Source organism: Haliotis rubra, unplaced genomic scaffold (genome assembly GCF_003918875.1).
Source record: "Haliotis rubra isolate DU_JTF1 unplaced genomic scaffold, ASM391887v1 Scf50, whole genome shotgun sequence".
Taxonomy (NCBI): Eukaryota; Metazoa; Mollusca; class Gastropoda; order Lepetellida; family Haliotidae; genus Haliotis; species Haliotis rubra.
In genome coordinates, this window is record NW_025767191.1 from 3,118,339 (window position 1) to 3,241,973 (window position 123,635).

Below are 123,635 nucleotides of genomic sequence, written 5' to 3' on the forward strand. Positions count from 1 at the left end.
CATCTGCGGTAGCATTAACTGTATCAGCAATGTCCTATTGACCTATCCAATGTTGTACATACTTCATACACTAATGTATATTTCAAGTGAGTTCCTTTCCTGGAGGTTTATGTGTGCTCTGAAGCCATTGTCTCCAGAAACGTCCATGTTAGGGACGAAGAAACTTAACGTCGATATTATCATCTGTTTCAACTGCTTGCCATCGGTAATGATGTTTCCTAATTCAAACCCCACGGGAACTAAAAGTGATCGTTCACTGGGGTTACATGAAAGAGCACTAAACGTTATGAAATATGAACTATTATTAGCGCATCCTTGGTTTAAAAACAAAGGTTTGTATCCTTGGTAGGGAACATCGAAATCGATAGCTATGAGGTTTGTCACGCATGTGTGCTCTTAACAGTAGCAGACTGTGACACCAAGATTGGAGTAAATGTAAGTCCTTTCCGAAAGAAAGTCTTAGCGTTCTTGTAAGGCATGAGTTACATCGTCTTATCATTATAGCCATATGTACGGAGTACTAGAACTGTATGAGTAAATGGATGTGTTATAAAGAATTGAGGGAGTGAGTGAGAGAGTTTGGTTTTACGCCGCTTTTAGCAATATTTCAGCAATATCACGGCGGGGGACACCAGAAATGGGCTTCACACATTGTACCCATGTGGGGAATCGAACCCGGGTCTTCGGCGTGACGAGCGAACGCTTTAACAACTAGGCTACCCCACCGCCCCTTTTAAAGAATTGAACAGTCACATACACGTATACAGCCTTGGGGCCTTTTTGTTATTAAATATATTTTTGTCTGATAGATTTTAGGAATTTGAGGAGAAAATGTACTCAATCTAAACACCTGTACCAATAATATTGCAAGAGATTTGAGGTATATAGTTTGTTTAGGTTAGGTTAAATTGAATGGACGTGTGAAAAGCTTTTTGGACGTAGAAAGTGAATGTGGATGCACTGAACGAGTTGTTGAACATTTAACGTCTCTTCAGTAATGTTCAGCCTTAACTTGATGATCAGTAATAATTAAGACTATATTTACTGCAGTAATAGGAAAAGAGACATTTTGTGCATAGTGTGTCTAGTCACAATGCCCTCAACATCCGCTATGAGCACAAAACAAAACCTTTACACCAGGTAGTAGTCAAATCCTGAGTGAATCTGTTTTATCGTCACGTAGTGAGCATGGTGCAAATCTCGGATTCGAACACAGGACGAATGAATTGTCGTGTTATGCTAGTTTGAATTACTATAGAGGGGAGACAGAAAATGTTCTTTAAGAATGCACAATGCCACCATGGTAGTTTGCTTATATTGAATACAATACATTCTAGGTCTCTGTGTTTCAGTTGTAGGATCATGGCCCATGCCCCTGTATGGCAGTTTGGAGTAACGTATCTCTGGCTAGTATACCACCATGTGATAAAGTGGACGAATTGGGCCCGAATCAATATCACTGTGGGATAAATTCTAGAAACGTGGCCTAAATTTCAACATTTCTTTATCATCACTTTAAATAAGGGGGGGGGGGGGAATGATCAAAATCAATATCACTGTATGATAAATTCTAGAAGCGTGGACTAAATTTCCATATTTCTTTATGATCACATAGAATAAGGGGGCATGCTTCTGGGTCGCATCTCCACATATGGTAACTGGACGAAACATGGCCAAAATCAATATCACTTTGGGATAAATTCTAGAAACGTGGCCTAAATTTCAACATTTCTTTATGATCACTTGAAATATGGGGGCATGCTTCTGAGTCGTATCTCCCTATCTGATAGCTTGAAGAAACATGGCCCAAGCCTATCCATATAACTGTGTAGGATGTCTTGTGAAAAAATGACCTAAATCCCCACGTCTCCATAGGATAACTTGGAATAACATGGCATGACACTGGATAGTATCTCCCTATATGATAACTTGGCGGAAAATGCTCCAAGCCGTTATCTCTCTCTATGATAACGTGCAGGAACACAGTTAAATTCTACATGACAACTCATTTATATAGAACAAGTATATATGGATGACAACTTCTTTTATTCTAGAGAAGGACGTTTCGATACAGGTTCTTATATCGTTTTCAAGTATGAAAACGTTCATTCATATGTGTCTATCTGACTTCCAATTCTAAAATGCCACTCAAAGAAGTAACTCATTTATATGTCTGAGTGATAACCTACAGGAACATGGCACAGACCCAATCTCTCTCTATGATAACATGCAGGAACATAACAAACTTCTATATGATAATGTATGCACCATTATCTCGAAGAACATGGCCCAAACCCCTATCTCCCTGAGGTTCCGTTTCACGAAGAGAACGTATTGCCTTCGTAACTCCAAATGCATAGGGCTGCTTCAGTCCAAGACTTTTATCTTGCAGGAACATTTCCCATGGTCCCAGAACGCCTTACCAAGTAACTGGGAGACACAATTTACTACGTTGTAGGGGACTGTGGTCACTTTCATCAAAGGTTGTGAGGCGTAAAGGCTGGTCCTATGTGTACTTTGCCCAGTCAACGAGCATAGCTAAATGGAGACCATAATATGTTATAGAAAGCAGAAGAAAATGATATCATTCACCACAAAGTTAAATGACATTTTCCTTTGATCGTCGCTATTTAAATTGATCGACGTTCTACAACCGTTAAAATCGGTGCATATTTGGAAGTCAGGCGTTAAACTTAGCCAGCTTTGAATCATTGACTAGATCTCGCTGCAGCCCTGGTTGTGTTATGTGTGATTTAGCACTTTCACCGATTTGTGTGTAGTTGCCGCGTTAATTTATTTCATAGTAATTATCAATGCTTGTACAAGTTTGGTCGAATATCCACACAGAGATAAAGCAAATAGCGTCGATTGAAATATCAATACCATTTATTCATGTATATACAACGCTTTACTCTACGTAATTACAAAGGTGCAAGTTAAATGATGCGAAAGCATGTATGTGCACATTAACCTGAAATGACGCAATGATTGGATATCGGTGATTAAATTGATTGGTGCAGAAAGATGTTGAGAAACATGACTACGTAGAAGTAGAATTATAAAATAAGTTATATGTCACACTATGAGCTGTTGTTCATATGTTGTGCAATGAATAATGAAAATTGCTTTTCTCTCCCTTTGCCCTTTGTTCCAAATCGACCACGAGTGTCGATGACAGTAGGTTGCAACGACAACATATATCTTTGTAGACTTAAGCCCAGATACACTATGCAGGTAGGATCATTTTGGCAATGTCGAGTGAGTGAGTGAGTTGAGTTTTACGCCGCTTTTAGCATTATTTCAGCAATATCACAGCGGGGTCACCAGAAATGGGCCTCACACATTGTACCCATGTGGAGAATCGAACCCGGGTCTTCGGCGTGACGAGCGAACGCTTTAACCACTAGGCTACCCCGCCGCCACCGAGTGACGAGAATGTTTAGTTATGATCATTATGTACCGTGGTCTAGTGGATGGAGTGTCCACCAGAAAGCTGAAGATCTTTGTTTGACCCCGAAAAAACTAAATTATAAAAAGCGTTTGAAGTTCATACTTGTTGTTACCCTGGCTGGCGTTCGGCATTAGGGGATAGAACATGGTTTGTCGCTGAGGAGTATGCTGTGGCTGAGTAGGATGTCTTTGTTGAAGAAGCAGAAACAGTTCTACTGTACCTGGAATATACAACGCCATGTGGAAGTATTGTCTGGGAGTATTCTTATCCAGTACCCCTACTTGGATAACGTAGGAATCCCGTCATATATCAAATATAATTATCTCCCATTATACCTGAACACGTCCTTTGAAAAACAGGTAAGGTATTATAGTCAATTATTATAGAGGTAAAATTTTGAAAACTACAATGCTGATATTTTCCTGGTGGGCATGAGATGACGATTGTCACCAAAAGGTTATCATCAAGAATACCATCTGATGGCAGATTTCTTGGGAGCGAATCCAGATTAGAAATTAACAAAATTTAACCACAAAACCGATCACCATATGGAAAATGCCCATTGCACAATTATACATAAATATTGATACAATGTATATGCCAATGAAGAAAAATACAAGGACACTCCAATCAATATTTGACAGTGGGTTCGAATACTAGTTCGAATTCGACCTAATCATGCTTCTAGAATTGTCTGTTCTCGTAGGCTTGACTGATCTATGCCTGTATTACTTCAGTGTTTTATCTAACATCGACTTGCAACATCTTCATATGAATGAAATACTATTCCAAGAGCTTTTAAACAAAAGCATTTCAGAACTTTTTGCAAGCGAACTAAACGCTCCTGATTTATGGTACGAATATCAGGAATCATACAATATCTCAAAGACATCAGAAGAACTGGGTTCATTAAATAAACATGCACATCATATGTTTTACATCACAACAGATGTTTATTGCGAAAGATATGATTGTGTTATTCCCAAAGATAAAAGAGTACATGTAAATTCCGGAGACGATAACCGGACGATAGACACGCGTTACCCTACATATTTACAAAAATCACGAGCATGTCTGAGTGTCTTGACAGTGTTCAGACTGTGATATTTGCGTCTGACTTTCGTAACTAGCGTTCCAACAAAAATATCCCCGTGTCTAGTGTCCTTCTGTCTCTGACTCCATCGTCCGGTCGCTCTCCACACGGTGTCTCGATCCGCGTCCAGAATCAGGCGTTCCACTGCATGATAGACATGTGATAATTCGCATTTACACCTGACATTTACGAGGCTTTTTCAAAATATTGTATCTCAAACAAGTACTAGATGGCTATTGACCGCCATGTTTTCTTTGCCGGCGCGGACCTGAGAGAAGCCAAGTCCTGCGGGCATTCTGATTGGATCCATAAACAAAATCCCGTGAACACTTGGTCGTTATCAGCGACTGCCCGCGGCCCCTGGGTCTTTGGTCAGTACGGATGGACATCACTCAGAGTTTCTTTACCAACACATATTGAATCAAGAATAGACCTGCGTCGCGACGGATTTTGCTGTTTTACGCGCTATACGCTCTTCAGACTTATTTTCTATGCACACTTTTTAATACGATTTTGCGTGACAAAAGGCGCTGTACAACATACAGTCTACAGCTGGCTTAGGATGTCTAAGCATACATTATCAGGGATTACTAAATTTACCATGTAATTCAGCGAAGGCTGTATCTCTGTACTCAACAATTAGTACCATCTCCTCTGTCAGCCGTTCGGGCCATTTTAGAAAGCTTTTTGCATTAACTAAGTCCTTGAGACCAAATTTAAGCATCTCACGGATTGCATTATATGTGTCCAAACCACAACGTAACCAGGTCCTTGTTTAGGACAAAATTGCGACAAAGCTCGGATGTTTTCTGAAAATGCAAGGATGTTTGATCGTAAGTGCCCAGCGATTGAGATCACACGTTGTACATCTCTCCGGCATTTCAAGTGATACACAAGTTAAAGTTCACTTTGAAACACGTCAGCTCTACATTTCTTTCAATACCATTAACAGGTCGTACACTATTTCGCCATAAATACTGTTAAAGTAAGACGACACTGTTCTAATGTTACTGCTGGATAATTTATCATTAAATGAACTTATGCATGCCTGTTATTACGGGCCCTGGAGGACAGTGACTGATTTGGGCATCCCATCTCGTCCCGGTGGATGTGTCCTTTTCATGCTGCAATCTCCGATATATAATTTTCTGGCTTAAAAAAATGCCTTAAACACTTTTTTTCGATGACTTTAAAAATGTCGCGACTCTTGAGGCTGCACGGCTACCGCCGTCGTGATTCTTGGTCAACGTAGATAAACTGCGTTTAAATCACTACAGTATTTGCAGAGCTCTGGGTAAACCGGCCGCGAGAAGTGATTCGTCATTGGAAACAAGCAATTGATTCTTAACGAAAATCAGCTATTGTTTTTTTGTAGACGACCGTTGCGGTACAAATACATCGTTGTTGCAACAGCTGTGGCTGTTACTATATCAGCATCGGTGACGCAAACACGAACTAAATCCACAACCTTGGTTTTGCTTCTTTCCGAAGCACACGAGGAAGGGAACTTCAATTGAAGGGAAGAACACTTCCTGACAATATAAGACCTGCGAAAGGTTGTGATCCTGTTCAATTGTCCACATCGTTAATAATCATCGTTTTTCTGGTATTTGTTTTATAGAAATTGAGTTTTATGTTCTAATTGCTGTTCGTTTGTTGTTTAGCTTATGTGTGTGTAAGGTTTTTAAATCCAAATGCGCTTTTTGGCCAAGATGGTGTATTATTTAGGAAATACAAACCCGCTTCTCTCCATTGCATGCATGACACACGTCTAATACAAACGGAACCATTTCCTCAGTACTCATCCAGAGTAACATATTCGTCTAAATGATAGTTTTATATCAAGTTTCTCCCTGAAAGAGGCTTTGTTTTACTAATACGTTCCACCCTAACGGAGTTACATTCCATTGCCTAAGACCAAGTATCAAACAAACTCGAAGTATTACCTTTGCTGCAAACATAATACGTGAGGTTAATGTCCTCGCTGACTTTCTGCGTTCCGTTCACATACATTTCCTCTCTTTTATGTGGAATCCATTTTGGTGGAAAGTCATGGCTGGCGGTTCCTAGTGTTTAAAGTTTTATGTGTAATATATAGTGCTAAAATGTTGAATTTTTAGGAGTAGCCATCAGGATTTTTAAAATGACCATGACTCAGAATGATTTTTTTATCATAAAAGAATAAAATACTGTAGATAACAAAAACTCCCAGATACATGATATGCCTATCCTCCAATTAGTTCCGCCGAGTGCCAAGATGAAACATGATATTATGACCTGTGTAACATTAAATCCATTTTCGTTATTGTCAATGTCATTTTTTTATTCCATTGGTACTGAACCAACATCTGTAACTACAGATGGCGATGGGGAACCGATAACACTGTGCGATCTGTCTGTATTCTAACGGATGGTTTTGTCCAAAGCAACCACTTGACTCAGATCCACCAGAGGAGACATGATATGCAAATAGGTGGCCAATATTGAAAACATGAACCCGAATTGTGGCCGTTTAATGATGGTATTCCTCCTCGGAGAAGTGATTGACCGATTATATTATGTGTTGCACGCTGTCAGTCACACTTATCGTTAGATGCGTATTGATTACATATCTTTCTTATGCCGTTGTGATATTCCCCCTCTGAGCTCTGGCGGTATTATTTGACAGTCAAAGATGCAGTAAACCATGATAAGCTTTGAACTCGTGTCAGTCGTGTTGGGCCCCTTTAAGAGAAGCAAGGATGAAGAAGGCGCACATCTTTGACTCCATTGGCCCTATGCATTGTTCATTAGATGGGATGTTTTGCCCCAGCAGAATCATTACAGCTTTTGTCGAAAACCCGTTTGTTATTTACTACATATAAAACGAAATATTAACTGTTGTGTGGAACTTACGATTTTCACGAAGTGTTGTGGTCCCTGGAACTTTACGATTTTGTCTCGAAGTGTATGAACTTGGTCCCTGTATGTGGTCTCTCGTTCTTTATTTATTTATGTCGGGTTCGGCTGTGTCGAACTGACTGATAGCTCGAAGCAATATTGTACGGCGGGGGACCCTCGTAATCTTTATTTATTCATAGGCTACCCCACCGCCCTCGGCTGTGTCGAACTTCGGATAGCTCGAAGTATTTACATAGGTCCATTCAACTTCGACACATCGACACATCGTATTATAAGTTCCCAGGATTTCGACTTGACGTTGTTTTACTCCTGTGAGAGTAAGTAGCGTACAAATGATTCTGTTCACGATTGACAATACTATCACAAACAAAGATGTGACAGTAGATGTGACAGTAAGAGGATCCTACAACGATTAAAAAATCAGCTGTGACGGTCCCTTTTATGAGAACAAAGGATGAAATGAAACAAAGAAGCAATTAACAAAGGCGCCAAACATGTGAGGATTAGCATACGATCCCCTCTAGTGTAAAGTAACCTAAATCTCATTTGACAAAATGGGGTAAGCATATTAATCATACAGTTGGCATCTTTCTACTACCACGACCTTAACGTTCCCACTATAAATTATAAGAAACAGAAAAAATATTACCTCATTGTGTACAAGTAGATACGTTAATTATACGACAGTTTTCTTTACCCACTGAGGCTGTTAGTGTTAGTGTTCAGACGTATATTCAATATAATTTGAATGGAATTGTATTAGTTCATCACGCATGTGATTTTCTTTGCTTCTGTTCGAACTGTTTGAAACAATCATGTATAATGTAATATGGAAATGGATGCCATTTCATTGTCATTTGCCCATTAATCACAGAGTTAATCTGTCGTTTCATTACCAAAGCCATAAATACAATAACGATGGCCCCTTTAAGAAGACAAAGGGAGCGAGACTGTTCACAGGTATAGCACCGCGGCTTATAAGTAAATCAGCCGACGCTCATTTGATATGTTCGGTGGAACCAATTCGGAACTGCCGCCGGCTAATGATACACATACACCAACAAAGCGTTTCGTCCACACACACAGGCCATTTGATCATGTTGGACGAGTGTTTGGGGGTTAATTTCCAGGTAGTGATGGTCAGGTGGGCACCACGTGTCGCAGATGCTGCAGGCGAGGCTGAAGTAGCTCACACAGGAAACATGGCCGGGGATAAGGAGGCGTGACAGCAGCACATTCTGGAGAGAAGGAAATGTGTCTAACAGTTAGCTTGATTCAAGGTGATGAATAAATCAGTGTTAGTTTAATGTAGCGGATATTAGTTCAATAGATACATGAAGAAAATTAATTTTGATTTAACTGAGTTGTGACCAAGTTATTCTGACATAAAACAGAGATTACCATTCCAGAATGTGTTTAGGCTTGTATGCTCTGGCGTAAGTTATAATCTGGACACATTCAAATATAGAGATTTGAATATGTGTACACATATACAGAGGCAAGGATGACTCTTTATGTCGCTGATCTTTCCAAGGAGCTTTTATGCGGTTTTATGCTTTTGCAATATTTATACAGGTTTTGACCGCGGATGTCTTCTTCAAAGGAATTTTAGATTAGCATAATAAAACGTTCAATACGAAAATGAGTTGATCTTATGTGTAAATCTACATTTGTAACGTGACTATGTTTCATGACAAAAAGAACAATTGTTTTTCCTGTTTCTGTAAACATGTTTAGTATCGTAACATTTGAAAGAGCGAGGATCTCACTGCATAGCTGCAACATCCCCAATATCTACCCGAAAGATCTCTTACCGCATATAACCCGTCTGGTTGTAACATTTAGAGATTAGGAACATGTGTAGACCAAAAACATATTTAGGTTTCAGATGCAGAGTCTAACATATTTATGACATTTAACACATTCAGACATTTAGGTGTGAGATAAGGTATATGTTTAGCTTTTTGTTATGGATAAGGGTTTTATAACTTTTGGTAAGGGTTACGGGCATAGCAATTCTCCTCACTGCATGGCGAATGTCAAATGGACATACAGTAGAAACCAGATTCTCCATGATAGCATATGTCCACTTTCACTTACATGAAAAAGAGTTATTTGCTCCATAGTTAAGGGCTTGTTTGACTTATTGTCATCTTATGTTACTTAAAGGGACCAGGTAGAACGGTTTTATATTGAGAGGATTCTTTGACTTTCACCTTAATATGTTACTTAAAGGGACCCGTTACAACGGTTTTCTTTGTAGGATTCTCTGACTTTCACCTTAATATGTTACTTAAAGGGGCCCGTTACAACGGTTCTATCTTTGTAGGATTCTCTGACTTTCACCTTTATATGTTACTTAAAGGGGCCCGTTACAACGGTTTTATCTTTATAGGATTCTTTGACTATCACCTTAAAATGTTACTTAAAGGGGCCCGTTACAACGGTTATATTTTTGTAGGATTCTTTGACATTCACCTTTATATGTTAATTAAAGGGGCCCGTTACAACGCGTTTTATCTTTATAGGATTCTTTGACTATCACCTTGATATGTTACTTAAAGGGGCCCGTTACAACGGTTTTATAGTATCCTTATAGGTTGCTTTGACAGTAGCCTAATTCAGAATTGAAATATGATTACTATGTCGATCTTTAAAAATAGAAAAGCTTTTACACTTCAAATAAATGTTTTCAACAGAAGACGATCAAAGGACGCTACTTAGCATAGCGGAATGCAGCACCTGGACAAGCGAGCCTGTCGCAATATGGCCAAGTTTAATATTTTCAGTATTTAGCATATACGGTTTCAGTTTTCTTCTAAAAGTTGCAAAAAATTGCAAAAACATATGCCGTCCCCTACCCATTGCAGTTCAATGATGTTCTTGAACATGTTCTATTTGAATTAATGATAAACTAGCTGGAGAAAATGTACAATTCATACATAGCGTTACTATTCGAGATCCGACCAGAGCAAGACTCATTCTATATCCATCAGAATATTGGATGGTAACATTTCATCAATTCTCTAAAACACTAGTAACGTTCTAAAGAAAATAAATATATAATGATATTATCACTAAGAAGCACATGACTCTCAACAGCAGACCGACATGCTGAAAGCATCTGCCATTATTATCCTACCAACATGTAAGTGTTCATAAGCAGTTGAATTCCCAGTTCCCCGAGGAGAATGTGACCCAAGCTGCTAGTTACATAGCTAGTTTACACTGTCAGTGTGAAAACAATGTATCTACAGAAGCCATGTAATAAAGCCTGGTTATTCTTGACATGTGTAAAAACAGTCTGAGTGTTGGAGCATTCCAATTACTGTTGCATAATGCGCTCCAAGACATGAGGTTTCAGAGGGAACATTACAAAGAACACGTAAAGTACTCTGAAGGACCAAGCAGATGCGTAATGAGCTTGATGATGTATCCTATATCTGTATCTCGCTGATGTTGTAATCGGCATTGTACTCATTGTAGATTTGTTTCTCAAATACAAACATGCATGTGCAAGGCGGAATTGGAATGCTCAACACCGTTTTATCAGAAGCAGCAGCTGCTGATAAGCTGGCGTGAATCAACATTCTGACATTAAAATGCGATACTGCACGTGACAATAACACGTTAATCATCATAAAATTCAAACTTGATGTGACAGCTAATACCCAGGATCCGGTATTTCTAAATCAAGCCATTATGTTTCATGATGATGTTGTTGTTGTTGTTGTGTATTGTATTTTGGGGGTTTGTTTGTGTGTTGTTTTGAGGGGGGAATTCTTTTTAATTTTTGTTCTTTTTTTTTTAGGTGGGGGGAGGGCGCGGACTTACAGGAAAGTTGAAAGGAGGTTGGTCAGGATTACCTTTTCGCAAACACCTGGTATCATCAAGATTTTAATAATGATTCACAAACACATGCCCATGATACAGACGGAATTGTATTGCCGACCAGCAATACATTTCGTATGCATGTGGAAAGGCTGCAATTGCATCAGTTTATATTTTTAGTACATTAAAAATATAAAAAAACAAGGTGCGTTTAAGAGGTTGGGTTCAGGCACACTGAACAATATTTCAGCCATACACGGCGTGTCTGGTATATGTGGGGTGAAATCCCGAAGTGACCCCGCTTTACAAGACACAAATCAGGAATTTGTATCCATCCCGCACAACGGAACAAAGGCGCCATTGTCCTGACTCCAATAAACAGCAGCTCCATGAATTGTCTGACAAAAGTTTCAAATTAATTATTTCATTTTCAAGTGCATGGATAATATAAACAGTGCCTGAATGCGTACTCGTTTTGCTATTCGACCTCAGCGTAAACCGGCCTCTACATTGTCAGACAAACAGAAACTGCAACAAATGTGTCAAATACATAATTTGATGTTTTGCAATGCAAGGTAACTGAATGAGAAATGCTGAAACGAAACATTGGTATTTTATACATCGAAAGCTCGTTGATCTGGTTCTGGCATCTGGAGTTTCACTGGATTCGAAACTTATTAAAAGTGCAATCAAGCTGTTTCTGTTCATCCCAATAACACAACCAACCTTACCCCAACATCTGTTCATGGCGTGAATTAACGTTTACCGGCCAACGTTCAAAGACGGAGAACAATTCATTTGATGTTCTATTAGTCTAGAATAATCAAACGGACATTATTAGTGAAATCAGACAGCTTGAACCTTTTGAAAATGATCATCGGCTAGACGCTGGTTGAAACCAGTGATTGGTGAGCACAGAACAGTCATTAACCTATGTCGATTCAGTGTATTATCCTTGACTTCAGTATCACAATGTTTATTCTTGTTTCAGATTCAACACTCTTAAAACGCTTGTCATTAGAACATGTTAATTATCAAGTGATAAAGGTAAACATGTATAATTATGAAACCATACTCGTGGTTGGTTTATTGGTTTGTTGTTTAAGGCCGCATTAGCAATACATTACAATGTATTACAGCTATATGGCAGCGGTCTGTAAATAATCCAATCTGGACCAAACAAACCAGAGATTAACATCATGAGTATCGATCTACGCAGTTGGGAACCGATGACATGTGTCAACCAAGTCAGCGAACCTGACCACCCGATGCCGTTAGTCGCCTCTTACGACAAACATGGGTTCGTGAAGACCAATTCTATCTTCACGGGTTACCACACTCGTGCAAGTACGCGGTACCATGAGTGCGTGTCGTTCTCTGGGTATTGTAGACTTAAGCGTTTTGTCTGATTCAGTTGACTAATGGAGATCAGGACAACGCTGTACTTGATCTCTTTCAGTAGGAGACTGTTGTACAAATCAAAACGGGTGTGTTTTTCCATGCTGGCGCAATTTAATCAATTTAGAAACTAATTTGAAAATCGCTGACTTTTGTCGTAAAATGGCCGTCGTAAAAATCGTAACGTAAATCAATTAGAGGCTGGTGAGCCTGTATTTCACTTACACGAATCCAATTCTTCCGTGACACCCAGTTACTCACATTTCACACAAACACATGTAATATCACCTATTTTGTCTTTAAAATTCTCCACCGCAGTATTTGCCTGACTTGAACTCCAGTGTATTATGTTTTCAGGAGAACCGAAAAACAACATCTGATAAGCCTTCTCCTGCAATCTGGACAATCTCGGGCATGTGAAGAATTTACAGGCGCGATGTACATGCACGCCGACAAACTATTAGAAGATAGTAGATGCACTCGACGTTCTAACGTGTCTTGTAAACGTCATTATCTCTCCTCCCAAATCTATTATGTCGTCTATGACATTTCACATCGTTCTTCAGTCAAATCTAATGTTGAATTCCGAGGAGTTTATACATACCTTTGTGGATATAACCAAGGTTTAATAACGTGTTAGATATTTGACCGCTTGTTATAGTCGGACTCTTCTCATTGTTACATGCTTAACGTTCTGCTCTTAACTCAGTATGTCTGCATTTCATTTTTAGTATCATTTTGCTGGGTTACTCTCAAGTTTAAATAACCGCAGATAACACAGCCTGCTACAGATCCGTGGGGATCCGGGTTAGAATTGATCTTCAGCAACCCATGCTTGTTTTGAGAGGCGACTAACGAGATTGGGTAGCCAGGCTCGCTGACCTTGTTGACACATCTCAGTTGTGTAGGTCGATGCTCATGATGTTGATCACTGGATTGATCGGTCGAGACTCGATTATTTACACACCGCTGCCATATAGCTGGAATATTGATGGGTGCGACATTAAACAACCAACCAACCAACCCTACCACACTATAAAAGACGCTAACATGCAACAGAGTGTATAGATAGCATGAGAACGCTTGCCGTTTTATGGTTCTTCTGAAAACAAAACACTCTGATGTTCCAGTCGGGCAATACTGTTTTCATGTCCTTTTAAAGTCAAAATAGGACATGTTCCACATGTTTGTGTGAAATACAGTTGTGCCCCGTTTATCCGGACATGTGTGGTTTTCTTGAAATTGTCCGGATAAACGAATTTCCGGATATCTGAACCACGGTCCATGTGTAAAAAGACATACAAAGAAACGAACATACTAGACCCCAGACGTAATCATTATTGATAAGACATCAACAATACATAAAATCACATCTTGTCAAATAAAGTAGTCAAGTCAGTAACACGTGCAAACATACCTGTACATGCATCTGTCTGTTAAATGCTAGCAACCAATCACGAAACTGATTTCCGGATAAGTGAGTAATTTACAACATTGTGAATTCGTTTTGAGGAATTTTCGTTCGGAAGGCGAGATTTCCGGATATCTGAGGTTCGGAAAAACGGGGCACGACTGTATAAGTAATTAGGTTAGTCTGAAACGCTTATTGTCCTGTACTTACTTTTGAATCTTCAAGTTGATATGAACATACCTGGTGTTTGTTTCTCTTGTGATAATGCTTAGCTCCTGGACCTGAGGACACCTTGTGCGTGTTCGTGAAAAGTTTACGTGAAGTTGTCTGTGTTGATATACAAACATATATAAAAATCACGTTTGTAAGTTATCCTTACCTGTACAAACACCTGCAAATAGCACCTGTCCATTTGGCAAAACCGGGCCACAAGTCAGAAGAGGCATTTGTACTAAGGACATCATTTTTTTATGTGTTTCACGTAGCATCAAATTTTGAACACTGGTCGGTCGTTAGGGGGGAAAAACTGTAAACAAAATGATAAAGACAAAATTATCCGAATAATGTTCTTGATTCTCATTTATTGTAATTCTTATTACTAGGACTTGTGGCAGCGACCGATTAACGCATTGTACCCTTACATATACAATTTGTGTTGACATAAGGCAGTACCAAAGACATATTGTATCATTACCAATAAGTGTGTACTTATTATAACTTAGCCCTGGAAACAAATTTTATCCGTACAAACATTGTTATAGGTCTCAAACTATGAGACATGCTATCATTTAATAAACCCTCGTTTGCATTCACAAGAACACGTCTGATGCTTTCATAATCCTGCATTTTCAGAAACGTTTTTCTCACGAATCTATTCACTTACATTTATTATTCGTCTTAACTTGGAATATGATCCTAGTATCTATGTGTGGTAAGCGTTGGCTATAGATTCTTCGGTCCTTATCAGCAGTTTATGTGCTCATTACTGTTATAGCATGTAAATGTCATGACGTTAAGATATGTCTTTATCACTTCTTTTATGACTTCACTGAAGCAATCACAGTATCAAAGTGTTCTATATCATGGCACTTGACGCAGTATAACAACACATACCTCAGCATATAAGGGTTTATTGATAACAATTTCGCGCCAAATATGCTGAAATGTTTAAAGTACCAATGTGACCATATCTTCCCAGTTATATAATGCTGTATAACATAAGATGAGGTTTCTAATGAACCTCTCGTGCAAGCTGTGCAACGAACTCCGTTTATCCGGACGGGAACAAATACTGTGAACTGTAGTGTACGGAATAGCGAATCGTGAATGCATAGTTGTTTTCATAGTCCAGGCTCATCGTCATTAATCGTCCATAGGGCCTTATTTTGAGGGTTCCGGGCTAAAAGGGTTCTGGTTTCCTAACCTTGACATGTCTAATACAATTTCGACAGCCACTGCACCACGCGAAGACCCTCCTTGTGTGTTATTTCAGTGGAATCACTTCTTCTCGTGCTCCAATTAGGCATCCCTCTGATCATTCCCTCTGATATGATCAGAACTGTGCAATCCGATTGTGTTTTCTCATTCTGGGAATAGGATTTCTCTTCACCTTACTCAGCTGAGCATGAAATAGACAATTACAAACTGGAAGTTTTGTAGTGATCCTTCTGCGATTCCAGCTGGGGTGGGCATTATGAACTCATATTGTTGGGAGGAGGTGTTGACTTTAGGAAAATTGCAGACTTCAACGAGAAGCATCGTGGATCGGGTTGTTGTTTTGACATAATGTTGTAATTCTCTTATTCTATGACAGGTTGCCGGATATGGTGCTGTGGTGTTGATTAAATTCGTATGTTGTTGTGTATAATGGTGTTTGTACTATGGATGATGAACGTTAATGATTGTTTCATTATAAGGTGAGGTGAAGTGGAATTTAACGTGTGTGCGTGGGTGTCCATGCGTGTCTATGTGTTTGTGACTCCGTGTTCTTGGATCGACGTATGGCGTCTGTAGTAGCCCGGTGAATAAGGGAATACATGAAAGTACAAGTGTTCCTTTATTCTTTTCAAGATTTCTTCCTAAAGTATGTATTTTCACTGTGAGTGAAATTCTGGAAACTCTTGTACTTTCATGTGTTTCCTTTTTCGTTTCTATGAGTATAACACGCCGCACGGAACAAACCTGACGTATACTGACTCCGAACCAGTCTAACCCCATCAGGCATTGACACAACAAGTACTATCTTTCAACCTTCTTATATACTAGGCACATAAAGAAACTGTGGATACAAAAATTTAAAATCTAAATTTATCACACCTGTGTAGACACATAAGGATTTAAACTCAGAGATTAGTGACATGTATCCAACATGCATGCACGTGCCACGTTCCGTGACGTCAGTCGGTTCGTCCTTGAGACGTGCAATACGTTGTTGCACGTGCATTCCGGGAAAGAAAAACAGAGCAAATGAATGCCACACAATACTGTCACTTTGGAAAGCCCAACCCCTGCCCTTGCGATCGTTCAAAAAATTAAACGGCTATTGAAACGCATAGCTTGCCAAGGCTCACGTCTGCACAACGTCATGAGGCCATTGGGATGGTCCGTGGGGGAATGTCTCAACGACAAGTGGCTGCACATTTCCACTGCCACCGGAACACCATTTCTGCACTGGTGAGACGCTACCAGAACACAAATGACGTCATCGATCGGCCACGTTCTGGACGTCCACGTGTAACAACGCCAAGACAGGACAGATGGATAAGGGTGACCCATCTTCGCCAGAGGTTTCAGACTGCAGTGATGAATGCCCGAACCATCCCAGGACTTCGCCGTACCCACCCCAACACAGTTCGACAACGTTTACGTCATCACGGGATCAGACCACGACGTCCCGCCATACGGCCTATCCTGACACAACGTCATCGACAATCTCGCCGAATGTGGTGCCGAAATCATGTTCGCAGACCCTTGTTTTGGTGGAGAAATGTTGTTTTTAAAGATGAGTCCAGGTTTAACATTTCCCATAGTGATGGACGTCAACGTGCCTATAGACGCGTGGGAGAACGTTATGCACAGGCCTGTGTCTTGGAGAGGAATTACTTTGGTGGTGGTTCCGTGATGATTTAGGATGGAATAACAGCACGCCAAAGAACTCCTTTGGTGATTGTTCAGGGCAACTTAACTGGTGTGGGCTACAGGGATCAGATTCTTCGACCTGTGGCAATTCCTTTTCTGAAACGTCATGGCCCTGGGTTAACATTCCAACAGGACAATGCCCGCCCTCATACGGCAAGGGCTGCTATGGATTTCTTGCAACACCACAACGTTTACTTACTGCCTTGGCCTGCCAATTCACCGGATCTCTCCTCGATAGAGCATGTTTGGGACGAGATGGATCGACGTCTACGCCGTCTTCCTCATCCGCCAGATAACGTCCTTGACCTTGCAACAGAACTTGAGAGAATCTGGCGTGACATCCCACAAGCCTTCCTTGCACGTTTGATAGGCTCTATGCGTCGTCGATGCACTGTTGTTCTCAATGCCGATGGTGGACATACCCGTTATTGAGCTTGTGACATGGTCGTTTGACCCCTGTCCCGCTTGTGGACTCGTGAGTCATTGTGATTGACTTTTCAATTGAAATTCTCCCGACTTTTTATGGTCTCATGATCCCTCCATTAAACTTTATATGTACCTTTGACATTGTTATCGTACTTATCAACTGGGATAATATTTTGACAATGCACAGTTTCTTTATGTGGCTAGTATATATGACGTGGCCTGGGGATCGAATCCATCCTATCTCTGGGCAAAGGTTCCATCCACTGGACCACTCAGGCGGTCTCATCTCACGGAGATGTATCAGTCAATCATTAAAGGTAACTCTCTTAAGTTGAAGTATGCTTGTCTCGAAGTAAAAGCCTGTGCCTGTGTATTCTTTCTTAAGTTATCATTTTGCTACTGTGTCGGACCACTGATAACTCTGTGTGTTACGGTAGATTAGGCGCAATGCTGTTTGACCGGGTAATGATTGGCAGTATAAAAAAGTTGAAATCGGGCATGAAGCAAATCACTTTTGATGACAGGCTTAAGTGAAACAGAAACAGAAATACCTGGTACATGAGAAATTCTATTTCTATACTATGTTCTTGATAATAGCAGGCTTGCCCAGTAGTACCTCAGTTGTATCAGGCTTGCCCAATAATACCTCAGTTGTATCAGGCTTGCCCAGTGGTACCTCCGTTGTATCAGGCTTGCCTAGTAGTACCTCAGTTGTATCAGGCTTGCCCAGTAGTACCTCCGTTGTATCAGGCTTGCCCAGTAGTACCTCCGTTGTATCAGGCTTGCCCAGTAGTACCTCAGTTGTATCAGGCTTGCCTAGTAGTACCTCAATTGTATCAAGACGTGTACTACCTTGGGATGGTGATGGCGGACCATGGACCATAATCGGGATGAATCCAGGATTCGAACGTACTTCGCGATGCTGTCAATGTAAGAACCGCAAACTTGCATTGTTAATTATATTGCCTCAGACATGTACAACTTGGCTACCTCTGACCCATTCTGGCAACGGAACTGCCTGGGAGAGTCACTCTTATGAATTTTGCCCACTGTCCTCAAAACCTAATCTACCGCACATCGTTCAAGGATCACGTTGTTCCAGTATGACGGAATAGGTTGAACGTTTTTCTTTATACAGAATGTTTAATGATTATGTCTTAATTTCACTTTCATATTTCATGAAGTGTCCTGTGATCTTTCACTCTGCTTTGCACTTGTGATCCGAACTGTATTTTTTAACGTCATCAAATTTGAACAGGAATGGCCATCATGGACCAGCAATGCATCAGTTCTGCCCGCTATGACAATCAGTTCGGTGATACATGGGCCTAACGGAACAACAGATGCCTCTGAAGGGAACCTGAATGCTGGTGATAACACTGTAACAACCTGGCTACACCACCTTCTGCATCAAACATCGACGAAGGTGTTATAGATCGTCATGCATGGCCTATAAGATGTCCGATTTAGAGTGTCGGTACAGCTGAAGGTGACTTTTAGAGACATTTTGACAGGGATACTCCTGTCAAAGGTCTTCCAAAGTTTCATCCATAAAGCTGTTGAATCTTGGCGTAATGAACGAACGTTTACTTTCCTTCAGAGTGCTCTGTTCGGTTAAGAGGATTAAGTTTATGTCGTTACTCATGCTGTTTATTATAAGTGTCATACATTGCAGCTGAACTATCCTGAGAAACGAATTGCCCCCGTGGTCTAGTGGATAGAGTGTCTGACAATCTGTGGTTTTACGAAGAGACGTTAAAAGATGGGACTTGTTGTTACCCTGTCTTGTGTTTAACATTAAGGAGATAAAACAGGATGGGATCAAAGTGTGAGTGGATCATCCATGTTAAATTGCGGCAGGGTATACAAATGAGCTTACAGTGAGGATCTGCACATAGTGCGGCGTAAAACTAAACTCACTCATTCACTCACTCTGTCATCATGACTATTACCATAACACTAATAAACACCATAACAATCTCCGTCACAATGTATTACCTCCACCGAAACCAAACATCAAGATGGCCCAGTGGATAAAGGCGCCGCAGTCGCTATTCAAAGTTATATACCTCAGCTTGCTTCAAGGATCCGTTGACAGTGTGCTACATCCAAGATTCGATCCGATTATGTCCCGACCCGTGAAGGTCCGGGTTTGAATATTTGATCTTCAGTAACCCATGCTTGCCGTAAGAGGCGACTAACAGGATCGGGTGGTCAGGATCGCTGAATTGGTTGACACATGTCATCGGTTGCCAATTGCGCAGATCGATGCTCATGCTGTTGATCACTGGATTGCCTGGTCCAGGCTCGATTATTTACAGACCGCCGCCATATAGCTGGAATATTGCTGAGTGCGGCGTAAAACTAAACTCACTCACTCCAATTATGTCCCTTGGTATGTCTGGCCGAGACATACGCGCCTGAATTTTACCGAGGACGTCAGCATCTTTTCCAAGCGGCACCGTCCTCTCTCCCCGTGATCAGCTGACACTCCGTGTTACAACTGAAATACCGAAACAGTTCAAAGCCGCATCAACACCAGCTCACTCAGACACTTTAGAGAAATTTCAACGAAAATTGATAGGTTACTGACGAATATTGATAAATTGAGAATCGTGATGAATAACATGTATGTCCTCCCTTGTCAACTAGCTCGTTCATTTCGTCGAAGCACGGCGGTACGAAATTTTTATTCATCCATTTGTCAGACATTTAATGAAAGGTTTTAGCTTTGCCGCTCTTAATATGTACATGTGTGTCGGAACCAATGACGTACTCCTATAAGGTCACATAGACCTTCTTTTCTAGTCTTGAAATTAACATATTAACATTCATTGCCATCTCTGAAATGAATGAAATGCGTAAAGAGGCCTGCAAAGACGTTTATATACAGGCAACCATTATATGTAGCATCCAGCACGTGTCTTACTCTTATCTAATGCAAGAACATCCAGGGATCAGAAATACCTTTCCTGCATTTTCCATTGTATTTGCATTTTTAAAATCTAAATATAGAAATATGGCTTGCTTGCACCGACTTCCTTGTCAAAACAACCTGACTTTATTGTTGAAACTTTACAATACTCCTGTCAGCAAAACCATGGTTTGTTTGCTTTACCTGACAGACAACTCTGCACAAAAATATGTTTTGAAATATATTCCTACCCTGGTTGAAAAACTTAAAACAAGGATGTTCTGACTTTTAGTATGAAATGTCGTTACCAGTGTAGGTATGATCCATTGAAAAAAAAACATTTAAAATACAGTAAAACAAAGTCAGGTGGCCATTTTGCTATGCGCCCACTCGAATTCCGTCCGGTCCGGGGCAGTGGGGTAGCCTAGCGGTTAAAGCGGGTTCGAATCCCCAAATGGGTACAATGTGTGAAGCCCATTTCTGGTGTCTCCCGCCGTGATACTGCGGGAATATTGCTATACCATACTCGCTCACTCGCTCACTCACTCACTCACTCACTCAACTTACACAACGCCATTACATTAATGCAAAAGACAAACAAGCACTGACTATCCTCGGAAACATGTCACGTGAGGCTTAGAGTGAAACACCAGTGAAATGTATATGATGACACCGGGTGTTCGGGAAACAAGTTAGCAAATCTCGCCCTACCAGTGGCAAACACCATTTACATCATCTTGGCAAGAAAAACTTTTCAAAGCAGTTAAACGAAACTCTTTTTAAACGAAACAAGTCAATTGCGTGCGCTCTATCCTACCCATATTCATGAGTGGGGCAGATGATTTAAACGATATTCCCCTGTTATGTAACGGCACATATTATTATTTCAGGAACAAGGACACTGCATGGACTTGTTTGCTACATTTCAAGACACGTGATTCGTATTTTTGTGTGAACAAGGCCTCTTTCACTACATATTGTTTAATAATATAAAACACAATATTGTCAAAGTTCACTTTCAGTAAAGGCTATCTTGTTAATAAAATGGACTTGCAACATAACACTGTTACTTCTGACAAATATGAACGTTGCACTCAGTAATTCCAGCTGTATGAAGTCTGTGTCTAAATAATCGAATCTTGATAAGACAACACAGGGACTGATGTCATGAACACCGCAATGTGTGTAATCGGGATACGATGAAATGCATCAAGCAAGTCAGCGAACCTGACCTCCAAATCGAAGTCGCCTCTTACGAACAGAATGGGTCGCAGAAGATCCCTTCTAACCCCGGTCTTCCCGCGGCTTCAAAGCGTGAAAACTAAAATCGGTCTTAATTTTTTGTCTTGAAATCATTAAGCGTAAAGTTGACTATTTACTTCCATGAAATCATTTATTGTGAAGTTGACCCTTTATTTCCAGTGATTGTTTTTAGTATTCTCCATGAGCAAAAGCAAATTTTTAGAGACCTTGGAAATCGATAACTTAAGCATTATTATACATAAAACCGTGCAAAACAAAAGCTTTTAGTTGGAAGTTTCGCTCAAATTAAATAAGTAAGCATTAATGGTATAAAATCAATATGAAGTGTAGCCGTTTTGAACATGGCCGCCGTAAAGGCGTACGAAAAAATAGAAAGTTTCGTGAACATTGCGGTGTAAAAGGTTGAAATAAAACGTCAAACTGGGACACGAAAGTAATGTCAGTTGAAAAACGTCACATTTTACCCTCTCCCATAAGAGTCAATTACAACATAAGAAATAAATGGTAAGTAAAATCGTAGACCCTTATGCAACAAACCACTCAAAGTAAGCGAATAAATGCTAAAAAATGTCTTCAGTTGTCATCACGTATGTGAGTGAGTGATTTTTGTTTTACGCCGCTTTTAGAAATGTTCCAGCAATATCCACCGGAATTGGGCTTCACACAATGTACCCATGTATGGAATCGAACCCGGTGTGACGAGCGAACGCTTTAACCACTCGGCTACTCCAACACCTCATGGTTCATGGAGCACTCCGGTTATAACAACTAGGGATGCCACGATACATCGATACATCGATACATCGATGCATCGATACATTTTCTAAGACGATACAATTATCGATACATTCAAAACTGTATCGATATTTAGTTTTGAAAGTAGCGGTTTAAATATGTTTGTGTATCGTTTACATTTTGCAATTGTATCATGTCTTTGATGTATGAGACTTATAAATGATTATTTTTCATGCACAGAAATTGGAAATTAGAACTTTTTAATCTCTGAGAATAAAAAATGTTGCTCTTTTCATAGACAATTATAAAATATGAAATATTAATGTTCAAAATGTAAGTAAAATTACGCTATAATGCCGCGAAAATAGGTATTGTGATACGTATCGAATCGTGAAACTTATGTATCGTGACCTCCCTAATAACAACAGCTAAAACAACACATTCATACATGGGAAAAGGTTTTATTGATTATCGAATTTAATCATATCAGGTACACCGTTCGGCATTCAACAAATTTGCACATTAATGAACTTTAAATCTCGAAATAAGCAACTTTAACAGCAGTTGGAGCTATTACAGGCATTAATGATATGGTCATATAATATTAAAATATATTCGTTAAATTATTAGTATTCCAACGTTCATCATTTTGACATAAAATGGACGTATCTAAACTGAATACATGGTATTATGATTTGCATATTTGATAGAATCAATTTTAATTACACGAACACATTAGAAATCCTTTCACAATTACGACAATTTGATTTCGACAGCTGCACTAATTGACTCTCTTTCAACAGACTGTGGTTATCGTAAATTCGTTGGAAAACAATTCTCGAGTATGAACGTACGTGATAATATGATTCTGCCTCCGCAGCAATCTGTCACGTGCGATTCCATCGTCCATTGGGCATTTATTATGCATCATGGTATTGTTGTTAATTATTAATATGTAGCGACCGTGGGTCCTTTCATCATCTCGGAGCTTCATTCAACTCTGTTACTAGGAAACAAAGGGGGTAATTTTCTCATGTTATTGCAATCTAAAATTAACTAATATAATTTCTGACTCATTATTATTATATAACCAGAATGACAGAGTACGACGGGTTTATCTGGTAGGCAGTGTTTCCAATAATGAAGTGTTTGTTCAGTCTATCTAAAACCCGCACGGGCTCTCGGCGCAAAACAACCTTTCATGTAAAACGTATTTATCACACCCTTGGAATTTGATATTTCCAATAGTCCGTGAACTATTTCATATTCAATCCACACAATCCAAAGCAATCCAAGATTTTCGACCGTATCTTAAATTTTTCTTGGACTGTTCTTAATTAGCAATGACTTTAAGCATGGATTGTATGTTCAATGTTTGTTTCAAGACCAGTCGCTTAAAGCGATTAAGATTGTCATAAACTTAAGCTGTGATATGCGAGTTGTTCTGCCTAATGCTACGACCGCTTTGGTGAACGGGTCCTGGAATGAAAGCTTTTTTCCAGTTCTAGGCTCCCTGCAGATGCTTCCTTTTATCTTTGGATCTATCCAGATTGAACACGGGAAGGAACATGTCAGTCGAGAAGTTGTATATTTTAGTTCGCAAGTAAATAGTTCAAATTGACTGTGCCCAATTGATTACACCGTCCCTTGGACCTTACACCTTTGCACATTGCAATTATAGCGCAAAAAACACCCACCCGTCCGTTCTTTACATAGACTTCCAATAGTCGTTGCTCATTGTACACATTCCCTTTGCACAGGTTGACTCAAGTTGTGTGTAACATTTGCTGTTATTCTTATGTGTTCTGAATGTTCTTTTATGCTTTTCGTATGACCTTCGACTGCACTGATCGTTCATTTAGCCTGTCTGGGAGACAATTTTTCCGGTTACCGTGGTCTGAAGCTAACGGCGAACGTAAAACACTAGCACCAACATGACACATCGATTTAGTCCTATGACTATAGACCGCCTCCGTGGTGTAGTGGTTAGAGCGTCCGCCCGGAGTGCGGAAGGTCGCAGGTTCGATCCCCGACCGCGTCATACCAAAAGACGTTAAAATATGGTACTTGTTGGTCCCTGCCTGGCGCTCGGCATTAATGGGTACAACAAGGACTGGTCGGCTCGGAGTCAGTATAATGTGTCTGAGTGGGGTATTCATGCTTCACTGCGGCATGGTATCTCAGTGGGCTAGCACTATAAAACCAGCTTCAGTCTGGGCTAGTACAAGCAGCCGCACATACACATACACACGCATGCACGTCGTCATATGAGCGAAATATTCTCATGCACGACGTTAAACCCAATTCCACCATCACCACCTATGACTATAGTGTATACATACGATGGAATGTGATAAACAACTGTACATGGCCACAGAGTATATGACAAAAGATCAAGAGAAATTATTCCTATTGATGGAGGTGATAGCATATTCCTGTATTAATCTCTGATGAAAGATATATACAAAGCTATGGGACTAATGATTATCTTCCCATATTGCCCAGCAATACTTTATTGATTCCATAAGATGACTGTGGCATCCTGGATGTAAGATAGCCCAGCTTATGAACACTGGCGAAAGGGCAGCATTGTGGACTATACGTTGATACTATAAATCTACATTGTTTGGAGACATTTGGTATCTTAGGCTCTACATCTCGAAGTCTACACATGGAATTGGCTCAAAATATTACGGACTGAAATATTCAACTCAAAGAAGTTAATGATCAGCCGATTCTTTTATGTTTCTGTAGTCTAGGACTTAAAAGGTTATGTGGGCGACTGATATAGTTTATCTGTGGTGTGCGGTCCTGAGCATAGAGCTCAGGTGACAAATCAGTTGAATTTGAGCAACGTTGGGCGCGGAGAGTCCTTGGATGGGTGACCGTGTTCGGCAGGGAGTTTCTAGTCCTGCCCCCACTACGAAGCACCTGTGACACATGTGGCCTCACCTTAACCTTCTAACGCCCCACAGGTAGCTTGGGTTATCCGCGGTAATAATTAACTGTGTTTGCATGCGCTTTGAGCAGGCACTTGGTGTATGGAATTTATCGCTAGAGAAGTGCACATTATTATTATTATTATTATTATTATTATTATTATTATCTGTCATGGCATGAGTTAGTGAGTGAGTTTAGTTTTACGCCGCACCCAGCAATGTTCCAGCTATATGGCGTCGGTCTGTAAGTAATCGAGTCTGGACCAGACAATCCAGTGATCAACAGCATGAGCATCGATCTGCGCAATTGGGAACCGATGACATGTGTCAACCAAGTCAGCAAGCCTGACCAGTCATGGTGTGAAGTTCAGAACGTCAGGTTGTTTCTTGTCATGACAGATTAACTATCGTTTTATGAAAGACAGTGTTCCTAAATTTCATTTGTGTAATGTATATAGAACCATCCTTAGTTTGAAACAGACGAGTGCCTGATTTAAGTACTCGACAATGTGCTGATAAACATTCTTCCGGGGCCATCAACTTGAACCATATGGAAGTTCGGTTTAGCGAGGTTTCCCTGAACAGGAATCTCTCCGGATGTGGCGAACCATCAGGTCGTAATAAAGCCGGTATCCGATCCGTTAGGTTTATTTATTTGTTGTTTGACGACACACTTGGCAATAGCCTTGGTATGGAAATAGCAAGGTCTGGAACAAGCAAGCCAGTGATTGACATCATGAGTGTCGAACCAGGCATTTGGGATACGAAGACCAACCAAGTTAACGAGCATGGGCTGACCAGATAAAGGAACAAACAGTCCTGTACAAGAGACTGGGATGGTACTCTAAAAGATGTCAGGAAAAAGAGTGAAAATGTAAAGTTACCGTTTGCATCTACAGAGAGAAGAAACACCCGAACATAACTGTTTTGCTGATTTGTTTATTTTTATGTACATATAATGCAACAAGATATATTTTGGTGTCAGTTTGCATTTACTTGATCGGAGACAAACATTACCTCGAGTTCTGTCATCTAACACAACTATAGCGTCCGAGTTTTATCGTTGTAAACTCAACTGACATGTCCATCATGTGGCCCAAAATCAAATGAATAACAAAGAAACATTCTAATGATAAACAGTATAAACATCAGATATCATATCTCAGTCACGAGACGTCATCGTTGACAACTATTCATGTATATCACCGGTTGCATCGTCTATGGCAACGAAACAAACAAATATAATCTGTAAGCAAGATATCGCCATTCATCGATCTCCTTGTTATCTAAATCACCCGAACAAATACTGCCCACTACTATTAGAAGACAGATGGTGTTAATTGAATAATGATTACTTAGATAAAGTCAAACTCGTCAATAATTAAAACCGAATAATTTACATGGCAATGCTAAGGCCATAGGTGTTGATGGATATGTTTGGACACTCCATCCGCGATAACTTCCATGGTTTATCATCGACATGTAAAAAGCCAGACTAGACAGTCCTAACTGATCCCATTGTGGGTTTATCTAATCTCAAAGACTATTAACAGCGCGTCGGACGGAAAAATTTCCACCTTTGCCTACCGCCAGAACAGAGGTCTGCTGGATGTCTGGGAAAAACAGGTATCACGGCTAACAGAGATATCGGAGCTTTCTTGTTGTCTCGAACTGACAGTAAGCCGACGATATGCGAATTAGTGTAAGTCAGGTGACGGTGGTAGGTGACTGATGATAAAGCCCCAATTAGCGAGTAGACTATGCATGTTGCTAGAGAACGCAAGGTGTCTGTCTTTCAAGAACAGTTAAAGTCTCGCAGGTCATCGTATGTTTCCAGTTATTTCAGAGAATTTCAGAATAGCTGCTTCTCTGAACGTAGATTGGGCTTGTAGTAATAACAAATTGTCACTCAAGTAGGTAAATTACAAAGTCATTTTAATTATACTTCATAAACTCATTCACTCATTCTAACGTCAGAGTCGGTACCCGCATTGCATGTTTGAAAGTGGACCATTGTTCATAGCCACAAGATAGCAGCATCTTCATCCCATTTATACTTTAGTCTTATCTCCAGCTACAATCACATGGCATTTCCATTGAATACGTTCAGCACTGAATAGAACCAGATTCAATGGACCCTCGAAACGTCTTTGCAATATCCGAAAGTTCTTGAATTACATTCGCTGTATATCCGATCTTGTTAAAAGCGAAGTCGACTAACATCCTTCTAACGCACCATCATAGTCTCTCAATTTAGGAAACAGTTCTGTCGGCCATCGTTGTAAGACGGTCAACAATTATAGAACACGCAAACGACCTGACACTTCATTATAGTCATCATGACAATTTCCAGCAAATACATGCAAGCGCTAGAGAGCCCATACCACAAGGGTTAGGTTTCCAGGATGTTCCATCCATCAAGAGCTTCCCTGATATGTAGTGTAGCTTGGGTGTCAGAACTCGGAGTATATCCATTGACATTTGCTTTTTGAAAGTCTAGGGCATGTGAACCGTTGTAAATTATTATATTCCATAATGCATATAGCGTGTTTGGTACACAGCTATTGTAGAAATGAAATCAAATTGTACTTTTTATGTCTCGTCGGTATTGTAATTTCGAATCTACTCTCTACCTACTTATTTTCCCGGGTGATATTTTCACACTGTCGAAACGTAGAGATATTTTATCGTTGCCATAGCGAGAAACATATGCTACCAAAATGTTCGTATGGTGCTTAAATATTACATTAGGGTTCTCTCGATCATTGTGAGATGGACAATCGGTGTCCAGCGCTCCCCAAACAGATACACACATACGCTTATCCATAGTGTCACTTTCCCATTTTCTGGAGATTAAATATTAATGCACTTAAATTCATTCTAACGTCGAATGAAAATACAAGGGAGTGATTAATTTACAGGCCGCGAGCCGTTATTGAATTTGGGGTGAATCTATTCAATGCTTGGGGCTTTCTCCAATCAATTGGAGCTAAACTTTTCATGTGGATGTTAGCATAGGAAAGACATTTACTACTCTTTCCGTGAAACAAATTTACAAACTTGTTGACGCATGAAAATTGGAATTTATTGCTTGTGTAAAGAACATGCTCTGGGCGAGAGTTTTGATTTTTCAATCTTGTTTATGTTTCTTTTATCATAGCTGTCCGAGTTGACGGGGATATATTGGAGTTTAATAGTTTATTTAATCAATTCCTTCGATCAACTTGTCTTTATCAAATAGAGACATAAATGCGTTCAATTCAAAATTAGTTTGTCTTCTAAATTCGACCGTTCAATGTTAAAGCTGCTCGGGTTTTCATAATAGAGAGTTTCACTGAAGGGTGTACCTTCAGTCAATGATTGCTTCTATTTTGTAATGATTATCTATACCATGGTGTTCATGGTGTTCATGATCTGACAATTACATCAGTGTAAAAACACAAACAATTATCACAGGTTTCAGCTTCCTAAGTGTGAATTAGTGAGCGAATTACGTTTTACGCCGCTTTTAGCAATATTCCAGCAATATCACCGCAGCGGACACCAGAAATGGGCTTCACACATTGAATCCATGTGGGGAATCGAACCCGGGTCTTCAGCGTGACGAGCAAACGCTAATACCAATAGGCTACCCCACCACCCGCTTCCAAGGACGTTCCGTTTTCATCAACTATGAACACTATATCATTAATGAGTTTCACAACAATTAATATAATGTTTAGTAAAACACATTGATAGTTGTGAAAATGTATACTCATGGGCAAGAGTTCTTAATATGCTGTTTAAACAATATCTTTTTTTTTTTGCTGCAATGTACTTTGAAACACGTTCTATCTATTAAGAAATTGTCAGTTTGAAACAGCATTACTACATTACTACCATGACGGTGGTCGCTTGGTGTTATGGTCATTGTCCTTTTACACATCAGTAAACACTAAAGCTGAAATTAACAACATGCGAGCGATATCATCCATGTCCGATCTCTCCTCATCAAGATTTCATTTCCTAAATTAAACGTCCACATGCTTTCGACATAGTTATAATTGGGCATATTATCACCCAAAGGGAGAAACCCACAGCCGTGGCCAGTTGTGTGGCTCTGAATGTCCTTTCAATTCATGGATGTGAACGCCAGATTAAATAACAACTGCGGCGAATTTAGTGGGCAGATGTGGATTATATAAATCACACTTCAGCCCGTCCCTAGGGAACCTACCCCCAGATTCCACTAGTTTCCCCTTCCTCTGCCCCTATCAATAACAAACTAGCGGGAGAGATACATACGCCACGCAGAGCCGCACAGCTCCGCCTCACGAATCGATCGCTTCCGCGGAACTTGACGGACGGGAGCCGGCGTTTGAAATAGATACAAGGCTAACGCGCGTGTAAGCGCGCAGACTTACTGTTGTGAGAGTTAAGGGGGCCACATGTTTGTCTTTCATTTTCTGTACGATATGCCAAAGACGTAGGAGGACTATTTACAAACTCGGCTTCGTCCTCTGTTAGCATATTGCTAACCGTGGAACTATTTTGTGAAGGAAACTTTTGTCTTAATCCCCTGAAGTTTACACGAGGCCGAGCAGACGATACTAAGATGCAGAGCGAATTGATGTGAAATTTGTGACGGATTACCCTAACACCTCTCGTTATTGAAGTTATGAACAAGTCAACAAGGCGAGGCTTGAAACATGAGGGAACTTTTCCTTTTCTCCGCTTTGCTGCAATTAGGTAAGTCAATAGACGGTTATTCAATAAACTATTACCGCTTTGCTTAACCCCTTAAACGCTAACTATGGCATTGATCGTTAACATTTGTGCAGCCTTCTCGTAAAATGAAATTATAATTAATCGTGAATCGTTTTGATTCTATGTTCATCATCAATAGTTTGCAATATTCTCACGTTATAGATCTCAACTCCTATTAGCTATTACTTAAAGTAGAAATTAAATGCATTAACATTTCATGATTTTCTCCGACATTTCCAAAGGCCATTAAATAACAATGTTAATTGACAGGTGAGGAGAATAAGGATATAAAAAATCCCATAAACGTCTTCATTTTTAACATCAATTTCATGATGTAAGATTATTCCGTACACTTCCTCCATATGCCTTTGTGTTTAAGTGATATAAGGTTTAATTCCGTAACCTTGAACTTAATGGCGTGGAATATCTTCCTGACAATAATCCTGAAGACAAGTGTTATAGATTTGGACATGTTGCCATTCATTAAACCTTTACAAAATCGATATATCATACTGAAGTCTTAATACAAATGACAATTGCCCGTGCGAATGCAACTGCCAAGGCTATTAGTTCTCAAGATTGATAATATTCATCACAATCATATGGTTTGAACATCGTGGAATCCAGAAAGACGTTTCAATGGGATATTTGGGAATTTTTTCTTACAACAGATAAGACTTACTATTGAAATATAATCCAAAACTACTGAGAAATGACTGAAAACATCTTGACTGTTCTTATCATCAGACGTTATTTTCATACACGGTTAATTAGAAATGCCGATAAGACAGATTCCTGATAAAATGAAATGGACACAGAAGTATATTAATATATTGATTGCTAAAGCATTAAATTAACCGAGTTCGCTCTCCTCATGAAATAGACGTGAATGACACGATATCCAAAGTACATAAACGAGACGATGCCCACGTGTATGAAGGTTGCTGGTGTATATAACATGTTAATGCCTCAGTTACTGCAATATACATGAAACATATGCTGACATATACGCCGAAACCTGTCATTCACATGACATGTACACATGCGCATTACAGAGTGACTGCTATGAACATGACACATAGCTGCATGTATCATTAATCTTATCATTTCCATGAAATAGACGGGTTGACTGCAACGCAAGGCTACGTGTGTTTATAACATCTTCTGTATGATCGACAACCAATAGATTTGTAGAAACGTCTTACATAGATATAACTCTGTATCGATTATCGATTAATGGCCGTGTTGATCTTTACGTATAGGTGGTTTGAGGTGAAGGATTTATTCTTGCTATGGACAATTATCACCTCATATACACGTCTATATGAGCAATGTATAGGCTTTAGCACTGCATTTGTCAAATATATTGAAATTTAATTGTCTCACAGGACATACATATATGCAATACACAAAACTTTGTCGACATAGCTAATGTGAAAAACTTGTGGGAAATGTGATTTTATATCTTAAAATAAGTAACTTTTTAATATAGCGTGTGAAGTCAATTATAATCAGAGACGCAAATCTGTTAATCTGGTGACATAGCGATAGATTTAGAGAATAAAAGCTATAATCTCTCTCTCTCTCTCTCTCTCTCTCTCTTTTTATCTCTCTCTCTCTCTCTCTCTCTCTCTCTCTCGGTCTTTATCTCTCTCTCTCTCTCTCTCTCTCTCTCTCTCTCTCTCTCTCTCTCTCTCTCTCTCTCTCTCTCTCTCTCTCTCTCTCTCTCTCTCTCTCATGATATATTATAATGTAACAGACTAGAGTGTTGTGTATATAGCTTGATGAAAGACATTTCACAGAGGAAATATAACCAAAATGCCTAATAAGACATAGTTAAGTCGGGCATCCATTTCAATAAAGCGGCAATATATCATCATTTAAGCAAGGAGCGTGTAGCGCTTTATCGGTCACGTCGCATATTGTATTTCTCTTTCAAGCGTCTGGACGATCTGTTACTGGCCAGTGGTCAGCCTGTGTTCGTGACATGTAATCCTTGCTGTATTTAGCAGTATTGTTGTCCTAAGTGGACGACGGATCTTCAATTAAGTTGTCGTGCACAAGCGTGAAAAGTTCTAGTCAGCTCCGAATATATGTAATCAACGTGTCATTCAGGAACTTCTAACTTCTATACGTACAATTTTGTTCTCAGAAAGACATCAAGAACCTTTTCAGGGAGAAACCTTCCACCATTGAACTTCTGTGAATGTATGAACTTTCTGTAATTGTGTTCACTGAATATAAGAATATATTGCCTTGTAATAAAACGCATTTTTACGCAGACAAATGAGTTGGAATTCAGTCATACTCAACAAAGATGTTGTCTTTATTGTATATATTCGTATATCAATTCAACCTCAAACTGCCAAACTGCCAAATCACTAACGTCAGATGGCATTAGTGATTAAAATAGAAAAATGAAAATATATTTGCCACATTTGTCATTCAGGGTACTGTGTCACGTGACTAATACATTCTATAATGGAACTGTTAATAGCTTTACCACAAAACCGGCGACAGATTTGCCAGTGCAAAATGTCCTGTTTGTCTTTTAATTACCTATGCGATTGATTTAAAGACATCAACGTCAATATTTCAGCAGTGATATCGTGTTTAAACGAACATCCCTATTCCGACAATGCTCTGATGCTCATTTGCGTGATGTACATGGGCTCATCAAAAGACACTTAAAGTCTGTTTACCACACTCAGCCCATACTAACAAGAGCACTATGACTATCAAACGGTGAAGGTGTTCCTATGTACATACTCCACAACGCGGGGTTTCCATACCTTTCAAAACCCGAGGACTCGTGCCTCAGCTTCCGGCCATGCGAAAACAAAGATCTTCTATCAGAGAATGTTTAAGGACGCTACCTCGAAGCTTGAAATGAGGTATCTGACCTTGCTATCTCAAAATTCCTCCACTGACACAAGAATGTTTAATCTTTCCCCAAGAAAGATGTGGAAAAAAGTAGCTTAAGAGTAATATCTCTTTGTCAGTTAGATAAACATTGCTTGCTTTCAATTTACACCAAATGTTCTTCACGTGTGAGATAACCATGAGGTAATGGAACTCTTAAATGAAGGACATAGCCGTTTATAGTTTATGTAACCTAATTACAAATAAATGTTATCACATATATTGAACAGTTATGGTCAATATGCCTGAGTATGGTCTGATCAATCATGTTGACAATTCTGTATTGATTGTCAGACATGTTCATTGGTCATTAATGTCACTGTGAAAACAGACAATCAATCAATGCTGATTATTATAAGCTTGGACTGCGACTGTTATTAGCGTGCAGTGATTGCAACAATACCTTCAGAAAGACACCCGCTCAATGTTCAACAAAAGGTGTCTGGGCCGGAATTGGCAATAAACCGTTTTATGGAAACACACATAGGCAAGCTCGCAGGGGATGTAGCCATTACTCAAGCCTTCTCAAACATACAGAATGATCGCGATAAGGCTGGCATAAAATATATACTTATTGCTGCAACGATTTTGATTTTTTTAGCTCCCTGTTTAGTTAATCTGAGACATTCCAGCGTTTTAGCTCTCATACGTAAGGTGATAATTCAAATAACTACTGTATCGGGCCAAAGATAAGGGATTTTTTCTTGGCACCGGATTGCCCCAAAGAAGCAGCTCGAACTATGAAGTCAAGGTAGTAGAAAAATGTGATATCCCGATTTAGGTTCTCACTTTTCTTGCAACAAAAACTGAGTACAGAAGAAACATCGACCCCATTGCTTCGTGTTGACGCCGCTCATGCTGCGAGATGAAGGTTCAGGCACAAACGTTGGAATTAAACCAACGTTAACCTTCTACAAGCTGGGGTGAGATTCTAGATGGTATTTCAAGCAAGATTATGAATAAATGCAATATCTGCCAACCGGGATCAAAACACCTGTCTTGTGAATGAGACCACTATCTTTGGATGGGAACATCATGTGGAAAAATGAGGTATTTTTAACCTACATTAGGCCGAGAATATTCGATATCCATCCCAACATCTGTGAAAAATATATTAAGGTTGAGACTACTGTCAAGTATTGTTTTGGATTTTCAAGGCAGTTAATGCGAGTGTGAATTATTCATCGACCTGTGGCGGGTTAATATTTGTGTTGCTTGGTTCAACCGCTGCTTTAGATGGCATCATTAGTGTGATATATAACGAAGCCCTTTGGTTTTATGGGTTGTAATATGAAATATTATTATGAATTCATTAAGCTTTGATGTTGGAAAACCACTTTGGCAATGTGTTTCGTGTTCCAGTGTAGTGTTGATACGGATTTCAATGATAATGGAATGTGAGAGGCTGTTATATGGGCGAGATGTATTTCTGTTTGGTATCACATTGCCTGAGTGCAAACAATGACATCGTGTCACATGACCAATACACCTACCACGTGTTTCCCGACACCATGATATGCCAGCCCGTTCGACAAAGATCATTGGTACCAGAGTGTATGACAATGTATGTAATTGTTTAAGTTGATCACGAAACACTCTCTTATCTAAAAGCAATATGTTTCAATCTTAAGAAGCATTATCGTTTTAACACAATTACGCACCTGTTGTTTGGGTAGAATTGTAGAAATGTGCTCCTGGTATTTCTAATGTTTTGCTCGTTAGCGTTAGACCAGATTGGTTCTCGTTTTGTTTTGACTGAGGCTGATGTGACTGATGGAGGCTGCTCCAGTGATGAATAGGTTTCATCAATAGCGAGATGCTCTGTAGACAGGCTTCATACTTCCTCGCATGCCGGTGAGGACTTCATACATTGGTATATTTGTACAAACGCATATCGGACGTCTCCTGAAACAAAGGGAAAGGATTAACCAAGGATGAGACCTCTCCCTCCCCTCTCTCTCTCTCTCTCTTTCTCTCTCTCTTTCGCACCTCTATCTTTATGTATCTCGCTCTATCTGTCTATCTCTCTCTCGCTCTCTCTTTCTCTCTCTCTCTCTCTCGATCGCTCGCTCTATCTCTTTCTCTCTCTCTCACTCTCTCGCTCTCTCACTATCTCTCTCTCTTTCTCTCTCTCTCTCTCTCTATCTGTCTGTCTCTTTCTCGCCGTTGTTTGCCCTTATCAATCAATCTATTCCCCGTCTAATTCCCACTTACATTTACAATATGTCATCCCCTCTTTGCACCAATTTCATCCACCATGTTCAGTGATAATGTCAACTAGACAACTAACTCCCAAGATATACACACACAGGGACAATAAGCTTGTATCACCCAGCCATCCCGACGTTAACGATCTCTAGAGGTGTACACTCAGTGTACGGGGACTCAGTGAGGTATATGCCTCCACAACGTACAACAACGAGACATAATAGGGGCACTGACTGTAACGGTACATAGCGTACCCACGTGGATGCTGTAACAAGTGAACGCTGAAGCCGATATGTCACACATCTACCTCTGAGACTTACCTCGTCAAATGAGTCTAGACTGCAATTGGTGTTATATGTCTGAGCATAGAAGCAGTCCTAGATGAAGGATGAGTAATGTTCAACAATGAGCACCAAACACTATAGGACTCTGATTGATGAGGTACAGAGAGCAGATATCTTATTACAGACGGAATATTGACAAAGCTACCTCTATACTATATATGAGTGAGTGCAGTTTTACGCCCCTTTTAGCAATATTCCAGCAATATCACAGCGGGGAAAACCAGAAATGGGCTTCTCACATTGAACCCATGCGAGGAATCGAACCCGGGTCTTCAGCGTCACGAGCGGATGCTTTAACCATGAGGCTACCCCATCCCCCCTGTACTATATGTGGACATGTTGTTAATTTATAATAAATGATAACGGTAAAAAACATTTTGTATTTTGCGTCTCCTTGACAAACCCATTCGGACATCTGTTAAAATGCTGACAAATGTATAGAAATGTGTTTCTTCCACAGCTGCTGAAACCACAGGCCCTCCCTTCAAAATTACGCAAGCACAATATGGATAATATTTACTTTTTTCATAACTTGGAACATCTTAAACATTTTATTGTTGACATCAAGTCGGAAGCAGCACGTTGCCAAAGAAATCTTCAACAAATAGCAAATACGTCCCCTGGTTCTTCAAAACAACTGACTGATGTCAAAGGCACACCTGCCAAGAGAGTTGTATGTTAATCTTTGATTGTGTTTGATGAGATCCCGGGACGAACATTCCTTCCTTGTTGTAATACATTCTCCAAACCGCCTCCCACAAAATTCACATCGCCACGTTTGCAGGAATGGAAACAGATTGATTTAAATTAGGCGTTTTAAACCTTGGCAACGATTACAAAATCGTATCTGTCTTGGCGTAATTACAAATCGACAACGTGCAATTGTTTCAGCATCATGTAGGTGTTCTTAAAGAGACGATGACGGAGAAAGTGTCCGAAAGAATTAGAAGTAATCGAAGCAACATTCTATGGGTTCAGGTTCCCCATGCAGTTCAAAGCTCGTATTACAGTAATGTGGGCAATAAAAACGCTCCCAAATAGCTGGCCTTTTTCCATTAGACGCCATTCCGCTCGCAGTCAAACCGCGTATTGTTTAAATGTTTAAGTACTTGAGAGCAGGTTTCTTACAATAAATATTGTCTTGTTTGGCTTGCTGTAGCGTCAGTCTAAAGGCACTTAATCTATGGATATTTCTGTTGAAACAATTTGTCCTCTTCTCAGCGTACGGACTTTAAACTCGGAACTACCTTTATGTTGGGCGACAGAGTATCGCCTGGTCACTTGACAAACCGTTTGTGTGGATAAACAGCTAGCTGGTACACACAGCGTTCAACAACTAAAGTCTATGTAAACTAGTTATTGGTCGTTAGTGTTCTAAGTGTTCTAGTCCGTCTCACAGTCCCTGAACCACATTATTTTCCCTACTGCCTAGCCCTCCCTGCAATACTAAAACCCTAAATGAAGCATGTCTAGATTCCCTCAGAATTTCCAATCTGACTCGGGTTCCTTTTCAATGTAAATGGGTTTATTTGTTATTATCAAAATTATATATATTCAGAGACTAAGAGTTAGTCTATAAGTGTTCCAACAAGCCACACAGATGGACTTACCCCTTCTGTATAAGTTAAAACCGTTACAAAATGAGTAAATGTCACGAGAAGTGATTAAACAGTATAAGCACAGTTTCGATATTTACAGAACGTCAATTGTAATGTCAATTACATTATATTGCAATACAATTATAAAATCATGTTCTCATGTTCTCGCTTTGAAGGATGTTGTTTTTCATTTTCTACATCTCCTAATGTTTAACGACGCTGAAAGTAAATAGTCGCCTCCATCATTCATTCGATGATAAGATCACCTGCCGTAAACCGGCGGTAAAGCGGTTTGTACCTCTGAGTCAACAAGCTGAGGTTTATGGCAAGCTCGCTGACATCTTCAACAGACGCTTAGCACAGACTTGCTTATGTATTTAGTAGTTAAATCCCAAACGTTTCGTTATACTACAAATGTCTTTTGATTGTTTAGGTGCCTTGGTATTGCATGTACGTGTTCCTTTCAGCTGTAGTCGATTTAGTTCGCCGTCGATTGCAGATGCTGACGTGTCGTGGAGTAGGTGTAGCATCAGTTAGAGCGGCCCAGAGATACAGAGGTAGGAAGACCTAGTAGTGCTACTGCTGCTGCTAAGACTATTAGTATACTTAGTGCCAGACTGGCAGTAGATTTATGTGCTAGTTGTTTAACGCTGCAATAAGCAATGTACCACGTATGTGACGGCAGACTGAAACTAATCGAGTCTGGACCAGACAATCAAGTGACTGACAACATAAGCATGGGTCTTCAAATTGGCATACAATGACATGCTTAATGAAGTCATCAAGCTTGACCTCACGATCCGGTATGACGCCTCTTACCACAAGTAATCGATGTTGAAGACCAATTCTAACATTAGTAGTAGTAGCAGCAGTAGTAGAAGCAGCAGCAGAAGTATATAGTAGTAGGGGTGATGGTGGTATTTGTAGCAGCATTAGCAGCAGTGTGGTAATAGTAGTAGTAGTAGTAGTAGTAGTTATAGTAGGATCGATGGTAGTAGTATCAGCAGTAGTAGTAGTAGTAGTAGCAGAAGTAGTAGTAGGGGTGACGGTAGTAGCAGTAGTAGTAGTAGTAGTAGTAGTAGTAGCAGTAGTGGTGGTGGTGGTGGTGTTATTTTTGTTGGAAGTAGTAGTACAATATACATGTATACCCCAGCTTCAAGTGTTGCTAATGTCACCATCATCAAAGACGTAATGTGTGTGTGTGGCTGTACCCGGTCCATATTAACTAGAGAAGTATTGTCGTTGGTCATTCAACAAAATAAAAAGAATACAAAACCCTCACCATGGTCTAAAGAAATCTCTTCACAAAGGAAGTCAAATTCCCGAGCCTGTATTACCCAAAATGTTCATAACGTGAAGTAACACGCACTTACACCTCCACCGAGGAAACCCAATATCCTAATATACCTTCCTGGAGTGATGTTGTTTGACAGGTCAAGATGTTAACAATTATCCCCCGTTTAAACCAATTGGGGAGGGAACCTGATGTCAAATGTAGCCGACAACTCTCACTGCTACGTTTGGTGGTAAATCATTTGTCTGTTTGGTACAATGAATGAACGCACATGGGTATTGTTTATTTGGAGATACTTCAAACGACATGGCTATCGCCGAGTAAACAAACTAAATGACATTAAAGGCCCATACAAATGAACCTAACCTTAACCGAACGAACGGATGTAGCTTGAAAGGTATCAACTCGTCTATCACGATGAATTTCAGCGAATAGTGTTTCTTCAACATGCTACATTTTATTCAAAGGGTAATATGGTTTGTTCATCTGTAACCTGCTTGTAAAACATATCAGTCTTTCCACCCCTTTAACTGAATATCAGTTATATGGACACATGTTCATTTGGTAGAATAACATGAAAATGCGTACAGATATCTTGTTAGCTTTTGTGCCTACTGGTACAAATGTCAGAATGATCAATTTGTTATATTGCCATATAATATTTGTTCTCTGCTTCAGGCAATGTCGCTTCATGGTGTTTGTGTTTGTATAAGCTTAAATAAATACTCTGTTCATACGATAAACCTGGTTGCGATCAGAGATCATTATTTTTCAATTAGATTAGCGGAAAATTGATTAAATGGTTAGGAATTACGTTGTTGTCTAAAGAGACTTTCCAAAGAAAACAATCAAAAGCATTTCTAAAAGTAATAACGCTTCTTCCCCGTTTCACGTCTTCCGCTGACTTTAGTATATTATTTCGATGTTCATATTGGCCTCAGTAGTTAGAAGAGCTTTGATAAAGTATTTTCATTTCGTTTTATAAAAAGTTAAAATGAACCTGTGATAATCCCAGTATAGCTCACATCTGGCACAATTCCCAGGAATGGGTTTACGTCATTCAGACAACGTATGGCGTTGAATTAACGCTCTAACGTTCCAACGATGCTTCCAAAATGGCCTTGGAAAGCATATGCATCGTGTTAAACAACACCAGCTCCATCCAATTTCATGTGTTGCAAGACTTTTTAGATAATGCTCCATATTATATTTATGCTTCTTTTCCGATATTACCTTGGTTAAATTGCACTCAGTAACGTGTAACTGCCGCATGTGGTTTGAAATCTGGTATACGCTGTGATGTCTACCATGCCGTCACCAGTTGTATGCAGGCTGTCTATAGCTCACCCAAGATGATATCAACACAGTGTACATGTCACCCCCTAGTGTTATACAGTGCTGTGCCTGTACTCCCTCCCAGCATGGGTGTCTCTACCATCACCAGTAGCAGATAAGCAGAGACGATGTCCATATCACCCAGTTTGACCATGTCCTTGGTACATTGCCGTCAATCAAAAGCCACCGTGGCGACTCACAGGGGGTTGATTGGAGACTAGGATCCCGTAATGAATGAAAATTAACTGCCATGTAGATTCGAATTGATTATTTTATTGGTTGATTGGATTAGATACTTGGAATTTGGAGTATTAAGCTTTCATGATGAAAGGGAATTTGGAATTAGCTCTGGGAAAGTTAGGGTACTTGTTGAAAGTTTGATAGAAAATGATAGACGCTGGCACAGTATCCCGTCTCCCGTAAATCATTAGGTAACCGCAAACAACCGACATATTCTTCTCTCAATTCAAAAGGAAAGATAAATACATTATTATTAACGAACCCTTTAAACTGTTGAAGATAAATGCGTTCATGAACCTAGAATGAATCACCGTGCATTTTGTATTACTGTTTAAATGTTAAAATATTAAAATGTATATTAATATTGAAGCGTCATATAACATATTCAACTGTAAAATCCCACTGATACAGTACAGTGCATTTGTATTGTCCTTATAAGACATTATTCCCTATTCTATATTACAACGTCCAAGTTATGGTCCTTATACTAAGCTATAGAGTCCACTGTAAATTCCCTATTTTACAGTATAGTGTCCTGTGTAAGGCCCTTATTCTAAGCTATAGTGTCCTCTGTAAATTCCCTATTTTACAGTATAGTGTCCTCTGTACGGCCCTTATACTAAGTGATAGTGTACTCGGTAAATTCCCTGTTTGACAATATAGTGTCCTACGTAAGGCCCTTATACTAAGTGATAGTGTCCTATTTAAATTCCCTATTTGACAGTATAGTGTCCTATGTAAGGTCCTTATTCTAAGCTATAGGGTCCTCTGAAAATTATATATGTTACAGTATAGTGTCATTCCAATGATCCTTCTCATAGATTCTGGCGTTCTCTGTAATCCCCGGTAATACAGTAGAGTGCGCTATAGATTTCTCTGTAAATTCCCTATGTAAGATCATAGTGACATTGTTCCTGTAACGCGAGGCAAAGGTGGCCCAGTGGTAAAGGTGACACATTTCGCTGTGTGGAGCTGCTTCCTCTGGGAGCGCCAGAGCCATGACTGGTTTGAGTCCCTCTTTCGCCCGGTATTTTTTCTAGTGTATCAGCTTCATAAAACTCTGAGAAATTTTGTTCAAAAGCAGCGTTAAACCCAAATCACTCACTCATTCACTCCCTTCAATACGTATAAGGTTCCAAGATGTCAAATGCACAACCCAACCTGAGGACCATTTCGACTTGTCCTTCTTTAACCTTTCAGAACGCAAGACCACCACGACCCACAAATAATATTATTTAGCCCGATTTCCTCCAGTTGAAAAGAAGACGTTTTCTGTCTAGAGAATCGGTGAATGGGCCAATCACTTTAGAATGACCTAATTTACGCCAATCTAATTGTGCAGTGACAGTGCTCTCCTAAAGCGTGATGAGCGCTTGTGACGGATCTCCACTGGCAACGTAACGATGTAGAAACGTTCACAGGGGTCACCCTCCCCATCACACTACTAGTCGAATAACGTTCCTAATTTTATCACACCCTGAGATTGTTTCTCATAGAGGCTTGATATACTACGTGTTATCTGCCATATTCCAACTCTGACTGATGCCATTACTAAATTTGCGCAGCCGCAACGTATAAGTGATAATTGCTGGGATTGCAGCCAAGTCCCAGTTTTCGAATTTGACACTAGAACGATTTCGAAAGCTCCGATAGACAAAACTGAAGATAAGATGGTGTACGGTAATGATCAAGGCCACAGACATGCCAAATTACTGCAGACACGTTGTACTCCTGCTGAAGTAGGCGTTGTATCATGTGACCAACGAATAGACTAAATTCACTCACATGACTCCGTTGGGAGGGGTTACGCAGGATGTTGAGCTAGAGCGAGAGACATAATTTAATTGAGATGGGATGTACGAGTAATATAATAGCCAAAGCTGGATAATCGTTATCTTAAACGTACAAAATATGTTCACGGTTGGGTACATTCCGATTGTTATCTCATTCGGAGCTTCCATAATGATCACCGTCATACTCGGGCCCGCTGAGGTCTGGCGTCAGTTATACTAGGCCATCGTATTTAAGTCAGATATAACACTTCCGGGTTGTTCATAATGACTGAAATGTGACTCTTCATCACCCTGGCTCCAGCGTAGGTGGCGTTATCAACATAAGTGACTGTTTCGATCTCACTTTCATTCCGCCATGTTTAAATATAAAATTTGGAATCGTACTATGGAACGAAACACAGGACTGACGATGAGAGATGAGATGAGAGACAGTTGGCTTTCATTTCCACTGCCAAACATTACAAGCAGCAGTTCTGGTCTCCATCTCCGAATGATTATTGATGGAAACCGTCTCATCCTCTCGCTCTTTGTAGTTACAGTACACATCAACGATGACGCCACATACAGTCTCAACTGTACTGGAGTAACGTCCCTTTAACCCGTCTCGTATATAATGCACCTCAACGGGGTTTCTATTCCTGACAGTAAAAGAACCATTTGGGAATGGTTCCAGGAACTGATGTAGTCAGTACTGACTGAATGCAACATATTTTCTATAATTCTTCAAGTTCAATATACCCGAAATCTATAAGCCAACTGCCTCATTGATATTACAGTATATTAATGCTACTTGAATTATTTTCAGGAACTGTTAATGATTTGTGTGAAAATATGATATAAGCGTTAACCTCGCTGCGATCAGAGGTTGAGGACGGTTCTGCTTGATGGCGATATTCCATTCAGGACAGAAGGACTGTTATAGTTATAGTCGCTTTGTGGTCTACCAATGTGTGATCAACCGGTTCTATTCACCACCGGTTGCAGATGCGTCTTAGAACTCGGGGAATACTTGTATCCTCGGATAAGGATGCATTGTGAAGACCAAAACCATATGGGAATTGCAGATTGGTTCACTTCATTATCAAATGTGCTCCAGATGTACTGACTTCATTAAGGCATGTTCTGGAAGCGGAAATTGGCGATTGTGCTTTAAATTCCGTGTTCTTTTGACTGGAAACAGGAATTGGGCCGCGAAACGGACATAAGGTGTTATCAAACAGTCGTGGCGTTCAGTTTAGTGAGAAACCTGCTGATACTGATTAAGATGTCTCTCATCTTACAAGCCTAACACACCTTATTCCACTCAAACGTTGGTCCATTCTACATAAGCTTATCATTCAATTTACCCAATATATTATTCAAGTGACTGCAATAGAAAAAATAAAGATCAAAGGCGACATAGATAATTGATGACAATCGTACATTTTCTCTTATTTGAAGAAAGCTGCAAGTAAACCGCTCACGTTCGGATCACCAAGTGGTACTAAGTACCGCGTTGCCCTTGTTGATTCAGTTGATGGGTCGACTGGACTTGGCTGGGTTTCGTCTGGCAGGGTCCTCAGACTCCATGTTACAATGTCCGAGTAGGTGAAGTGGTTTTACCTCTGTCTAGCGCAGTCTCTGTCATCCCACAAAGAAAGTGGAGTAAATTAAGTCGCGGACACTATCAATCTGAATCCAAGTTCATCAATTAGTCCATTGGCTTGCCATCACAACTCTGTCAGCCTTGTTTACATAGTCCGCAGTTTGTGCCACTTAATGAGCTTCCGGGTAGGCGATCTGATTTGTACGGGGATCGAGATCGATTGTTAAAATGGGAGCGAGCCGGTTTGATAATTTGTTTTCCGTGAGAGACGGGAGACCTCCGTGTTGAATCGTATTGACTTATCCTGTGCTTAAGACATCAGAGAGAATCCTACTTACACAAAGAACCACCAACCACGCTGCACGGCTCTGCTTACGGTAATGCACGTGCATTCGCGTCACGGAGATTATACATGTGACAAGTGACATCTTTTGAGAACTACGGGTCAACTGGAGTTGAAAGATGACGATGTTATTCATCTGGTGATGTTGGTTAGATCCGGAGGCTGAGGACGCCAAGATCAGTTTACATCAGTCGACATGCATGGTTGGTGGATAAACACATGTTCTATCTGCGGTTTGACATAAGGCTTTTCTGACCGGAAAGTATTGACACATGTTGGTTATGTCTGTTAAGGATGGAATTAAGTTGACGGGTTACTTCCGCATCTGCGATGACAAAGCCCGAACCCTCCAGCGTTCCGACTACAGAGGGAATCTGTCACATTTACATGTTATGTCAATAAACATTAAAAGAATTATTCGACGAGTTGATGGGATACATTTGTGCGTTGTACAGTAAATCTGATATCAAATGAATGCAAATATCCATCTTGCCCACAAGGCGAAAGTTTTTCAAGGACATTAATATATTATCTCTCACACAAACATATAGTCTCTGAAATATAGTTGTGTATTAAGTGGAATAATTCAATTCCATGACGGGACGCTTGAGTATTCAAGAACCCTTAAATATCTCTACTTCAGTAGCTGATAGGGGACGTAGAAAGGTTGCTAAAGCTGAGGAGATGTGAGTAGAATGGTGGGAATCTTATAAAATAATGTAAACTACGGTTTACCACTAACTTTAGTTCCTTATAACCGTGGGACGGTCGGGTAGCCCAGTGGTTAAAGCGTTCGCTCATCACGCCAAAGACCTAGGTACAATGTGTGGCCCATTTCTGGTGTCCCCCACCGTGATGGAATATTGCGAGTACCTAAGGGAGGCAACTGTGCACAGCGAATGTATATGTCTGGGCCACCCATTTCATGTGGCAAGACTATTGTACAACTTCCTCACAGGGGTGGTCGGGTAGCTTAGTGGTTAAAGCGTCCGCATGTCACGCTGAATACCGGGGTTCGATTCCCCACATGAGTACAATGCGTGAAGTCCATTTGTAGTGTCCCCCGTCGTGATATTGCTAAAAGCGGCGTAAAACCATACTCACTCACTCAACTTCCCCACAGTACAACGGGTCAGACTGAAATGAAAGTCACTGTGCACCAAAAAAGACTCAAATGAAACCCACTGACAAACTAACCAATACAATCTGGAGTTCGAACCGACGGTTACTGACACATCTACTTTATTGTGTAAATAAATACATTTGTTATATAGGCATAGTTTTTTTCTTTTCTTTTTTTACTTTCTTTTTTTTTTTTTTTTGGGGTGGCGGTTAATTAATGCAACACTGCATCTAATGGCGTCATGGAAAAAAAACTAGGTCTCTACTTCATAATAACAGCAACAGTGTTATAATAACAATAAAAACATTGATCACACAATTTGAAAAACTATTCTCGCGCTGGATGTATGTCATCACGACTAATGCCCTAAGCTATCCGTCTGCGCATGTCTGTGGCAAAGAGACCGCGACTGTCTCGCTGCATATCCTAGCTTCATAAACAGAAATATAACTTCACATATGGCTACCATGTCTTATTTAACAAGGGCGCAGATCAAAATCTGTTTATTCAATTTCTTAACTTGTTTTCATAATGTATAAATTCAGTTTGAACGAGATCGTAACAATTATGCCTTTATGAAAGAGGTCGTGTTTGTTATCAATGTTAAAATCTGTTGTTATGGACTGGTTTTGAAGTTGGGCGAGTTCTATTTGATATAGTGTCTTGTAATACCAATCAGTGACTCAGTATGGGTGTTTTCTTTTGTCAAACACAAACTCCGCCAGCTGGAGACAGAATTTCCGAGTCAACGGTTGGACACTGATCAGAGAAAGGTTTTGTTACTGAGACTCAAACAGTGTGCATAGTTTTATTTCCAGTTAGTTATCGAATCAGAAACAGTTATCGATTATTTAACTTAATTATCTCAGTGTCAACATTTGATAATCATGTTTGTTTTGTTAAAGTTTCGTTTATAGTGTCAAAATTCGATTACAAACAATCTATTTCCCATTAAAACTGGCAAGAGGCCATCAAGACAGAGATGACCTCACATATAGCTTTTTAATGCCACGCATCCTTCCAATCTATAGCGCTCAGTCTAGAAGATGTTGGCTGTAGAGGAAATAGTCTTTCAAAATCAGTAACAACACTTTGTTATTTGTAATATTTGACATTCATGTACTTTATGCTATGTGTTACTCAGAACAATCCGGCAACGCGAGTTTGTAACATCTGTAGTAATTTAATTTTAATTCTAAACCAACCAGATGGGATTGCTACGTACAATGTATGTTCAAATTACCATTTGAGAAAAACATCCTTGACAACACAGAAGAATATATTTTGCATTTTAAGATTTCACAGACTTCACATAGGTATTGAAACAAAAATTGAACTGAAACAAAACTGAATGTATATTACATATTCTCAAAGTATCACAATTTAAATAAACTTTGAATATATAACGTCAACGCCCGTGAAAAAGTAGCCTCTTTTATCTGCTGAAACATATCCCGTTGTTTATAAAAAGCAACATTGTGATTAAAATAGATGCACTTACATTTCAAACATTGAAATAAGAATGATGTATTGGCTAAATTACAAGATTCGACTATTGCCATCTTGCCGTGTTCTGAACGAAGAGATAGCTTTAGCCCTGAGTGCCCCTCCCCAGCACTTGAGTCGCACCCCCGGGGAGTCGCGGTGAGGGGCAGGGTCTCGCGTGGTATTTACTTTACTATGTCAGGGTGAACAGATGGGCCGTGTTATGACAAATATTAGGGACGTTTGATAAGAAAATATTTTGACAAAGTTGATAAACGCCCAGCAATATACACTTCAAAATGTCTGAGAATCTAATCAAATCTGACGAGTTTAAGGAGAAAGGTGTAATTGATATGAACACTTAAGAAAATAGACGGCTGACGAAGTACGTGATAATGTTTGCCTTAATGTAAAAGATAGCATGTAATTACACTACTATCTAGTTTACATTTTATATTTGTATTGGTTGAAAAAAACGTTTGTTTTAATGTAAGACCGCATCGCTGCAATATTCCAAATAGACTGAAACACACAGCTTTTTTGTAGAGTTACGACACACAGCGTAACTTTAGTGGAAAGAGGATTATTAAAATTGTGCCTGATTTTTTGTCATTTTTTTAATCAACATTCATTCTTCGCATAGTTAAGCAGGAATGTTATGTCTGATTGTAAAACTACAGGCTTATTCCTTTTATTAACACACGATAAGATAGGAAATAAACATATGTGTAAAATACCTACTGCATTATCACAGGGGGTGATTAGACATCTGCGGGGAAATACAAAGAGTGGGATTTGAAAATTAAGGCAGCCTTAAAGGAAAGCACTGGATGTTATTAAAGGAACATGTTCTCTGACTGGGGCAGGAAATGAGCTTGGCAAGCGTGACCTCTCTGCCTTGGATGTCTAATATGTTTATGCTAGCTTCAGCGTAAATGTTGTCTCAGCACATATTTGCTATTGGGTTAACGCCGATTTTTACACAAGATTAAAGTCAACCATATTGATTTTTAAAGTCACTCGGGAACAAATTAATTAAAAAGTGAACTTCGACAGAGGTAGCCCCCAGGCAACATCCACTAATTTCCGTATTTTCTTCATTCCAACTTTTAGTTGTTGGAATTCACCATTTCTGCATTCCACTTTCGGTGACTTGCACAGTCCGTATTTGTCATACGATACGCAGTCCGATACCGTCTGTCATGCCAATAGTTCCTCCGCCCATATTTCATGTACAAGTTTACGAACCGTCAAAATAAACTTTGAAATATTTAGCCTAATTTGTTATTCCAAGATGGCGTCAGGATATGACCTTGCACGACAGGTAGACGTATCAACCAAAGCGTCTAATTGTTGTTTATGGATAAATATTGTGAAGTTAGACTCCCAGCTAACCTAGCTCATTACAGTGTAACTTTATTCTTCTCGTTACATTGAAATGTAAACCTGTTCTGCGTTTGGGGGTTGGTTTATTTGTTGACAATTTGTTATCGAGGTTAAAGTTTACACAGGCATCTGTAGCCATGATTTAAGTGTTTAATCTTTCGAGAGTGAACTTCAAACTTGCCCCTATCCTTTGATACCTTGATACTGTAACATGCCACCTGAAAACAAATTCCGAATTCGTGTTAGGGTCTTGCACAAGCTTTTGATTCTACCCTACGTATTTGATATTCCGCTCGAACGATAAGGCAGATGCATAGTGTAGGAATATATTCCGGACAGTGAATTGATTTCCAACACCACAACGTGATACATCGGCTAGAAACTTTGAGATTAGATATATCATCTGACAAGTCATATGGGCATTTATTCATCATGGGAATTGCAAATTTCAGTGTTATTGAAAAAAATCCATCTTAATATCATTATAAATGGATTTTTCTATAAGAATGAACACATTTGTACAGCAATTTCGTCTAAATCAATCAAAGAATTCAACTGCAAACACGCTCACTGTCGCAACTAGAAGACGTTCACAACAAAGATGAAGTCGCCATCGTTAATCACAACGCTCATTGCCATTTAGAAGCGCGGGAGGGTGGAAGCCTGCCAAGGGAAGTAGAGGTCCACAATGGTCCTTGTGTGGCTTAAGAGGCGTGTCTCACCATGGCCCCTGGTCATTTGTCAACCGCACATCTCTCTAGGGTAAAGTCTCGATACTAGGAAACCAACAGGTCACTCACATATGTCATCCCTGGGGTCCCCCTTGGCATTTGTAGTTCTGTTCCCCTTCACATCATCCTCCGCCCCAGGGAGATGAGAGACTTGACTTAGACAAACCCTATCATTTCACTGAGAAATGTCCTTTCTTCACCTCTTAACGCTGCGTTGATTGTGAAACGGGCGTTATTTTGCGTGGCGTTTTTGAATGTTTTATGTTTTAAGCATTTCTGTTTTTCCCTGTTGAAATTTATATTATTTGATCTTCTCTTACGTCTCCCTGAAGGTTTCAATTCATTACCAATTATTATCAAGAAAACATTCTGGAGGATACACTTCACATCAGGTATCTGTTCAACACAAAAAACAACAACTTTTTTGGAAATTTGAAATAGCCTTCATGATTTTTTTTACTTTAGATGTGTGTTTTTCAAGCAGTACATTCAAGCTTATTAAGTTATGACTTGACGGCCAATCAATGAAAAATCTCCATGGAAATAAACTCGTCGAAATATGTTTTTTTTCCGTAAAACCTGCAATGGAAATCAAAAGATCAATTAACTACATGTACAAAAAGCTTGACATAACGTTGTGAATAAAAGAACTGTAAGTACCTTTTACCCTTAAAGTTTTTGCTATCATTTCTTTTGAGGCTCGGAATGAGCTGCGGACTGTGTATGCACTGTTTCATGTGTGTGCCCCGTTTCATGTGTGTGTCCTGTTTTATGTGTGTGCCCTGTTCTATGTGTGTGCCCTGTTTCATGTATCCATTATCCATATGAATATTTGGCAGTGCCTGATAATCTGGTTAAGACTGAGCCATAGAACCTCCCACCTGTACAGGGGTAGCCTAGTGGTTAAAGCGTTCGCTCGTCACGCCGAACAACCGGGTTCGATTCCCCACATGTGTACAATGTGCGATGCCCATTTCTGGTGTCCCCGCCGTGATATTCCTGGAATATTGCTAAAAGCGGCGTAAAACTAAACTCAGTCACTCACTCACTCTTACATCTACCTTTGCAACGCCCCTGTGGATGGAAGCTTACTATTAAGTAAGGATGACCATCTGGTCCTGAGTGTGGACACACTCTGAACCTGGGGAAATCTAAACTTGCTTCGTTTAGGGCTTTAGCATTGCAGGGAGTGCTGGGCATTTGGGGAAAATACTATGGGTTCAGGGACTGTGAGACAGACTAAGTTGACACAGGCCAATGTATTATAAATAAACTGGGAAAAAACAATCGGAAGCCTTTTCGGTATACGAGGAAGTATTTAAGCTTGCATCACAAACTTTTTGTGTTCCTTTCAAACTGATATAAATGGACCAGATATCTAATGGACAATGATAGGTACATGTATTGGCGCAATAGAGCTCCGATAGTTGTATAACACTTGATTGTTCCCGTTCAGATTTTCGATTTTACCTGATTTCTAACTGTAATTCAGGGATAATGTGTAAGTGTACAATGCCCAGTGTGCACCGGTGTTCTAAGGATCGGTGTAGAGGTACAACCCCTGTAGACAATACATGTCAGCACCAAATTTACAATAACCGAAAGGCTGTTAAAATTCACACTGCTTCGATGACAGAAACTCGTTTTCAAATATTTATCACTTTTAGCATTTGAGTTATTATTAAATAAAGTGAATATTTGTTTCATGGTAACATTAGCCTTTGCTTCCTGTGTTAATGGATAATTCCTGATCCAGTACATGAAAGAAAATCCGCCGATACATGTTTGGATAAGCTGACGGTGTCATCTAGAAGTTACATTTAATTTGACACTGCCCATATTTCACATTCTTTAATATTGCAATGTGTCACAGTGAATATTATACTGTTGTACATATGATGCTCATGGTTTAATCTTTCTCATCTATGTCGGTGCTGAATATTAAAGAAAAGTATTTTAGTCATTCATATTTCGGAATAGAGTAAGTGTCGGGTATACCACACGTATGTGCAGAGATAAACAACTTATATTGCTCAAATGACAAATATAGCCTCCGTATTTAACCTCAGAGATGTCCTTCTTACTTGTTTAAGAGATCCTTTTATTTTACTTCTACCTCACTTAAGACGCACTTTAACCGCACTTAAGAGGGCAGTTTGCCTTACTTAAGCTGTCCTTCTACTTTACTTAAGATGTGATTTTCCCTGAAGTATTTTCCCTTACTTATGATGCCCTACCGTACTTATGGTATCCTTCTACTTCAGCTGACAATAATACGTCTTTACTCGTATTCTAGAGAATTCTAGTTTAACCCTTACAGCAATGCGCAATATGAATCCTTAGATATAGATATAGTGACGTAAAAAGTCACCATTATCTCGCAGCTCCACATCATTTTATCCATAAAACGTGTCATGTATTCATGTTCGTCCAACTTCTAAATGCCTCTCAAGAACGACAACATAGGTCGTTTGACAACATAAATGTATCTGCGACAGAAAACAAAGAATGGTTCCAAGTATGCTGGAGAAAATATTTACCGAAGCAGTTTTGATTCTTCCGACACTTTAAACATCTACTCACTCAAGTTTAATCATCTCTATCCATCTAGCAGCAGGCTGTTATCCCGATTACATGGAGACAGTGTCTAAGTTACGCACAAAACACTGATTTGAGTGTCTACATCTAGAATGGCCATGAAGTGTTGTCCCACATATATTCACTCCGTCAAGTTATAACTCGTGTGGTGTTGATTGTGAATGTCACCTATCTTACTGTCCTGTCTGTTACCTGGGGGCGGTGGGGTATCCTAGTGGTTAAAGCGTTCGCCACTCACGCCGAAGACCCGGTTCGATTCCCCACATGGGTACAATGTGTGAAGCACATTCTTGGTTTCACCAGTCGTGATATTGCTGAAATATTGCTAAAAGCGGCTTAAAACTAAACTCACTCACTCATAATCCCATAATCTGCAGTTATAACTCTTCAGTTCTCCATAGTATACACCCAGGAAGCTGGGTTTACCCATTAAAAGGGTACCAAGCGCTTACGTTGTACTATAAAGTATTCTGCATAGTCTTGGGTTTGGTTAGACAAGAAACCAGACAACAGGGTCACGGGGCTCTTTTCCCTTTTCGAAGAGCAACGGCCCAGTCAAGACCTAGAAAACGGCAGCACTAGAAACCCATAAATCACGCTTCTGATGAATGTGCCTGTTGGTTGATAGGTGTATGTATGAAAATGGTATACATCCTGTTCCACCGTTCCCTCAACGCCGGTCAACATAGCGGCAACTCATTTACATGTCATCATCGCCGACCATGACCTCAACGTCTACGTTCACCGTGCCTTTCATTCCCACGCCTTGCGAGGACACTTAATGACCACCATGCGCTTTAAATCGTCTTTGCTGAAAACCTTGTAAATAGATGAAAACACGTGCCGAAAGATTAGAAGAAAAATCAGCCGAAGAACGGAACACTGCGTTATTACCGAGAGAGCCGTCTTGATGTTCCATTGTCACTTCATAAACGAAGCATAACATGCCTTCATTTTCTACTACAAACAGTGATGCGTTTGGTAGAAGATTTCAGAATCCTATTCTTCTTTAATGGGGCTTGAAGGGGTGAATCCGAACACAAATCCAGAAGTCGATGACTGATCGGATCGAAGATGTTTGTGAGTGTGAACAAACCTGTTTTATTTGACAAAAGGTGTGTTTGTGTAAGCGATAATGCAGCAGTGGTATATTTAGACTCCAAACATGAAAAGGAATACCATAACTACACAAGTTCAATTATTTAGCACAATTATCCCTTCACCTACGAAGAGGAGATCTAGCATCCCTTTCGGTGCTCAGATATCGATTTTATAAACCAGCAATTATTGTCTTTGCACGCAAACGTTTGGAAAAACGGCGCATATCGTTTCAATTGAGCCAAAGAAACTAAGAGAAATCTTCACATCAAAGCTGCCGTAATTATGCTAATTACTGAGGCTATCTGGGAGATTGGCTTGGATTGTCTTAAAATGCCCCAAGCTGCCCAAACCGACTGTTGCAATTACAGTGATTAGCGCTAGACAGAGTGCCAGAATCAGACAAACATTAGCCCGGAGTGGGGAGTTATTATGTGATGGGAGCGGCGGAGGTCTGGGGGTCGGGGAATGAGGGGGGTACCGCAAGATACGGGGTGATGTATTAACTTACACATGCCTATGGTATCGTTGGCAGGGTGAGGGTGTGTACCTGGACAGGTTATATATGTAGTTACTGATTGACTCGTGGAAAGTACGTGTCACCAGTGAATGAGTGAGTGAGTTTAGCTTTACGCCACTTTTAGCAATATTCCAGCAATATCACGGCTGTAAAAATCTTTATAAATGTTAATCGTGCTTGAGACTTAATGTCAACTCTATAATAATCAGTGTCAGATCTCTGGAACCATTTCCACAGGCCGAAATAGGCACCATCGGGATGGCAGCTATATGAATGGACATCACATGGGGAGGATCCACCCACTCAAAGACAGCAAAGTCCAGCACGTATTTGCTTACTGGCATTTTGTCATCAGTGATTTTCAAAGCTTCATTAATGTAATGTTCACCGCTCGTTTACCCTTTGGAGTGTGTTTCGATAGATAATCATGACTCTTAATCTCTGGCGCTAGTTTTTTATGTCCTGTCTCGTACAGCTGTTAGTGCCAAAGTAATCAAGGCTTCATCTAACTTATAGATAATATTGTTTTTTTTAAAACAACAACCGAATGTAATCATATCATTCAGAAGGCCTGAGGTCAGGTCCAATCGTGCCATGAAATGTTCATAAATATTGATTCACACAGGCCTAGTTACTACATATGTGCTGATTCCAAAACGATTTGTTGTAATAATTATACTTAATAGTTTCTGGGATCAATTAAAGATCTATCAATGTTCTACGGTAATCAGTACAGATGATTCCAATTGTTGAACCTGTCCAACGTCCAGACAACCGGCCTCCTTTGCTGTTTCAGACTATCTTAAGAGTCTTGACCATTGTCAATACCGTGACATGTACTCTATCAAAGTGGTTCAGCGTCGGTTATCTAAGATAATTGCACTATTTGTGAATTTCGTCTCAACAGAACCATCAGTTAAGACACATCAATCACGACTCCCATCACGCATTTTTCCAATGTAAATAATTCTGGTCCTAATTAAGAACACGAATTGGCCGGGTCTGTTGAATCCGGAAGCTATACTGGAAACATACATGTTCGTATTTAGATATATTGTATATATGTTCATGTTCTCATTTGAACGTCTTCACCATCGTATTGTTTCCCTAAACGCGAGTGAGTGAGTTTTAGTTTTACGCCGCTGTTAGCAATATTCCACCAATATCAAGGCGGGGAACACCAGAAATGGGCATCACACATTGTACCCATGTGGGGAATCGAACCTGGGTCTTCCGCGTGACGAACGAATGCTTGAACCACTAGGCTTCCTCGCCGCTCCCCTAAACAATTCAATTCACCAGTTACGTAATACTCAAAAGAAACTACCTACTCTCCTTGTTTATGACTACTCTACATACATTTCAAGCCATTGGGTATGTAGTTTGTTTGTTAAGTAGTATGTAAGGTAATCTATACTTTGGTATGAGAAGGACGTAACAAAAGACGGCCTTTCTGGATTCATAATGCTATACGAAAAATAAGAATTCTTGCAACGAGCAAGGTGAATAGTTCGATTTCGATTACTTCATGAGCTTTTGTTTATCAATCACTATTAAATGATAGCAGAAAATAATTACCCATCACGAACACACGCAAAGGCACGTCAACTTCTGTAATTGTAAGAAGGGATAGGTAACTGTAGTGAACACATGTCGACTGGTACGCGATGTTATGGCTCTTCAGCTATTGTACCATATGTCCATGGGCAGGGACACAGTACAAGTGGGGTCATACAGCCATCGCAATTGCATGGTGCAGTTATCTTGTGCACAATGAGAAATAGCATCTGTGACCCAGTCTTCCAAGGTATCCCATTTGCTCTGCATAGTGGCATCCCCCATGTAGTGTCAACATCATTTTGCGATCGTGGGTTCGGATTCGAGATCTGTCCTCACTCACGCACGCACTCACGCGCTCAAGGTGAGAGTTGCAAAACTTACTAGAATCTCAGAAAGAATGTCTACAAGCCTCCTGTATAAACATGTAATCTTGTACGTGTTTTATGCCGCGTTTGATCGACAGACGTTCGAACAATGGCAATGACTCAAGCTATTAAGTATTTACATCTTACGAAACGTCTTTCGGATTTTCACTTGAAAATGAGAAATGCTGTTTTTTTCAAAATATCTCATACGTCTCCATACGAACATACTTTAAACAAGATCATGATAAATTTTCCACCCTTTTGATCAAACTATCTATATTGTATCCAACGGCCACGCCATGATTTCTTTTTCCACTGGCTAACAATCTACAGCTTTTCTTCACAAAGGATTCTGATTGATGTTAAGAAGTTCTTAATCTTAACCAAGCCTAAATAAAGTCTTTATTATGATTTAATGCCCCATATGGCCAAAAGATCTCCAAGCAGTCCTGGCGTTTTTCAACTCAGACTAATGGCTCGTGAAGGACTTCTTGAATCCACGATGAATGGTAGGGAAATCTCCTGAACCGAACCGAAGAGGACTTCGTGCATTGATTTCATAATTTAATAGTCTGTTATCATTTCATAATCTGATATGGTGACTATTAGGGCGTCAATATGATTGAGAGAGTATGGGCTGACATTTTCTGGGTCGCCCGCCCTTGCTCGTCCAAGGCATAACGACAGTAATTGCTACCCAGATGCCGGGACGACCTACATAGGAACGCTTTGCTTTAATTAGAACTAATTGATTTGTTAGACAACGTTGCAAATTTCCTTTCGTTTTTGAGTAAACCCATATGACTCAAAATTAGAGGCATTATTGATGAAGAAATGATTTACTCTTTGCGATGTAATTTATTCAATTAATGGATCACCTAGGTGGAACTGCATGTAATTAGTTCGATTCAAGCATGCCACGGCTTTGATTTCATTACGAATGAAAATTATTTGAGTATTGATAAAACGGTGTTATGTTTGTCTGACTGTTTGCCTTACCAATTAACAATTAAAACATTTTACGCCGGGACACGTCTTTTCGTTCCCATGTTGGTGTTACAGCGCCGGCTAAAGTATTTTTAAGTACAATTTTGTCCATTATACATGATCTATAGGAAGACAACGACTGTCGGATAATAAACTCGTAATATTAAACGTCAGTTTCATGGAGTAATTATATTACACAGATGATACCCAATTATCTTTCAGATATTTAAAAAGCATCGTTAAGATTTGCGAAACACATAAAGATCTCGCATGGAAAAATTCCGCTACATTAATCAAATCAAAACCAAGTGTCTTCGATGATTTAAACAGTTCCCAATGCTTGGTCGACGGTTGCAAAGTTGTTACATTCGGCGCCGCTGGTCTCTGGCTTGCAACAGAAGAACCTCTATCTTCCACTAATTGTGGGATCCTTTCTCAAGGGAAATCACTTCCTCTGAGTTAGAATGGGGCAGGTGGCATCGAGTGAATTAATCATACAGACGGTCTTCAAGTCGAGGAGAGAGAAGGAAGGAGTAACGGGTGCTCCCATCGCTGGTCAGACGGGTGAGGTCGAGCCAGGACCTTGTCAGAGAAAGGGTTAACGCGGAAGTCTTTCGTGTCTGGAATGGAGTCTGTCACTCATGCGAGGAGGCTTTAGCTATGCATTGACCAGATGACAACTGAGTGATACACAGAAGACAAACAATTAATGGGAATAGCATGTACCATAGTGTTAAATACGTGTACTTGTCCGTCAAAGCTGACGTTGTACAACGTCCAAGGGATCCACGTTCGGAACCAGAGACATAGACTTTTTTACAACGAAATGGCTGCCTCCTACTTCAAAAGACATCATAACTGAGGACAATTATGTCTTGTCATTATATGCAGCCAGGAGGAAGATCATATGATATTAATGATTGTAAATCAATCGGGTTAATGTCTCAGATCAAAGGGTTGAACAGGAAATTCATCGCCTGTATCATGTATATGTTGAAATACACGGTGGTTTCCTTCTTGAACACAGGCTTAGTCATACAAGATATGATTCGACACTGTCTTCATAACAAACAGGGTCACCTTACTGTATGGTTCCGGGAACTCAGGCGGGGCACTAACAAAGGGAATGTGTGGAACAGATGAACCTTTAGAACTGTTTGCCATATAGTTCATGTTGACTTTGAACTTTCAGTGTTTGAAGTTCTGAGTTTTCATCATCCTTCTGTGGACCATATTGCACCTTAACAAACATGGTGCCTGGAGTGTTGACATTCGGTGCTAACATGCAGTTTTCTCTCGCAACGATATGGTTTTCGTCGTGACGGGGTGTCTGTTAAATACAATTTTGAGGATACGGCGGGGCGATGATAACTGGTTGGAGAGAGGAAGTGTTTTGAGGTTGTTTTAGATATGTGGCATTCGCTTCAGAATGTCATCGTTATTGTCGAAAGGTTTGAGTAAAAACACCTGCAACTTGTGTTGTCGTAAATGGATGTATGATGGACCCACTAACAGTTTTACTGATGTATTTTGCCAATACACCAACGGCACCTCTACCATCCCTACCTAACTCACCCCGCTCCACTCTCATCCCACTCGACCAATACCACCCTCACAATGATTAGACAATTTAAGGTATTAACACCGCGCCAAGCCATCAGTTTTGATGAGCGTCTTGAACAGTCTTAATGAGCGCATCCTTACTTCAAATGTTCTTAATCTTCTCTGGCACACTCCCGAACAAAGTCTTGGCTGAAAAAAAACACAACGTCGACATGATGGTCTGTTTATCAACAATTAGTTTTCGTACCATGTCGTTCCTTGCCATTTTGAAGCAGAGCACCCATCCCTTGGAAATATGAATGCGTGTTTGAAAAAAAACCTATAATGTTAGAACACTTGAGAGTCTCATTGACTGTCATCATAAACCCCCATGAATCCAACAGTTAACCTCATGTCCGTACGTCTCAGTACATCATTACAAGTATTCAACCAAACCCAAATTAAAGACATTATAAAGGCCCATGAATGGGTAATCGTACAGCTATGGCGCCGAATAGTAGGTAATTAGTAGAACAGGGTCGTCGTATGATTCGTCGCTTCTGTTTCAACATACATGCAATTATTACCCATAATGTATAATTGTATTCCCTGCACAGTCTTATTTCTAGAAGCATCTGTAACTGGCTACTGAATAACCCCTGCATTTGTCGCAATAAGATCATTACATTTCGATTATGCCAACAGCCAGCGCAGCGGGCGAGACAGCTTTAAGTAAATATGATTTCAAGTATCTCATCGGAGACAATCAAGACTCTCTGTTGCCGAAAGAAGGGACCCGTCTTTTTATAACAAACCAACATGGCAGCACCGGGCACGGACTTGTCGTCACGTGACTAAAAAATACGTTTACACTGGGAACAGAAAAAAGATTAATTAGATTTCTTCTCCCTCTGGCTTAATTTGAAATTGTATGCCCGGCGGGCCATCAATGGCTTATAGAAATAAATGTGATTTTTTAAATCTTGTAAGAAAGCCAAAGAAAAGATGCTTCCCAATATTCTGAACTGAATCGGATACATGGTAATATACATCGATAGAAATTAAATTCAAAGGTGAAAGTGGATGTTTGATGTGTAATTGAATTGTGAGTAATTATTACTATCAGTGTTACTGGGACCTTGTGTCAGTCGATGGTATCGGGAGAAACCAGCTTAAGTTGCAGTCTGTCTTGTAATTTGACCAGTTTCAGGCCTTTTTTACCTTGATTTCCATCCATTTGGGTTATAGGACACTGACTTATTAAACCAACCTTTCTTTCACCGATACGGAAATATTGTGAAAGACATGATGGTATATCGATCATGTTTTGAAGATGAGTTAAAAGAAAAGAACAGTAAAATCAATGGTTCTCTTCATCGCAAAAATACGCAAAGTCGTAAGGTTGTCATTAGTTTAGGAACTCAGCGATCGAGCATGCATACCAGCCACTCATGATAATATTGAAGGAGACTTGTGTGCCGTTGTACAAAGCAACCTTTAGCGCTACGCCAGTCGTAAGTCTATGTTATGGTATGGGAGTTACGATCACCTTAGCGCTGAGGTCGCATTGTACAACGGAGCCTTGGGGCTCCTTTCACGAAGCAACCTTTACTAAGGTTAACCTTAACTCCCATTCTTTAAAATTGCACTAAGGTTACCAAACCTAGCATTGAAGGAGGGTTCTGAAAGCATTCACCATCATGGCAGTTTTACCCAGCTCATTCCAATTGTTACCAGTTGATACGTCACAGAAACAGACATTGGACGACATATTGCATTTATTTATCTTTGGCCGACTTTTCGTGTTATATTAAAACGATTTGTACAAAGAAATCAGTAACGGTTTCAGTCCCCACAGATAACAGATGAATGAGTCCGAATTAGACCTCAGCACATGTTATCAGGTTATCTTCAACAACCAAAATAAAATCCAACGAATTTGACTCATCAATTATCTTCTGAAATTGACCTTCACCTTTGCACTTGTTAGCTTGACGCAACAGGTGTCGAAAGTCTCTAAGTGTGTGACGCTGCGATGAGGCCACGTGTGACCTCACCCCGCGGAATTAAGGTTGGTTCAAAGACTAACCAATTAGTCCGTCCTTTTTTAGGCAATCCTTGCGTCCAGTGTATGTATATTTAATAGTTTACCGTCTGTCGATACAGGCAAACGCTTGCCCAATAGACCCGCACATACGCCTTTTAACCATCGGACGTAACGGAGGCTTAGGCCTCTTTCTTGAAGTGGTGGTGTATTTGTGTGGCCCTGGTGTGATTTGATAATGCACTTGTACACGCTGGGGCAAGGAATTGTTATTAGGTGAGAATATTAACTGAGTATTCACTACATGAAGTACCTGTAGGCGACACAATCATGTCCGGCATCATGACTTCTGTCTCAGTTATAATTGCATCAGAAATAACTTCACGAACAGGAATCATCTCTATGTGAAACATTCATGAGAAGTCCACATGACATGTCTCTACGTTTGTTTGGGCAGGAAATAACTGTTAGAGGTTCAGTGGGCTTCAGTGAAGCCCTGTTAACTCGAAGCCATTGAAGCTACGGGGTTTTTTTAAGTTCGAGACACACGGAGCGATATCTCATTTGCGTTTGTGATTTCGACAGTACCATAAAGTTGAATGATAGGAATCGAGCTGATCAATTGTCATCTTTTGTAATTGCCATTAAAACGCCCCTCTTATAAGTGTTCAACTTTCTGATGCAGCTTTCTACTTGGTCAGGACATTTAATTTATGTTCTGGGTAGTTGGATGAAGGTTTATGGTTTCACACAAATATACGCCTGTTGGGGACAGTTCCCAAAGTATAATAAACATATTGTTTAGGACATTCTAAACTAAAACATAAAATGAATGCTTTGCATTTCACCTTTTCAGCAAGGGTTATGACAGCTATTTAAAAGGTCATGGGGAAGGTTAACCCAGTTTCTGATAAGCATTAGGGAAGATAGACATATTTCATCATCAAAAACCTTTGACCACCCTCTAATGAAACAAAAAACATCTATAACGCGAAGTAAATAATTTAACTCACTAATTCTTTTGAAACCTATCAAAGAGGACCGAGATAGTTCATGTGTCGTTTCTAGAGGTACCATCATCTTTGACTTCAACACGCAAGATGCTGGACAAACTATCATGAGTTTATACATCCAGGCAAAACAACATCAAAACACAGTTAAGCCAGTTGCCCGTAGCCAGTCTGCATCTTTATGCCGGGGATCCTTACAATATACTTATTTATGAGTACAGCATCGCTGGATGTCTTGAGGTTGTCTGCTGATATCTTCGTTTGCTCACTGTGCAACGCCAGCTGTTATTTATCGGACGGCCGTGTTTTGTATCAATCCCTTTGGTAACGAGCGATGCAGCTGAGAATCATAGAGTGATATTGTCAAAGATACTCTGTCTTATGCCAAATGATTTAATGGCAAGTTGCTCACTGATCATGGCACAGTTTATTAACCCTTAATGGCAATGGCAGTGGCATCAGTAAATTGTGTTCTCGTGTGACGTCATGGAAGTAACGCCATTCATCATCAATGAGTGGAATAGACAGTTACCTCCCTTTCAACTATAAAATAATGTATAGAAATTATTACATTTTCTTCAAAGGGAAGTATCAAAATGTTTTAATATACTTGATACTTAAATGTACTCATGGCGAATGGTTTATGAGAGTAACTAGCGCAAAAGGTAGTTTATGAGTTATGAGTTTATTTTCGTCACATCCTGTATCTGCTTCGTGTGGGCGGGGATCCCGGAGTATACATGTTTTAGATGTGTACCTCTTTGGTGAAACTCGCCCGCAGGTATGGTGTTGACAAACCTAGGAACATACTCTTGGCGAATCTGCTAGCGCAACAAACAGGAAACATGCTTTTTCGATGGTAGACTGACTTAAAGTTATATTTATACAACTATTCGTTTGTTTTTAAAAATATGGTTGGTCATTACACCCCAATGGTCGTCCACATCTGATAAATCTGTTTATCAGATTATCATCCTAGTGGAGTATTTCTGACGTTTTAGCTCAAATGCTTATGTATAAATTTGCCTGAGTCAGTATTTATAACGCAAATGTATACTTAGAAGGCCATCCTTCATGAATAGTGACTCCATAATGAGTGTGTTTTGGAGTGTTTCTTTCACGATCTCGCGCCTGTATTGTGCGTATCTCATTTCCATTTGGGACCAACCCGTCAAGGTCCAGGTTAGAATGAACCTTTAGAAGCCCATGCTTGTCGTAAGAGGCGACTAACAGGATCGGGTGGTCAGGCTCGCTGGCTTGGTTGACACATGTCATCGTATCCCAATTGCGCAGATCGATGCTCATGTTGTTGATCGCTGGTCCAGATCGCCGCCATATAGCTGGAATATTGCTGAGTACGGCACAAAACTACACTCACTCACTCACTCACTCACTCACTCACTCACTCACTCACTCACTCACTCACTCACTCACTCACTCACTCACACTCACTCACTCACTCACTCACTCACTCACTCACTCACTCACTCACTCACTCACTCACTCACTCACTCACTCACTCACTCACTCCCATTGGGACCCGTGAAGATCCGTGTTAGATTCAGCACCATGCTTGTGGGAGGTGACTAACAGGGTGGGGTTGCCAGATTCGTTGACTTGGTTGATGAATGTCATCATTTCCCAATTGCAGGAGAGATGTTCATGTCAATCACTAGATTGTCTGGTTCAGATTCATTTTTTACAGACCGCTGTCATATGGCTGGAACATGGGTGAGTGCGGAGTTAAACAAACATTGCAATCTGGATTGGGTTAGTCTTGCTAAACAAGGCGGCAGCTCGACACAACGCAAAAGCGGGTTCGAATTCAAACACTATGTGAAACTTTTATCATTCCTTGTGGTGTGTTAGATTTGTGATCAAAACGTCCGCTCGTCACGGTGGAGACCCGGGTTCGATGGCTACAATGTGTGAAACCAGTTTGTGTTGTCCCCGCCTTGACATTGCTTAAATATTCCTGAAAGCGGCGACAGACCATTCTCAATTAGTCACTCACTCATGCAATGATACTGAGGAAATATTGCACGCTGTGTAAGATCTTCCACTTGCTCCTCAGGAGAACACTAATGAATACGGTAGAATACAGTGAAACCGCAAGCACAACGTAACAACTCCCATATTGAATCTAAAATGTTCTCAACCTCAGAAAGAACAAATGGCTTCTCACAGAGATATCCGCAAAGGGAGTAAATCTTCCTTTGAGATGTGTTACTCTATTTCGTTTCCACGGCATCTAACTACAGTCGTTATGAGGGAATACAGAGAGGCTGAGAATGGTGATTTCTATTCATGTGCCAGAATATCAAATGTTCCTCAAGCACTGCCTGGTCCCTCTATGGGCCTACCCGCCCAGACTGAACGCTCGAGTGGAAGACAAATCAATGTTATTTGTGAGTAATACAATAAATCAGTATGTTTGGCAAATTACCCACGCCTCTGTAATGATAAAGCTAACACCTTAGAAGTTGAGAGGCAGCTTTTTCGATCACGAAACCAAGACATAATTATTTGACAGGTTCCCATTGATAATATAGAGCCGTTATCGATCGTCCGCAATACTGATGACATAATGGAATTGCTCAAGAAACAAATGAGGAGTATTCGATTGTTCTTTCGTCTTGATGCATTGCCTTAGAGAAGAGCTCACCCTATTGTAAAACTTACCCAATCAGGCAGCTAAACGACCAGTGGCCGTCATTGTTTATTCATACATTCTGCTAACATGTCGCAGATGCTGACATGTGGGTATTTGATAAATGACAAATTATTACACGATTTCTCCAAATTAATCAAAATAATCTTGTGAAGGAATATCAGTTTTCCTCGACTTTACCCGTGAGATGTGACAGCTGTTCCCAGATTTCAGCTGTTTTGTTAACAACTGCACGAACAGGGAAACCAAAGATTAGGTTATTGCCTTCATAAATACTGGCAACAGTAGCACTTGGATGACTTAAAGTAGAATTTTAGTTGTGTGTTCATTAATTTTATGAGGTTAGCATTTGTTCTATTGACAGAGATGTTTACCTCAGTGTTAGGGACATGTTGCATGATGACTGGTTGATAAGGTAAACCTGGCCAGTCAGATATTGTATTGCGGTTATTTATTATATATATTCTTTGAAATACTATTTGGTGTTCTCCACTGAAGTGGATATCAATATAATTTATGAGGAGGAATTCCACCGGTGCTCTACTGTACATATGCATGATCGAGTGTGGTTTTACGCCGCTCTTAGCAATACTCCAACAATATCACGACGGGGGACATCAGAAAAGATCTTCACACATTGTATCCATGTGGGGAATCGAACCAGGGCCTTCGGCGTGACTAGCGAAAGCTTTAACCGCTATCCTACCTCACCGCCTTCGTATGATATGCATACCAGATACAAATGTTAATTCTTTGGCGTAGGGTACACTCCAAGAAAACTATAGTCTATCCATCTTGACAATACTGTCAACTAGAAGTATGTATTACTCGCCCTTATTGGGTATGTTGAAAGATTAAGGAGTGGATTTACAGAAATAATTATGAAATTTGTATATAATGTTTGAAGCACGGGCATGGAAGTAACACTGACAGGATTGATGACACTCGAATGTTCTTTTTTGCGCTACATACAGGAAACTAAAGGCTACAATAAACTCAAAATGTCAACTAATTTTAGTTCGTCATAACCGTAGTTGGTCTTAGCATTTCGACTTGAATATATACATAGTTCGATACATCCGCCAGTTCGTTATAAACTTAGTTTACTGTATTTACGATACAATAAGTATATTACTACATATATTGCTATATTTTCATCATCATATTTCTTTTCCTCATTCCTAAGTGTCTTTTGATATGTATCATACAGAATATAAGGGACATCAAATACAAGAGTTTAATAACACAGATATCCCATGATCTCACCGGGAACTAAAGACCTTGTATGGTTCTTGTCAACTTAAATTACTGCTTGACGTGTATGCAGGTAGACCTAACACAGTACATTACCGAGTAGGGTAAACATTGCTTATACCGTGTTGAGATAATGCTTCATTTCCAACAAGTGTGCCTGGAAGCTGACGAGATATTGATTACAATCATGGCTCATCACCAATCCCCTTTGTAGAATCGAGCATCAGACAGTAACCTTTCAGAACAAAGGTTCCCCCCAGTAATTAAGTTTGTATTATGTCCATACCAGTGTATGATTCAAAGCACGACCTCAGAGCTTCAACTGGGAGTGGGTAATCTACCCAATTTTACAATCCATTTCACTGTATCACTTACTTCCAATGCTCCGTCCTCAAGCCATTTGCCAACCAACTGTCTCGTCTTTAATGGCCCAGTAACGCAGCAGTTTTACCATCTTAACACACAATTAACTTAATTGGGTAGTTATTGACTACATTTTATCACCAAGGCCTCCAAGGCAACCCCCGAGGACCGTCAGTATAAACCAGCAAGTGAGATCTCAAGCGCAAGAAGAAATCTCTCCCAATCAAGCCACGCTTCCAAAAAAGGAGTAATTGGCCCTCTGTCTCTACCCGCCTTCCACAACGCAGATATGGAGTCTCTCAATGTCGTGTTAGAGGGCAGAAGTGTTTTAATGACAGTATCGTCTGTCTTTGGTTGGTTAAAAAAATAAACATCTACATGGGTATTGCCAAAACGTTCAAACTATAATTATGGCTCCTTCAGCATCATTCATTTCAGTACAAACCAATATATTCCGTTCACAATGCTTTCGTATTTAGTACCACACCGTTACAGATATCTGATGGTAAACAATCGAAGCTGTATTCTCGAGGTACTCAGCTGTTAATCATGTCAGAGGAATAAGTTAGACTATGTTACATCTCGGTTTTCTTTGTGGATATAATGGCACAATATGCACATCAAAGCGGAATTGTGATGATGAAGCCCCATAAACCAAATAGGATGAGAATGAGATATATATTTACGTTTGTTTATGCGTTCAACAACATTCTGTAAGAAAAGGGCAACTGTTGCTTACCAAATGAGTCTCATCTCAAAGGAGTAATAAAAGTCAGGTCTATTAATGCAACGTACTTACGTAGTCAGTTCAAAGCATCCATATAGGAAGATAAGATCGTGCAGTTCTTAGTCCAGGAATTGGAGAATTGGAGGCTTGTGGATTGAGAAATGTTATGTTTTCTAACGAATGCAAGATTAACTATCGTTTCCATAACACCCTCTAGCCCATCTTCTGTCCTTAATGCCAGTAACAGTTCGTTGCCCATGATGTAATATACTTAGGCTCGTAGTATCTTAGTTTTGGGGAAGAACTTACCAGATAAGATAATCTAAATGTCTATTTGTAACAGAAGTAACAGACGAACGTCCTTGGACCACAGGCTCATACATGTACTCATGTTTGGGTTACTAAACCCCATGCGCTTCAATTCTCTTTCAAACCGCATTACAGAATTAATACAATCATGTTTTTCAATTTGTCATGATTTGTTTTGTGATTGCTCTTAGATTCGTCTGCTAAAGTGATCGCACGTTTTCCATATATATCATGCTGGAAATAACGAACGCCCAATGTCTACTGCATTCAGAAGGACTCGGTAAAACCGAAGAACGAGAGCTGACGGTGTTGCACCGAAATGTAATATCTGTTGCTGATGGAGTTGCTTGTGGAGGTGCAGTTTCCATACACCCACTGCAAACGGATATTCAAACTGACGCTGCTGGTGTTCGTTAACACAAACACCAGACACATCCATATCAGCCCCACGCCCATCCTAACTCTGTCCACCCACGCCACGCCCACAGGTCCATCAATGTCAACACCATGCACCCACAGCTGAAAGTCATGTGTATTATAAAGATCACAGCCGATCTACAGTTACCTTTAATGTGTGTTATGCAATATAATCAATGTTATCCCAAACGAAGTCTCTTGGGGAATACGTCCGAAAGCATGGTATTTAAACAAAGGAGACACGATGTTTCCCTCCCGTTATCCCCACCAAATCTCCCCATCTCTGTGTGAACTGCAAAGATCCACGTAATCTCAACAAGACGGCTGTTGATGGCTCGCAGCAAGACAAGGAAGATCCACACTCTCGTTTGTTTTCATATCCAGCGAAAATTACCCTGGATGTTTGAGGTGAAGAATAGGTCGTTTTACCTACCAGTTTATATTTGTTGACTTTGCCAGCCGTTGCTTATTGTCTCAGCCAATGTGATGATTTATATAGAAAGGGTTCAAGCCCCGGAGAATGCTTGATTTTGTTTGTAAGAGTTTAAGGCGAGGTTAAATTGACAGTTAACTTTATCATGTATCATTTAGTTACTGTAACGAAGTGCATGTGAACTTTGCAAATAACATGCTCTTTTAACAAAGTATTACTTTGAATGCTGAATGACAGTTGTGATGAGAGAGCCTTTGGTCGATACAATCCCTAATTCCTACAATTGGCCCCTTTGCCCATGTAATTAAGAAGTTAAATTGACCAACGGGACTGAATGGTTATTATGAATACATAACAACAAATAGTAACACTATTTGATTATGGAGAATGTTCGTGTAGATTTCTCGATATTGGGTCATTAACTATTCCATTATCTAAGCAAACTCTCCCTGAAAACTAGGCCATGAATCATTAGCGTCATGTGGAACCGGAATGCTGCGTGTAAAACCACGTGATATTATGGATTAGCCAATGAAAGATCTGAAATGTGATGTCAGACAAAGACTTCGGCTAAGAACTGTGATGGCCGATACAAACCCGACACCCTTGAACTAAGTACTAAATTCCAGTGGACAGAGGTATTGCAGCTTGACCACTCGACCTCTGCACATTATTAACGCCAGCACGGAGCGCTTACAATCCGACGTGGCAGACAGCAAGAAAACACCCATTATTCCTCTCATCCGATTGTCATGGATGCCAATCTCGTAGAATCACACGGGAACTGGTTCGTACTGAAAGACGAAATGGGAATAAGCGTCGAGGCGAAACATTTGTAGAAACGAACAGAATCAAGGATGTTGATCCGAATTGATGTTCTCTTAGGTGATAAAGGGTTAATTACGATAATTATGTTATAGCTAACAGTGTTCGACTGGGGTCACTTCCCATCTTGGTCCGATCAAAATTATTGACAAACGGAGAGCTACCCATATATTCTGTAGTGACCAGAGTCGATTCGAATTACCTGCTACAAAAGCTGATTCCCAAATGATTACAAGGCGATAATACTCTCAGGTCTAGCAATAATCCTCAAGCGATTGATAGCAAATACTCTTAATGAAACAAAAATAATTAGAATCGTAATTAATTATTGATGTTGTTGACACGTTCACGCCAAAGGTGCATTAAGTTAGTTTATTATTGATGTTGGTCATGTATCCCTGGATTCCACTGGTGTAAATGACGGTATGGTTTATTCAGTTGTGTTAACCGACCTGAGCGTAATAAACGATCTTTATCACCAACAAGAGAGTTAACATTTGTTTGCAAGTTGTTAGACAAAACACAATGAGAATCGTGCATCATTTATTGCAAAACGTTTCCTATTACTGGTCACTGTGCACATTTGTCGAAAATCACGTTTTCTAAACAAATGACAAATCACCATCATTGTTGTGTTGTTTTGAATAATTGATGTCCTTTAAAATTTAATAAATTTCTAACTTTGTACTTTTCCATGCAATGATACGAAAGTGCACTTTCCTTTGTATTGAAAGCGTAGTGCATTTGTTACATTTCAATCAATGGGTGTTTTTTTAATTCTAAAAGCTGTAATCCATTTTCAAAACGAAATGTCTACAGTTATAAGCTTTTGGTCTAAACTGTTGAAATAACGATTTTCCAAATATTTAAATCTAGCAATACAATGGAAATGCACTGGATGACCACACTATTCCCAACTCAATTCACAGACCCGGCTGTTTTCATTCACAAAAATAAATCGGCAATTCGATTGCTACAAATTCTATTTAGACATTATTGAAATGTTCCAGAAGTGGCTTAGTAGGGATTTTCTTCAGCTCAAACAATCAGCACTGGCATCGCATGGGTGTTATAATGGTCAGTGACTCATTGGGTGACCCAGGCGAGCTCCAAGGCGACTACACATCACCGTTTTAGATCATTAAGAGATGTTTTGTTGTGAGATTGGTCTAAGACAGCCTAGCAGACAGACACAGGCCTCAGATGTACAACGGTATTAGTCCTTACATGTTGATAGTGAGCCACAGAGATATTATGGCTGATGGGAATCTCGTCATAACATACAATTTACTACCAATCTAGCGGCGATGGTTTTCAATATTCGACGAAGAAGACCTGTGAAAGTTGAAACCTTTTGGAATTAAATGATCTGTTATGGATGTAATTGGGTGAATGGGATTTAACATAGAAATATTAAAGTGTCAATTAAAGGTTATGTTGCTCGAAATAGATACCGGTGCAGCTGGAATAGAACTAACGGCTTTAATTAAGGATTAATAACATTGCTATTTTGAAATTAAGGACCTTGCAGAATCTCAATAATGATAGGGCTAGCACCATTGGTTTAGAACAACGCAAACTTTATACATGTTATCTTAAAAGGTAGGGGATAATGATAACATAATTTTTCAAATATGAGATGTTGGTTCGGGAAAACATTACAAACCGGTGGTGATGTATGAAAGTAGATACTATGACCACCAAGGGTTTTAAAGGACGATTTCAAAGTTGACGTATTTGGATCAGTTGTGCGTAATACCGCCACGATATTTTAAATATTTATTCCCTCGCAGAAGCACAATGTTTGAGAATCCCAATGACGATTTGAGGAAGTCTGCCCCGTAATACCGCCACGATATTTTAAATATTCATTCTCTCGTCGAAGCACAATGTTTGAGAATCCCATGACGATTTGAGGAAGTCTGCCCCGTAATACCGCCACGATATTTTAAATATTTATTCCCTCGTCGAAGCACAATGTTTGAGAATCCCATGACGATTTGAGGAAGTCTGCCCCGTAATACCGCCACGATATTTTAAATATTTATTCCCTCGCCGAAGCACATTGTTTGAGAATCCCAATGACGATTTGAGGAAGTCTGTATCACTCCTCTTGCAGCGCCTTGCCAACTTCAGCCAACTTGGTCCACGCCTTTGACGTTGAAGCACACGTCTCTTCATTATGTCCCAGAGGAGTTCAGAGGGAAAGGTCCGGGTCCACTGTTAGCTATGGCCTGCATTGGATGTTGTGTTGCTGGAGGGGAACATTGACGATTCATGTACGGGGAGTACGGGTCGTCCTGAAAGACAAATCCTCAAGACGCCTTTGCAAACGTAACAACCATTTGTCCCGGTGCTGAGACCCTTCCTTGCACAATTTGAAGTGGAGGTCGTTCCATCCCACACCATAACCATTCCACCACTGAATCTGTCATGAGGCGTGACGTCCATTCCGACAGTGCAAGACACGACCCCTCTAAAGGAAATGTAATGGTTAATTGTGACTCATCTCCAAACATGACAAGTGACCAGCGGCGATTACCGCAGATTCGTCGTTGTACACGCCATTGACTTCTACTGGAAATATGACGATTTGTGAGGGGTGGGAAATGAAATCAGTCAAGCCTTAGCGACATGTAGACGGTTTCTAATCGCCTGACCCATTATTCGTTCTCCAATATCCCGATGAAAGTTGGCAGCAATTAAGTAGCGTTTTGACCTTGATTTCGCTGAGCCTGTTTTTGGAACAATCGATCCTGGGTCCCGATCCACAAAGCGTTCGTAATGTTACGAGTTATCGTAACCGTATAATTTGCCATAGGCTTACGAATGCCGTACAGCTACGAACTCTTTGTGGATTGGGCCCCTGTACCTTTGTTGTTGACTTGAGACGCCCTGAACGTGTTCGCTTGTGGACAATTTGGGTTTGTTAGTACCTGTTTCATTTTCCGGACTGACTGTGAGACGCTGAACACAGGCTGACTTCTGTCAGTATCCACCCCGCTAATAGCGCAAAGAAGCCCAGCGTTTTGCAGACGTAAATAGCTAGTTCAAACACAAACAATGGATGAAATGACAATGTATAACATTCAGAAACAAAACGATTGACAGAAATATTGGTCCACAGAGATTAATCAACCTTAAAATACTGTCCAAACTAGGAATGTTGCACACACTTTTTTGCTTAAGAGGTTTTCAACACTTATCTTTGTTGAAATACTTGGTATTAACATATCTATTTCCTGATCCCATACTCTGTTGACTATTATCTGTCAGGAAGCACAAACAGACACAGTAGTAAATAGGACCTGTAAGGCGCTACTTCCGGTACTAAGCTGCTTCCCGGCTCCCTTTGCGCGCTCCAACTTGCGATATGCGAGACGGGGCCCAGCTTACTTCCGGTACCAGATTTCCAGTGACAAGCGTATTTTCAAGAACCGGTTCTGGTTCCAAATTGTCCGACCGCCAAATATGACTTTACTAGACCTGACCAAGTATACAACCACGCTTGGATGTCACAGCTGTTGACAGCCGTAATAGTTTACTAATTTGGGGTTGGTTAGATCAGAAATTTGTTATTCCTGCAAGGATTATCGGTTCCTTACTGTCAACTGGCAATCATGAGACCATTAGAAAAGGTATAAAACGTTGTTTGTCACCAGAAGTACAAAGATCTCGCGAAGTGCTGTGACCTACTTACGGGCCCTATATGGGAAGTTCTATTTGAGTTGTTTAATCTATACTATAGTTATGATGTGATTTACGTAAGGATGAAGAAAGGGACATGTAAATACAATTACTATTTGGCGACTGTGGCATTTTGGAACAGTTGATGTTTATTGTCTCCTATGAAACCATAGAAGCTGCAGGCTGGAAACTCGTTATGATTTACATTATTGCCATCATAAGCACAAAATCTGGTGACATTGTTTTTGTGATGGTTTCTTATGCTTTCCATTTATAGCCTCCTAATATCATATTTTAGTCGTCGGAGGCGCCGCAATTCGCTGATCAGAGTTAAATTCCTATGACACTCCAGAAACTACAGATCGTGGGATCGAGATCGAGAAAGAGAGAGAGGGAGAGAGAGAGAGAGAGAGTGTGTGTGTGTGTGTGTGTGTGTGTGTGTGTGTGTGTGTGTGTGTGTGTGTGTGAGTGAGTGAGTGAGTGAGTGTAGTTTTATGTCGCCTTTAGCATTATTCCAGCAATATCACATACTGTACCCATGAGGGGAATCAAACCCTGGTAGTAGTATAAATATTCCAATAATACTTCAAGTCATTTATAATTGTACTTTATTGACTATGACCAAAATTACCACCGACAGGCTTAGAAAACAATTTACAATAGACCGTTGATATTAACAAGCCACAAAACGCCAAGCTCGGACAAACAATACAACCAGCCTCGGGATACAATCTCTTAATGGTGGAGTATAGTGGCTCTCAGTATTAATTGTGATGGAAATATACATTTATTGGTCCTGTAACGTTTTTATCGACAAAATGCTTTCAAGTTATTATTCCTTAAATATGCCACACTGAGAGTAATTTTGGTCAGTTAATGGCCTGATGTCTGACGTAGCAGCTGGATAGTATCTGTCTGAAGCGCGAGGAGTCTCAGGGACTGACCTTAGGTCCAACGGTCAAGTACAAGCTATATGGCCAGGGTTACGTCAAAATGTGTTAAGGATATTATCATTAGGTCATATTTTATATGACTGCTATCTTACACATATATGTTTGTTGTGTAACGACACACTCAGTAATATTCCATCTATATGGCGACGGTCTGTAAATAATTGTGTCTGGACCAGACGATCCGGTGATCAACAGCATGAGCACCGATCTACTATATGTGTATTGATTTGTTTGATAAATACATTATAAAGTTTAAAAAATGACTTTTTGCAGTTCTGTATAACAGGTTGGTTGGTTGGTTGTTTGACACCTCACTCAGCAATATTCCAGCTATATGGCGGCGGTCTGTATATAATGGAGTCTGGACCAGACAATCCAGTGATCAACAGCATGAGCATCGATCTGCGCATCTACAAAAGAACTATAAGGACATGCTGTGGATAAATGATGTTGGAAAAGCAGGAAATACTGTGAGAATATTCACAATAATTTACCCACTATCACGAAACTGGGTCATTTAGCATCCGTTCTACATGCTCATCCATATTGAAATAGTGCCTGCTGCACAACTAATCTCTAGTTATTAATAATTTGAATACTGTAACTGTTAAATATTTACCGCTTACCGCTCATTAATTTCAAATCTGCTGTTGTATCACTCTCATTTGATCTGTATGAGGGCATACCCAGTTAGTTTCAGATCTGGAAATGTATCATGAGAGTCGGAACCTTCCTGACCTATGCCGGTTTACTGTTTGCTGGCGTCGATTATTGAATCGCGTGTTTTAAGTGCCATTAATATAGACATCTACACAGAAAACGCAATGAATATAATCATTTGCAAACTCCCGGTTCATGCATACAAGTCACATCAACTGAGCTGTTGTGCAAACGGCCGTTAACCTAACACTACCCCCACTCTCACCGCTAACACAACCACCACCGCCCCCACCACCACCCCCATCCCAAACCCACGATAACACAGAGAATCCCTTCTACACACAGAGTGACTTTTAAACAGACCCTTAGTGTAAGTGCTCGCTCGCAAAACCGAAATAAATCCAATCCTACTCACTCACTTGAATGCATATTTGAATTAATTATTTATTAAATAAACCAAACAATTAGGCCAACATGCGTCCCTCCACCCACCCACCCCCAACCTCCCTTCCCACGCAAACCCACCCTATTTCTAATCTAAGTTCTCCCCACCCATGAAGGTCCGGGTTAGGATGTACCTTCAGTAACCCATGCTTGTAGTAAGAGGCGACTAACGGGATTAGGTGGTAAGGCTTGCTGACTTTGTTGACACATATCATCGGTTCCCAATTGTGCAGATCGATGTTCATGCTGTTGATCACTGTGTTGTCTGGTCCAGACTCGATTATTTACAGACCGGCACCATATAGCTGGAATATTGCTGAGTGCGGCGTAAAACTAAAGTCACTCACTCTGAGTTCCCCCAAACGAAAGGTAAAGACTTTTCATGACACACAATGTATTTTGACTTCCGTGCAGGCAGTGTATGGTGTTAGTGGAGGGAGGGAGCGTAGCGACCTTTGGTCCTTTTCAAGTTAAGGTTAGAAATCACTCCCTTTCCTATGAAACCCTCCTAAAGGGCATTCTAATACGACAGACAACTTTTTGATCAGATATGCCATGAATACCGTTGGTGAATCCTAAAACGTCAGACAACATCAAAAGATCAGAGTATAATATTTTCTTCCTGATATTATCATTCATGTTTCTATACTTGATGCAGTCGACATTTCACCATGAAGTATCACAGTCAGATCACAGTTTGGCTGACGTGTGAAGAAAATGGCGTTACCCATGGCTTTGTACTGCCACGCTGAATGTAGTTACAGAACACGTCTATGATTGGGCCTTGCCCTCGCGTTAAGCCCCTCTCCGGAAAGAAGTCGGACTCAATTCTATTTGATCATGTTTGAAATCGATGTTAGGATGTTTTTGTAGGTTCCCGTTAACTGCAGATTCCGTTCAGCGATCCATTACATGTTGACATGATATTCACACTTCGTCCCCTCTCTTCCTGAACCTTGAAAGCATGCAATATAACAGATTGACATTATAAATACTGATGTAGGGGAACATGTGTTGCCCATAACGCCCAAACCATGTATATCAAAATAGGATATGTCAATCACATAAAATGTTTGAAACCGTTTGCTTCCGGATGACAGTTTTGGGTAATAAACTGTATGTTACGTTGCCAAGTTTGTGAGTGATCAATCTGTAATAACTAAATCAAATGATTAGATTTCATAGACACAATGACTGAGTATCTTGAAAACTCACATTTTATACAGAATATAAAACAATTCGTTATAAGCTGTCATGTCATCATAACCAGTTGATGCTGTCATCAAAGGAGGAACCGAGTACATCGTATGCCCCGGCATAAAGTTAAAATATTATTGGTGACGGAATAGAGAGACTGGATAAAAAGTAATTTATCTTCTGTCATTTATTGTATCAGGAAGTATATATTTAGTCCACAGATGTTCTCCACTTTGAAAAATAAAATCAAGTAATCATGATCTGGTTGAACCGAGAGTCGAACCCATGACAAGCGGATCCTGTCGCAGTTCATCATACTCCTTTTTCGTCATCGTGTTAAACACGAGAAGTGACATGTCGATTCCAGCATATGTTTCAAAGACATTTCTCTCAAACATTTATTCCTTGACCTTTAGATTCTTCAACTTTTGATTTTTAAATAGATGAACTTAATGTTTTAAATTTCGTACAAGTTTTTCTTGTCGTTAAATGTTCTCATTCACGGTAATTTTATTCATTTTCCCAATAATCGCTTTTTGAGTAGAATCTAATTACAAACAAAAATCAATAGTCTGCGATGAAATAAGCATACATTTCTTTCAAAATGCTTTAATAATCGATGTGTACTTTAAATGTCACATTCTTTTCATATTCTCTCAATCTGTTCTTTAAATAACATCTTCAATTTGTTCAATTTCAGTTGTCAAAGCGCTCTCATCTTGGCCCTCATTCTGTGTTAACTGATTCCATTTGGCGTGGTGTTTTTACCAATATCAGAATGTTTTGGTAGGGTGGCTTTGTGTCATACATTTCAAAGCTATCAATCAACCGTTGACAGCTCGTGATCATCTCCGATATCGTCATAACTTTTTGGAAATGGTGATTTTAACTTGTCTCTTGCTCAGTCCGTCACATTACGCCTGATTCTTAGAATCTGAAAGTGTCGGTACCAGCGCGAGGCATCCTTCTCTGTTCACAAGCTCTTGACGATCGATAGGCTGTAAGATACCTTGTGCTGGCCAGACGATGTGTCTTGGACACTTTAGAGAATCTATGTTCTAGAGTTACCTCCCGTGTGTTATATTCCCGCCAAAAGGAATATAGTTGCAGGAGGATTTAGTTGTATTCTATTTGTACCGCAGCATGACTGGAATATATCAACAAAACCTTACAGAATCTTTCAAACTTAATAAATAGGGTTAATAACTTTCTTAAAATTATTATCTAACATCCAGGAAACACAAAGAGAATTGATGTCATCGGATTCATATGTTATACCTTTTGCCTCCTATGAATCTGTTTGGGCAGTGAGATTACCTATTCATTAGCCTAGACATGTTAAATTGATCAATTGTGTGGCATTATGTGTAAGAAAACAAGAAAGGTTTGCAAATTGGTCACTCATAGATCTTTATTTACTTTTTAACATTATATTCATCAAATGTAATGAAGCAAGTTATCTTTCTGAGGTGAGGTGAATTTGGGTTTAACGTCGTGCTTGAGAATATTTCGCTCATATGACGACGTAGTTATCTTTCTGAAGTTGCGCGAGAGCCTGGGGAAAATTATGACTGTATTGAGCCCTTGCCGTGCCAAGTCTTCTCAGAAGGTGCAAAAAAATTCGTACAGAGTTGCGTCCCTTGGGAAAATCTATTATGTGACGTTCTATAAATAACTGAGTTGGAACAGACAATCCAATGATTGACATTATGAACAACGATCGCTAAGGAAGGGAGATACAATGACATCCGTCAATTAAGTCAGAGAGTCTAACAATCCGATCCCGTTAGTTGCCTTTTATGGCAAGCATGATGTGCTGAAGACATTCCCTTTACCTTCACTTCACGAGTAAACAGTAGACCCTGCCTTTTTCAACCCCAGTGGTTATGGACCGGGTTCGATTCCCCTCGTGGATACAACATGTGCTGTCCATTGTTGGTGTCACTTGCCGTGATACTGCTGGAATATTGCTTAAAGCCGCGTGAAACCTTCTTCACTAACTCTGCTCTGAAAACGCACTTGGTTCTTGTAACAACTACTACGCGTGTTTATAATACCTGCTTGATATTTGCAGCCAGTCCTTGGGTCAATGGATATGCACATTTAAGTGTCAATAATGGATTGATTTGTCTTCCTTACATATTTAAGTATGTTATCTATCGCGGTTTTCCTTTGATTCCGTGGTACTCACCGTCTTGGACGGAGAGCGCCCGCTGTATACTGGCGGACCTCCAACGGATCACTCGCTACAGTCATCACCTTTCACCCAACCCCAACCAGAGGCGTGATCCCAAAGTGATTTTTGTGACAGGAGATAGTAAAGGGGTGTGTTGGCCAAATATTGGTGTCTGTTGTAGTTCTGTAACACTGTCTATAATTCACACGTGGGAGATCCTACGAACCTAACTCAAAGTGTCTGAATATTCTGTAAGCGACAACTCCGCAGTGAGAACTTGTCAATGACCAGTCTGGACTCTTAGACTGCAATAATACAATTAGGCCTGCTGAAGTTACTATTCATGTCGAATACTTCGTCATGGCAGACTTTCATAGTTAAACCCCGTTTGGATTGCATGTACTTGTGACTGGTACCACCGGTTGAGCACACCGCGAACACCTTTGACCATCATGATCAAGACTCATCTGTTTTCACCGCATTATGACTAGCTACTAGTCCCTCATTGTATATATGAATATTATCCACCCACTTTGTTAGCGCTTTGAGCATGGGCCTTGTGCATGGAAAAGGCGCATTATAAGTTCACATTTATTATATTATTATTATTAGTTCTGTATAAAATTTACATGTTAATGATATAGTAGGAATCTTACCATCGGTTCTACTGTTAGGTGAGTGAGTTTAGTTTTACGCCGCACTCGGCAATATTCCAGTTATATGGCGGCGGTATGTAAATAATCGAGTCTGGGTCGGACAATCCAGTGATCAACAGCATGAGCAATTGGGATATACTTTTAGGAACGATGTCTTATAGTAATAATATGTTGAAGCTGATGTTAATATGCGTGTATATTTTCTGTTTTTATGTGAAGTAAGTGACGTTTCCAATTTGGCATGAAGTTTCACCTTTACATGTATGACTGTGAGTTCGAAATTTACTATGAATAAGTACTCCTCACATCTACAGCAAGTGTTGTTGGATGGCCACAGTCTATCATCTACAAAAAATGTTTCTTTCACTTCCTACAAACATTGTTTCAACATCCTTTGTTTCGTTTTAACGTCATTTGGCGTTTTTCGGTTCCTGAATTTAAAGAACCTCCCAATTATTGTTTCCTCACGCAAACAGCGAAACAGCTGAGGCAAGGAAAAAGTCGTCCAATGGTCCCTTGGCGTTTGTCCCACTGTTATTCTTAGGTCCATGCTATGTTCATTAAAATTCTCCACTCGAGTTAGATGTATACATTCATGGTTTATGCAAAGCATTTCAAATAGAAGTTAAGGCCTATGTATATGCGGTTTTTAGACTTTTCCAAGCATAGTACAACCTGCCGATTCTTCAACAAACGCAGATCAAATCTCAAGGAATTTTTGTTTACCCAAATACATAAGCACGGAAAGTAAGGTTATTGTAAATTCTAATTATATCTGACAATTATTCATGAATATTTTAAATACAGCCGTGCTTCAATCGTTGTAACAGCATTAACACATGTTCAATTATTTCCATGAACCCGTATTCAGTCATTTCAGTGTTATATCACATGAGATTAGGCAGGGGTAGTGTTATGATTCCGACTTTATTACATTGTTTTCGTCATCCGTACGTACGTAAGTGATTGGGTGAGTGAGCGTGTTTTTTACGCCGCTTTTTACAATATTCGAGCAATATCACGGCTGGGGACACCAGAAATGGGCTTCACACATTGTACCCATGTGGGTAATCGAACCCGGGTCTTCAACGTGACGAGCGAACGCTTTAACCACAAGACTACCCAACCGCCCCCGTACGTACGTAAGAGCGTTATGCTTGATACATGTGCCTTTAAACAGCCCACGGAGTTTGTGAAAGAACGTTGCAGGTTGCCACGTAAAGACGGTGCTTCACTGCAGGCAGTGCTCGGTAACTTAATCAACTTAGCGTACCGTTAATCACGTGCAGTCGTGTTAATTAACACTCTCTTTGTGGCGCATGGGAAAACCTGGCTACACAGAGCACGACGACTCATGGTTGTCTTCCATTCATCATTCCGCATATAGTTAAAAACACGAAAATTGACAACTTTGCAGTTCGTGTTGTTAAATTATGTTTAAATATCTCAGTTTAATGTGCGAATGCTTAAAACAAACACCCATGTGCCGAAGTTGAAGGGACCTAAATATTTCGTTCTTTCTGTCTCATTTTGTTTTGTCGCCATCTTAATCTCACCGCCCCCTCCCCACTCTCTAAACAGTGATCATTATGAGATATTTCGCCACCCCTTCCCATATTTCCCCTAAATGTACATGTTGCATCCATTTAAACTTAATATTATTTTGTTTGTACACACGATCAAAGACATTCTGGTATTTCATCATTTAATAGACTTGATGAAGCTGTAATGCCAACGTTGTTCTCTGCTGTGCTGGTGTCTGTAGTGTTGTTAAGACATCTCCTTAACCCTTCTTTATGGGGGACACTGTGGGAGGTGACATATAAGAGGTTTACATTTCAAATATTACCAATCTGCTTATAACAGCATCTCTCTATTTGTCTGCATCGTGTTCCGCCACCGAGCACTTAATACCGAGTTCAGAGAGACGCGGACCTGGGAGAAGACAACCACTACAAAGGCATGCGATTGGTCCGGACCGTGGCTGTCAATTAGTGGTTTCAGCAAGCTTGAGTGCTTCCCAATTTCAATAGCCGATATTTATGATTGATGCTGCACAAAAGTCGACTGGGATTTGAAATGTAGACTCATAGTTATCACACTGTGTGCAGTGTCAAATTATTGATGAATCAGACATAGTCAAAGGTCATTGCGAGAAATTGCTTGTTCTGTTTGGAGTGGCGGCGTTCGTCTTGCGTCATGCTGTTATACTGGGCAAGCTTTGTTAGACATGATTCCCTTGTGTAAACTTGCCCTTTTGATTATTGACATGGATTTTTGATTGAAAACCAAATATAAACAACTGACGCACGTTCGTGTTTAATGGGACTAAGGTTAAGGTACTATTCAAACTTTGAAATCATATTATTTTCATAAAACTACGAATCCCTAAAACTAACAGTTCTGTTTTACAAGGATTGGGACATGCATCATTACAAATCCTTGCTTTCTTATAACAGAACAAGGGGCGGTGGGGTAGCCTAGTGGTTAAAGCGTTGGCTCGTCACGCGGAAGACCCGGGTTCGAATCCCCACATGGGTACAATGTGTGAAGCCCATTTCTGGTGTCCCCCGCCGTGATGTTGCTGGAATATTGCTAAAAGCGGCGTCAAACCAAACGCAGTCAGTCAGTCAGTACAACAGAACAAGAGGATGGTGCGCTAGGAAGTGTTCACAATGACGGACGATTAAATGGCCATGGTCGTGTAGTTTCCGATAGCCAAACATTCTCCATGAATAATTGATACCAATTTCACACCGGTTTTGTTTTAGGGAAATGTGATTCAAACACAGCGGGCTCAGACAGACAAGCCTTAGTCTAGACTAATAACAAAAAATAGCTTAAACCTATCTAATAAAACAAGCTTACCTAACAGCGTGTCAGGTACTTACAGAAAGACCTTGTTAACTAGCTAACTGTTGCTAATAACCCACATAATATGCTTCACTATTTATCTTTTCAGCTCTGTGTGAACTCGAGCCCCAGTTTAACAGTACACCTGAGCACCTGAGGATAAAGCAGGGATCTCGAGCCGTCCTGCCTTGTTCTGTGGTATACATAGGAGGCCACCAGGTAACAATGTAACTCGGGTAATACACGTGAAGGCAGTTCTTCTTGTGGCTCCAAGCAGACAGATAATGGTTCCGATGGATGGATACTTTCATATTTTTCTGCCAGTTCAAACAAAAAACTTCACCATCTAGCTTCAGTAATGATAGTGTGATGAGATTTTCACCTGTACATCATGTAATATTATTTAACATCATGTGTGTTTCTTAAATATGATTACTATAAGGAATGCATTGTCCTACTACCTTAAGATAGAGAAACCATTACCACAAACCTGTCAACACTACCAAAGGTGATGTCAGTTTTGTCTGAGAAAACACGTTTCTTGACGATAAATGATAAACCGGATCTTCCGTCCAGTCTGTTAAAAAACACTCAAAATGTATATTAATTCATCCGTTTTGATTAATCATGCTCATAAAAATGAGCAAAATTTGAACCTTAAATGAACACGAACCACTGATATGTTATTCATAAACTAACCATGGTTAAAATGGGCAGTGATGATGTACATGTCACCTATCTTGATTATAACGGATAAATGTCTATTCGTCAGTCGCTTATGATACAGACGGGTGTGTGGATATATTGCGGTAAAAATTACAAACAATCCTCACCAGTTAAATTATCTTCCCCCCCCAACGACCCTCAAAACAAAACAAGAAAATAGAACGCCCAAGCTTATAAAGGATACAGCCAACTAACCGACCAACCGACGACCACGTTAGATGGACATCAGGCCCCACTTCACAAAACCTTCTTAAGCGCTACAGATGTTGTACTTTCAGCATATAATCAATAGCGCATCCTCCAGGTGTATGCAAATAGAATTTCTAAAAACGGTTCCGAAGCCGTTCGTACAATGACCGCCAGTTCTTTACAGCACAGCACGTGAGAGAAAAAATTAATCATGTTTTAGATAATTGTAATATGAATCTCAATCATTGGTTTTCACTTGAGGGTATGCTGACTTATTTGTAGAAATGTGTGCATCTGACAAGCCAAATTAATAATGTTAACTAACATTTGGGAGACGTTGTCATTAAGTGGTGTTTTACGTCTCAGTGGACACGGACTTGCCACCAGTTTTAATTTCTCTCTCGACATGCCGCTAATTGTGTTTCTATTTTGCTCTTTTCGTATCGATCTCTGTGTTAACAAAACCAAACTTTGGCTAATTTAATGTGTGACACAAACGCAACTGTGATAATTACTTTAGATAGTTTTTCCCTTCCTCGATATTCTGTTTGTCCACCATTACGTTGTAATATTAGATATTTGATATTATAATTTGATTATTTTCCCTGCGTTGGGCGTATTGGTGCAGCTGAAGTTTGTCAAGTTGCATCTGGGTAGTTTTATTGAAACAACATTGGGCATCTAATGCCTCATCTGTTCAACTGTTCTTGTCAAACAAAATATTTCATTTTTGCTCTTGTATCGTATCAACGATGATACTGTGTTTGTGCCGATGAATAATGCAAAACATTAGCAGTAGTAGTACGTAGTAAAAGTAGTAGTGGTAGTGGTAGTATTAGAAGCAGAAGTAACAATAGAAGTAGTAGTAGAAGAAGTAATAGTAGAGTAGTAGTAACAGTAGAAGTTGTAGTAGCAATAGTAAACAGTAGTAGTAACAGCAGCAGTAGCAGTAGCAGCAGTCGTACTGGTAGGAATAGTAGACGCACTAGTAGTAACAATAGCAGTAGTAGTAACAGTAGAAGTAATAGTAGTACTAGCAGCAGAAGTACTGCCATTAGCAGCAGCAGCAGCAGTAGTAGTAGTAGCAGCAGTCGTACTGGTAGTAACAGTAGACGCACTAGTAGTAACAATAGCAGTAGTAGTAACAGTAGAAGTAATAGTAGTACTAGCAGCAGAAGTACTGCCATTAGCAGCAGCAGCAGCAGTAGTAGTAGTAGTAGTAGTAGCAGCAGTCGTACTGGTAGTAACAGTAGACGCACTAGTAGTAACAATAGCAGTAGTAGTAACAGTAGAAGTAATAGTAGTACTAGCAGCAGAAGTACTGCCATTAGCAGCAGCAGCAGCAGTAGTAGTAGTAGTAGTAGCAGCAGCAGTCGTACTGGTAGTAACAGTAGACGCACTAGTAGTAACAATAGCAGTAGTAGTAACAGTAGAAGTAATAGTAGTACTAGCAGCAGAAGTACTGCCATTAGCAGCAGCAGCAGCAGTAGTAGTAGTAGTAGTAGTAGCAGCAGTCGTACTGGTAGTAACAGTAGACGCACTAGTAGTAGCACAGCAGCAGTAGTAGTAACAGTAGAAATAATAGTAGTACTAGCAGCAGAAGTACTGCCATTAGCAGCAGCAGCAGCAGTAGTAGTAGTAGTAGTAGTAGCAGCAGTCGTACTGGTAGTAACAGTAGACGCACTAGTAGTAACAATAGCAGTAGTAGTAACAGTAGAAGTAATAGTAGTACTAGCAGCAGAAGTACTGCCATTAGCAGCAGCAGCAGCAGCAGCAGTAGTAGTAGTAGTAGTAGCAGCAGTCGTACTGGTAGTAACAGTAGACGCACCTAGTAGTAACAATAGCAGTAGTAGTAACAGTAGAAGTAATAAGTAGTACTAGCAGCAGTAGTACTGCCATTAGCGCAGCAGCAGCAAGCAGCAGTAGTAGTAGTAGTAGTAGTAGCAGCAGTCGTACTGGTAGTAACAGTAGACGCACTAGTAGTAACAATGGCAGCAATAGTAGTAGTAGTAGCAATAGTGCATTAGCAGCAGTAGTAGTAGTAGTAGTAGCTAGTCAGCAGTAGACGCACTGTAAGCAGTTGCTGTAGCAGTAGCAGTTGCAGTAGTAGTAAAGGTAGACGTTGTAGTAGCAGTAGTGGATGTTGTAGGAGGAGGAGTGGTAGTGGTAGTGCTACAAATGATTTAACATATAGCACCAGTTATGATAGTACTTATTAGATGTAACTATCAGAGTTTGCTAAACGAGTAATGGTAATGACTAACATGCAGGTTATATGAGATACTTTACGTCATAATCAACATTACTGATGCATATAAATAATTCATATTAACCAAATGCTAATCGTTTTGGGGGAGTTATTTTAGTTTTCTTTTATTATTAATATTCCGAATAAGTTTAATACAAGCATACAGAAGAATATGTGTACATTGGTATAAATAACAGCTTGTGGCCTCAACAGAGATAAAATACATTAAATATAAATATCAACAGAAATATGTTTTGGTTAAATAGTTATTCAGGATTAAATACTGGGAAGAGAGGAAATCATTTGGTTGAGAAGCTTTCAGAATTATTATTTCTTCTGGAAATAAATTTTTCAGTGGTGAAGATGTTTTTCAATATCCTTAAGCAATTTTTCCAAAGGCTCTTACCTAAAATGGGCTCTTACCCAAAACAAATCAAAGTGTTTGTCAAATCAACTTCTTGAATACTTTCCGTAATCCACTGTTCAAGTTTCTTCCAGAAAGTTTTGGTTTCATCACATTCCCAATATACATGGCATAAGGTCTCATTAGAAACATTACAAAAAGAGCATATTGTATTGTCAACAAGATTCATTATAGAAAGTTCTTTTTAGGTGTGGACAATTCCGTGGAGAAATGTAAATTGAAAATCTAACAGTTTCACATCTTTTAAATTCTTTCTGCAAATATAAAAAGTCTTATGCCAATCAAAATTAATACAATCAAATAATGTTTCCAATTTCTGGCAAATATGAGGGTAACATTTTCATATAACAATTTATCATAGAATAACCTTGATCCTTTCCTTGGGGATATAAAATCCCGTTGAAGAGAATTTATATCAAGATCATTGTATGTTTATGTATCCATATTCCTTTATAGACTTTTTCCAAGGCTCAGGTAAAATAAAAATAAACATAACATAACATATACATAACATAACATAACATCTAAACGTGTACCTCGTATATCAAATTTAAGCTTCAAATCTTCAAAGGATATAAACCCATGTTCATCGCAAAAATCCTTGATTAAAATAAAATCTGAGTGTATAGTTTCATGGCGTTTACAAAGGTCTTAACATTAGTCATCATGCGTTCTCTCTCTCTCTCACACACACACACACACACACACACACACACACACACACACACACACACACACACACACACACACACACACACACACACACACACAAACAAACAAACAAACCAAAACACACACACACACGGAAAAAGATTCCACTATTGGAAAAAAGGGAAAACAGAGGTGACAGTTATAAGAATGGATCAGTGATGACACCAGATGTTCGAAGTTGAGTAAAATTACAAGTATTGTTAAATATGTATAAGATAACAAGCAGTAAAAACATAATTCAATAAGTGACAGTCAAGCACAAGTATAGTATTATAGTATATGTACAGAACTACGATGGAATATCCGATGATACAGATTTTTCTGTGCGTGTATGGTGAGTGAGTGAGTTTAGTTTTACGTCGCCCTCAGCAATATTCCAGCTATATGGCGCCGGTCTGTAAATAATCGAGTCTGGACCAGACAATCCAGTGATCAGCAGCATGAGCATCGATCTACGCAACTGGGATACGATGATATGTGTCAACCAAGTCAGCGAGCCTGACCACCCGATCCCGTGTGCTTAAATGGGGAAAAGAGCAGTGAAACTTAAAGGTGTGACGATACAGAAATTTCACGATATGATACATATCGCGATATCTTGGAACGATACGATTCGATACGATGCATATCACGATATGCTATCTTTAGTTATTTTCTTTAAAAAGGTGTATTTTGATAACAAGTAACAGTGTAAATTTTTACAAGGTCAACGATACATATCACGATACGAAAAAAAGTATCGATATATTTATTGTCAGAAAAAGTATCACGATTATCGATACTAGGATATATCGTCACAGCTCTAGTGAAAATATATAAATGGCACCTGGTGTTCGGAAAAGCACGTTCTTCCCTAACCGTGAAATCAATTACTACATAAGCAATGTGTCTATGACCGCATGGTTCCAGCACCACCTACAACTACAGAATGTCTCACGTGTATACGACTTTGAAGGGCAAACTGTCCATATTGCTTGAGCCCATGGCCATTCGTTATATTATATGGGCATGTTGGTCATACATAACGTCTTGTTTGTACCCACCGCTCTCAAACTACATGCTGTAGTCCCCAAGATATGCCCATATTATTTCACCCCCATTGCTGATGGAATGTACAATTAATTCATCACAGGATGTTTATGACAGTGAATGTGTTTTGCGCCGTCATGGCAAATAGATTACGGGTAGTTTTTGCTGAATGGGTTTTCACCTAATGCATGTTCTTATAGCCTACATACCTTCTTCTTCTGAACACCTTTGTAGCTTCTGCCGTGGTATTTGCGTCACCTCAGATATCGAGGTTCTGTGCTCGGAAGGCTATAAACATGCTGCCATGTTTTCACAGTTAGCCATGGGATGACATCAGTGCTGTGATATCCAAACGATCACGACTTTATCTTATTTATATTCAGATAACAGAACAGATTGTTGTTACGTGCTATTTGTTTTGTTGTTGTTGTTTTGGTTTTGGTTTTTTTAGGGGGTGTTTTTGTTTGTTTGTTTTGATTGTTTTTTTTGTTTTTTTTGTTTTGTTTTTTTGGGGGGGTGTGCGCAAAATAGTTTGCTAGGGATCTATTCAAAGCCCAGAATCCCCAAATAGTTTATATTCATTATTTTGTGGAGTCCAGTATTCATAATGAAGGTGATTCTTTAGAATAAGTATAAAATAATGTTATGGCTGTAGTGTAGTGTACAAGTAACAGTCATGGTTTGATGAACGGGTCATGGCTGTAGTGTAATGTACAAGTAATAGTCATGGTTTGATGAACGGGTTATGCCTGTGGTGTAATGTACAAGTAACAGTCATGGTTTGATGGCTTGATGAACAAGTAATAGGTTATTATGATGTAGTGTACAAGTAATAGTCATGGTTTGATGATGGGGTTATGCCTGTGGTGTAATGCGTACAAGCAGTCATGGTTTGTGAAGGGGATGTAATGTACAAGTAACAGTCATGGTTTGATGATGGGGTTATGCCTGTGGTGTAATGTACAAGTAACAGTCATGGTTTGATGAAGGGTCATGGCTGTTATGCCTGATGGTAGTATGGTTTGATGTACAAGTAACAGTCATGGTTTGATGAAGGGGTTATGGCTGTGATGTAATGTGATGTACAAGTAACAGTCATGGTTTGATGATGATGGGGTTATCTGTGGTGTAATGTACAAGTAACAGCATGGTTTGTGGTGGATGTACAAGTAACAGTCATGGTTTGATGATGGGGTCATGGCTGTGGTGTAATGTACAAGTAACAGTCATGGTTTGATGATGGGGTTATGCCTGTGGTGTGATGTACAAGTAATTGTCATGGTTTGATGAACGGGTTATGCCTGTGGTACAAGTAGTCATGGTTTGATGATGGGGTTATGCCTGTGGTTAATGTACAAGTAACAGTGAGTTTGATGAAGGGGTTATGGCTGTGTACAAGTAACAGTCATGGTCATGGTTTGATGAAAGGGTTATGCCTGTGGTGTAATGTGAGTAACAGTCATGGTTTGATGGGTTATGCCTGTGGTGTAATGTACAATGATGAAGGGGTTATGGCTGTGGTGTAATGTACAAGTAATAGTCATGGTTTGATGATGGGGTTATGCCTGTGGTGTAATGTACAAGTAACAGTCATGGTTTGATGAACGGGTTATGCCTGTGGTGTAATGTACAAGTAACAGTCATGGTTATAGCCTTGATGTAATGTACAAGTAACAGTCATGGTTTGATGACCGGGTTATGCCTGTGGTGTAATGTACAAGTAACAGTCATGGTTTGATGAACGGGTTATGCCTGTGGTGTAATGTACAAGTAATAGTCATGGTTTGATGAACGGGTTATGGCTGTGGTGTAATGTACAAGTAACAGTCATGGTTTGATGAAGGGGTTATGGCTGTGGTGTGATGTACAAGTAACAGTCATGGTTTGATGAAGAGGTTATGCCTGTAGTGTGATGTACAAGTAATAGTCATGGTTCGACGAATGTGGTTTTAAAATACTGGTATTAATATAACCATTTCAAATAATGGTCGTGTTTTGATTTTTGAGTGATGGCTGTGATATAATGTACAAGTAATGGTCCTGGCAACAGTTATCCAGTTGGCTCTCGTTGTACTTCCAGGTTGTGTGGTCGAGTCCTCGGAAGACACTTATAAGCTTGGAGGACCGGCGTTTGATAGATGATCAGAGGATCAGCGTAGAGCGACCCTACATCAAGGAATGGAATCTCCACATCAGGAACGTCCGTTATAACGACAGCGGGACATACAAGTGTGAAATCAACACAGACCCCATACAGTTTAAGGAAGTTACACTGGCAGTTGTAGGTGAGTAGTACAGGTGAAACCCTTGTCACGAAAATAGATCTCACTCTGCTTTGTAACTGAGTAGACAGGTGAAACTCCTGTCACATAGATCTCACCCTAAGTTGTAACTGAGTAAAACAGGTGAAACCCTTGTCACATGCATAGATCACACCCTAAGTTGTAACTGAGTAAACAGATGAAATCCCTGTCACATATATAGATCTCACCCTAAATTGTAATTGAATAAACAGGTGAAATCCTTGTCACATATATAGATCTCACCCTATGTTGTAATTGAGTAAACAGGTGAAATCCCTGTCACATATATAGATCTCACCCTAAGTTGTAATCTCACCCTAAGTTGTAACTGAGGTAAACAGGTGAAATGAAACCCTTGTCACATATATAGATCTCACCCTAAGTTGTAACTGAGTAAACAGGTGAAATCCCTGTCACATATATAGATCTCACCCTAAGTTGTAACTGAGTAAACAGGTGAAATCCCTGTCACATATATAGATCTCACCCTAAGTTGTAACTGAGTAAACAGGTGAAATCCCTGTCCCTTATATAGATCTCACCCTAAGTTGTAACTGAGTAAACAGGTGAAACCCTTGTCACATATATAGATTTCACCCTAAGTTGTAATTGAGTAAACAGGTGAAACCCTTGTCACATATATAGATTTCACCCTAAGTTGTAATTGAGTAAACAGGTGAAACCCTTTTCACATAGATCTGACCCTGTGTTCAGAATTTGAGGGGTAGGGTGTACGGGCATCTCTCCTTGTATAGAGGTGATACTCACAGTATTGATGGGGAATGCGCTTTGTGTAACAGTACCTAAAATTCCCATGTCTAATAGCACGATGTCCGAACACGAACGGGCATTGATACATACCGATCCTTGTTCCATTGGCTGTTACGACTAGCGAGAGAGATAAATTAAAACAAAATATCCAGCAAAAAATTAGAAACGACAGAACATAACTAATCCCCTTCAAATGAACACGTGTCATCTATAAATGCTTTTCTCGTCGAGTGAGTGAGTGAATGATGCGTGTTCCATCATTCTCTTTATCAACCCCACAACAGTAAATCAATAGACGGCATAAAGAACGCCAGAGGTAATCAATTTGAACGTGTAACCACTGCTTCATCTTCATTGAGGGGAACATATAATGCGGTTAGTACACCAACAGGAAACATATGTTTCCTTTACTGTGGGAAAACTGAAAAAACTCTGACATTTATTTGAATGATTTAGGAAGGCATCAGTTATGCATTTGCTACAAATTATCTCCCTTTGACAGTTCCGCCCACCATCATCAGCAAGCTTTCCTCAGACAACCTGAAGCTGAGGGAATCAGACACGGCAGAGCTGGTGTGCAACGTCACGGGGGTGCCACACCCAAATGTCACGTGGTTCAAGCGGAATTTCAGACACGGACGAGGTCATAAAGAACGTACGTACATTGGTACAGGGACATTCACAACTGTTTTGTTTTGTTTTTTAACGCCGCACTCAGTAATATTCCAAACAATAACACGGTCGTCTGTAAATAATCGTATCTGGACCAGATAATCCAGTGATTGATGTCATGAGTAGCGATCTCCGTAGCTTGGATGCGATGACATGTGTCAACCAAATCAGCAAACCTGACTACCCGATCCTGTTAGTCGCTTCTTACAAGCATTGGTCCCAGAAACTCTCCCTACTATGCCACCAGGTTTCACCTTAAGTATAGGGTCTTATAATTTGTTATGGCGTGGTAGTTCAAGTCAGAACAGTTGAACCCGTGGGGAAATATGTTTGCAAGTTTTTCCGGAACATTTCTAATCAATTCTTTTTATAATCCAGTCCCTAAGGGACAGTGGATGTTGGTGGGTGCACGAATTGGTAATTTGGGGGTAGCATCTATAGACAATGCACCAGTGATATCGGGGCTAAGGCACGGAGGGCAATGTTGTCTGAGGTGCGTAATTGACTGTGCAGAGTTGTGGATCCGAAAATCATCAGTAATCAAGTACCAGATTCGACATGTTTCTGATACCTAGTTTGCACTGAATATCCGCACTCCTTTGTCGCCGCAACATGCAACGCAAGGTCAGGTCCTTCAACTATAATCAGATGTCACAGTATATATTACTGAAATACCGTTCCAAGCTGAATAGACTTTAACTCACTCACTCTTGATGTGAAAACCACGACTTGGTGCTGACGTAGAGTTGTATATAGAGTTGTCATTTATGAAATACTGAGAATCACGAAATACTCCTTTCAGTGTTATGCACAGGAAATAATGATCTATCAGAATATGATATATCAATATGTAATTGTATTACATATACACCAAACTGTGTTCTTTCGTATGTCAAAGTGTTACTATCGTCGTGGATTCGTTTGTGTCTAACATTTCATCCCAAGCTTTTTCAGGAAAGTTCTTGGGCTTTCGTTCAAAGAGGATATACCGACGAATTCCTAAATTTATCTAATAAAGGAACACTATTACTGTTTTCAATCTCAGCGAGCACGTTAATATACTTGGGGTTCGTTACATCTTTGAAAGATAAAGGTTAAGTACAGTTCCTCAATCACCAAATACCTGACGGTCCCTTCTCACTGATTGCTGTATCTTAGATATTTTTCACACGTTAGATGAAAAAATAGATTATCCTTTCCTAAGCGAAAGCGCAGTTGGCTGTGGATAAACAAAGGCTTTTTGTCTAATCAGAGCACAGTTCCACGGTCAAACAACACAAAAATAGTTTTTGGTTTTGCAAGAAGTGCATCCGTTTGTGGAATTATTTCCTGCTGTAATTCTGTGTACTTTCAGCGGTACCAGCATAGTTTGATTGGTATTTGTATCGATAAAAGTCCCGAACTTTGACAATACGGTCGAGATAATTTTAGCATGATGCAGAGATTTTATTTCCTGGCAAACTCGTGTAAATTTAATTGGAGGTCTTTTTGGTCGTACCCTCAAAGATTAACGGCTTCACGTAAAACTCAAGGATTTGGCTTCGCCTCATGGAAGAGACGAAGACACATTCCCTCCAGCAACGATCATTTATTGTCTTAAAATGTGCGCCGGTTTTATCTCTCGAGTGGCCGCACAGCGATCTTTAACCGAAAATCTATCTGGATCCTATTTGACTCGAGCCGCAGAAGGAACTGATAAAATCATCCTCACTCACTTTTCTGATTTTATTTCCCTTTTACACTGATCTGTGGCGGCGGTATCAGTGAGTCCATGGGTAGCCACATGTACGATGAGAGTGGGGACTAGATTGGGGTGGAGATTGGACTGAGAAGTCGGCTTTTAATGAGGATACACGGAAGTACATATATGTTAGTGACGGTCAGAGATAAGGAAGCTCTCAGGTCGGTGTCCAGGCCACTTCACAGCGTCGGACAGAACACCATAATGGACGCGCTTCTGCCTATTGTTTGTCCTGAGTCTACAGAGATGGGAAAGGGGATGAGTTACACTGAGAGAATATTTTGTTGGGGAGATGCACTCATCGACACCTTTTTGCAAAGGGAAGTGTAATTCTTCTAATGTGTTAATAACCTCATGAATATTATTATCCTGTAAGTATTTGAAGATAAGTATAACAGAGTGAATCTTTTGTGATGAAAAATTTATCACAAGATATAGATTCCGTTTTTTGTGGAAGATGATGTTATCATGTTAGGTTTGAATTCGTGAGCGTTTGATGTTCTGTCGCTTCATTTCTTAACATGTGTTTTTTTCAAATGAGGAGATGCACTCTGGTACTGAAACAATGCTTTTGCGGATGCTGTTGCACGTTTATTCAAATACAAACTGTCAATACAGAACACAATATGAATGATTATATCACTAATCTATTAAGGCATATTCTTACAGTTAGTTTCTTCAGGAATCAGATTAAGGCCAAGGTGTCTAAGGCACCTCGAGTATGTACAGAGTTGCGTCCCTTATGCGTGTCAGGAACTTATGATTGTGGGTTCGAATCCCAGATTCACCTTGATATTGTCACGTTTGTCAGGCCTGTGCCCCAAGGTGGATTAAGGAAAGTTGTAAACATACAAAACCAGCCTCACTTCTAGAGTTTCCTCAACATCAACAGACACCCATAATGATCAGGAATAGAACTGATCTTCAGCAACTTACGCTTCTCGTATGAGGTGGACAGGTTCGCTGACTTGCTTGACACATGTCATGGTATCGCAATTGCGTAGATCACTTATGCTGTTGATCACTGGATTGTCTGCTCTCATGTAGTTTGTATATTGCTGAGTGCAGCATTAAAGAACAAAACAAATGAATAGTCTAAAGGTCGATAATTGTGCAATAATCTTCATCGAAACATAGCAAACACTCCTTGACAAAACTGAAAGATTGTTCAAGGCGGCAGTTAACCGATGTTTTATTAATAATTACTAATGTGTCACTGGACTTTGTTTCAGGAATCGGTCTAGAAGGGGAAGTGTTGATAATCCACAATGTCACCCGGTACTGTGACGACATCTACGAATGCTACGTTGACAACGGCATTCCCCCAGCTGTCAGCAAAGCCATCAGAGTAGTTGTGGAATGTAAGTCATATGTCGACATGCGCGTTGCCAGCTGTGTTGCCACGGTGAAGACATTTCTTGTAAAAACGCCAGTCAGTTCCAAGGTCACAAAAGCATGTCCTGAAAATTAGATATACTAAAACAGTTTCCATTCCCATACAAGAAATAGCTTAGTGATACATTACGGTTTTTGTCACCTCTGTCACTGTATCTGTACCAGATGTATAGGTCAGTGCGTCTTGAAAACGTACACTGTCTAAACACTGTAGGCTCTGTAGCTCACCTAACAACATTAGCGAGTGAGTGAGTATGGCTTTACGCACTTTTAGCAATATTCCAGCAACATCACGGCGGGGAACACCAGAAATGGGCTTCACATATCGTACCCATGTGGGGAAGCGAACCCGGGTCTTCGGCTAAACGAGAGAACGCTTTACCCACTAGGCTACCCCACCATCTCCTGACCACACTAGATTTGTAAAGTACAAACTACGTTTATAACGAACAGGCTTATAAGGAACTGACAGATATAACGAATCACTTTTACCCTTCCAGTTTCTGTATATTTCAGGGGCGGTGGGGTAGCCAAGTGGTTAAAGCGTTCGCTCGTTACGCCAAAGACCCGGGTTCCATTCCCCACATGAGTACAATGTGTGAAGCCCATTTCTGGTGTCTCCGCCGTGATATTGCTGGAATATTGCTAAAAGCGGCGTAAAACCATACTGACTCACTCACTCACTGTATATTTCAGTAGAAATACGTATAACGAACTACTAGGATAACGAACTGAATAAGTGGTCCCTTTGAGTTCGTTATATAACCATTGTTGACTGTAAATCACCGCGGTGGGGTAGTCTTGTGGTTAAAGCGTTCTTCCGTCACGCCTAAGACCCCCTGTTCGATTCCCCATACGAGTAGAATGTGTGAAGCCCATTTCTGGTGTCTCCCACCCTGATATTGCTGAAATATTGCTAAAGGTGGCGTAAACCTAAGCTCACTCACTCACTGATTACTGTAAATCGGAAGATAAAATACCTCTTTTTCACTTTCTTTTTGCATAATGAATGACCTGTGAATGTCACGATCATAAATTTTGCATGTTTTCAATGAAACCCAAATTCTGTACAAACCTAAGATTGACCATCTGTCACATAGTCCATGCATCTTTACAGTTCCAGAGAGATAATCAAAGATATAAATTAATACTTCTGTGATGTTCAATCCTACTGCGCGCTAACAACACGTCATATTTAAAATGTACAATATATCCACCTAAATGTATAATAAATAATAAAAATAGCTTTCAACTGATCGCCACGGACTTATCATATTAGGCCACTGATAGAAAGAATCTAAAAAAATCTAGAACAGACAACACTGTATTCTATCACTCCGTGTTGCGTGAGTGGTTTCTTAAAAGATGTCGAAATGTGAAAAGGTCCACATTTTTCTTAGTTTCGAGAGCAATTTTCTAAAATCGATACAACGAACAATGACGTCTCTGTTGTCCATTCGTTATAGAAGGAACTACATGATTTCAATAGCAGCAGCTCTTCCGGAAGTGAATGTCACGGCGACCCACATCAATGATGTCTGGAGTCCACGGAACTTCATACAACCCAGCGCTATGTGACCGGCCATGTTTATATAGACTCCTATGACATCATGTTACATGTATATCAGTGCTCTGGTTTTACTCTGCGTGGTGCTATTGTACTGACTGCTGGTCGAGACCCTTCTTTCCTTGACATTGAACACGCAATATGTCGTAAGACACACTGTGAATAGACCAATCCCATGGTAACGCGAAAATACCAGACATCGCTATATAATGCATATATGACTTGTGTCAATAAATACATTCATTTAAAAATATCATAATTGAGGTTCGCAAACCTCTCAAACATTGTGTTGTGGCATCTCCCGAGCCAAACAGCATGATCAAACGTTTCAAGGTTCATTAGAGAGCCATTATTTCTAATTCAGTCTTGATGTCTAAATTTTCTCTTGAAGTACTGACTTGAAATGACGTAGGAACATCATTGCAAGGTTGTGATGAGCTGGAAGGGGTCTTTTATGGGACATACTAACACCCTCCGCAACAATAGGGTTGTCTTCTTCGCAATGTTTACATAATATGAAGTCTGCGTGTTGTAATTACACCATTGAGATGCTTCTGTAAACCAGATGCCCATGTTCGCAAGTCAATGTGTGCCAAATTAGTTAATAAACTAACGTAAAGCAGGCTTCCTGTAGGTTTTGTCCCGCGCGGATTCTGCAGTGGAGGTTTTGTAAAAAACACTCATCAAGACTGTCAGTATTGACGAAGGCAAGAGTCATTGTGTAAATATTGCTAAATGAATACCACGAATTCGGACAAAAAGGAAATGTACCGAAGTGAACTTAATTGTTTAAACTCCCATCTCGGATTTCTTGAATCCATACACATAGGTTGTCTAACCTATCAACCTGCAACTGTATCCTTCGCATCTCAACACTCATCCACCTACACATCTCGCCAGACACAGCTGCCATCGCCATCCGACACAGCTACACTCAATATCACTCATTCTGTCTCCATCCAACAAGCTCCCTTCTACCCTTTCCCCACTAGTCAGGACTTTCACATTATCTCCCCACACTCATTCCATCCACGACTCCTCACTTCCCTTTACCATATCCATGTCGGGAAATCTCGCAGATCTTTGAAATGTGATACACATGTGCATACAGAAAAGGAACGAGGTTTATAGCCACACGTGTCATCACAACACAATACTTTGATTCCATGGCATATAAAAGGTCCTCCCCGTCCGTTACATAAACGTTCCAGTGATGAACCTGATCGACGTATATAAAGGGTTTAGGTTTGTCCCGGAATGACGCGAGAGACTTGACTGATGAATGTCACGTTCTGTTGCAGTTCCACCGGAAGTGGTGATGCCCAACAAGCGTATTGGACAACGTATCGGACGTGAGACCATTTTGGAATGCATTGTCAATGGCAACCCCCCAAGGACTGACGTTCTGGAAGAAGAATGGACGCCAGATAATAACGGACGAACGTTTCACGGTGGAGGCCTACGAGGACATTGAGAACAGGATAGTGACTCTCAGTCTCCGGATTAACCCGCTGGAGAAGCAGGATTTTGGCAGATACGTTTGTGAAGGAAGCAACCATCTAGGAATGGACAGAGAAGAAATGGTCTTATATGGCAAGTGATTTGTTTCCCTTAACATGATTTAACATAGTTTAACAATGTACTTGTATTTTTGGAATGGTAGGTTTTCAACACGTACATACAACTTTTCTAGGTGACTACGATGGAAAAACATGGGTTTTTCTGACCCGTATGATCCTTTGAGTCATACAAAACGACAAAATGATTGGGGTCCATGTTGATTTTATGATGATAATTGCTCATTCTAAAAGTATGGCCCTGGAATGTTTAATGTGAACATTCAAAATGTCATTTTGCGTATCTTACACGATTCAAGGTCAATACTGAGTGTAACCTCCATGTGACTGTATGACAGCTAGCACGCTCCTCTTCATACCCCGTGTCAACCTCCTGATTCTCTGAAGGGGCAGTTTCCGCCATTTCTCGTGTAAGGCATCTTCCAATTGGGACAGGTTCTGTACAGGAGGATCCCTTTGTAGCACTCGACGACCAGTCATGTCCCAGATATGCTGCAAAGGGTTAAGATCGGAGCTGATTCAATCGTGCGATATGTCAGGGGGTGCTTAACTAAGTTCTTTGTGTATGTGTTGTCATCAAAAGATAACGTTTATCACGGGTGGTTGTACGTTTATTGATCACGGAAGGGATTGAGTCCTTTATTGCAAACGTCACTTCTAACTTGTTACAAACACATGAATATCAAGTAATTAGTTGAATAATAGTTTGATTATTTTTATAGAATTTAAGCCGGAAACCACAACAACGCCTTCAACCACACAGAGGCCGTTTTATGAATTAATACCACACAACCCCGACGACGGTGATGAAGACTTTGACGACCGCACGGACGAGGAGAGTAGTTACGTCTCCGACAGGCAACGCCCTGGACAAGCCTCCACTGTGTACCCGGATCACCACCAAGGAGGATACCCAGACAGACAGCAGCCCACCAAATCCCCAACTAGTAGATATAGTGGAGAGACGGGCAGTACGTATAATGTTTATACACATAGGTCTTTGACTGGCATGTGGAAGTTGGTACATTGCCTACGATGTATCATAGTATAGGAGCTCTGATGCACGGTTCAATGTTTACTACGATCATGAATATTAGTGAGCGAGTGAGAGAGTTAAGTTTTACGCCGCACTCAGGAATATTCCAGGTGTATGGCGGCGTCTGTAAATAATCGAGTCTGGACCGAGTCTCCAGTGACCAACAGCATGAACATTGTACTATATGCAATTGGGACAAGATGTGTCAACCAATTCAGCGAGCCTGACCACCCGATCCCGTTAGTCGCCACCTTCGACAACCACGGGTTATTGAAAATCAATTCAAACCCGGATCTTCACGGGTCCGGATATGAAGCTGACAAACCTGAAAACAGCACACATGGTATTCCAACTCACGACCATGGGTTTCTGGCATGCCTAAGGGATGCCACTCGTGCACCCGATTGATCAGGACTGACTGACTGACTGAGTTTAGATTTATGCCGCTTTTAGCAATATTCCAGCAATATCACGGCGGGGGACACCAGAAATGGGCTTTACACATTGTGCCCTTGTGGGCAATCGAACCCTGGTCTTCGGCGTGACGAGCCAACGCTTTAACCACTAGGCTACCCCACCGGCCCGATTGATCATGAAGAAAAATGTGTTGGTGTTCTCCTATTTGTTCATTGCTATTACCAATCAGCACCAATTAACTACTGAGTTTCCCTTGTTAAGTGCCCACCATGGCCATCTTATCCCTGTTGTTGTACTTACATAGCTATTTGCTTCCTAGTTTTTTCACCTCATTAAAAGCAAGAATATAGTCCGAAGTTGACATCCATACATTTTCACCCCTTATGTGTACCTTAATTAAATGCATTAAAGGCTTTAACTTGTTTAATGTATTCAATGACGCTACAGCTGCAGTTCTGATCCATTCTGTGGAACGAGTTCAGAAGTTTCAATAGAAAAATAGTCCTCTAACAATAAGCTCTTTCAGAGCTTCCACGTTTACCAAGAGACGTCTTAGAAGCGTGTAATCTTACCTTGTATACAAAAAGTATATTTGATATATCAAATAACACAGTTACATGTTCGTCACATCATTTGACGCATTGACATCAGTATCTTACTGAGTGTAATATATATTGACACTTTTAAATGAATTTTGGTAACGTTACCTTCTGTGTACAAATTATACCATGAATGTATATCAGATGGTACAAGGACTTCCTGATGAAACACTGAATCGGTGAACATGGAATTACTCATATTTACACCAATATCAGATGTTTAGGATGTAAAGTAATAACACATTCATTGAAATGGATTTCATTACAGAGATTCAAATGACAGATTAAAGTAATAAATTCCAAGCTTATTGGCTTGATTATATTGTAATGTCTCTTGTTAATATTTGTATTGCAATTAAATCGATAGGACAAAATACGTGAAAGGTTAATACCTGTACATTATGCATTCTTTATCATCTAATCTCATATGAAAATGGCCATATCAGCTCTCCAAGATATTTTTGGCAGCAGTAATCTCAAGAAATCTAATCAATGTTTGAAGTGAATTCCTCATTGTTTTTCTAATTTTTTTCAGATGATCCTAGATCCATTCTCCGTCAAGGAAACTGTGCCTCAGATGAAAAATATACTTTTATTGCATCCATATTGACTGTGATGAATATTTGGTTGATTTCTTGACCTCAACATATTGTATCATAGCTGACACCAAAGTGAAGATCACATGACGTCACATCCGGCGGGTATATGACCCAATGAGAAATCTGAACAAGAAAGGTTTGCAGTGTTTAGACTGAAGAATACGGTTGCAGATGGACCTTGTGTGTGTGATTTGAACAAGTGGTGTCTAGTATCGAAGGCAAAGATTTTATCAGGCAGTATTACTGATTGGAAACCCCTTTCACGTTGTCATGATGCATCTCGTGGATGCCCAACACTGAGCAGAGATACATGCACTCCCTGGAACCAAATGAACACAAGGATGACGAACACATCTATATAGGGTTATGGCTTAACCCGACATCACACATCTGACGAGATGTGCGTGAAAGCAAAGACGGTGTTTTTAATGGTTATTAACTGTAATGAAACTGGTCCATACCAGGCAGTGGAGTTCAAATCAATATGTTTGCATTTGCTACTTCTGTGACATGTCCAGGTTCTGTACAAAGGTATTTAAACTAGTTCAAACGTGTACAATACACTGCTCTCTTGTGTTGTATGATATCAATGATTGTATGCATAGTTCTGTATGCAAGTGAATCGTTCAACATATCCAAATTCCTTCTTTGATCAACGAAGCCATCATTCCGATTTATATGTATCTTTTACGAATGTTTCAAAAGGTGGGATTAATATATCAGGAAAACAATTATTTTAATGAAACAAATTTGGAAAATGACATAAAATCCTATATTAATTATACATTTAAATACAATCTTAATTTTTGCGAAAACATATTCGTATATTACGACACACTTTTTTTTAAAATGATCTCATAGTATTGATTAATATTAACCAGTGTCTTGTATTAGCTCAAAATTCCATTTAGGATTTTTATGCTATTATAGTATTACTAAATATGTAGAACACATTGCAAACAAATGTCCTCCCAACCGGAGAGTTATTTCGCTCTTCTATGCACCTTCACTGTTGAAGTCCACCCTTTATGACCAAAGGTTATATGACCTTGATCCCTTGATCATTTCTTAAATAGGTTGAATACTTGAGATTAAGTCGTTCACATTGAAACTCGAGTTCACACCCTTTCATATGAACATAATATGTGTTGTTGCATAAGCCACGTTTGGCCAAATTCTTGCATATTTAATCGTCTTAATTTGTATCCGGGATAAATGAAAAAAATGTTTTATAAGTGTTATCCTTTGCATCACTATTCAAAGTCATTAAACTACATTAGTACTAAACTACACAAAGCATTCGCCATTTCATCAGGAATCACCTTCTCGTTGTTTGTGTTTGATTGCCATTTCTCAAATAGTGAATTTTAGGTACTAATTGAAGCTGCTGTAATTATTATCCCAGATCTGAAATGATGTTGTTTCTCCATCTTTAATGGATCAGAGTCTCAGTTCCCCACCCTCCCTTCATGCACCGCATAACGGAGCATATTGCACCCCCTCTGTACATACGACTGTGTAGGTATTGATTGAACGATCTCTGGACGTGTGTATCAATGCTGTACATATTTATGGGAGATTGCTATGGTGCTATCAAGCTAAACGTAGTTAGTGTATTTAATTATTAAACAAGGGGTCGTCGCCCTCAAAATACCGAACACGCTGCATTGATTATGGCTATCAAAAACACACTCCTCTAGTCAGTAAACCAATTTTGATAATCTAATTCATTCTGAAATAGCCGGTTGCTATAGTAAGTAAGCGACAACGTCCTAATCTCAAACGGACTTCCACTGATAGAATGTTACAATTACGTGGAGATCCGTGTTTTTCTACACATTGTGGAACTAAGGTCCCAGATGCAAAGGTAATTGCTGGGTCAAGGCCAGATAACACTACTATATATGAATGGTTATTTAGGTAAAATATTGGGAAATTGGTTGTGCGATTATCATGTTCATATAGTTTAGAAATTGCATACATTTGTCAGTATTACCTTTGCTAGTGGATTTGTATACCGACAGGCTTCAAATTGTGTTCACAAACTACACAATATAGCATGCTTTAACATAGCAAAACACCCAAAACAATTTATAGGAAATATTTATTTGAAGATGTAGTATCTTTAAGCTGTATAGTTGGCTCAGGAGTTCGGCATTCGAAGACGTTAATCTAGAATGTTAACACAAATTGATGTGTTTAGATATTGCTTCGATTTCTTACCATGATGTGATGAGACAAACACATTGTTGTACCTCGTGTTTGAATCCATGTATGCTGGGCAGCGTTCCAGGATACAATGCTAGTCCTCGTTGGCAACTTGAGTGTACGTGTGACTTCCATGCTGTCGTCCCAATCCTCACCTGTACAGTAGGTCTATCTAGGAGCACTCCTTACATCTTCTCATGAAGCACCACACAGTCAACTAGCTAAACGGTTCAATGTTCAGTATATAATACAGAGTGTACTTGATTTGTGATAACAATGATGCAAGTTGTACTATTAAGTACATATTTCTGAAGTTATGATTTGACCATTTTGATTATAAATATATTCTGATCAATAAAGCTAAGGATCGTGATTTTATTTGGGTGTTTTTATGACATTGTGTGCAATGTCTTTGTGCCGCAAATATTCTGATACCTTTTTTGTTCGGTCTATTTTTGTTTTGGGTAAATTCCGGCTACTGCAATTGCACAAAATCACTGCCTTGACAGGCAATGTTAACTTACGTTTTTATGATAATTTATTATTAGTTTGTCTTGGAATATTTTTGTTTTAGAAACTACCATGCGTGTATTATATGCTCAGTGATGTTGTTGGACGAACCCCTCCTTCAGTATTCTTCGTTATTTATTTCTTCATCAGTTGAAACTGATATCTTTGTATATTCCCACCATCTTTCACTGTCTTGTTGAAATCATCCATGGCAAATTGTAGATAATAAACTATGTATATTTAAACCTGTCTGTGTTTTCTTCAACATCTATCGGTATGATCGCCTAACTGCCTAACAAGGACAATAGACAGAGAATGCTGTACGTGAGTGCGTGTCTTTCTGAATGAGGCAGAATTCTTTTTATTTTGTAAAGTTAGTGAACACATATGTGAGTGTAATAATCTCTTTATAATTTCTTGATATTATATTAATTTATCAATTTTCCATTGTTTATTCTTTTTTTCAGAAAACAATGCACAGATTACGATCACTTCAACAGTGTGTTTCGTGTGTGACATCATTCCGACCTTACGTGTTACCTTACACTAAGATGTAAATGACGTCAACAATGCAATCTTAATGACGTAAACTATGCAATAATGCCCATAACGTGCTATTTACACATATGGTTTTATTAACTTTGTGTATTTAACAATAATATGACATTGGTTTGTACGCGTCGACAATTTACGTATGTAAACATATTAATATTGTGTCCAACTTGCGGCAATATTCATCTCCCATCTTCAAGATCAGTGATGGGATCGGGTGGTCAGGATTGCTGATTCAGCTGATCCATGTCATCGTATACCAGTTGCGACGATCGATGCTCGTGTTGTCAGTCACAGGATTGTCTGGTCCAGACTTGATTATTTAGAGACTGTCGTCATACATCATTCATCTTATATTTTAATTGCAATAAATTCCTGAACACTCAGTGACTGTTGGGGTACGTAGCGTCCTTGACCTTGCTGTGTGCATATAAGTGCAAGGACGCATCATCGACACAGGTCCCAGTGCACACACAATTCATCCCTCCTCTTCAACACCGGTAAATGTTTAAGATGAAGAGCGTGCACGCTGGCACATTTTGTACGTGCAGAGAAACATTCTCGAACACAGAACACACGTCTGTATGTGCAGTGAAGTCTGTAACCAGTGATGTGTCCGGACTCACCCCCGGGACTATCACTCCAGCCCACACGATAGTTTATATCAGAGTTGGCCTTGGCATCATAGGGTGACGTCTTCATTTACATATGTGCTTCACATACAAGTTTAAAGTACACATATTATTTCAATATATCATCATGTGATATTATCTTACAACCAGCAACACACACATCTCACTATGGACCTATCTCTGGTCCATTAAAATCACATCACTTTTACTCCATGCGATGGTTGTCTGCGTCAAGATATGAAGATGGCAGCCTTCAAAAATGATTCGGCACCCTATTTTCACTTCATTCGGAAACTGCCAAGGAAAAATGCCCCAGAATACTGCTATGCTCCACGTGGAAACCCATTTGGGTGTAGATCCTATGTACATGATGCTGGTACACAACAAGATATAGAGAAAAGCTAAATGTAACTGCCTCATTGTCTAATGGATTTAGATGGCTCAATATCTGGCCGCGTAATGCCAAAACATGGTACTTATTGTTGCGGTGCCTGATGCTCGGCCGTTTGAGGATAAACGAATTTGTCGGCTCGGATACGATATAGCGAGAGAGGTATTTATGTTGAAACTGTTGCATGGTATCTCGGTGGGCTAGACCTATGACACTGACATTCGTCTGGACTAGTAGAGACACACACAAACACGCGCGCGCACGCACGCACACACACACACATTATAACAGTACAATCTGCAAATATATCTGTTTTCCTGATACAGAAATCCGACATGTTTGTCTGAATGCTTCGCTCGCAAATCTAATTAGCCCCTGATTCGAAAGTTCACCTCACTCCACGTATGGAGGTATCCTTAAATCTCCATGCAGAGCGATATCGTATGAGTGTAAAATATATCACAGCGATTAAACAGACGTAAGACGTCGCCTACACATCAGTGTAAACATCAAACATTAATGGCATATGTGATTCTGTAATTAGCGATGACAATACCATAACACTGCAACCTTTTAACACACATTTACAGATTCACATTCTGCAAAGATATTGTTTCTTTAAGTGTTTACAGCATAGTGGAAATGAATAATTATCGTAGTATAATGCAAAATCTTTGAATCGGTGAACGGGCGTTGATATACGTTATAATTGTTACTTTATTATTCTAAGTTTTCTTGTGTACTCAACGCAGTGCTTGCCTCAACAATCGTCAAAGTAATTATCATATGTCCGACATGACCATGAAATATTTATAAAGGCCACTGTATACACTTGACCCTTACCCTCCCCATGTCTCAAAACCTCCTACAGAATTACGTGTTGAAAATGTCTCCGAAATTCTAATCACGACAAACAGATATTTATGGGTGCTATGTTTTAACGCCCGCCTATATATCTCTCGACGACCTGGCCTGCAAATTCCATTTGTTCGGCCTCTGACTCAATTAGACCAATGACTCAGCCCTCTAACCAAAGCATGTTAAACCCATGTATCAACAGAGCTTCCTCTCAGTTCTCTATCGCCGAATCGAGAAGGCCACTATTGATAAGCGTGAAAACCTCTTAATATTCTTTCCAATAATAAAATCGGGCTGACTTATCAAATAATAGAGAAATATAATCTGAGGGCGGATGTCGTATTGGTCTAATTTTAGAAAAGGTCATTATACAGTATGATGGGGATTATTGGGAGGAAGAAAGGATCATCTGAAGGTTAGGGCCTCGTGTCTTGTGTAATATTAATTGGGAACAGCCCGTTGTTGGTTTCAGAATTAATGATTTTGTGACCAGTGTTAAAACTTTCATTCAAACAACATTTCAACCCTCTGATATTTTAATTAACAAGGGTGCGGTGGGGTAGCCTAGTGGTTCAAGCGTTCGCTCGTCACGCCGAAGGCCCGTGTTCGATTCCCCACATGGGTACAATGTGTGAAGCCCATTTCTGGTGTCCCCAGACGTGATATTGCTGGAATATTGTTAAAGCGGCGTAAAAAACAACTCACTCACTCACCAGGTTTGGTGTATATCAGTAGGTAGATAACAACTGAATGTTTTCATTGTGATCAGGTAAAATATATTGCTTATGTATAGGTACTAAACAAAAAGGTTAGGTATTATTGATATTTTGGGAAATATTTTTTAATATCCCAAAACTTGTTTAAGCTTCCGAACATCCGAATTTGTTCGTATTCATTGGGAACACCCATGGCTACAGTGTTGAGTCGTTCCAGGATAATGCCCGGGTTTGATTCCCCATATGGTACAATTTGTGAAGCCCATTTCTGGTGTCCCCCGCCGTGATATTGCTGGAATATTGCTGAAGTCGACGTAAAGCCATACTCACTCACTTACTTTCAACATGACGTTACTATATAACATGAATAAAATGAAACATATTATAAGCGGCGTCAAACAAACACACACATTTTTATCAATATTTGCTTTGAAATATCAAATTTGTTAAAAGTGTTATTTTACGTCGAAGAAACATGATATGTCTATAATCATATCTACACACTTTCAGACATGAAATTGACACGTTTGCGGGAGAGTTATGTACATAAAACGTCAGGACAACACTTAAATTTCGTCTATTTGAAATGTTTTTAAATATCCCAAATATTTGATCCAGGCGCCAAGTAAGCATCAAGATAGCACTAAATATAACAGTGAAAGGGTCATGACTTTGTACACAAAGCGCCAGATGGTTTTTGTCCTTGTGAGTTTGAGTGAAGTTTTAAATTAGAAACTGCTAACATGCTCTAGGCGACTAGCATCTAGTTACAACACAAGATAACGGCGCTATATACAGAACTATTTAATCTTGGTTACTGTAACTGTTCTTTAAAATCTGACATGTTTGGTAAGCATAAAATTGTTTGATTTTCACCAAGACTATTGGTGTTACCAATGTGGAAACTGGAAGATGCTAAAGCAGTGGTCTTATATTGCTGCAGTCCTTTTTTCAAACAATTGAAAACTGAAATCAATATTAAACTCAAACATAGTAGACAATTTGAGTTTGGTGAATAGTTTACTTAAGTTGTTTGGGCTTTTTTATTTTTTATTTAAAAAATGCATTTGAGTAAAAAAAATCAGCTGTTTCAAATTGTCAAACTTTTTTGTCAGAAATCGGGGCCTGGCCTTACAATTGTTTTTGCTGGCATCAGTATCATACGAATATTTGTATAGTGCCAGTATCCAGCTCAGTTGCTCAAAGGCGCATTTATTTTCCCTCGATCATTGGATGTCAATGTCAACGGCACATCGTATTTTCAATCTCAATTCCCTGGGGATCGTACAACTCTTGCAGCCATTTAGGCGCACCAAGTTAATGTGGCTTTCACATCAGGTTGTTTCAAAGTTAAACAACATATATGCGTAAGTTTCATTTTAAGCTGCTTATGGCAATGATTCGGTTGTATAATGACAATACACACAACAAAATTATTTCCGATTTCCACAGTGTGCATTAGAACATGGGTCGGACCTTAAACGGCTAGGCTACTCCATATTCTCTTTTTAAGATTGCCTGAATTATTTAAGAATGTTCCTCGTGCTACATTAATTAATTAATTACTTCATAATGATATTTAATGTCACTGTTATAATTTAATGATTTGAAGCATCAGAATATTTTTCGCGCATGGTTCTCATGTTGGGTTACGACCCGGACCTTCGTTGTGACGCGCTGCCGCTTCAACCATCAGGCTACCCAACCGGCGGGACGCCAGAGCGGATAAAGAGCGATTTGGGATCTGTTGTGAAGTAAAATGCGCCGAGGGAGCACTTTGACCACAATCACATTTATGGCATATTTCTCCAGCAATTGCATCTCATCGTTGTGATGGCAGTTAAGGCGACGCGGATCTGAGGCTTTTGTGAAACCACAGAGTTGCGTCCCTTCCATCAAAACGACAGCATTAAAATGTTGACAATATGGCTGTTCAATTCTGTTATCTTGTGAGACTAATTGGCACTTCATGTGTACATGTAGCTGTATCAAACATACACGTATTGGATTGTTTATACTGTAGTTTTCGTCATATCTGTGAAATCATGTACTCAACTCTTTGGTTTATTGCCAAACTACACGCAAAGAATACATCCACTTCACCGTTGACGACAACAATTCACACCAAAGTGTATGTTTCTCTTCCATGTAGGATGCAGTGTAAATAAAGATCGATCGTCCAAAATACACCAACATCTGTAGAAACTCCAGGCAAAGAACAGCCAGTAGACGCGGTGTTTCTAAAACACCTTAATATCTCAAGAGCAGGAATTTATTTTCATTTCCCACTTCTGTCAACGTATTTAAATTGAACAACGCTTTTCTTGTCAGTTTGGCAGTTAAATGTGCTTAAGTGTAGAAGTAATGGCTGGGATTTGACTGTTGTGGCCGGTCATGTCAGCTAACTCAATTGTACTGGCACTTGTCTTGGGGTGTTATTGATCTGAGGCTAAACTAGCAGCTTTATTACACGGGAGACAGGGGGATAAATGCCCCTGCTCAAGGCGTGTTGGAGAGGAGTAGTGATTTATTTTCACTTTCGTTGTTTTATTTACCATTGCTTAAGTGGTGCAGGAAAGCATTATAACGCTGAATGGCTAATTTCGTTTTGTAAGAACTTAATGGCAAAGTAGGTGGGGTGTAAAAACAGAGAGTTTTTTTAAGGCTACATAAAATGTTATGTATTACTTTCAAATCAGTGTTGTTGTTTCACTTTCAGATGGGATAAGTACAGACATCATTTATTTCGAACATGTGGAGATAAAGATACCACTTCCAGATGAATTTTATCATTTATGTCGTTAAGGTATCTTGATGCATGTGACAATAGGCATGTATACACGCGTGTTTGTAGGCAGTTGAAAGAAATATACGAGCTCTGGGGTCTCCCGTGTCTTGTTGAGCTGACAGACAGAATCAATCACGTAAAATGCAAACATTGTTATCAATTTACTGTGATAGGGGCTTTTGCTGGAGGATTATCATGAGAAGTTCTGTGTTGATGCATGGCATTTCAGAAAGAAGTATGTTGTGTCAAAATGATATCACGTCCACAAAAGACAAGCACCACATCCAACTGTCAAATATTGTAGACAGTTTGATCAATGAGGCCAGGATGGTCATTTATTATAGAGGAGGCATGTTGTTGTTGGGTGGGGAGGAAATGAGTTGGCTACGGGGATTAAGAATCCCATCATCATCACCATAACCATCACCATCACTAATCCCACGAAATCTCACCTCAGCATCCAGACTCTCAATTCATGATCCATTTAATAGATTTTCCAACAGCATATCAATATCTAACAGTAAAACAATTTTGCAAACTCCTGTCAGATATGAAAGAATGGTTATTGTCACGGAGCCCGTTAATACAAATCTCAAAAGCCAATCACCCCAATTTCTAACACCCCCGAACACGGCAAGGAGGGGCTGACATGTAGTTGAGCATTCAATACCACATGAACATCTAAATCACTGTGTGTATTTATATCCCCATGAGCCAACAAACCAGTGTCTATCTCCCTAGATTATCACCATGTTACCAAAATTCTGGCCCGGTTAATTCCACTGACATTATCGGGCTTCACTCAACAGCGTCTGGAACATCTCGTCTCTCACTTCCCGAAACAGCTCCTCTCTATCAGTGTGCTGGCTGTACCTTTCCAGGAAGATTCCTACCACCTGTCTCAACCTAAATCTATATACTGAACACATTCCTTACACCTACCCTACACATGGCTAGTGTTGTAAAGCGTATTAGCTTTCTTTGATAAACTTTTTTTAAACTTTACAACTGTCTTCTTTCACAGAGACATATCAAGTGAAGGAAGGGGTGTTTTTCACGGTTTTGTTGTAATTACCGGAAGTACATCTCATTTACCTCCCTTTGACTCGCACAAGGTTGGATAAACAAACACATGGGACTTACATGACATGTATTAGCTGGATTGAATACGAATGTGGGTTGAGAACTACTGGAAGTGATGTGATGTGTGAAAGGTTTGTCATGCGAGACCTTCACCACTGTTGTCTCAGCATGGGGCAGCCATGGGTCCAGGGAGGGGGATTACGTGGGTTGTCTTGAAATACTGACTGGTGTTTGACAGACGCCCCGCTAGCACCTGAGAAGAGGAAGAGGGTACTCTTTCTATCTCTGACTGAATAAACACCAGTAGAAGTAGAATCTATATCCTACACTATACATGCAAGAAAGATATGTTTTCTCTGACACAATGTTGATGTAAGATGTTTTCGGTCAGTGGAGGATATATTTCCTGAAATACTTACAAGCTGGATGCATCTGCTATCCTTAATGTAGATTTGTGATATTCTGTCAGTATATCAACTTACATGTACAGCCAAATAAGATTCAGAAACGGATAATGACGAACTTAAAGGTCATTTATGTTAAGTTGTATACAAATCAAGTTCTCTGCCGTGATATGGCTAGAACGTTTTCATTGCTTAAGGCGGCGTAAAACAATACTCAGTCACTCTCTTGGAACTTCTTCTCACCTCACGGTAAACATATGGTTATGACTTTACAATACAAACCCAACAACATTTGATCTTAAGAGATGGGAAGGCACCATGAAGAATGTTAATCATGCAGATCCATCCATCTGTGTGGCGGTAGCACTGCAGGTGAACTATCTGGTCAGCCGAATGGTTGGTTAATCATGGGGATTATTGACGCTCGACGTGGTCTTATTAGTTTAGAATTGGGTCATGATTGTAGCTGTTGAACCTAAGGATGAAAGAACCATTACCAGTTGAGCTGTAAACACACAAATATCAAACTGCTGTGCACAATGAATGTTGTGTTAAGCTGTCATCATGGAATCTTTGTCTGGATTGAGAGAGTGAGTTGAATTTTAGCACTGCTTTAAACAGTATTTAAATTATATAACGGCATGTCGGCTTACTGTGGGAGGAAATTCCGAAATGATGCAGGTCGAAATGTGAGTGAGTGAGTTAAGTTTTACGCCGCACACAGCAATATTCCAGCTATATGGCGCCGGTCTGTAAATAATCGAGTCTGAACCACACAATCCAGTGATCAACAGCATGAGCATCGATCTCCGCAATTGGGAACCGATGACATGTGTCAACCAAGTCAGCGAGCCTGTTAGTCGCCTCTTACGACAAGCATGGGTTACTGAAGATCAATATTCTAACCCGGACCTTCACGGGTAGTTGAAATGTGAAACACAAAAAACAACATATGCTGTTAACAAACCCAGCAGCTGAATCTGGGCGCATAGGGATTCGATCATTGTCTGAAACCATCGTGGATTACACACAGGGTAAACGTCAGTACTGAAGAAGTTTTGTAATCCGAGGACCTAATTCCATCTATAGATTCTCACAGGAAACACCTGGACCTTTCTAAAATTTTGCAATCGACATTTAGCGTTTCGTTGAGGTTAATGTTACAACAAATATAACATAATTAAACATAAGAAATTAAACAACATTTAGGTCAGTCATTGATTGAAATCGTGAAACTGTCAGTAGTTAGAACTGTTGCAGCATCCAGTAAGTGAGTGAGTTTGGTTTTACGCCGCTTTTAGCAATATTCCAGCAATATCACGACGGGGGACACCAGAAATGGGCTTCACACAATGTACCCATATCATGGGGAATCGAACCCGGGTCTTCGGCGTGACGAGCCAACGCTTTAACCAGTAAGCTACCCCACCGCCTCTGTTGCAACATCCAAATAAAGGCATGTGATATAAAATTACTATACGCTAAATTTCGAGAGTAATGAGACTACCATGTGATAATGGGTATTGTACTTTTTATACGGTATTGTACATGTACGCCTATAGGGTATTGTACATGTACGCCTATACGGTATTGTACATGTTACGCCTAGGGTATTGTACATGTACGCCTATACGGTATTGTACATGTACGCCTAACATTCTCATTGCGACTCTTACATGCCGTACTTCTTCAACATGCTGAATATAGATTCAAATTTGTCAATACTCTCAGACGAACAGGGAATAATACTGAAGCGACGCTAACATTCCGAATCTATTCAATTGGATCCCTAATGTAGTGTTTTATTAAAACATGAGATTCCTCGTCTGTACACCATAATGAATACCATTCACAGACCAAAATCAAGCTGCAGTTGTGATAATCCTCATTGGGACCTTCGACCTTTCCATCAGCAGCAGAGACAGCACTTTGACGGTCAATCGTTAGCAGAATTCGGCTTGAACTGTTTGCGTTTGCTCTTCTGCATCTTTACGGAAGTGAAGGACACAAGAACGCCCATAATTCCATCTTGACCTGCGTGCTAATGCTACACTCCAAGATGAAGAGATTACCTCTATACAGCCTTGTCAAACATGCGGAGAAGCAAAGGGGAGAAGAGTATGCCGAGTCACGTCTTCTCTATCTGCATCAAATGTACAGAGATGAATCGTGCCATGTACCAGATGGTTTCATCATATACCACTCTGTAGTGTAGTACGGAGGTGTGCCCATACATTTTGTTAGTGGTAACAGGACTTGTTCTGAAATTATTTATTTTTTCTTTGACATACACTTTTATGTTTTTACTTTTGTTGCATTTTGACATACACTTTTATGTTTTATGTTTATGCAGTTTAACTATTGGTTATATGGCTTATTGATGACGTGATGAATATTTCATTTTGCCAGTCACAATGGTTCTTCGAAAAGCATTTTAGACATCTTCACAACATTCAAAATTGTGTCGATTGTATGTTTGTACTGCAGTTTAATCATTGGTTATATAGCTCTTTAGTTATAGGTTCATAATTTTCTTATTGACATGTACAGTTGTAGCGATTGTACATTTGTACATTTTAATCAACATGGTTTGGCCAGAGGGATTATTTCGGATTTCGTTTTCATTAATTTCTCTCGTTTCTTATACACAAGTGTTTCTATTGCCGTTTGATTAATATACCGCATGTATGTGATTACTCCCGAATATGGAATGGTTCGCAGGTTGTTCAATCGGATCAATATTCTAAGAATGGTGCAAGAGTTCCATTTGTTAGTTCTGTGATGTTATCATTCACAGATTATTGATTAACTTGATGAGTTCAAATCTCAGATTCCAGAGTGTTTCCAGTAGTAAGGTCCTCACATTTTTAATAAAAATCAAATCCCTAGAACAACACAAGCAGAAGGTACGAGATCACTATGACATAAATACTTTTGCAGTAAATCATTCCAATATCCCAGTTTACACCTATATCAAAACCAGACATGCTGCAAAGAGGTGGGGGTGACTTCAATAAGGATCTAAAAACGTTCGACATCAAAGTTCGGAAGTCCTACTTTTTCATTTACCAAACCTCGGAAGGAATAATAATAAGATTAGCATCTTGAAACTTTTTTATGAAGCAATGTGGTGTTTTGCCAGTGTGGCGTGGCATGCAATCTTCAGTCCGGGGCAAGACCCACTCCAGCAGTGCTTGCCTCCAATACCGCACGGAGACGCCGGGCAAAATCAACACAGAGACTTTTAACTTTTCCTTTGCAAACACTTCCAATATCGGGAGAGTCTCCCAAAAACGTCAATATAGCCACAGTCCAATCGAAGGGAAGTAAATCTTATAATTCTCATCTCCTTTGAGTTCAATTTCGTCGCTTGATAGTCAAGTAGGATATGAAGCGCAACGCTGGATATTTCCTTTGCCGGGTCCTTGATTTCAATTACCGTCAAAGAGTTGGTCTAATGTGATCACAGGTTTTCTTCAAGACATATTTGCTGTGAAAAACAGACTGCCGAAACGGTCAAAGTATATATGTAGACACTGTCCCTCAGGTAGTGGTATTTTCTTTCCGTTTTCACTGATGAGTGCTCGTACCTTTCGCAAAGAAAATATTTAACGTCGCACGTTCTCTTTGATACGTTTTCTCTCGACCTACACACATTTCCTGCCTAATGGAAACGTGCCAGTGGTATCCATTCAAACCACGGATAGGACAGTTTCTACTATTACGGAAAATATCTTCAAATGGACACGTTAGGATACACAGTAATGTGTTTTGTGAATGGTAATTGAGGCAAAGATGAAAAACTTCACGAGAAGTGTTCGTGACCTCAATTTCATTGATAGCTGATGTAAAATCATATTTGATAAATTACTGTTTTTCAATGGATTTTCTTGTTATTGGAGGACGTTCAATTGGGATGTTTTCCTTCATGGGGAATACGAAACCAATGGGTTAAACGTGGATCACATTCAACTCGGTGCTGACTCAGGCTTGTCAGCTGATGTCAATTGACAAATATCATTTTTATATTAACCCACTACCATCCGGTCGACGCAACATTCTTCATGTAAGGGTTACTTGAAGTTTAATTTTACATCTGGCCTGAAAATGTAGTTGTAGAAGGTTCCGTTATTTGTGTAAAATAAAGTAATGTGGAAAGGGTGGATGGAGGAATATGCTTTGCGCTGCATTCCGCAATAATACCGTTATGTTATAACGGGACACTGGGGAACATCACACCACGGATTTGATCAGGGATAGCACTTAAAACTTTAATGAAGCTTTAAGGTTTTATGGTGGTGATTTGGAGGACATTTCCAAATTTGACCAGCTTATGTGAAAATAATGTCGGATACAGAATTCCATTTTTAAAATGTATTTTGTCATTTCTTTTTTTTTCGTGTTTTGAGTTGGTGTTTTAGTTTCTTGTTTTAGTTGGGTCAGGATACGCTCACATTACCGTTTGAAAATGATGCTTAAGCTAACGGAATCGTTAAATGGTTCTGCTTTAGGCAGAGGGACGGCGAGGTAGTCTGGTGGTTAAAGCGTTCGCTCGTCACGCCGACGACCCGGGTTCAATTCCCCACATGAGTACAATGTGTGAAGTCCTTTTCTTGTGTGCCCCGCCGTGGGTTTGCTGGAATATTGCTAAAAGCGGCGTTAAAAAATACTCACAGCATTAGGCAGAGACGTCTCGATTTTTTTAAAATGGATAATGTCGCTTGTATTTACAGCACACGCAGTATCCGACCAATCTGTTTCAGAATCTCCAGGTTGTGTCTAGACAACAGAACGAAGCCTAAGCGTTCTTTCACACAGATATGATTTATGATAGAACAGATCTAGAATATGCTTGAATATGACACCCGCTGTCAAAATTATCATAATATTCCGAACGCTTGCTGCTTTGAGTATTTACGGTTTTTATTGAATATGTGTATGCCGCTGACATTTTAAGGCTCAGTTTCTCCTCTCTCTCTCTCTCTCTGTAGGATTGCATTATCAACGAAAAGAAGTTTAACAGTGCAATTGCAACCACACGTTACAATGCTATATATCCCATGTCATATCTCGGCGGCAGATACACACCATTTTGAAGACACAGTGCCGCCATAATGATCAAAATCATCTGTAAATCCAACAAAACATTTTAAGAATACTGATAACATGTCATTCGATCTGCTTTTTAAGACTCCATCACGATGAAGTGCAACCCCCTGTTGCCATCCACCGGGCATGTTGTTGCCATAACAGCCATTTCTCACCCTAGACATTTACCGGAGTGTTAAACATTCCACCAGGAGGAACCCCATTCTCTCAGGTAATGCATTGTGTGTTATTACAGAAAATGTTCCCCTTTCAGTCAATAAAACCCCTAATTTATTCCACATTGGAGATTTCTCTGGGATGCTTGAAATCGGTATCAGGCACGCAAGAAGGGCATGAGGAATTTGGATCTTCGTCCCTTGACCATTTGTATTGCACTAGGAAAATAAATAGAGATATTTATGTTTATTATACCCGTGTGGTGTGTGATATAACGTATAACTGAATGTGTACTGAAACAATAATCATATTAGTTGCACATGCTGTATCGTTGGAAAAAGCAAACTGTTTTCGTGATCACGTCTCTGATATGGTTTTATGTGTATATCATGTACAGAACATGTATTTAATATGCCGTATCTCTGTTTCACTATGAACGAATGAACAAATATACTGAAATTGGTTTCAGTTGGTATAGACAACATGCAATTTTATGCAGTGCCCGTTAGAGCTAAGTTGATAAGATGAGTAATTGTATTACCATATCTGTAATTTTAACGGAACTAAGACCATCGCTCACCAAATTCAGACATATGGGGTCTACTGCAATTGTACATCATTATCTCCAAACAATATCGACCACTAGTTTGTATGGCTAAGACTCGAATATATCTACAGGCCGTCATGATAGTGGGTGAGTGAGCTGGGTTTTACGCCGCTTTTAGCAATATTCCAGGAATATCACGGCGGGGGACACCAAAAATGGGCTTCACACATTGTACCCATGTGGGGAATCGAACCCGGTCCTTCGGCGTGAAGAGCAAACGCTTTAACCACTAGGCTACCCCACCGCCTTCGTCATGGATATTGAGCATTTTCGCTTTTCAGAGATTCATTCAGGTTTATTGCGATTTTCCTTTCTGGTGTACCCCCGCCTTGATATTGCTGGAATATTGCTAAAAGCGGCGTAAAATCAAACTCACTCACTCACTCATTGCGATTTTACTTATCACGCCACACAGAACTGAAGAAAATTGAGACTGATTATTCTCTGGTGTTGACGTTGTTTTGTATTTACTGCCGCGTACAAAAAATGAAATTAGTTCGAGCAACAATTTCCACTACATTTTTATTAAATAATAATTACTAAGTCTTCTAATCTTACCTTAATATAATTTTATTATGTTGATGATTTTATATTGATTTGTTTCGGAATATTTTTCCTACACTCAGATTACGAACGCGTGCACGAATTAATATATTTATGTATTTATTAAGTACAATAAGAGTCGTTTTTGACTCAAGTTATTGAATTCCTGTTCCTATACTCCTGATGGATTACTGCTGAAATAAACCAATATTTGAAACGCTTGAGAGTGTTTGTGTTTCACTATTACAAGCAATCCAATCATCTTGGTGGAGAGTGAGTGAGTTTAGTTTTACGCCGCTTGCTGCTGCAGTATTCCAGCAACATCATGGCGGGGGACACCAGAAATTGGCTTCACACATTGTACCCATATGGGGAATAGAACCCGGATCTTCGACGTGACGAGTGACCGCTTTACCACTAGGCTACCCTACCGCCCCTCTTGGTGGAGATGGGTCCTTTATTTTTTTTTTTTTTTTTTCTTATCCTGTGTCGCCTTCAAGATGGGGTGGATCAGTTCACCAGCTTCCTGTACCACCCACATCACTCGTTAAGATCCGGGTTAGAATTGGCCTTCAGTAACCCATGCTTGACACATGTCATCGTAACCGGTTGCATAGATCGATGCTCATGCTGTTGATCACTGGATTGTCTGGTCCAGACTCGGTTATTTATAGACCGCCGTCATATAGCTGGAATATTGCTGAGTGTTGCATAAAACTAAACTCACTCACACTCACCAGAAGGATCGTGGGTTTGAATCACCATACGTCCTGATTATATCTGTGGGTCGGCATCGTAAACGAAAATGTGGTTTCTGAGCTTCTGAGACCTATATCACTTTGGGCTTTTCTCTCGCATCAAGTTCATTCCCTGACTATCTGAAATACTATTTAAAGTCGAAAACCCAAATCACTCTCACTTTGCTTTTTTGATGAAGCGTGCCATGTACCCACAAACTGTACTATTATAATATTTGTTAACATGTTTGATGCAAGTAAAGTATTCGGAAACCTACGATAGAATACTAAGAAAACACATTACAATTTAATTCACGTTTGAACATAGTTTATGTCCGAATCATCAAATGGTTTTAAAACACCCATTTCCATTTCATGGTCGTACATATCAAAGACAGTTATATCATTTAAAATGTGCAAAACTACTGTTACCTTTATTTTGATAAATGATCTACTCATAACGATTTTCTGTTCTTTTCATTTTCAAAAAAAATGTTTAGGGGTTAATTTCCTCTCTGTTTGTATTGGACAGGGGAGTTATTGAGATTAGTAAGGAAAAGATTGACATTTTATTGTCACTTCACTCACTTTGTATAACGTGTTATGGCCGAAGCTCAAAGCACAGCGGCGAGCGTGGCCTCTTAACGGTACAGGATCGATGTTTACAATAAAGCCAAGGCATTCGTCTTGTGATCTGCTTAAGATTAGGATGATATCGATGTGTAAGGTTATTGGATGGTTGTGGGTTTGTGGACAAACGAAGTCCTTTATGGTGTATCAGTGTGTCCCTATTCCGATCTTCGGACACGTGAACAACATTATTTACTCTTCAGTCAGGGCACGTCTTAATATGGACATGGTGATGGTACCGTATCAGTTCATATTGAACAATCATGGCCTCTTTGCAGATTTGCAATAATACGGAGTCCATTTTAACAGAAAATGGCCATATAGAGTCCTTTGGAACCTAAACCATGATTCGCTTAAGCTTATCTATTTTTTTATGTTTTTCATTATTTTGCTATATTTTTTTATAGTCGATGAGTGTTTTGTTCTTGGTGAACGGTGAAGTTTTAGCTCCAAGTAAGTCGCAGTCACTTCACTCAAGAAATGTATTCTGCTGGCATGTAGAGGTTGTTTCCAATAATTATTATTTCCATATCAGTGACCAAACTAATGCCCGAAGTAATACCTATTTTAACTTGTATGCCCCCGTGTTCGTTTCAGATGAAAAAGTTACCTGCCTTTGCGTGTGTTTGTGACTGGTGCCAACGGTTGGTCAGGATACGCATATTTCATTCCGAGACCCGTAAAGGTCCGGGCTAGAATGAACCTTCAGTGACCCATGCCTGTCGTAAGAGGCGACTAACGGGATCGGGTGGTCAGGCTCGCTGGCTTGGTTGACATCGGTTCCCAATTGCGTAGGTCGATGCTCATGCTGTTGATCACTGGATTGTCTGGTCCAGACTGGATTATTTACAGCCGCCGCCATATAGCTGGAATATTGCTGAGTACGGCGTAAAACTAAACTCACTCACTCACTACTTCATTACGAACACCTGGTATAATGACTGATAATAGTGAATCATGAACACATGCTTTATGTAGTCGGGATCACAGAGTGGACTTTAAGTGGAGAGCATTAAGTAGAGATTTCTCTGTGTCATGGAAAGGCTTTTGTTGCCAAAGACTAATGTGATTGTATTTGTATGCCTGCAACTCTGCTGTTTGGAGCTACTGCAAAGCAATCAGACCAGAGCAATATTCAAGCAAAACTTTATCAACTGACGTGATTGCTAATGGTTTTGGTCTTGGATCTGAAGACGACACCAGCTGTTTTTCTTACCTCATTATATGTGACATTTAAAGACACGCTTTAATCAATAATCAACTGTTTGAACAAAGTAATGTCGACACAAAGCAACACATCGCCGTTTAACAGATGCAAATGCTACTGGCAACATCTAATGAACGTTCAGATTGATCCAATTTCGTTGCCCAAATAAAATTCTTTAAAAGCTCAAAACGTAAAGGCGAATCCAGCCTGTCGGTTATGAAGTTAATGTTGAAGTCAAGCAAAAGTGTACAGTTCCGTCCCATGTGTAAGGATGCTGAATAATGTTATGCCAAAATGGAAATTGACAATCATATTTTTTGTAAGTTTGAAATATTATGTTGCAAAGAGTGAATTCTGAATGGTTTGCGTGGTTTGTGAAGGAATTCTTCTTATGACCGAGCAGTAAACGTAATCACGTGATGACAATGGCTGCCGACAATGGGAAGATGACATGGTCGGAAACCAACTATCACCAACTGTTGTTTGAATGTATACTTGTATATGCTCATTATATTGACCATTGTTTTTAGTTGTATAATACGCAGCTGCGCAAGTTGTCTCCACATGTCCTCTTCGAAGATTTGGCTGACATATATGCCCTACTTTTGTGATAAATGGTATGTTTATTTAGATGATTAATTTTATAACTACGGTATACACTAGTCGATTCCATGAAGATTCTATGGCAATATTATCACAACTTTAATTTAAGTAATAGGTTTGAAAAAAAGGTCTGGCAATCCAGCGACTGATATAACAAGCAATGATCCAACCAATCACTCGCGTCACAACACATTGTCTCACCTTAGGCAAGTGTTTTGTTCTAAATTACCTGTTCACCCAGCAGTAAATGGGTACCCGGCGGGCTGAGATGCTCTTATACTACTGTTAACCTTCTAGCATCTCACAGGCGGCTTGGGTTTTAGTGCACAGTGATCCATTGACCGGGGTAATAATGTTAGTGTATACATGTACACCTTGTGTGTGAAAGTTAGTACACTATAAGAGTGAGTGAGTGAGTATGTTTTTTACTCCGCTTTTAGCTACATTCCAGCAATATCAGGGGACACGGGATTGGGCTTCACACATAGTACCAATGTGGGAATTCGAACCCGGTTCTTCGGCGTGACGAGCGAACGCTTTATTCACTATGCTACCCCACCGCCACAAAATACGTCACTAGTACATTATATTATTGTTTTAGCCGTGGGCCAGTTTTTGAAGGCGCCACAATTGACTGTACTATGTCGAGACAACCAAAGGTGTGCCAGAATCCTGTGATGGTGAGTTCGAATCACAGGATTCGTACAATGTACCGAAAACTACGGTTATAACGAACTCAAATGGACCAATAATTGTTGTTCGTTTTAAACGTAGTATCCCGTACGAATTTCCATTAAATGTACCATCAGTAAGTGCCAGGGACAAAACAGTTCGTTAGACGCGTGTTCGTTAATAAACATAGTCTACTGTTTTTATGTTTAGTTACTCATACTTTACATCTACCTTGATTAATGCTCCTTGATCTCCACGGCAACTATCTTTGAATCCTCTCGTTGTCAACGTTATACCTGCCTTGAGAACGTACAGAGTTCCTAATTAGATCGTTATCATGCTGTGGGGCCACTGGTACAACAGCAGAGTACAAGGTGTATCTTGTATGGCCGGTTGTCAAGATAGTTATATATTAATATTCACATGAAAGGTTATGGCACAATGGTTATGGCACACTGACATAAAGTATTCAAAAAAAGATCAATTTTGAAGCTTAAAAGAGCTCAATATTTAGTAAAAGGATAATATTTGAGTTCCTGTTGCAAGAAATGGAAAGTTTTTATGAGGTTGGTAGGCTTACATTTTAACAGTATATATTTGAAAAGCATTTGGATTACGTAAACAGGATCATTAATTCTGTGACAAAATCCAAGAGGAATATGGTGTCTAGAGAGGATGAGTCTTGTATCTTGAGCTAACTTTCCAGCTGTTGCCAAATGGATGTTACCTTGCTACAGTCTGTACAGAGGTGTGAAGCAGTTTATCTTGAAGTTGGACAGCAGCTACACGTATTATGGTCAACGTAACCCATCATGGGTTTATAAGTTATAAAGTCTTCTGTTTGTGGGTAAAATATGATGTAGGAGTCTATATTGGAGCCATTGTAAAGATATGTTTTGTTTGAACATCGAAATGGCCAAAAACCATTGGCATACGGCATATATCCAGTTTGGCATTATAACCAGGGTATTACATCGGCAGGAAATCCGTTCTGGCAAAAACATGGCATTATATCCAGGGTTGCATTATAACCAGGGTTCATTGTATATGTAATAGAACTGACTTCCTTTACTTTCAGCAATTATAATGAAATTATACTTTGAAATTATAATGTTTGGCTTTAAACTTCCTTGCGTATTTCGCTGACACAATGTGAAATTACGGCAATCTTACACACGTTCATTGTACGACAACCATTGTATCCTGCTGATTTCTTCTCAAACTGGTGATTTCTTCTGACAAAAAATCACAAGATGATAGTACAGAAGTCAGACAGTTGGAGCAATCTCTGTACACCAGTTACTGCAACAAAGGCATCCTTCGCACTTCAGGACATTTATCCTGACACAGTAGGAAACAATCGATATTGTGATGCGTCGCAGTTAACGTTAAAAACACAAAAACAAAAAAAACACGTCTTTGATTATGAGGCTAGTAGATAAGCAGCACTAAAACCCCGTGGGGAAATAATAAAGAAGTTGTCACAAGTACATTCCTTATCCTCCTGACAATCTTGACTCGTGTTTTGGTATTTTTGAAAACCACGTTCTTACGTTTATCAACTCTTATTTGCAGTAGTCGAGCTCGACATCGTCAATATTATGTGGCACTGTAATACATACTCTGTAAGAAAGCCTCTGTTGGTTATATGTCGCAATTTTATGAGACAGCCTTACGAGTTATGAATACCTCTGCTTTCTTAATATTGATGACAGTTGCTTTTATTGGCACAAATTTAATATGTTTCCTTCGTAAATCATTCTTCACTGTCACAATAGTCCTCAGAAAGGTTATCCTTATTGACTTGTGCAAGCCTAGATTAGAGCTATCGTACAGATTTAAACCGATACAGGCAGGCGTTCATCTACAAGTAAGCTCTGATATCAACACTGAATTCCTCCAATCTTGTCTGACAAGACGCTCTGTCGTCATACCAAGTTACCGACAGATATTATCTTAATACAATCTATTTACATATTTTGTACTGATAAAATGACAGCTTTCTTTGTACAAGGGCAGTGGGGTAGCCTAGAGGTTAAAGCCCACTAAAATGTGTGAAGCCCATATCTTGTGTCCCCCGCCGTGATATTGCTGTAATATTGTTATAAGCGGCGTAAAACTGTACTCACTCACACTCACTTTCTTTGTACAGGCTTCCTAAGAACTGTTCCTTAACTTCATTAGGATGACAAATATTACCCTTAAACGTCGTTTTGTAAATGTTATGGTGTTCTATTTCAATGGGTTTCTTAATAACTTCATTTATCCAAATATCAACTTCTTTCGATATGCTTCTGAGTTTACCGATTTTTTCCCTTTGTCTGTTTCATGTATACAGGACCGCCTCCATTGAGCTGGAATATTGCCGACTGCGGCGTAAAACGAAACTCACTCACTCATGTATACAGCCAAACAACGTCGTTTACCGTCTAATCATAAGCTCCTTGGGACAGGACACTTAATCCCACCGCCATCTGTAAATATGTACTTTCACCTCCTTACGTCGCTGGATATTATGTTTGTAACTGCACATGGGCGACTGACCTATTACAAAACGGGTGTAATGCTTCTACCTCAACAAACCTGATTGTCATAGTCATTCTGAGAGACGGGCCAAGTTCACCTGAAAGAAGCGGACAGTTTGTGCGGCAAGTCGACGAGTACCACCATGTCAACGACGAAGAAGAGTCATCCGGATTCCTGGCTGTGTGTAAACAACAGATTGGGTCCCCACACCGGGAACCTTTGCTAGTCTGTCCTGCTGTGCGTTCTGTTTCGTAATTACTAACATGTACCGTCTGGAACTATATACCCATCAACAAGAAACATGGCTGCGGGCTTCAAAAACCTCACCCCACAGTTTTGTCTTCCGTCATCCCACGAAGTACCGTCCGAGGGCGAAACGTACGCACTTACACATAAACAAGGACAGAAATGATTAACCATCGGCTGTCAAAAATAAGTGGGCATATTCTGTTCTTCCGAAATATATCCTTCCTAAGGGATTGCTTCGATTAGGTTTGATCGTGTCGGTGTTTGTGAGAGATAAAACCATACGACAAGTACGAAGACGCTTCATTTGTCAAACTCAGAACGAGGCAAATCCCAAAACTCGAAACGGAAACTTTCCGGAATGCCATACTCCCTCGATGACAGATAACCCAATCAACACCCGAGATTTGCGCTACCAAGAGGTTTGGTTAAACCGGTGCTGACGCCTACTGAAGATGAAATCCGTATTTTACAGACAATGGTGTCAGGCGATGCTGATCTTTATCCGATTGTCTTGTGACGCCTGCGCCAATCTCTTCGTTTGTGTGTCTGTTTTATTTCGGTTGGTATTTATGTCCAGATACATTCCAATGACTATCGTTTAAGTTCGTTGTTTCTTGTAGAAAAAGATCGTGGAATCATGTTTCTGAGAACTTGTCCTGTTGATTGTTTGCATTGACCTTTATTGCGTATGGTTCAAACGTAAACCGTCACATAAGCAAACAATATGCTGATAAAAACAATGTTTCAAATTTGTATATGAAATATGATAACGACATTTGCAAAAATAATTCAAGCTCAAATATCCTAATGTCGGTTCTATTTGTGATGTAGTAGTCTGTTTAGATTTTCTTTTTGGGGAATAAATCCTTTTATCAGGTAAACTCATATATCACAGTCTGTACGATCCACGAACGCCAGTGAGATATTTCTGTGGCAAATGCTGTATTACTCATAAGGGAAAACTATAATCCTGCATTATTTTAATTTCCCCTACGTTTCCTGTTTTACGTCATTTGGACATGGGATTGATGGCCGTTTACAAGGAGATCGATCATGTCTGTCTTTGGAATAATTATGATGCATGAAAGTCCCATTATTAATATATTACACAGAAATTCATATATGAATAAAATCACAAAGTAGGTCATAGTGATCGGAAAGGACAGTGAAATAGAACTATTCAGTCTTCTTTGAAATGTTTTCCAATTATATCACGGCATGGCAGAAAGAGACCCCAAAGGTTGCAAGGTTCAACAATGCAACAAGAACAAATTAGTGAGTGAGTGAGTTAAAATCTGACTTCACCTCGGCAATATTTCAGCCATATAGTGACGAGAAATATTTTACCTACACAATATATTTTAATTGTTAAATAACCAGTCATCGAAGGACTGTAAAATAACTAGGGTATCACAGATGGTGTCTTAAACTAGCATGTAAATCTAAAACTATTTTATTTACGAAGACAATACAATAAAAAAACAGACTATAGGTCGCCAACAAATGAAGGTAGATCACCATAATAGGGACCTTGGGGACTTTAAGTGCCTTTGCTATCTGCATCTCAAGAGCAACAGTTGTGACGGGGGGGGGGGGGGAACCCCCTGTGTGCGCACACACACACACACACACACACACGCCTCTAGATCCGCCTATGTAGTGCCATGATAATGAACGGTCAAGAAACTAAATGCTCTCTTGTGTCTATTTCATTAATGTATCAGACCTCCTGTAAATAAATGACACAGGTCACACTAAAACCCTTTTTCACATCCGCCCCGTCCATAACCTTCACAAATTGAGCCTTAAAGACAGTCAGCTAAGGTACTGGGAATAGACCTTCATCTAAGGAAGATAACTCCCACAGTCACAGGATAAAGCCTTGTTCGAGTTAAGATGTAAGAGCGAGCTGCTGAGGAGACAGGTGATTCCGGGAACTCCTGAAGGAGCAGGTGCTACTAGCACGATGCAGCTATTGACTTGCTGAACCAAAAATAGTTCTCCCTCTGTGTATCCGTTGTAACGCCGGGCACAGGCACCAGCCTACAGTGCAGATTGGACTTTTTACGTTCTCTAATTCGTCGTAAAAACCAAACGCCGTAGGACACTCGACGGCATATGCTGTTAGTGTCTGACGGTTAAATTAACGGATTTCCGGATTAGGAGAATGCATGAGGCATCAGCGATTCTGCAGTTGTCAGACTGACCTTATATAAAATCTCATCATGCACTCCTTTGTATTAAAATGATTCCTCAAAATAAGGAGGGTCCATTGTATGTATCGGTTACACTCCGGATGACAAAAGTATTTATGACCTGTTTGAAATCGTCATAAGCAGTTTTACAACAGTGTACACGCTACTAAAACTTTACCTCAAGCTAAAGGGAGTGAGTGAGTGAGTTTAGTTCTACGCCGTTTTTAGCAATATTCCAGCAATATCACGGCGGGAGACAGCAAAAATGGGCTT

General features: G+C 39.8%; 2 protein-coding genes across 2 annotated transcripts; both read left to right on the plus strand.

Moving 5' to 3' along the window:
• Positions 1-29,791: 29,791 nt before the first annotated feature.
• Positions 29,792-95,268, plus strand: LOC124291844 (lachesin-like). The gene is made up of 6 exons (XM_046728914.1): positions 29,792-30,228; positions 80,092-80,201; positions 87,390-87,594; positions 88,886-89,038; positions 92,029-92,157; positions 95,060-95,268. The coding sequence occupies exons 1-6, from the start codon at positions 30,189-30,191 to the stop codon at positions 95,230-95,232; spliced, it is 810 nt and encodes a 269-aa protein (XP_046584870.1). The 5' UTR covers positions 29,792-30,188; the 3' UTR covers positions 95,233-95,268.
• LOC124291845 lies at positions 95,249-100,949 on the plus strand. Its single transcript, XM_046728916.1, has 3 exons — positions 95,249-95,351; positions 96,058-96,306; positions 97,923-100,949. The coding sequence occupies exons 1-3, from the start codon at positions 95,324-95,326 to the stop codon at positions 98,024-98,026; spliced, it is 381 nt and encodes a 126-aa protein (XP_046584872.1). The 5' UTR covers positions 95,249-95,323; the 3' UTR covers positions 98,027-100,949.
• The last annotated feature ends 22,686 nt before the right edge of the window (positions 100,950-123,635 follow it).

Excerpts from the sequence above, each read along its gene's own strand:
- LOC124291844 (XM_046728914.1), top strand. The coding sequence starts at position 30,189 with ATGAGGGAACTTTTCCTTTTCTCCGCTTTGCTGCAATTAG. Across the intron at positions 30,229-80,091 it reads CTCCGCTTTGCTGCAATTAG|CTCTGTGTGAACTCGAGCCC; the intron begins GTAAGTCAATAG and ends TTATCTTTTCAG. Across the intron at positions 89,039-92,028 it reads CGGACGAGGTCATAAAGAAC|GAATCGGTCTAGAAGGGGAA; the intron begins GTACGTACATTG and ends ACTTTGTTTCAG.
- LOC124291845 (XM_046728916.1), top strand. The coding sequence starts at position 95,324 with ATGGACAGAGAAGAAATGGTCTTATATG. Across the intron at positions 95,352-96,057 it reads AGAAGAAATGGTCTTATATG|AATTTAAGCCGGAAACCACA; the intron begins GCAAGTGATTTG and ends TTATTTTTATAG. Across the intron at positions 96,307-97,922 it reads ATATAGTGGAGAGACGGGCA|ATGATCCTAGATCCATTCTC; the intron begins GTACGTATAATG and ends AATTTTTTTCAG.